This window comes from Neopsephotus bourkii, unplaced genomic scaffold, assembly GCF_033783945.1.
Source record: "Neopsephotus bourkii isolate Nb327-2 ecotype Australia unplaced genomic scaffold, CSIRO-AGI_Nbou_v1 NB_53, whole genome shotgun sequence".
NCBI classification, from domain to species: Eukaryota; Metazoa; Chordata; class Aves; order Psittaciformes; family Psittacidae; genus Neopsephotus; species Neopsephotus bourkii.
The window spans coordinates 3324551-3447149 of NW_026900570.1; the positions used below are offsets into that span (position 1 = coordinate 3324551).

A 122599-nucleotide genomic window follows, 5' to 3' on the forward strand; every position below is an offset into this window, starting at 1 on the left:
GAACAAACACAGCTACTGAAAAAAACACACAACAATGTGTAAATCCTGACCATCCCTTTACTCATTACAGCTTACATCACTCATTGTATTTATACCCACACATATCTGGGAGAAAAAAGAAACTGATCAATAATAGCTATAGCAACTATCACCAGATATCATCCTGGCAAAGTCTCTCGGAATACTAAACCCAGTTCAAATGATTCTCTTTGCCACACAAACATATTCGCATAAAGAAGTCTAATAATTACAATGCTTCATTTCACTAACTTATTGATAATGTGCTAATCTGTTCCTGAGTTTGGTGAGCGACAACATTTTTGTGCATAATAATAATAATATGCATAATCCATAAAAATGGGTGCACTCTATCTCCAAGTCTCTAGCCTAAACCCGTTACCCATTACTTGATATTGCAATACACACTGAACCTCTACAAGCCAGGATGCTTTTTCTGGTAAATGCGGAAAATTTTAGGCCTGAGATCTGTCACTGGCTCTAATCTCATTCAGCTCTATCAAAATAGAGACTCTGTGGTTAGCATTTATCCCCCTTTACTTTTACCAAGATAGCTAAGAGCTGCCATTCAGGCCATCCAATATAAATAAACAGAGGAGGTTCACACAGTAAGCTTGGGTTAGGCATTTAACTTTTAGGCAACTAGAGATAAGGAACATTTATCTTTCCCTTAGAAAGAATCCCTGAGGAGGGTGAGCATGCTGTAGCAATATGAGTGTGAGCTGTAGCACTGCTATGATGCAGATGTCTGTCCATGAAGGATAGGGCATCAAGATTCTTGGGTGGTCATTAAGACAAAAGGTCCAGATGCAGATCTTGTTCATACTGAAGATGCCAATTGCTTTGAAGGGTGCTATTGAAAATCCATGCTTTGTATGGTATGTTGTGAAGAGGAAATAAATTCAACCTTTTTTCCCTGTGGCCACACAGGATTCTGCAAGACCTGTGCTGCCCAATTGCAGTCATGTCCTGTTTGCAGATCTCCTGTAGAGATTGTCCAGCATGTGTACCTGCCAACCCATACCAGTCTGCTCAATCTGCGGGATTTTTTTTTCCTTTTTTTTTTTAATAAAGTAAAATAAAATTCAGTTTGCCAATGACACCGATCTGTGTGGTTCGGCTGATACGCTGGAGGGAAGGAATGCCATCCAGAGGGACCTTGACATGCTTGTGAGGTGGGCTGATGCCAACCTCATGAAGTTTAACCATGCCAAGTGCAAGGTCCTACACCTGGGTCAAGCAATCCCAGGCACAGCTACAGGTTGGGCAGAGAAGAGATTCAGAGCAGCCCAGTGGAGAAGGACTTGGGGGTGCTGGTCGATGAGAAAATGAAGATGAGCCGGCTGCAGTGTGCCTTTGCAGCCCAGAAAGCCAACCGTATCCTGGGCTGCATCAAAAGGAGTGCGACCAGCAGGTCGAAGGAGGTGATCCTGCCCCTTTATTCTGCTCTTGTGAGACCTCACTTGGAGTATTGTGTACAGTTCTGGTGTCCTCAATATAAAAAGGACATGGATCTGTTGGAACAAGTCCAGAGGAGGGCCACGAGGATGATCAGGGGACTGGAGCACCTCCCGTATGAAGATAGGCTGAGAAAGTTGGGGCTGTTCAGCCTGGAGAAGAGGCGGCTGCGTGGAGATCTCATAGCAGCCTTTTGGTATCTGAAGGGGGCCTATAGGGATGCTGGAGATGGACTCTTCATTAGGGACTGTAGTGACAGGACAAGGGGTAACGGATTAAAACTTAAACAGGGGAAGTTTAGATTGGATATAAGGAAGAAGTTCTTTACTGTAAGGGTGGTGAGACACTGGAATGGGTTGCCCAGGGAAGCTGTGAATGCTCCATCCCTGGCAGTGTACAAGGTCAGGTTGGACAGAGCCTTAGGTGAGATGTTTTAGTGTGAGGTGTCCCTGCCCATAGCAGGGGGGTTGGAACTTGGTGATCTTAAGGTCCTTTCCAACCCTAACTATTCTATGATTCTATGATCTTTACTTATTTATGCCAGTGATATGCTCAGAACTACACTGTCAGTGTTATGCAGAGACAACTCCTGGCCACTGGGATAAACAGGAGTAAGCATAAAATTACCTAGATTGTGCTAACCCTGCTAGAGCTATTCTGTAAATTTAACATTTCCACACATTTACAGGGTCTGTTACAATCACATTCATGTTTTCATAAAGCCAAGGGCATAAAAAACTGCTTCCAGAAACCACCAGTACTGAGGCCAGGCTAAATATGCTCTAAGTTGCTAGAGCTGTGTGCAGTTCTTGGATTTCACAGCTGGGTACTTCTAGCAAATTGTACTCCTTTCTGTGCATAGTCCCGAAGGATTTCCCCATAAATGCATAGACCTAGTTCTTGCATGTCTGGCAAACTCTTCCTGTATGCTTGCCAAGTTCTAAAGGGCAAGGAATCAACAGCTGATAATATATGCCAGGAACCTACAATGATCCAAATTCACCCCTCATGTAATTCTGGTAAAGCCAGCAGAGTGCCAGGGGAGAAGTTGTTGGCTTAGCAAAGTAAATTTTCACTGACATTTGAGGAATACACAGTATCAATTAAAGCAGAGCTAATTATTGCTACTATTATTTGCATTTCAGTAGTTCCCAGAGGCTTTTAACAGGATTATAGCCTTCTGGTACAAGGAGTTCTTAGGAACATAAGCTCTGATCTGGAAGTTCATGTATGAAAGCTGACATTTAGAACCTGTGTACAATGTCTCTACATTCAGTGGGGCTCCACAGAGAACTGGGCTTTGCTCACAGGTATGGGCCACAAGAATCTTGGCGACAGAAGTTGCTTGTCATGCTCTGAGGTTTGCCTAGATCCATCAAATGTTCTGCTCTCTACAGAGTGGAAGGGGCCACCCTGGCCTGTGTCCAGAGAAAGCAAGCCCTTCCCAAAACTTGGCATTTGGGCAAGGCCAACAATGTCGTACATTGGCTCCCTGTCAGAAAACTTCGGGAAATGCTCCTAACTTTTACTTACTCTGATATATTTATTATGGGGTATCATTCCCTTTGCCTTAGAATGAGGCATCTTAGGCAATTTCCACTCTATTCTGAGTCATTCTTGAAAGGAAGGACTGCCTTACATTTGTCAGCTTTGCCCCAACTCCCTTGCTGCCCGACACCACAAGGGCATCCTTATGAAACAAAGAAAAGCTTAGTCATCAAGACTTCCATCATTCAGACTGAAAAAAAAAATAAATTAAAATGCTGTAAATGTTTGTAATCTAATTATTTTGTAATGTAATAAAATCCGTTCTTAACACTTGGATTATTCCAGTGCTTATTGATTTCTTTCCTCTAGAACCCTAAAATATATTGCAAACACTGGGGTCCAGGGCAAATACCCAGTCTTCTGCATGCTGCTCTCAGTTTAGAACTCAAGCTACAGGCCAAACCTCCCTGCAGCCAGCTAGAGCTAGTAATGATCTATGTATTTCATACTATACTTCAACACTGTATGGGTTCTGTTGAGATTCTGAACTGTGGTAAGTGACCAGCCTTCTAGGGAGTCCACATGTGACACATTAATAATACACTTGACAGACACATTGCTTGTTGAGACCATTTATCAGTACACAAGCTCTCCTGTTCTCTAACCTAGCAGCTGTTTCAGGGGTCCTTAGGTCACCTTGCTCTGAAGGAATTACAGCTGAAATAAGATGCATCAAGTGCATTGCACACAACAAGGCAAATAAGCTGCAATAAGCGGATAAATAAGTAACAAGAATGGGAGAAGAAAAACTACAGCAGTAACAAAATCTGATACACATAAACACTGCCAGCAGCTCTGAAACTACAGTTAGTCCAGAGGCTGTAATACACTCAGAGTGTTTTATGTTCCAAGTTTATCACAACAGCCTTTTTCATATATTTCAGTTGTTTTAACCTCATATTGTTACCTTTCCTTAAGTAAGATATTCAGTAGTTTTTAGAGTCTTTCCCATTTCCTACTCTGCCTCTGCCCTTCTGGGGAATATGCTCAAAGAAGAAGCCTATTTTACCTGTGTATACCTTTTAAGAAGTACTGCTGCTGCTACCAACAGGTCAGAGATCAGGCTCAGTAGCACTTACAAGAGACTGGATTTGCTTTTTCACTCCTTGTGTGTACACTTTAAAGCCAGAATTTCCTGTCAGGTGTGACAGAATATTTGCTGCATCACAGGTTGTTGCTGACATAACCCAAGACCTGTTTAGTGCCCAATTTGGAGGAACTCGTCCAAAGACAGGCTTAACTTTGAATAGAAGATGATGCTTGGAGTCAGATGTTGCTTTCAGAGGTTCACCACAAGAAGGTTACGAGCCAAACCCACAACCTGAGCACTCATCTCAGCCAACCTGCATGCTATGAAAACTTAGTCTGACTTTGCCAGACCAGAGTGAAAGCTCACAAAGAGGTAACCGTGGTTAAAAAATAAACCAGAAGTATATGTTCTCTAGGGAATTAGAAGTCATTTGGTGTTGATAACACAGTTCTTAGTAACTTCATATTAATTTTAGGGGTTTAATAAAATTAAACTTGGAAGGCTGCTTTACTGTGGTTCTGACTGGTGACTTCAAACCATTTCAGTGTGCACGCAAAAATAAATAACTGAAATAAGAAACAAAATAAAACCAAACCAAAACAGGTAAAAAATTGAATGTGCCTGTTCCAAAACTAAGCTACTAAGTATACTGGGGGGAAAAAGATTAACATCCAAAACCGGTGTAAATAAAACTGATAATGACTTGCCATGCAAACAGTGTGATGTAGAGGTCAGGACATATCAATTTTTACTGAAAGGTTTAAAATGATTAGAAAAAACCAGTGGTTTAACATTATTCTCCCTAGTTTAGGGGGAAATCTGAAGCAGCAGATGCAAGGCAACCTGCCCTAGTAATGCAGCAAGCGAGTGCAGAACCAGGATTAAAAGTTTCTTGAGTTCTGGCTCAGTTATTTACTTAATCTCCTTGCAAGGCAATCTGTTGCATTCCCAACTGCAACTGGATTTGCTTTGGAAGACATATGGCAAATAAATTATTTACGCAGAACTTCCAAAAATATTTAACAAATTGATGATGACTAGTCCACATAAGGTCATATTAATTCATGGATTCCAGAGACAGCAAGTATGTTAACCCCATGTACAGAAAAGACACAAGCACACATAAATTTTACAGCACAGGTTAGGTAGTATCAGAGGTTTTTATACAGTTCCCGGAATTTCAAAACTCAGTGAAAGTCCTGAGTGAAGGCAAATACAGCGACTACACTTGTCTGTCACTGTAGTTTAAGTCCCTGTTCCACACCTGCTGAACTTCACACACCTGGAAATGGTCACTTTTTTTGTACTAGAACTGTGAAAAATGCCTAAGGAGGCTGTATATTAACAGAGTAACAGTGAACTATCCTGCTAGTCTTTTTTAATATTAGTGTGTTAAGCAAATGGTAACCTGATTTATGTTTGGACAGTCTGTCATGGAAATCAAATCAGCCATCCCCATAAGCAAAAATATAGAGCATAAAAATACACTCTTCTACATGTCTGAATGCTACAGAAATGCTCATTGTGAATAGTGCTTCTGTTTAACATGCAATTTCCCAGCCTCAAACAGAAGGGATACAGAGAATTAGGACAAGAGAGCTGTGAATTTTAAAAGGCTGCTGCTGAGAGTAACTGAGCCTTGCCCGCCCCACTTCTCCATCCAGCCTTTAGAGGGTTCAGAAAACTGCCTCCCTTACCATGAAATGCTCTTGTGTTGCAAACCTGCTAACCAAAAGAAAGATCAACACCAAGGAGCAATGGCTGAAATCCTGGCCCCACTCAATCATCATGGTTTTATACCATTGATAGCAGTTGCATTCATCTCACTGTCTCCATGTCAGGCAACCAGGGCTGGACTGGTTGTTTAATGTGTTAAATAATCAGCAAGCATCTCTTACTGATGGTCTGTTTCCTAAACTGAAGTCAGTGTTTGGCTGTGAATTTACAGGAATATGTAAAGAGTAAATGTCTAGCTGTACAGACGTGAAGAAAACCTGAAAAATGAGACCAAATGAGGTAAGTCTGCAGAGAGCCCAGAACAAAGTGACATGAGAACTTCCCTATTCTCATAGCAAGGGTTTAATCAGGTAACACGGATAATTTAAATACTAACACTGTTAATTATTTCCATGAGGAGTTGTTCACCTGGGAAAGACTTGCCATTCCCTTCAACAAGTCTTGTTATAGGAGGCTCCACTAAACTGTTTCAGATCAGATTTGGCTTCTTTGTAAGTAGAATAACCTAAAAGTTTGTTTTATGCAAAGGCACAATTTTATTCTGTGTTTGATCTGGCATATGCAGAATGCCAAATCTCTGACTTCCCTACTAAAATGTGGGAAGGAAACTCAAAAGGAAAACTCTTTTTGGAGAATTACTTTTCTGTGGGATCAGTGATCCAAACTGAACTACTCTACAGCCACACAATTGAAAAGAAGGGCAGCACATTGCCAGGCAGCCAGGAGGGATGCGCCCAGGGAGAGATAGCAGAAAAGGACTTCCAGCTTGCACTGGAATTTAGGATGATTGTAACAGTGTACACAGATTTAGGATGTTGTAACACCATGGTTGTAAAGCACCCAGGTTCAGTGAAGCAAGAACTACATGGCCTGAACTCTTATTCAAGCTCAAACTTCCCTGTACGCTCAAAAGATGAAAGACCACGTATGTCCTTAACATAGCCCAAATTGACATTTTCATGGTGTGTTTTAATCCCATTAACTCATGGGTTTATATATCTGACACAAGAGGCAACTCAACCTGGGACCAGCAGCTGGCCTCATGACCTAGTGACGCCTCAGTGGTGCCCCATGCGCACCTGGCATTTTGGGGGTACTGCGAGCAGCCCACTTTGGCAAAAGACACCTACAGATCCGTATCATGGAGGTGTGTGAACGATGTCAAGCTGCCGCTTCCTTCCGTTCCCACTCCCTGTTACTGGTCCCGGCTGGGCAAAGGCACCGCAACCAAGCAGCAGACAGCAGCCTCCCAGAGGGCCGGCGAGCCTGCTCCGCTGTGACGGGGGCTGGGGGGAGGCTAGGCCCAGGCCACCGGGGCCTGTTCGCAGGAACCCTGGGCACGGTGCAGAAGCCCCCATGAGCAAGCACAGCTCCACAGTCCCTCCCGAGAGCCTCTGCGCAACTCTCGGACCGAAGGACGGAGGGGGAGGCGGCACGTCAAGGTCCCGACCGCCATTGCACTACGCATCACATCCCAGGCCCCGGCGCGCGTGCGCGTTCCAGCCCCTCCACGGTGACACATGCGCGTTCCCGCCCAGCCCGCCCCGCAGGCGCAGCAGGCAGGAGGTCGCTCCGCGCATGTGCAGAGGGCGCTGACGATGGCTGCGCACGGAGCTCCTGGGTCCTGTCTAGCCAACCAGCGGCGCCCGCTGCCCGCCCTCCCCGCGAGGGAGGGACCGGTTCTCCGCCGTCCCATGATGCAGCGCGGGGGCGGTGGCGACAGCGACGATGGTGGCGGCCGCCATGTTGTGGTAGTTTGTTGTTCTCCTGTAGTGGGTGCGTGCGGAGAGGTGGCGGGAGGGGGAAGCGCCGGGTGCTGAATTCGAGTCTCTCCCCCTTCCGCGTTCCCCCGCTCCTCGCCGCTCCCGCGGGCGGCACGGGGTCGCCGCTGGGAGCCGCCGCCTGGGCGCCGCCGCCGCCTGGGCAAGACGAAGAGCCATGGCTGCCGCCCTGGGAGGAGGCGCAGGTGGGTGTCACGGCCTTGTAGGACTGCGCCGGGGGTTCGGAGCTCTGGGGCTTAGCCTGTGGGAGCGGGGCCGGCTAGAGCCGCGGCGCCGGGCCTGGCCGGGGCGGAGCGGAGCGGCGCGGCTGGCGGGGCTGAGGGAGCCGTGGGCTGCGGGGCCTTTCTGGGGCGGTGGCGCCCCTGCACCCCGCCACCTCTCGGTCTTCAGCATGGGCGGGCGCGCCCAGCTGCGCCGGCGGGGCTCGAGTAGGGTGAGGCCCGTGCTGCCGCGGGGCAAGAGGAGCTCTACAGGCACTGCAAGGCCCCAGGGGCGCCGCTCTTGCTAATGGGAGTCGGCGTCGTGAGTTGGTGGGAGCCCTTGTGTTCCCTTGGCTAGGGCAGGGCCCCTGTTGCTGTTGGCCTTGCTTTCAGTAGGAATAACAGTTTTGATAAAGGCAGGTCAGAGTTGTCAGTTAATCCATTTGCCCTTGTTTGTACAAAAGTGTGTTGATTTTAGTCTGTGCTTGTTTTCTGTAAGTAGGTGTAATGAAGAAGAGTATGGTTCAACCTTGTGGGCACTCACCAAAGTGGTCAGATTGTTTGCATTGTTAGCTTAATTGGCTACAGTGTGCATAAACAAAATTAAAGTTCTTATTAAAGCTAAATATCACAAAGAAATTCTCAAGTTTAGGAGCTGAGTTTAGGAAGAAGATTAGGAAGGACAGCACTGATGGGTAAAACAGTAAATATCTTAATATCTTGGGCATTGTTTTAATGTTGTTAAATGTGCTGCAATGTTAAAGTTATTTTACACAAAACCTTAGTGCTAGAGCCTGTAGTTCAGATCATTTATATGTGATGTGGAAACAAAGTTTGTATGCATGTTCTATCTCTGGGAGATTTTGTACTATTACGAGGACATTAATTTAAATAAAGTGTCACTTTCAAGCCCTTTTGAGTCTTGTGTTTAAAACTACTGCAAGGTGACTGAATGCGCCTTGATGTACAAAGGTATATGCAGCAAGAAACCTTCAACAAAGTGGTGAAGCTTCAGTTTCAACACTATTTGGTTTTAGTTGTGGAGTACTGTATGTGTTTAGCCATGAGTTACGGTCACTTTGTACTAAGTGGGCACAAGCAGTTGTTCAGCATTAACACTGTGCTTATCAATAAATGGTGCAAATTATAAATACAGTCCTTGCCCCATATAAATAGTGTGTGTCTAGTCTAGATGATCACTGTTCAGCGCTTGTGTTAATGAAGAAACTAAGAGGTGTCACATACTTATGGCCATAAATCAAGGAAAATTTGTGTTTGAAGTTGTTAGAGACATTTCTAAGACTCAATAAAAAAGCGTAGAACTTACAGGAGTGGTGTATGCAACTCTTCTTGGAAAGGGACTACTATCCAAAGTCAATGGTACTAACAAATGGGAAAGAAGCCCAGGAGTAAGTGGTTGGTTGTCGTAAATGTTTTTGATCAGTTTTGAACTTTTAACTGTAGAATTTAAGTGTTTGTTTTTTTTTTAATATTTTGAGGGAGACAAAAAGATTTTAAAATATGGCAATACCAGCATCTTGTTTTGGTGTGGTTTTTATTTTGTTTTTAAGGCTCTAATAATTGGTAAAGTAGTAGAAAATAGGTCTTGAGAAGGTAAATTGAGTCTTAATTTGATGACATTGCAGGGTAACATGAGAAAGTTTTGGCTTCGAAGATGTAGATTAATGTTTAAATCCTCTGTAAGGCTATGTTGCATGGCTGAAAAAGAAAGTGAAATGGCTGTGTTGGCTGAACATTTAGATACATTTGATGGAAGGAAGGTGATTTGTTGGACAGCATGTCTGGACTCACTGGTTACTTACAAGTTTTTAGGCTTTTGGGGAATACAGCCTTGATCCATAATAATAAGGTCTTTGTATGTATTTTTGTGACCACTTGTTGGTGAAACTAAGTTTTCTAAGGGTGAAGGTAAAGGCTGTTTTGGTGATAGGTTTCACAAACATAAACTGGAAAGTTTCAGGTGTTGGAGAAGACAAGGGTCAATGGCTGCAAGTTGCATCAGGAGAGGCTTCACTTGATAAAAGAAATACTTTTTTGAATTCTGTGTTTACGTAGAGAGCAATCAGTCAGTGGAAAAACCTCCAGGTACATAATGAAGTCTACATCACTGGAGGTTTTCAAGATGTGGTCGGACAAGGGTGCTAGATAAATTATTTCACCTAGGCTTCCTGTCCCACAGAGGTTGGACCAGATGGTCTTTCAAGGTCCCTTCCAACCTGTGCTGTTCAGTGATTTAGTGATGATCTGTTTATAGTGTAATGTAATAACTGTTGTGTGGATGCTGACATTTTTTTCTTGGTGTTCACTGCAATCAGCTTACAGCTAGATTTTAAGCTTATTAGGGAGAGATGGTTGTGAGATAAGCAACAAACAATTACTAAAACAAAGCAAGGAGCATGTATCTTGCTTGTCATACTGAAGTAAGGGAAAACTATTCGTAAGTTTTCTTCCTTTCAGATTAATTAACTGCTGATGAACAGCAGTAGTCTACGAGACTTTTAGTGTAGATATTCTTGGGGTATGAATTATGATGGGTGGAGGAGGAGCTGAAGAGGGCTCTGTCTTATACATGTCTACCTCATATTCCCGCTGGAGGTCCTGTACTAAGAGTAGCTGAACGGGTGTTTCTCTACCTCTGAGCCTGTTATGTTATTCCTCCAGCTTGAATTTACGCTGTCATCAGTTTAAGTAGTCTAAGGGCTGCTGTTGTGCTTTCAGCAGTGTAGTGGCTTTAAAAACCTCTTGTGAAGCTGTTAAAAATTGGAAAAGCTTATACTTCTAGCACAGCAAGCACCTTTCTCTGTGTTGTGGGTCACTATCAGATACAAAGGTGTACTAAAAATTCTCTAGTGTGACAAATTCAGTTGAACTTGTCTTGCTTCAGGCTATTCAACAGTAGCATACATGGGCTGGAAACACATTCTGCATATGTGCCTATCTGAAAGTGTGTGTGAAGTGCTGGCTGTAATTTGGTCTCTGGGTGTTGCATCCTGCTTTGTTAGGTGGACTGATACAGTTGGTCACTGTAACTTAGTGTGTGCATATTACAGTAAAACTCCTTTAAGTGTCAAGGATTATAGCATTTGCAATTCATGAAATAAAAATATATGGTCATAGGCTAGTCTACCAGCTAAGTGCCAAAACCCATTACTGCTTCAATGAGCTTGTGGCAGGCAAATTTGCTTTAAAGTGTAGCAATTTGTAATCTCTGTGCTGCTTTGACAAGCTTTCACTGAAAGTCTCATTATTCTGAATGTTCTCTCAGGTCATCTAAATTAAACATACTATCACTTGTGTTTACAAAATCCAAACCATGCTGTATTGTATCAAATACTCAACCTCAGATTTTAGGTCACATAGAACTTGTTCTCCAGAATAATTTAAGAAGATGGTTGTTAGTGACTTGGCCAAAAAACCCCAAGTAATGTGTTTGGTCCTGTGTTATATTCTGCTGTAAGACAGCCTCTGTTTTCACTGTAAGTTTTGGTGACTGTGAAAGATGCTGGGGAGTTTCTGGAGAGTTGCAGTTTCTCATCAGTGTCCAAAGCCATTTGGGAGCTCAGTTCATGTGGATTTCATTTAAGCTCTTGGCCATCATTCACTGTTCCACATTTGTGAGGCAAAGACTGACATTTTTAAAATGTTTTTCCAAAGCAAGTATGTTTTCAAAGCCAAGCAGACTTTGGAGTTGTTTCTTTTTCTTAATATTTTTTTGGTGGCTTGATGGTTCCAGACAGCATATCATAATTAGTTCTCTTCTTGCTTATTGTTAGTGGGTTGCTTTGCATCATAACAAACTCTCTAAAAAAAATAAATTGGTTTTGAGAACATAAAAATAACTTCTGTGGAAATTATTTTTTCTACTTTGTCTGTTTGAGGAAGTTAAACTATAGAGTAATTTGGAAAGAAAGCATGAAATACATTAGTTGGGGACCATGTTAAGCAGTTGTTGCGTTGTTATAAATACTTAAGGCTTCTGTGAGTGTTTACCACTATAAAGGCTTTATGATGTCTGTTCCTGAACAGATAAACTAAACTGTGTTTAAGTGTGGTGCATTTGTGTTCTTTTGCATAATGCAGTAATAGGAGTGAACGTGACTTTCCCCCCCCCCCCTTTTTAAGAATGGGTAGAGAGCTTGAGTATCTATAATAAATGGGACTGCATTCATAGTGTGTTACATGATGTCTTAGATTCACATCACAGGCATAGAGTTCCTGTTGACCTTGTGTTTTTATTGCTGGATGCTGTCACAATTTGTTACCCAAAGTTTCCATTCAGATGGTGTTAATAGTACAGTTACATCGCCAGCCTATGTTTTAGATGTGTCTGTTCCTTGTGAAACCTGTTACTTTTCTGTACTGTATAGCAAGAGATACTGAAATTCAGTTCACTACCAGGCAAAAAAATAGTATATAAATGTATATACTCAATCCCAGAACACTGAGGCTTTACAATACCTGTATGTTGTGTAACCTTTTACAACAAAATATAAAGAAAAATATTCTGCAGAAACAAACTATTACATAACAAAATCTGTTTTTAATCTGGAGACTTGTGCTTGAAATGCTGTCAAGTTGTCGTGTTGTGTTTCAAATGTGATACCAGGGAATGGGATAGGTCAAGATGGACTTATGTTCAGCATTAAATCTGAGCACAGAGAATTGTTATTTTTTTCCATGGGGTAAATAAGTTTTTTTCCTCTAGGATTTTTTTTTTTTTTAAATGCCTCCCTTACTCGCTCTGCCCCAAAGCAGTGTAGCTGAGTTACTTATTAAAAGACCTGTTGGTTAAACAGTGCGTAATACATTTTATCCGTTTAACTATTGGATCATTGTGGCATCTCTGTCTTGTTTTGGATAAGGAGACGTCTTTGATGCCTGAAACTAATAATATGTTTTATGTTCATGATAGTGTGATATTGAAGCAAAATACAATTTTTTGAGCTGTTGAGGTTTATGAGGCAACATGTAGTTAGTGTTCCAGGAAGTGTGCAGGTGTATTTATAGGAAGACTAATGATGCAGTCATCAAATGTTTTTCCTAGTTGAGAAGTCTTGGCCATCTCATTGCAGTAAAATACTCCAGCTTAGCAAGAGCTGCTATGTAGGGCTACCTTTTTAGGCTATATTGGTACCATTTTAAGATGTTTAAAGCTCTGCAGCGTTCTTACTGATTCACCTCCTACGCTTGTGAGACTCGACTGTGTAGCTTAGGACTTCCATTTTACATAGAAAAATGATTAGTGAAGGTTTTATTGAAAGGGTATCTACAGAGTTAAAAACTGTGACTGGCATAGCCAAAGAGGAAATGAGGCTTGTATTTTGTGGCTTTCTAGTGTGGATGATTTGTTCTTATTAAGCAGTTCTGGGTATGTATCATAAAACAACTGGAAAAAAAAAGAGCGCTGTATAGAACAACTTCTAGCACTGCTGGTGCTACACCAGGGTAAGTATAAGTATAAAGCAGATAGGAACATTTTAATGTGGAAAGCCAAGCGTATTTGGCTTTGTGCTTCTTAAGTTAAAATTTAAGCAGGGGAGATTTAGGTTAGAGATAAGGAAGGAATTATTTCCTGTGAGAGTGGTGAGGCGTTGGAACAGTTGACCAAGGAAGTTGTGAATGCCCAGCCCCTGGCAGTGTTCAAGAGCTGGTTGGACAGAGCCTTGAGCAATCTGATCTAGTGAGAGGTGTCCATGCCTGTGGCAGGTGGGTTGGAACTAGACAATTTCAAAGTCCTTTCCAACCCAGATCATTCTCTGATTCTTCTGGTTTGCAGCTGGCCAGAGCCTTGTGAGGCAGACTGGCCTTCCAGAGCAGTCAGCATTAGTCAGTCTCTGCAGCATCCTGCAGCTTCTCTGTCACTTTGATAATGGTGATTTTTGTGCAGTAGGAAGTGCTATGTGGCAGATTATTTTTTTTTTCCTCTGTAACTGGCCTGCCCTGCTTCCTTAGTCAGTTAGTGCTTTTTGGTATTTCATAGGGCTTAGTGTGGTTTGGTTGTGTTTTGGTGGGTTTTTTTTTTTGTTTGTTTGTTTGTTTGTCGGTTTTTTCCAGATTTTTTTTTTTGTTGTTTTTTTTTCAAATTCTTCTAGTGCTGCCTGGAAGTTAGAGAGGAGGCTTACTTAGTGATCACCTGTTAGGATCTTACAGTTGATACCCAGCTAATGTGCATACATCTTGGTAAGGTTTGCCAAGAGAGCCTTGCATTGAAAGGAGGAGCCGTACCATTGTATTGCATCTCTTAGCAACAGTTGCTGTGTACTTTGTAGGCTGCACTGATGCTGCTGGAAGAAACACAAAACCTCTTCCAGCTTCTATGATGGACGTTTTCCTTCTTAAAAAGCTGAAGCTCATGGATTCCTCCCTCCTTTTTTTCTTCTCTGTTTACCTTCTACACAGTACTGAGAATTATATAGATATATATAAGTATGTCTTTGGCTGTTGCTGTTAGTGGTTCTGTGCTTTGCTGATGCTGAGTGTTCCTCTTTGTGTACAAGTTAATGTTTTACAGGCACTTAACCATCCTTGACACAAACATTGACTTGAGTTTCTTAAGAAGAAACATCTGTAAATGTTATGCTGATTGCTGTTTACTGCTGTTTTGTTTTGGCTAGACGGAAGAAAATGAAAAGGTGTGGTTTCAGAAACATAAAAAAATGATGCCTCACTGAGGTTTGCTAGGTATCAGATCACACTGCTGGTGTAAGGCCTGTGTCTATTGCAATACTTGCTGTCTCACAGATGATGAAGCTGGCAATGAATGCTATCTGTAGATGCATGATTGTTGTGACCTTATTTTCTAAAAGAGAGCTACAACCTGCTTTGGGCTCTGACAGTACTTAATGTCAAAATAGCATAATTTGTAATGTGCATTGTCACCGTTAGCTGTCATAGAACAAATAAGTATAAAAAAGAAAAGCTGTTTTCCTCTGTCCCAAAGATCTTTGTATCATTGAGAATGAAGACCTTGGGCCCACCATAGGAGAGGAATTGGTTCGAGACCATCTTAAAAATCTGAACGTGCACAAGTCCATGGGTCCTGATGAAATCCATTCGGGGGTCCTGAAGGAGCTGGCAAATGAAGTTGCTAAGCTACTGGCTATCATATTTGAAAAATCATGGCAGTCAGGTGAAGTTTCCGACGACTGGAAAAAGGGAAATATAGCCCCCATTTTCAAGAAGGGGAAAATGGATGACCTGGGGAATTACAGACCAGTCAGTCTCACCTCTGTGCCTGGCAAAATCTTGGAGCAGATTCTCCTGGATGGCATGCTAAGGCACATGAAAAACAACAAGGTGCCTGGGGACAGCCAGCATGGCTTCACTAAGGGGAAATCCTGCCTGACCAATTTGGTGGCCTTTTATGATGGGGCTACAGAACTGATGGACGGTAGAGCAGTTGATGTCATCTGCCTGGACTTGTGTAAAGCGTTCGACACTGTCCCACATGACATCCTTGTCTCTGAATTGGAGAGACATCAATTTGATAAATGGACCACACTGTGGATAAAGAACTGGCTGGATGGCCACACACAAAGAGTTGTGGTCAATGGCTCAGTGTCCGGCTGGAGACCAGTAATGAGTGGTGTCCCTCAGGGACTGGTGTTGGGACCGGTCTTCTTTAACATCTTCATCGCTGACATGGGCAGTGGGATTGAGTGCGCCCTCAGCAAGTTTGCCGATGATACCAAGCTGTGTGGTTCGGTTGATACGCTGGAGGGAAGGAATGCCATCCAGAGGGACCTTGACATGCTTGTGAGGTGGGCTGATGCCAACCTCATGAAGTTTAACCATGCCAAGTGCAAGGTCCTACACCTGGGTGGGAGCAATCCCAGGCAAAGCTACAGGCTGGGCAGAGAAGATTCAGAGCAGCCCTGTGGGGAAGGACTTGGGGGTGCTAGTCGATGAGAAAATGAACATGAGCCGGCTTCAGTGTGTGCTTGCAGCCCAGAAAGCCAACTGTATCCTGGGCTGCATCAAAAGGAGTGTGACCAGCAGGTCAAAGGAGGTGATCCTGCCCCTTTATTCTGCTCTCATGAGACCTCACTTGGAGTATTGTGTGCACTTCTGGTGTCCTCAACATAAAAAGGACATGGATCTGTTGGAACAAGTGCAGAGGAGGGCCATGAGAATGATCAGGGGACTGGAGCACCTCCCGCATGAAGATAGGCTGAGAAAGTTGGGGCTGTTCAGCCTGGAGAAGAGGCGGCTGCGTGGAGACCTCATAGCAGCCTTCCAGTATCTGAAGGGGGGCCTATAGGGATGCTGGAGATGGACTCTTCATTAGGGACTGTAGTGATAGGACAAGGGGTAACGGGTTAAAACTTAAACAGGGGAAGTTTAGATTGGATATAAGGAGGAAATTCTTTACTGTGAGGGTGGTGAGGCACTGGAATGGGTTGCCCAAGGAGGTTGTGAATGCTCCGTCCCTGGCAGTGTTCAAGGCCAGGTTGAACGAGGCCTTGGGTGATACGGTTTAGAGCGAGGTGTCCCTGCCCATAGCAGGGGGATTGGAACTTGATGATCTTAAGGTCCTTTCCAACCCTAACTATTCTATGATTCTATTAGAATGTGATGAGACAAGGAGAGACGAGGACAGGGTGGTGGTGGGGACCTAGGTGAAGCAGTTCCTGTAAGCTGTGGTCACCACCCAGAGGTTGGCCAGTCATTTTGGGGGCTTTCGTATGCATCCTTCTAGACTTGTGAAAAGGGCTTTGCATAGATGTAACTCAGCTTTGGATTTTGATAGGAGTTGCTCAAAACCAAGGAATAGGTAGCGAGAAACTTGGAGGGGTTGGAAGAGCTGGAGGTTTGTGATATTGGTATGATAGAGTGGAGGTCTTTCTCTACACTAGAAACTTGACAGTTATGTGGACTTTCTTTTGTATTGTTTCTTTACTAGTAGTAATACTAGCTTGTAGCACTTGTATGGCCATGGAACTTCAGTATCTGGCCTGTAAAAGTACTATGAATTGTACTGAAGAATGATCATTTTTGCTGTAGAGAGATCTCAGCAGAGATAAAGGGTTTGGCACATAACTTTTCCAGATTTAAACCTGTTTGACCTAATGGTTCACATGTGTAAGAATTGTATGCTGAAAAGCTAAGATCTTCAAGTGGTGCTGGTTTATAATGCAGCTCTCTAGAGTTCTGCCAGTGGTGCCTAGCATGAAAAAATACTGCATCTTGCAAGCAAGCAGGCATAGCTTAAAAAGAAGCTAGTTCTTCCGGATAGTGGTGTCTCAAGCTGTGTTAGTCAACATGTGGACACTGTCATTTTGGATTGCTGCAAAAACAATTACCTCATTACCTTAAAAATAACCCACAAACCAAAAGAAAAAAATCCCACTTTGGAGGTGTTTACATCAGGTCAGTGGGTTACTGCAGTCCAGCTGTAAGAACAATGACAGTGCAGGATACTTGCACCCTTAAAATGGCAATGCAGTAGAGATGCAATGGCAATGCAGTAGAGAAGTTGTGGCTGCCCCATCCCTGGCAGTGCTCAAGGCCAGGTTGGACAGGGCTTTGAGCAGCTTGGACTAGTGGAATGTGTCTCTGTCTATGGCAGGGGTTTGGAACCAGGTGAGCTTTAAGGTCCCTTCCAACTCAGACCAGTCTGTGATTCTGTTATGATGAATGCAGTATGAACAACCATAAGGAGAGCAAGATGGGGTTTGTTTTTAGTGGCGTGTTTTGTTTTGTTTTTTTGTTTTTTTTTTGTTTTTTTTTTGTTGTTGTTCTGTGGTTGTGTTTTTTTAATGGATTTTTTTTATGGTTTTTTGTTTGTTTTGTTTTGGTTTTTTGGTTTTTGTTGGTATTGGGTGAAGCTAGTAAACTTAGGTCTGTCTGGGTTTCCCCTGTGAGTGAAATAGGAATTGGAATAGAAGGAGCTTGCAGAGAATTGTGAACTGACAGTTTGTTTTAGAGGTGTTAGCCAGTAAATTAGTTTAAATATAGAAGATTAGTTCAAAATATAAAAGTATCTGTAGGCACTAAAATGGAGAACCTGATAAAAAATTATTTAGCTACTGTTTCAGAATAAAAGAGTTGCCCCACTGGGCTTGTGTTGCATCGTAATTTGTACAGGGTAGTCTTATTTTCATAGCTATTTATGACAGAATTTCATGGTTTGAAAGCTCTTAATTTAGTGACATTGCAAGAACTGAATTTTATCTTTGTGATCTTTGTTTTTACATCTTCTTAAACTTATTGGTCACTATCACTTGTGTTTTGATAATATGAAGAAAGAAGTGAACAGGTTTGTTGTTGCATGTGGGGAATATTCACTAAAGGATACTGGGTTGAGTTTAAAAAGCTGAAAACAGATTTGGTTTTGAAGGTTCACTGAAAAAACACAAACACACAGAAAAGACCAGTTTACCCTTGACATTTTACTTGTTCAAGGAGTGAAATCCAAATAGAGTCAGGAGACTGACCGGGTATATGGCATCTTAGTGATCATAATTTCTGACTGTCAGACTGCAAGGACTAGATTGCTCAGCCTCCTGTATTTTGCAGACCATTAAACTGCAGTGGGTTTTTCATTTAAACGTAATGTTCGTTTGCGCATTTGTTTGACTCTTACAGAAGTAATTAAAAGGTGTGAAAAGACACTAAATCCAGGTGTGCCTTCTCTATTGGGCTTTAGCCACAGGATGGGAGAGTGAGGGTTGAGTGTTTCTGAAAGTGTGTCTTCCAGTTTGCAGATGATAGACACATTGGGTGTCTGAACAAAGCAACTGAGCGTTGCATTTCTTTTGCAGATAAATGGAAGATCTAAGGTTTTTAAGTAGAAAAATTATAATTTGCAAACTAATCTATGCAAGAGTAATTTGTGATTTGATAGGCTAAACTGAGGGTACTTGTTGAGAGAAATATATGGAGCACCAGTTTTATCTTGGAAGGCATGTTCTATGCTTAGGTACCTAGAGTAACCTGCTTCAGTGACTTCTAATGGTTGTAATGCCCCAGTTGAGATAATTGATGGTGTATTATACCTGACTTCCTTCTTCTGTGCCAGCTTGCCTTGTGCTGACCTGAAGTTTACTCCTATTTACAGAGTGCCTTTGCAGGCTCAGTTTAGGTAGATAAGCTTGTGGCCCCCAAGGCAAGCAGAGAACTGGCAGATGTTGTTTCCTTCATCTCTGTTGCACCTCAGTTTTGTGCATTCCTGGGGAGTGCCTGTCTCTGGAATTACCTTTGTTGGCAAAATTTTCCAGTGATTTATCTCATGTTCTGTCTGTTTTCCTTGGGTCATCATCAACTCAGTGGTGAAGAGGGAAAGCTACATAGCATATTATTATTTTTTTTTTAGTGAGGCATGTTGGTGTTTATCAGCTTTCCTTGTGTTAACATGGAAAGTGGAAAAAGGTATTTTTTGCATCTTCTGAAAAACAACCCCCACCAAATAATCCGGATTATATGGCTGTTTCAGGAACCTTTCAATTCAGTGAGAACTATTTAACATAGTCACCTTTTTTGCAGATGATGACTTTGATCAGTTTGATAAGCCTGGTGCAGAAAGGTCTTGGAGAAGAAGAGCTGGAGATGATGACTGGGACAGGTAGGTAGAATGCTTTCACATTCAGTTTCTGTATGATGAGCTACATTGCTGTTTTCCCGTTCCTCATTTTGTACTCTAACATTTAGAGCAGCACACATTTAGAAACTGATGAAGATGTTGGTGGTTATGCATGTCAGCTGATGCTAGATTGTGCCAAGCATATACTTGCCTTGAGGAATATAAGAGCACTATGAAGAGATACCATTTAAAATCAGATAAATACAAAGTATTTGTGGTGTGTAATTAACTTTGCAATTATTGTTTTGGTTTTCCTTTTAAATATTTAATAGATCCCAGAGGTTTAAGGAGTTAAATCTTTGCTAGTACTCGAATTTGTCCAATTTTTTAAATTTTTAATGAGATGTTTAAATTCTTATTCTCAAAGTCCTACTTCAGTTTTATATTTGGGAAGAGTAATGGAACTCAGGTATGGGCTTCTATTGAAAAATATGACTGCTATAAAGATTTAAAGTATGCATGAACTTAGTTATTTTGGGAGGGAATAAGAACATGTTCTTCTGTGTGAAGGCACTCTAACTGGAAGGACTTAAATCAAGCTACTGAGCTGCTGGCTAGACTTGCCTGTTTGGGGGGGGTGAAACATTTCACTTTTGTGGTTGGTTGGTGTTTGGTTTTGTTTTTTTTTCCCCCTCTTTTTTTGTAATTATCACTCCTTTTTAGTAAAAGAGAGACTTTTTCAGACTTTGTGAGTGGTTTTCACTGTAAAAAGGAAAAAAAATCCCAAACATTTAAATAGATTTTTGTCTTTTCTAATAATTCCAGTGATTATAGTAAAAAAAAATTACTGTAAGTAGTTTTCCACCAAGCTGAGCCCTTGGGTTGAATCAGGTACTCTACATTTATTGTCATTCCAGAGGAATTAGTTTCCTCCTCTGTGCTTTTCTGCTGGGTTAAGTGGGTAGTTTTCATTGCTCCAAGAGGTGAGTAAGAAGGAATAAGGGATTTGGACAATAGCTTCAGTGTGCAGGGTGTTCTGCTGTACACTGGTGAGGGGTGTGTGTTCTCTTTCAAGCCAGCACAGCTGTTTGAAGGCTGGCTGCTGAACTGCAAGAGACAGATCCAGTGTGAGAGTGTAATTAAAATAACTTCAGGTTGGGTCACTGTGCTGTGCTGCCTCCCAGCCCCAGCTCTGTGTATTCAGAACTCCTGAAGTCAGTATTACAGGCAAAATACATTAGAATATTTTCTGACCTTTTTGCCTTCACTAACTTAATTGTATGGACAGATGGGATTTTAGATGCTGGCTGGCCACATCTGTGTTTAGCTGTCCTACTCTTACCACTTCAGAAAATTTGGAAGAGTCAAACAGCTGCTGTATTGCAAGTTGTAATCTTATTGCCAATGGTAAAAATTTTAGGGTGCAGTGCTGGAAATCCAGAAAGTCATCTTGCTGGTAATTTCAGAAATGTTGTGGGCTTTTTTAATGGGTTTTGTTTGTTTGTTTGTTTGTTTTTCCAGCTTTACCTAATAGGACATTATTTGCATGTGTTGGATTTTTAAAATACAGTAATTATTTTTAGTTGGAGCTGTCTTTGGAAATGTTAAGTTCTATGGTTGTCTGGGCAGTTATTAATGCTGTACATGGATGTATTGTTGCCTACTGTAATTGCTTGATTTTTTTAACTACTGGGTTAATTTAGTATAGGACACAGTTTCTTGAAGATGGTAAAAAGGCTGAATGAACACTTGTTTTTTTTTTTTTGTTTTCGTTTTTAATCCCTCTTGCTTTGTTTTGCATCCTAAATAATGTATTTTGTGGGGAATGGTGAAGGGGTTATGCTGTTGGTCATATATCTTGATCAACCATCAACTCTTACTGTGTTGCTACTTTAACTGAGTCCTATCTCCAAGAGTGTAAATAATTTTGAATTTCCAAATCTCTTTCCTTTCCCAAACATATGCCCCTGTGATTCGGGAATACAAATGTAACATTGTTCTTGGAGAATTTTTCCCATTACATTTTTTTTTTTATGAGTTCTTTTCCTGAAACACTTGTGTCCTTGCTACTGCTCATGTTTAATGAGGCATGCTCATGAAATTGGAGGCCAAAAAGGGCCAGTCTGACATCTTTATCACGGGCTGTTAATTTATATCTTTAGCTCTGTAAGAGCCCAAAGATTTTGTTTGGGAAAAAGATGCAGTTCTGGTGTTACCCTGTGAGATGACAGGGCTGATTTAGTGGTTGACTTCTGCTGAAACTCGCTTGTTCTGACCCTTCTCTGAGTTTCTTAATTTCTCTACACTGGCAGAATGCTTTCCACATTTGTTGTCTGTCTTTTTTTTTTCCTGTTACTTTCTCTTCCACATTTAGTAAGCTGAATTTATTTAGTGAGGGGAATGTTGAGTATTGAGAGTTCAGGAAGGGGAGGAAATGGATCTGCTGTGAGAGCGGTGAGAACTTCTAGATTCTTTGAACACTAATTTCCTAGAATTGTGGTTTTTGGAAAGACCTTTGCGTCTTGATGGTAGTGAGGGTGAGTTGCCTTTGGAACAATCACAGATAAGTACTTTTATTCCAGTTCAGTTTATGTGGCATTGCGTGGTATCAGATTGCAGCCATTCATTTTTGTCTGTTTTTTTTCAGCTAGCCTAAGATATTTTAGTATCTTTTTGAATCTTCTTTTCTTTTTTGAAAATAGATCTGGTAACTCTGATCCCTCTTCTTTCTGATAGGTAACTTGAGATTTGGATAGCTTAAGAGAAGCTTGAAATAGGTCTGCTTTACTGTGTAGGCTTTTCACTGTTAGTTTCTTCAGACAGTTACCATGGTAATTTTTCTTCTAATTTATCAATGAAAAAATTGAGTGACAGTGAATATTATAGTAGGTCTTGAGGGGCATTCTGTGAAAGACTTTTGCTTCTGTCATGAGCTTCACTTACATGCTAGTGCTTAGATAATTTAATCTTTCCCTTTTCCGTTCATTTTTGATTTGAATTCCTTACTACCTGAGCTTGGTTTTCATCATTGAATGCTATTATAACACATGGTTTTGCTGTCTTTTGGAATTTCTCTACTGAAATTTTGTTAAAAACTGTCAGTGGTGGACCATAGTGCTGGGAAATATTTTCAAACCTTTTTGTGCATTTGTCAGATTACTGCAGAGATTAGTGACTTTTTTCCTGCTTCAGTTTTGGTTCTGAATTTTTCAGCACCGATTTCTGTTATGTTTTCTGTCTCTTAAATTCTGTTGATTTGCTCTTTGGAATGTATGATATGTTTTATGTCTATATTTTTGTTTAATATTGCAGTGAACACAAAGCAACTTGTATTTGTTAATGTTGAGTCATTCCTGGAACTGTTTGAAATCAGCAGCTATGCACAAATACTGTCTACTCATGATAACATCCTATTTAGAGCTGATTTCGAATATAATCTGTTCATGCATTGTCTGTGTAGGAACCAGCTCTGAACAAGGTTTATCCATCTGCAGAAATAACTCTTGGCACTGATTTACATTTTGGGATTACCTCCCCATTTTCAAGTATTTCTTTTGTCGTCCTAAGGAGCATTTCTACATTTTCCTCTTCTGTTCATATAGCCTATTCTCACTTTTGGGTATTTAATTTTGATGTAGTATCTAAGGCATGGGGGGGGGGTGTTTGTTTTTTGAGGTGCTGGTAGAGTCTCATTCTTGAATTACACCTCATGTCAAATCACTGTCATTTTAGTATTAACACATGCATGTTCCAACAGGTATTTGTGAGTAGTAAATGTTTATTATAGAAAGGGGAATCTCTTTACTCCTGTCACTAAGTAATTCTTTCCCTGAAGAAAAAATGAGATTAAGCAGCTGCCCTAAAGTTTAACTTAATCTGGACTGTAGTTCCTTGTGTTGCATCCTATTTATGGGACGGATGCTACGTGATGGCAGAAGTTTCGTAAGCCAGGTATTTCTATGCTTCTTCAATTCTTAGCCACACTTACAAAGATGGTGAAGCATGCATTTGATTTTGTTATTCTACAGATGTCTGTTTGACCTCGCTCTCAATGTGAGGTGGAGGGAGCATTTATGAAAGATCTAGGCCTAAATGGCCTCACAAGCCAGCTGGTCTCCCAGTGCCTCCTTGCTGAAGTGCAGTTGGGCACCGAGTCTTGCCCTCAGGACACTGATGTCACTTGTTTGTTTCCTGAGGAGGTGGGAAACAGCAGTGTGGAGACTATGCCCACATGGTCTTGAAGTGAAGGATGTAGAGTGGGGACCTGGCTAAGTGTGCTTCAAATGCCTGCACTTTCTCTAGATTTATGTGCTGTGTTGTATTTTGGGGGACATGGAAAGGAGAGCATATGAAAATAACTGCATAACAATGGTCTTAAGATGTACAGTCTGTTATTTAATTTAAAATGTTTCTCCTTTTTAACTTCTTAAATGCTTTGGTAAAGGAAAGCTTTGTACAGACTCATCTTCAATTCTCCTTAAGTTAGTTTTTTAAGGTGTATACCCTATATGGTGTTTGTTTCTGTTTTCTGGGGTTCAACTTCTGAAATTTGTTAATGTTTTCCAGTGAACTTGATGATGACTTGCTTGGAGAGGATTTGCTAACTGGCAAAAAGGTAAGAAAGAGATGTGCATTGAAGTGAAGTGTTACAGACACTAAAATATTAATGTTACTCAACTTGCCAACTTCAGTTGTTTGGTATAGCGTCTTATGTGCCTTATGATCGCCTCCCTCAAGCCTGACAGCCATAGGTACCTGAGGTCTGCCCTGTAACCAGATCTGTACCCAGAGCTCTGTTTGCTTTTGTGAAGTACCTCCAAGTGTGGCTTTTTAAAATACAAGCTTTAAAAAACCTGTGCTTTTTTTTCTGAGGTAATATTTCTTCTCATAACACACTTCAAAAAGGAGATGGTTCTCAAAATTGGTTCATACTGACTTAATTACAAACACAGACCCCAAAATCAAAGAAACCCCAAGTGAATTTAAAAAAACCCCAAACCCAAGAAAACTCCCATCCCCCCAGAAAACACCAGAACAACCAAATCAACCCTTCCTGCCCCCAGTTATGCCTCCTGAGTACTGATTAGCATTCTAGATGAGTTACTTCAACTGCCAGTTTCCTGGCTATTAAAAATTACTTATCAAAGTACCAGTGGTATTTACCAGAGAGTAAATAAAAAAGCAATCAGTGATGTCTATTAAAGATGCACTCAGTGTACGCAGTACGCTACTACTTTGACAAGTAGGCAGAGATTTCCTCTTCTACAGTCAGGGAAGAATATGGAGCAGCTAGCACTGGAGAACATAAATGAGCCTTTCACGTCTGCTACAGACTCCTCACTCAGGTACCTATTTCCAAACTGGAACTCTCTGAAAGGAGCTGCATGTTTGAATTTGCCAGATACCTGCAGAAGACAGGACTTCTGTTTGGGAAATCAGAACTGGCTAGACACCTTTTTTTCCACTTTATCTGCTAAATAAATTAATTTAAAAAATAATTTCCAGTGTGTTAGTTGGAGGTGAATGAGTTTGTGAAGAAACCCAGATCATAGAATCATAGAAGAGTTAGGGTTGGAAATGACCAGATTCTCCTGGAAGGCATGCTAAGGCACATGAAAATCAACAAGGTGCTTGGTGACAGTCAGCATGGCTTCACTAAGGGGAAATCCTGCCTGACCAATTTGGTGGCCTTCTCTGATGGGGCTACAGAACTGATGGGCAGCGGTAGAGCAGTTGATGTCATCTACCTGAATTTTTGTAAAGCGTTCGACACTGTCCCACACAACATCCTTGTCTCTAAATTGGAGAGACATCGATTTGATGAATGGACCACTCAATGGGTAAAGAACTGGCTGGATGGCCACACACAAAGAGTTGTGGTCAATGGCTCAATGTCCGGCTGGAGACCTGTAACGAGTGGTGTCCCTCGGGGATTGGTGTTGGGACCGATCTTGTTTAACATCTTCGTCACTGACATGGACAGTGGGATTGAGTGCGCCCTCAGCAAGTTTGTCGATGACACCAAGCTGTGTGGTTCGGCTGATACACTGGAGGGAAGGAATGCCATCCAGAGGGACCTTGACACGCTTGTGAGGTGGGCTGATGCCAACCTCATGAAGTTTAACCATGCCAAGTGCAAAGTGCTACACCTGGATCGGAGCAATCCCAGGCAAAGCTACAGGCTGGGCAGAGAAGAGATTCAGAGCAGCCCTGCGGAGAAGGACTTGGGGGTGCTGGTCGATGAGAAAATGAACATGAGCCAGCAGTGTGTGCTTGCAGCCCAGAAAGCCAACCGTATCCTGGGCTGCATCAAGAAGAGTGTGACCAGCAGGTCGAAGGAGGTGATCCTGCCCCTTCATTCTGCTCTCGTGAGACCTCACTTGGAGTATTGTGTGCACTTCTGGTGTCCTCAACATAAAAAGAACATGGAATTGTTGGAACAAGTCCAGAGGAGGGCCAAGAGAATGATCAGGGGACTGGAGCACCTCGCATATGAAGATAGGCTGAGAAAGTTGGGGCTGTTCAGCCTGGAGAAGAGGCGGCTGTGTGGAGACCTCATAGCAGCCTTTCGGTATCTGAAGGGGGCCTATAGGAATGCTGGGGATGGACTCTTCAGTTTAGATTGGATATAAGGAGGAAGTTCTTTCCTGTGAGGGTGGTGAGGCACTGGAATGGGTTGCCCAGGGAGGTTGTGAATGCTCCATCCCTGGCAGTGTTCAAGGCCAGGTTGGACGAGGCCTTGGGTGATATGGTTTAGAGTGAGGTGTCCCTGCCCATGGCAGGGGGGGTTGGAACTTGATGATCTTAAGGTTCTTTCCAACCCTAACTATTCTATGATTCTATAATTTCTTCAAATTATTTTGCAGTAAATCCCTAATAAAGATACGTATTTCCTTTGCCTCATGTACTGGTTTAAAAAAATAAAATTCCAGGAGGATAGGGATTGCACATGTGTGTTACACAGTTATCAAAAACATAAGCAGTTAATATTGAATATGCATTCGTAGTTGAAATGTGAGTTGATAAAGCTACTTATTTATAGTAAAACAAAGTGGTGTAAATATTAATACTAGATTTCTCTCATGTATTATGTGTTCTTGTGTTTTTTGTATTCTTGGTTTCAATTTGCCATGCTACAGGCTCTGAGCCGTGTCTGTGGGTATGGACTCATATGATGTAGTTATATTAGATTTCTCAAGAAGTTTTTCCTGGGCTATTTAGGCTAAACTTGCTTCTAAACTTGCTTCTACTCAGTCTCATCCCAGTGCGAAGCAACTGAACGTATGATAGACAAAAGTATCTCTGCTCTCTAGAAACTGCAGGAACATAGTAGATTTCCTTGTCTGATGCATCAAGGTCACAAGGCAGCATAGTAATGCTAACCTCTATTTCTTCCTGGCATTTCTTAAGTGATTTGTCACCTTTGACTGTATTTTGGAATGCATCAATGGTGTGTTGATATCTAGGCAGATTTGAATTTTGTAAATTTCCATAAGACTGTGAAATATTTATTTTCATATTTGTTGTTTTATGTTGGCCTGTTTTTATCATCAGATTAGGTAATCATGGTTTTAGTCTGGGTTGCGTTCTTTACAAAAAGATACGTAAATGTTCAGAAATGTCAATAATTTTGGTACTTAGTTGAAAGTTTACATCCTTGATGTTCATGATTGACTTTTTCTGAAACCTAGAATCAATCAGACTTGTCAGATGAAGAGCTGAATGATGATCTTCTGCAAAGTGACAACGAAGAGGAACAAGAATTTCGGTATCTCTTTTCTAAATTTTGTATTTTGAATAACTCAAAGTTGTTAATGACCACTGCTGTTGAAAGCTGGTAATTACTAAACTGAATTTACTGGTATATAATTAAAATAGCTTTTTTTTGTTTAGTGAGCTACTTGATGATATACATATATATGTGTTCGGTAGCATTGTTAGCTTTTCAGTACAATATTTTTATTTGAATCTGTTAAACTTAACTCTATTAAAAATGCTTATAAAGAAGAAACTGTCATCTGTATATTTAGAATTTATAGCTACTTACAGAGCTCTTGTTCTGTGCCTTGCTTGATATTGTTGTAGGCTTCTTCCTGTAAAGTCCTTTTCTGCCATCTGAATTTTAAAAATATATCTTGCCTCCTAAGATCCTGAGGAGGGGAGCTTTATAGTTTGTAAGGCTTGATTTGTAACTTAAATATTTATGTACAACTGCACAGCAGAAAATTTTGTACAGTTTATAGGCTTGAGCAGGTACTTCCATGGGAGTTGTCTAAGGATCCTACCCTGTCAATACTGTGATGATACAGCTCCACAACTGAACTGTGGGCATTATAAGTCAAAATCAGTGTCTAGACGTTTTTACTCTTCATGTTGGACTGAAGGGGAAGGAAGATGCTTGTGATGCAGAAGTGATGCAGTGCTGCTTTTAGTGACCCGTGTGTTTTGTTAACTTTTTCTTTACTTGTTCTATGAATATATATATATACTGTTCTATGACTATAAATCTATATATACTGCTCTGAGATCTTTCTGTTCTTGGCTAGAATGGGATAAGGATTCCTATTCCTGTGTTGGATTGATGAGGGTATGTTGAAATACCTCAGTCAATTTTCCATTACCTGTTCTCTTACTTGCATGAGTGAGGGTTGGACAGTTCCCTTCAAAATGGGGACTCCCAGTTACAGTCCTTGCTGCTGCTTCTCTGGATTTCCTCCTTGTGAGCCCTGGGCAGCAGGGATGGCTGTGTGACTGCATGAGTCAATGAGAAAGTACCTGAAGTGTGATAATATTTACCAGTGGAAGCATGCTCTTGTAGACAAGTCTTGCATTTTTAGCAGTTTTATTGCCAGAGAGTAAGCTTTGCTCCACTCCTTTTCCTTCTACTCTCTATTTGCATTGAAACTCATTTATGCTTCTATAGTTGGGAGGATAACGATAATCCTGGATAACGTCTTCATTTTGGTGTTAAATTTTCTCCGTCTTATAGATGCAAATAGTTCAAAGCTGCTTAGATCTTGTTCCCCTAAACACAGGAAAATAGTGAATTAAGAATGTAATTTAAAAACAAAAATAAAAAACTTTGGGTTTCCTTGTATGCAGAGCCTTCAAATCAATAAGAGCTTTAACCCCTGCTTTTCTAGCTAGTCTGCAGTTGTTTGGTTGCTCTTGTATGTAATGATAGTACTAGTTATTGTAAACAGTGAATTCTGAGTTTTGCTTTTTCTCCAGATGATAGACTTGCCACTGTTTGTATTGATTTTATTTTTTTACAGCATCTGTGCCAGTGTTGTTACAAAGCTTAGAATAAGTCTTAGGCATTTAAATGACAATTCTTGACTGTATGTATTTTACATTATTTTTTGTAGAACATAAAATCTGTCATAAAAATGGAAGTTTGAATTCAAGATAATCAACAAGGAAAAATAATATATTTTAAAAATTTGCTAGCGTATTCTAAAAGATTGGGATAACAGATGCAGTTATAATAATTTTATGTATTTTTTGTTAGTCTTGGAGTTAAAATTGAATCCAGTCTGCTTTGGTTACCAAGCAGGACTTTTGCCAGTTGGACCTGCTAAACCATCTGGTTGGTTTGATTCCCCTGGTCAAATAGCCTGCAGGTGGTGATAAGCTGCATTATAAGAGTATGCATTATAAGAATATGTCATGGAGTTAAATAGCATATGAGGTATAATTTTGCCCACCAACTTGGGGAATTTGTATTTGTTGGCTTTGTTTTGCTAAATCTTTGGAGTAGTTGACTGTTATGCTTCAACCTCTGAATTTTTCCCCCCTTATACCATAGTTCTCAAAGTGTCACAGTTAGCCTCAATGCTACATCTGGCATACTTACATCATATGATCTCTCTGAGACCATCAACGATCCATCACTAGAACATGAGTCTGAGTATGACCAAGGGGAAGATGAAATTGGTTATGACAAAGCTGAAGCATCTGACGTATATGCTTCAGAGTATGCAGAGGAAGGACATTATGAAGGCAATGATCCTGAACTGACCGAAGACCAAATAGAATATGGGGAAGAGCCTGGAGAAGAAGATGAAGTGCTAGACCTTGAAATCAATGAACCCCTAGATGAATTTCCAGTGAGTTTTTTTTTTCCCTATTGTATCTTCAAAGATAATGTTGGTTCATGTGCATAGGATTTTAGACTGATTTGAAATCTGTTTATCTCCCTAGGGAGGAGGGGGAAATTAGACCTATTATCACTGTCTGCCAGTTTCTTTATCTAGCCTGTGACAAAGTTTGTGTTGACAGCTTGTTTGGCAGTAGGTAATGCTCCTTTGTCATGCTGGAAGGCAGTTTCCAATCATGACCTTGAGGATTGTATCCTTAAGGAAGAAAACAGCTTTGTGTGGTGCAGATACACTGCCAATTGTTAGAAGTACTTAATGCAAAAGCTTTTATCCAGGCTTTAGACAAGATCTGATAAAGTCCTTCGAAGGTGAAAAGATTATTGACCTGCTAAAGACATCTTTAAGGTGCTAATATCCCAAAGTGATTGATGTCCTGCTCGTTCATCCTTTTTGTAACTGAGAACTGTCTAAACCTGAATAAAGAGATTGGAGGTTAGTTCAGAAAATGTCACCTGCATAATTCAATGTAATTTAAACAGTGTATTAGAGAACATGCACTGGCTTTAATTGCTAGTGAAATTATTTAATCGTAATTAAAACTGTGCGTGATCAGTGAGGTGTTTTCAAATACAAGCAAACTTAAAAGGTTTTGCTCTCATATGTAAGCATGTGCAGAATGTTCTAAGAATGTTTATATTTTTCATGGTGTAACATCTGATGTTAATGTGTATGTGCTATTGATGCATGTTTACTTTGGTAAGAAACATAACATACTGTGATACTGTGATACTGTGAAAGTACTGCAGTGCTGGCTTCGTGATTTTATAAGAAATGGGAATAGAATACAGAAGTAGATGGAGCAAACAGTAGTAAATGGGATCTTTGACACTGAAATCTGAATGAAAACTATTATAGTTATGTTTTTTTATAATTATACCTTATATGATATGTCACTTATAATTGACAGTTGTGATAGATACAATACTTCCAGTTCTGAAATCAGTAACAGTGCATACAGATGCCATCTGTTAATGGGTTTATGATTCTGTAAAGTTGGCCTCTGTCTTTTCATCTGCATGTGTTACTGCCTTAGGATGAAGATTACATGCAGTCATATAATGAGCAAGGAATGGAAGAACAAGAATATACAGCTGATGAGGAGCTGGAAGAATCCCACGCAATGGCAAATGAATCAGAAGTATGTTGTGTGTTTAATGGATACTTAAAATAACTAGTTGTTTCAGAATTTGAATTGGTAGAATTGTCCGTGTTGCTGGGTAGAACTGATGCAACTTTGCTATTACTGGTGATATTACTCTTTATATAAGATGAATTGCAATAACATCTGTATTATCAGGTACACCAGATCCCATCTCTCTCTTGGCATCAAAATCATAAGGGAGAGCTCAAAATGTCCATATATAATTGTAGTTTCAACATCAGAAACTTCAGGGGCCCTTTTGGCAGGACAGTGATAGTAATACTGCATACAGTCTGTTAAATTGGTCATAGCTGTGGTGCCTTGCTTTCCAGGTGGTTAATTTGCTGCTTTTGGGAGTGTAGATACAGTTCTTGGGTATCCTGTTTTGAGGAGGAGCATGAGTGTGGAAGGTTCCATGTTAGAAAGACATAGTTTGTTTTTTTTGAAAGATGTGTTGGGATTGAAATTTCTGTGAAGTTTTATCTTTATTGCTTGATTAGGGAAAGGATGAGTTCCTTCATTTGTAAGAGCAAAGTTTATTCCAGAACCTGCCAAATATATGTTAACTAGTTATAGCTTGGATCAGTAGTATACATGTTGCTAATTTGCCACAAGTTTTTGGTGTGGGATTTATTTCCTTTCCCCACCAGGAATCTGCTTTAATATTACTTTTTTTTTGCAGTTCTTAATTAAATAGGATTGAATGGATTACCTGCTGAGAAGTGTAGTCAGAGTGTGTTCCCTCTTTGGAGCTTTAACTCATCAGAAAATTAATTCCTTAAAGACACAGTAGTGTTTTATTCTATGAAAATGGGTGTGCTGTGATACTCTGGTTGTATCAAACTTGCTATAATAAAGTAACATTATTTGCTAGGTAGAGAGATGCATAGAAAGGGGCTACCTGCATTGTTCAATCTTTGCTGTTGCAAGCATAACAACTTACACCAAATATACCTTAATGTAGTTAATTTCCTAATTTCTAAGTATTAAATCTACCCTTCCAAATAACTGTGAAACACTTTTTATTCATTCACTACATTATGTACACTTTCCTTCTGGTGTTTTAAAAGCAGAGTGATGCATTTGTGCTCACTGCAGCCACAGTCTGTATGAGACAATGAATGCACTGCACATTGTGTAAAGTTTTTTAAGTACATAGTTGGGTTTCACTGTCAGACTTAATGCTTTAAAAAAGCACAGCATCATTTTCAGAGTGTGAACTAAAGGGAATTTGTAATGATCATGTCTTTGTCCAATTCAGAATGAAATTCCTTTCGTTCAAAAATTAATCACAGAATCGTAGAATAGTTAGGGTTGGAAAGGACCTTAAGATCATCAAGTTTCAACCCCCCTGCCATGGGCAGGGACACCTCGCTCTTAACCATATCACCCAAGGCCTTGTCCAGCCTGGCCTTGAACACTGCCAGGGATGGAGCATTCACAACCTCCCTGGGCAAGCTATTCCAGTGCCTCACCACCCTAACAGGAAAGAATTTCCTCCTTATATCCAACCTAAACTTCCCCTGTTTAAGTTTTAACCCATTACCCCTTGTCCTATCACTACAGTCCCTAATGAAGAGTCCATCCCCAGCATCCCTATAGGCCCCCTTCAGATACTGGAAGGCTGCTATGAGGTCTCCACGCAGCCTTCTCTTCTCCAGGCTGAACAGCCCCAACTTTCTCAGCCTATCTTCATACAGGAGGTGCTCCAGTCCCCTGATCATTCTCTTGGCCCTCCTCTGGACTTGTTCCAACAATTCCATGTCCTTTTTATGTTGAGGACACCAGAAGTGCAAACAATACTCCAAGTGAGGTATCACGAGAACAGAATAAAGGGGCAGGATCACCTCCTTCGACTTCAGTTGATTTTGTTAACAGAGCTTCTAGAGAGTTTGTTAATCATGTAGCATGAATGTTTTGGCCACGTCTTTATTTAGTTATTCTACTTTCTGCTTTTATTCTGGTAGCTTGCAGATTGCCACAGGTTTCTTGTTTCCAAAATGCCATCTTTTTATTCCTTTATTATTTCCTATATTTTACTTACATTTGATAGGAAGCTCACAATTGCACCTCCAAATAGAGCACCACTAAGAGAATCTTTGAAGAGCATGCACTTTTGTGTATTACATGGTTAGATGCATGCCTCCAGCTCTAAGGAGTTTTGTTCTTTATGCAAGTTTTATATAACAGCATTCCTCCTTGAATCTCGTATCATTTGCTGCTTGGAAGTGAGGGCAATTGTTGGCATTCTTCTGTAGAAAATGCAGCACAAGAATTGACCTGTAATAGATGTGGTACAAATAAATGGCATTATTATTTCTTGATTGAAATTTGGCATCTGAATAACTGAGAGCAAGCTGATAGAGAAGAGTGTTTGATAGTGTTGTATTTTAAGCATTTTCCTCCTTAAACCCAAATAAACTCTCTTATTATGTTGCACGACGGATATTTGTAAAACAAGAAAAGCTAGCTAGGTAGGGAATTGGAACATGGCAGGGGGAATCTGGTGAATAAGGAAAATGAGACACCTGTTGAGTGGCACTCTGGTGGGAGGAAGAGGCAGGAGAAGTTTGTGTCCTTGCCCAGCTCAGGTTCAAGGCATGCTTTTTCACTTGGTATTTGATTTGAAGCAGTGCTTAGATCTTGGATTTTGAATAAATAACACTCTTTGTGGAGCTTCCTTGAAAAATGTGGCAATGCTTCAGGAAGTATTTTTGCCTTCATAAGGTACAAAGCAAAACCCAATACCCAGAAGTTTCAGCAGCAAAGAAGTGTGGTAAAACCATCAGTTATGTGAGTTATCATGTCCTAAATATTTTTCAAGGAATAATATCAGTGATTTTCCGCAAGACATTTATAAAAATATACATTACAAAATCAGAATTCATAGTTTCTGTTTTATATTGGAACCAATCTCCTGTGAAGTCTGTGACAGCATGTTTTTCATTGTATAAATTTAAATTATGTCCTTGGTTATGGTGATAAGAAATGATGAGGACTTCAATGAAGAAAACATTTCATAAAGAAATGCTTCGTACTGTTTTTCTTTTGCTAGATCACAGACTTGGGGGAGAAAAAAAGGCTGATGTGCCTGTCCATTGAATTGTTCCATCTGTGTTAAGCCAAAACTTAACGCATTTTAGTTCTTTTGCTCAAATTTGAAGATTCTCCCTGTTAACCTGCTGGAGGCACTCCTGAAGAGCCCTGTACCACTGAGACCTCAGATGAAGACAGGTCAACGGAGCGGTCTGCCTTAGTCGATGAGGAATGGGTTAAAGACCAGTTGAGCAATCTGGACATCCATAAATCCATGGGTCCAGATGGGATGCACCCGCGGGTGCTGAGGGAACTGGCAGAGGTCATTGCTAGACCGCTCTCCATCATCTTTACCAAGTCTTGGGAAACGGGAGAGGTGCCTGAGGACTGGAGGAAAGCAAATGTCACTCCTGTCTTCAAAAAGGGCAAGAAGGAGGACCCGGGTAACTATAGACCGGTCAGCCTCACCTCCATTCCTGGGAAAGTGATGGAACACCTTATCCTTGGTGCCATCTTAAGGTATATCAAGGATAAGAGGGTTATGAGGAGCAGTCAACATGGCTTCATCAAGGGGAAGTCATGCTTGACCAATCTCATAGCCTTTTATGAGGAAATAACATGGTGGATGGATGATGGCAGAGCGGTGGATGTGGTCTACCTTGACTTCAGCAAAGCGTTTGACACGGTCTCCCACAGCATCCTTGCAGCTAAATTGAGGAAGTGTGGTCTGGATGATCGGGTAGTGAGGTGGACTGTGAACTGGCTGAAGGAGAGAAGCCAGAGAGTTGTAGTCTATGGGGCGGAGTCTAGTTGGAGGCCTGTATCTAGTGGAGTGCCTCAAGGGTCGGTACTGGGACCAGTATTATTTAATATATTCATCAGTGATTTAGATGAGGGAATTGAGTGTACTATCAGCAAGTTTGCTGATGACACTAAGCTGGGAGGGGTGGCCGACACGCCAGAAGGCTGTGCTGCCATCCAGCGAGACCTGGACAGGCTGGAGAGTTGGGCGGGGAATAACTTGATGAAATATAACAAGGGAAAGTGTAGAGTCCTGCATCTGGGCAGGAACACCCCAGGTTCCAGTATAGATTGGGGAACGACCTGTTAGAGAGCAGTGTAGGGGAGAGGGACCTGGGGGTCCTGGTAGACGACAGGGTGACCATGAGCCGACACTGTGCCCTTGTGGCCAAGAAGGCCAATGGCATCCTGGGGTGTATTAGAAGGGGGGTGGTTAGTAGGTCGAGAGAGGTCCTCCTTCCCCTCTACTCGGCCCTGGTGAGACCTCATCTGGAATATTGTGTCCAGTTCTGGGCCCCTCAGTTTAAAAAGGACAGGGACCTGCTGGAGAGAGTCCAGCGCAGGGCAACTAAGATGATTAAGGGAGTGGAGCATCTCCCTTATGAGGAAAGACTGAGGGAGCTGGGTCTCTATAGTTTGGAGAAGAGGAGATTGAGGGGTGACCTTATTAGTGTATATAAATATATAAAGGGGGAGTGTCACGAGGATGGAGCCAGGCTCTTCTCAGTGGCAAACAATGATAGGACAAGGGGAAATGGGTACAAACTGGAACACAAGAGGTTCCACTTAAACTTGAGAAGAAACTTCTTCTCAGTGAGGGTGACGGAACACTGGAACAGGCTGCCCAGGGAGGTTGTGGAGTCTCCTTCTCTGGAGACATTCAAAACCCGCCTGGACACGTTCCTGTGTAACCTTATCTAGGTGTTCCTGCTCCGGCAGGGGGATTGGACTAGATGATCTTTTGAGGTCCCTTCCAATCTCTAACATACTGTGATACTGTGAAAAGAGTGCAAGCAGAAACGGCCAAGCTTTAAACGTTTAGAAGCTCTTAGGTTTGGTTTTTGATCCCTGTTTTTCATCCGTGAATGGAGGTACACTTGGAATAGGGTAACATCCTTTTACCTGTTTAATTCTTGATCCCTTAGGATTGAGTGGTTGCTGCTGCTTCAGTGTTAGCCTGTGATAGAAGTCTCCACTGCTTATTCACTAGCTTGTTAATAAAAGTTCTTTGTTTCACCTTTGTAATGTTTTATGTGGAAGGAATCTGGTTTAGCCTTTACAGTGCTTACCTGTGTTGTACATCTTGGCTATCTCTGACACAAAGCTCTCCAGAACACTTTACAATCCCATGTTTAGGAAGATCCTGTGCCAAGATCAGTGATTATAATGCAGACTAGGGTTTTCTCCTGCTTTTCTTGGGCTGTGTCTGATATCAGTCCTGTAACTGCCTGGTAAGCTGTTTGGAGCGGAAGTACTTACTCTTTGTAGCAAATCATAAACCAGTGTGGGGAGTTCTGGTCCGTGGCTGGGATTTATGCCATAATTATTTAATGAGGATGGCAGAAAACTCATACCCTGTGATTGAAGAAAGGTCCTTATTTTTCATTGTAAGTAAGAGTCAGCAAAGCCCTTTGATGGCTTTGTGCAAAGTGTCATAATGGGAAGTCTTAAGCTCCCTTAGAGGAGAATTGCTAAGAAGCCTTGGCTGGCTAGTCCAGTCAGGTGACCTCAAGTGGCTCTTCAGGGACTGTTTATGTATATGAAGTGATATTCATGATTAGCAAGTATTAAACAGAATCCTGTAAGTACAAGTATGTATTAATTCTGTGTCTGCACTTGTGTCTTTTCCTGTATAAATTTCTTTTGAAACATGGGATTCATTTATACACTGTAGTCTTGAAAAAAACACCTCATCCTGTTAGGCTGCAAGTTGGAATAGATGATCTAAAGAAGTCTTGCATGCTACAACTATTGAACAAATTGCAGGGGAAGGGTGTATGCCCTACACAGCTCAGATAACCTTTCTTGGAGCTATATGTGGAGAACATATGGTTGGCTGTCAGACATACTTGTGTCTCCATCGCAACTAATATAAATCCCTCAATAATACATGTAATCAGACTTGGACATGGGTCAGTTAGCATTCCCGAGCACTGCCTTTCATTGGTGCATGCTTTTTCATTAGCTCCTTTGATTTTTTTTGTCTTTGATATTTAACGCTTGTACAGCTGTTGTTTGTTAATAGGTGGCATGAGCATTATACTGATGAATAAAGTGAGTTAGACCCAGAAGAGTACAGAATTAGTAGAAACATTGAAGAACAGAATAATGCTGCTCTAGAAAAGTTTGAGAAATGTTTATTATTGTTGCATAGGAAAGTAGTTGTCTTGTAGTCTGTTACAACTTGGTGAGGGTTTTTTTTTTAGAATGGATACATAATTTTTTTTTCAGAATGCATAATTACCCAAAAGCAGCAGTTTCCACAGGTATTTTCTTGTAACATTTCATTACAGCATTGTAAAATTTTTCAGGACAATGCAGAAGGCATTAATCTTTCTAGTACTGATTCTGCAGTCTGAACCATATATGGAGCTTTGCATGAGCCGCATATAGAGCTTTGCATGAGTAAGTTTTGCACTCACAGATGAGGTTACATGGTTGAGACCAGTCTTTGTATAAAACCAAATTCCAACGTAGCTTTTATGGGGTGTGACCATAGAGAGTGGATGTTTTTGGGGCTTATGCTCTAAAGTAAAGCAGGAGGCTCAGTGTAGTGAGAGAGCATGTCTCACAAATTGTGAAAGTTTTTAAAGGCAAGCATTGAGACAGTAAAATTATGGGGTTTATGGTATGTGAAAACATAGATTTGATATATTGCTGCACCTTTCTCTTTTGGGAGTCCCTCTTTTGAAAGTAAAATGCTAACCCTGTATTTTTCCCTTGCTTTTGTTTGTTTTTGTTAAAACCACCTTAGCATCTCTTTACTTGCTAACATCCCTCCTCTGTTCCATGAGACACAACTGCCTGTTCTCAGAAGTGCTTTGATTATACAGGGATATGTTAATCAGACCGGTTGTGCTCAATTTGGGTTTGCTTTTGAGGTTTGGATTTCTTTCAGTCTTGGAGGTTTGTTGTTTTGTTTTGGTTCTTTTTTCTTTTTTCTCTGCTATCCTGTCGTTCTTAGGTGCATTTTTTGATAAGATAAAGTTATGTAAAAGTAAATATGTTTTAAAAATATAATCCTTAAAGTTTTTTGTAAACTTCAGGTTTGTAAATTCTCTTAGGTACATTTTAAAGCATTTTTGTGAGGTTAGGAAATGTAGTGCTTGAATGTTTGCCTGGCATGGAGTAAACACATTTTGAGTTACGGAGATGATAAAATGAGAATAACTTGGGCTCAGTAACCCATTATAGCCCAGCAGCTAACATACACATATCATTTATTCACCAGACCAAAGTTAGAGTACCTTTGAGCTCGAGTTCATGTGGTGTGCTTTTAATGTAGAAGCTCTCTGCAGATCCATCCTGTCTTGGATCTTGCTTCCTATTTCTTTCTGATTTTGGATGAAGTTGGCTCCTCTGTAGGAAATTTACAATCTCTCTCACCATTTTGCCATTAATTTTTGATTTGTGGCAGTATCTGTTCACCTGACTGGCATACTTGCTGTGCCTTCTTATATAAATTACTGTACCAGTCTGATACCTGAGAAGATTAAACCATTTCTTGCACGTTACGTTTCAGCCAATTTTTTTTTTAACTGTTCTCAAGCAACGTGAAAGTTATGATGTATTTTTTAGCTTTGCAAAGAATTAAAATGCATGTGCAGGTTCTAAGAAGTGACTAAATACACAGTAACCAAATATTTTATGGAAAATTGTACTATATTAGAATGCTTATGATTTTCAACCCTAGAAATCAAATATAACTTGTGTAACATCCTGAACCTTAATTTTATCATGCCAGCACAGGAAAGTGAATTTGATTTATTTTTGTTTAATTTATATCAATTTGAAGGAGAGGGATCCATTTTCATTTGGGGCATTGTTTCGTCAGGATAATTATTCTCTGTTATAAAAGGACCTGGAAAGTAAATGAGGACAAGGGAGTAACATTCCAATATGCAAATTTATTGTATTCAGATTTTATCTATTGCTGCTCTCCGTTCGCATCGTCAGTTGCTGAATTAAAACTGGGGATTTTTCAAGGAGTGTAAGAAGTAAAGACAAGTGCAGCTTTACATACCTAGAGAAATAAAACTGAGATGTAAGGTTACCTGGGTTTTTTTGTTGATTGATTTTTTTTGTTTCCTAGTGTGTTTCTTCTGTTTGGTTGATTTTAACAGGACGCTACTGGCAGTTGTTGATGAATGAAAAACAATGATTTAGTGTTTGTATTACTTGACTGTGGTAGTATCCCAGGTTTGCATCTTAGCCAATTCTGTGATAAAGTGTCTCTCTGTGCAAAAAGTAGATACTAATCAGTTAGTGGTTCTAACTGGAGCTCCTATATTCCCTTAAATATTGCAGAAAAATGTTTTGTTGGTTTTTTTTAGTAGATTTTAAGTTGTAATTTATTATACATTCTCTATATTTATAAAAAAACCCAAAACAAGCTCTTAAATGTTAACTGAGAATAATGTATAATGTCCGCAACATTTGTTCAAAGGGACCTTTAAAGAAGTCTTCGGGTTTTGACACTGATCACAACAAAATGGACTTTTCAGGTTGCATGTCCTCTGTTTTGTGTTCCAGGCGGCTATTGCATCTCTGGAACTTCAAGAAGAAAGAAAAGAAGAATCTGATGAAGAGGAGGATGACGATGAAGAGTCTGGACGACTACGTTTCAAAACTGAACGGAAAGAAGGAACGATAATTAGGCTCTCAGATGTGACAAGAGAAAGAAGAAACATTCCAGAAACTTTGGGTGAGGTTTTGTGAAAACGGATTATTTTGAAGAGCTGTAATTAAAAGAAAGTAAAAATACATTTTTTCTAAAACTTTTAGAAAAGAGTTTAATGGAAAAAGATACAAGTGTCTCCTTCTAACTTAGACTGGCCTATATCCAAGTTGTTGAAGTCATATATAGTCTGTCATAGTATGTGTGTGTCTGTCTCCTTGGGTATGATGTTTATGCATATGATGTTTTGAAAACCAGTGCAATGTTTCACTGTGACTTGTGGTGTCTTTAAAAGCTTTTCTGTTTTCAAGCAGTGGCTATCTGATCTGTCTTTCACTACGCTTTGTGATAGAATACATTTTAAGGAATTCCTTTGGTCTTACATCCTTGGAAGACTTTCAGTTGATAACACAAATCTCGTTACTCGTGTTCTGCTGTGAAATACCTGCAAGTTTGCTGTTTTCCCCCAGGAGCATCTGCGTGCTGTGAATCTCTTGTGTTCCTCCTTTTTTATTGGCCTAGAGGAATTGTAGCATACTGGGGGGAAGTGTGTTAGAAAAACTGCAGAAATCCCTATTTTCTTAGTTCAGCTTTTCTGACATGGAACAGTTAGTCTCTTACCACCTTGATTCTGGTGTCGAAAAGGGTAGCTTCTCTTCGTGTTTGAATAGCATAGCACAAGTGTGTATGTTTCTAGGAACACTGCTCCATGTTGCTAATGAATTTGCCACTGCTAGTTCAGAAGAAACAATAGTTTTGCAACTTCCTTGCAGTTACTGTATTTTAGTTTATATATAAAATCACATTGGTTTATGGTTTAGAGAGTTAACTTCAAGACCCCTCGTGTACCCTGGGTACTCGAGTATCTGATAGTGGTGGTTTACCTACCCCCACTAGGGATAACTACATTGCCTCTTTGTCTAAAAGTTGTGGTAATAATAATAAAAAGTCAAAGGTGATACTAAGGAGGTAGGCAGAGATTTAAGTTTTGCTTTCAGAAAGTTGTACTGATCTCATGGTTTTGCTATTGAATCAAAATATCAATTCAAACTGTGGAGAAAAGGCCCTGATCTTTTGAAGAGAATCAAGGTATGCAACAGAGGTGAACTGGTAATGAAGGTAAATTGTCGGATACTTTTGGCTGATTGTCAGATACAACTGGGAGAATATGTATGTTTTGATGATACTTCAATGTCATGGTTTAACCCCAGCTGGCAAGTAAGTACCACACAGCATAAACATGGTTTTGCCAGGCTGTAGGAATGGATTCTTCACACAGCATTGCTTTAAGAGTGGTGCCATACAGTGTGAGCTTGGAAGCTGTGTGCTTCTGCTTTTGTTCCAGATAAGTAATTGTCTTTGAGACAATAGGACATTCTGGAATTGCATTTACAGAACATATGCCTAGGTTGCTGGAATTCATCCTTATGAAATTTTCCTCTTACCTTTAAAGCCTTGCTTTGCAAAGGATGTTAGTTCTATGAATTACTTCTTTTTCCTTGAGTTGCATAGCCTACTAATCCTTCAATTCAGTTACAGTGAATTTGGGCTTTTACTATGCCTGCAAAAATTGAGAAGCCTTAATTCTGACAAAGGTGTTGTGGCTAAGAGGACTTGCCCATGAACAGCAGGGAGTCAGCTGCAGAGGCTGAACCAGATTTTTGCAGTGGTGTTCATGTAGGGCGTGTTGTGCTGAGAGAGAGATGTCAGTGCATGATTTTGAATCAGATCTTTCTCATCTGTTGCTTGTATTTAGCAAACAGCTTTTTGTACTTGCAGTTTCAGGGGAAGTGTATTTAAGGTCCTTTATTCAGCACTGTTTTGATAAACAGGAATTGATTCTGATTAGAATAAGACTGAAGGGAACCCTCTAGAGGCACAGAGTAGTCTATATGGGGAAGCGATATTTTAGCTGCAGTGTATTCCAAATGTGTTTTCAGTCGTAAGACCATAGTTCTAGATGCCACATACAGACCATGTCATATTTATACAAAAGGTGCTGATGGCTTAACAAAACAGGTTATTTTTAAAAACAAGAGTGCACTGGAATAGCTAAATTTCTGCACATAGGAGCCAAGTAAATGTCAATTGCATGTGTTTTCATGTATCTGGATTTACCTTATAGTTTAGTGTAAACACAAGACCAGCCAATGAGAAGAAAACCTGTAATGGAGCTTGTCTGTTAAAGGGACAATTATTTGAATTAGACTTATTTTTAAGTGTAATTTTAATTGATTTGGGATGTAGCTCTTGGATAATAAAGAAAAGATGATGCAAATGTGGCTGAATCTATAAACTAAAGAGCTCTTTTTGAAACTAATCTTTGGCAAAAAGGCAGTCTTGCTGTTGTGAAATGGTTTCTATTCATACTAGTGTCTCATGTTAATGTTTTGATAGACCAGATGATTTACCATGTGGTGGAGAGTTAAACAGTGAAAAAAAATACTTCTTTGCTTATAAATATCTGCTTGCTTATGAGATTATAGATAAATTTTACAAATGCTACTGGTTGCAGAGCTGCACCTCCTTACTTTAAAATCTGAAGGTAGTTGAGAAAACACTTAAAGAGGAATTAACATTTCAGTTGAAGTTACAAACGTAATTTCTATCCTGTCACATTTTAGTGACCTTTTGTGACAGCTTGTCTCTATTGGAGGAGTGCATTCTTACTTGCTGATTAAAGATGTCATTTGAAACCATTTTATTACCAGCGATAGTGGAATTAATCTTGACACTTAGAGACACTAGAAGAATAATTGCTGATTCACTGCATTAACTGTGTGTGTAAGAACCTTACAGTCAAGATGAGAATAAGTGTGTGGTGGTAAAAAATATTTCAAAATATGGAGTATTCTCTTGAATGTAGCTGAGTGCTTTCCTAAAACCCTTCTTTATCCAAGATAATATGTAAGCAGTGGTTTGAAAAGTTTAAAGGAAAGATACTGTAGGACATCTCTGCAGTTGACTTCTAGAGAGACTGAGTTTCTCATCTTTGAGAAATATATAACTTCTTTCAGTGCATGTAGTTGAAGTATTCCTGGAGTAGGAATTGTCATTTATGCCTCTGGATTAAGTACCTGTTAAGGAGCGTGAAGAAAAATGGCTTTGTTTGGCATCACCAAACTAAAGTATTCACTCTGTACTTAATTAAAAACGAAACAAACCCTTACACTTAATCCATTTGCAAAGGATAACAAAGGTTATTGGATGTGGTAGTCCTGCTTAGCTGGCTTATGTTGACTCTGATAACTAGTGGCTGAGATTTTGGTCAAGATTAGGAAAAAAAAAAAAGTGGTTTCATTGTTGTCCTGTTGCACTGTGTGCAGAAGCCCATAGTGTAATCATGTTTCAAGTCTGGATAATGGAGAGAAGTTAAAACAAAGGACAGCATTTGCTCTCTCAGTTTAGATTACATATATATGTAAATGCAGATGTATTTTTAATAGCTGTTCTGGAATGTGTTTTATGTTGTAAATCTCTGCATTATCCAGGATAGCGGGGATTCTGGGATGCTCAGACCTGGGGATTTGAAATGCTGTTCCTTGCAGGGAGCAGTCTAAGGCAAATGTAGCTGTGGAGACCTCTGCTCAGGGTTGGTCTAGGCAGGAGCCAGTGTCAATGTCCTGCAGCCTGCATGCACTCTCTAGGGGACGTGGCAGCATCTAGCCTGACTCAGCGTGTTTTGGTCACAACACACACAAGCTCTCTTGGCCAGGGAGAAGCAGTGAACCTTTTCATGTGGATTACCTGGTTGTGCTTTGGAAGATTCTAGGGAGGGGAACAGGATCTCTTTCCAGCTAGCAGCATGCCCATGGTGCCATGCAGGATTTGGGTTCTCTCTGGTTAAAGGGAGGAAAGCTATCACTTTGCAATGTAATGGCACAGTTTCTTCCAAGAAGTGTGTGGGACCTAGTGGTCTGTTTTTCCCACAGACCAGCTAAAAGCCCATGTTAGCCAAGCCTGACAGGAAGGAGTCTTGAAAACAGAGCTCTGTTTTTCCTGTTAAACCAGGTATGTTTTATCCCTTGACAGCTGAGGCTGGGTAAGTTGGGTCTTTTTAGTTGCATCTAATGCTTTTGATTGCTTTGGACAGAGTATATTTGTCTTAATTTTCCTCAGAAATCCATAGCATGCACATTTAATACTATACTAAGACTTGAGGGAGTGTGATTCCTTACCCCTTTAAAAGCATGGTATGGGATTTTCCTGATAAGGTCTGATTGTCTTGGATTCTGACAATGTCCTGAGGCAGGTGCTAGGGCAAAGCAACATTTCATAAGAGTATCTGGCATGATTGTAAATTAAGGCTTTATGCCACTTAATTGCCATGTCAGAGGGAAGAGAAAAGGAAGTACACGTACATGTCTCATCACCAACATGAAACAGGAAACTATATGTGTCCTGGGTTTAGCAGTAGCAGTCATTTTTCTCTTTCTTGGTAGCTGGTGCAGTGCTGTGTTTTGACTTTCAGCTGGGAACAGAGCTGAAAAACAATGATGTTTTGGTTTGGCCAAGGACTTTGTGGGCCTCATGCTCTGCCAGGGAGGAGGGGAAGCCGGGAGGAAGCAGGGACAGGACACCTGACCCAAACTGACCAAAGAGGTATTCCATACCACAGCACGTCATGCCCAGGATGTAACTGGGAGGGACCCGGAAGGGGCTAGAGTGGACTGCAGGGTTGGAGGAGGTATCGGTCGGTGCTTGGTCGGGCTGGGGGAGCAAGTTATCGGTCGCCTGGTGATGAGGTGTTGTATTCTCTTCCCTTGTTATTTCCTTTATCATTACTATTATTGGTGGCAGCAGTAGTGATTTGTGTTATACCTTAGTTACTAAACTGTTCTTATCTCAACCCGTGGGAGTTGCATTCTTTCTGATTCTCCTCTCCGTCCCTCCGAGAGTAGGGGGAGGGCAAGAAGGGGGGGAGTGAGTTAACAAGCTGTTTGGTTGGGTTAAACCACGACAGTTCTTTTTGGCGCCCAACGTGGGGCACGAGGGGTTGAGATAACGACAGATCTGACCGTCACAATGCTGATTTATTGGATCTCAGAGTTGTTCCTCTTGATCTCACAGCTTCAGAATGTTGTAACTTACTTAGAGCCGGTATTTGCTGTGTTAGTGTTTATCAAGTGTGGGGCTTGGGCTAAGGTTCTTGTCTCACTGTACTTTATGGCAATGACTTGTAATACGGGCGGGCTCCAGCAGCAGGGCGGGACGGACGTGGCCGTGGACTGGTCCCTGGCCGTCCGGCTGCTCCTCACCGTCCTGGCCCTCGCCCTCGCCTCCGTCTGCGTGAGGCTCTGGGAAGCCGAGGGGGGGCGGCCCCGGGAGCCGGCGGCTGCTGAAGCGGCCCGGGAGAGCGGCCCCGGGGACCAAGCGGGAGCGGGGCCAGAGGCCGGCAGGGAGCGGCTGCCGGTGGAGGAGGTCGGGGAGGCCGAGGAGCGGAAGGAGGCGGCTGCCGAGAAGCGGGAGAAGGCGACGGAAGAGCCGTGCCCGGCGGCCGAGCCCAGCCCCGCGACGGCCGAGAGCATTCCCCGGAAGCCGCCCGCCGAGCCCCAGGAGGACGCAGGAGACCCCGCAGCATTTCCCAGCAAGGCAGAGGAGGAAGAGCTGGACTCAGGAAAAGAGAAGCTGGTGGTGGGAGAGCCGGCAAGCACAGCAGCTACACCAGCCCCAGTGACAAGTACAGCAGCATCGTTTGAGAGTTCTGAAGGTTTTGGATGGCCTTTGGGTACCCTTGGGACCTGCCTGCTGATTGTGATGGGGATCAGCATGTTGGCACACACACAGAGTGTGTTTTACCCACCACCATTTTGTCTGATCCCAAAATTTAAGCAGAGTCGGGTTTGGGTCTTGTCTGGCGTTAGACAACAATATGGGAGGACCAAGAGGTTTCCCCCAAGGCTGGAGAGTCATGAGTGGCAGGGCATGTGGGACAGTATGGGCAAGTATCTAGTCCACTGGGCCCCTCCAGTGCTTTGGAAGCATTGGAGATGGAAGGACAGTGAATTATTTAAGCCTGGTGGGCCCATGACCCTTAAGGCCAACAGAGCAGAGATGCAACATCGAGATGGACTCATGATCGAGGGGTGGACTTAGCAATGGACACTATTGCCCAGGTTATTCATGTGTGTGAACACTGCACACAGCCTCTCATGCTCTGAAAGACTGCTACAAGAGATGGAGCCTGACATCATGGACCAGATGGATTCAGCAGCTTTATAGGGACTGGCCCATGCACTAAGATAAGAGTGCACTTAGATAAAAGTGATGGTATATTGAAAATGTGGGATCTGAGCATGACGTGAATGGTATGGAATAAGGGGTGGATAATGTCCTGGGTTTAGCAGTAGCAGTCATTTTTCTCTTTCTTGGTAGCTGGTGCAGTGCTGTGTTTTGACTTTCAGCTGGGAACAGAGCTGAAAAACAATGATGTTTTGGTTTGGCCAAGGACTTTGTGGGCCTCATGCTCTGCCAGGGAGGAGGGGAAGCCGGGATGAAGCAGGGACAGGACACCTGACTCAAACTGACCAAAGAGGTATTCCATACCACAGCACGTCATGCACAGGATGTAACTGGGAGGGACCCAGAAGGGGCTAGAGTGGACTGCAGGGTTGGAGGAGGTATCGGTTGGTGCTTGGTCGGGCTGGGGGGAGCGAGTTATCGGTCGCCTGGTGATGAGGTGTTGTATTCTCTTCCCTTGTTATTTCCTTTATCATTACTATTATTGGTGGCAGCAGCAGTGATTTGTGTTACACCTTAGTTACTAAACTGTTCTTATCTCAGCCCGTGGGAGTTGCATTCTTTCTGATTCTCCTCTCCGTCCCTCCGAGAGTAGGGGGAAGGCAAGAAGGGGGGGGAGTGAGTTAACAAGCTGGTTGGTTGGGTTAAACCACGACAATATGGCAGATCCTTCGCTTTTAGAAATCTCTCTTGTTTGCTGTGTTCTTAGACAGTCAGCAAGTTGTAAACTTTTATTTTAAAAATCAAAAAAGCCCTTGCTTTCTGGAGGTGCTGAATAGCTCTGAAAACCAGGACATGCAAATTTAGTCTTTGCAGCTTACTCATGCAGGTAGGTTTTGTAGCCAAGTAGGAACAACTGCCGCAGTGGGAATGCATGGCGCTCACCCTTTTCTGCCCTTCTGTCAGTCCTCAACTACAAAGACTATTTATTTATGAAGATGTTTAAAATGTTAGCTTAAGTAGCTTTGGCTGTTAGACTCACAAGAAATTTAAATAATTTCCAGTTGCTTTATGATGTAGGATGTGTAGTGATATGTGGAGATGTGGTAGTAGTGTCTCAGCTGCTGGATAGAAACTGCTCTTATTCTGATGTTCAGATATGTGTTCAGATATGTTCAGCCACTATGTGTAGTATTAATAAGTAAAAACACTTTATTCTGAGAAGTGATCCCTGTGCCCAGTCTCCTTTAACATTAAGAGCAAATTTGTAAATGGAAAACTGGAATTTTGGCACTAATTGCCTCTTACATGAATTCAAAATATGTTTTTATTTTTCAGGAATATGTTTCTTGTAGAGTAGCTTAATTTTGCCCTGTTAGAGGCAGAAGTTAATTTTAGAGATAACAAGGAATCTGGCTGGCACATGGCAAAATCCTCAGTTCCAATGGGTTCAAGTTGTCTCTTTTTGAGTAATTGAAACCTGGCAAATGGCTCTGTTTTTGCTGTCACAGTGTATTTTCTGAGTTTGTTGTAGATTTTCTCTATATTTCAGGTAACTTGATTACCTGAGACTGTTACTATATGGTTTTCTTTTAATATTATCAGCATAGTCCCAGGTTTCGAGCAAATTTGGCAATCTTGGTTGAATACCATCTGTTTTCTGGTGTTCGCCTGTGATGTGAGTCGAGTCAGTGTTAACAGTGGCAGTGTATTTGGCTTGAGCTTAGCACTAATTTTGATGTGTGTTCTCTTAAGTGGAATTATCCCTTGTAGAGTGCAGCTGGTTCTGAAACTACATGCAACAGAGCAGATATTACGTAGTTACATACTGGGAAAACACTTAACCAACTCGAAAGTCATTCTTTGAAACAGGCCAGTGTGCAAAAGAATGCGGTGGATTAAATCTGTTCATATGGAAGACTCAGCATATTCTTTATTGTAAAGTTTGCTGGGGGTTTCATTATACTGCATGACATCCCTGCTGATAAGTGGGATTTTTAAGATACTACAAATTTGAGAGGAGCCATAGCTGCCTCTTACAGGATAAGGCAAATTTCAATAGCCTTAAAAAAACCCCAAACCAAACCAACAACCAAACTTTGTTCATGTTTGTTTCATTTACATGCTGCTTTTTGTCTGTGCAACAGACACAGGTATCTGTGCTTTTTCCTTTTAACGTTGTCTATAATGAAATGCTAACATGCCACCTAAAGGAGATTGAAGTGCTTGCAAATTTTGTTAGTTGCAAGGATGCTTCTGGTTATTATATTTTCCAGCTTTTCAGCACAAAGCTAAAATATTTTTTCCTCATCTGTCTTTCAACAGAACTTTCTGCAGAAGCCAAAGCAGCATTACTTGAATTTGAAGAGAGAGAAAGGCAGCTTAAACAGGGACGATATGGCTCAAGGAGAGGAGGGCGAAGAGGAGGCTCAGTTATGTGCCATGGAATGGGAGAACAAAGGAGAGACAATGATAGGGGAAGAATGAAGGATCACAGGCCTGCACTGCTGCCAAACCAGCCATCAACAATGGTACCTTTAATACTTAGTATTCTTTGAAAATACTTTCAGGAAATTAGAGAAATGCATTCTAAATAGTGAATCTTTTTTTTTTTCTTTTTCTCTTTCTTTCAGAGTAGTGTTAGGCAGGATGGGCTTTTGTAATGTGATTATGAAGTGTGTTTTTAGTCCTGCTACCAGCTTCAACTTGAGGAACCTCAAAGCCTTCAAATAAAATGTGGTTTTGAACTCATACAACCCAGTTAGGCTTACTTACTGGTTTGCATAAGGATGGAGGAGAAAGTTGGTTACTCAGACAAGTCCTCTACATGCAGCATGAACACATGTTCAGTCCCACATTATTAAGAGTAATTAAATTTAAAATATAATTCTGCAAAATATTTCTTGGATTTTGTCAAACATATTTTTGCTGATACTTCTAAAATAAAAAAAATCTATTTGTATACCAGCCATGATACTGCGGAGGCAAATAAAACCCTAGGAAAGTGATCACACTAGATAAGTTAGTATCTTGGAATTGAGATGAAATGTAGCCTCTTTGTTCTTTTTCCATCCTGTGCTTTGACTCACAATCTAAATGATGCTACTTTTTCCGTCCAAAAACCCCAAACAAACCACAATTGTGTGATCAAGAGGTAGGCCACACTTACCTTTGTTAACTGGCATAGAACATACTGGAAGCTGAGATAGTAGAACAGAGCCTGTATATGTGTTTGCAGGACAAGGTCATCTGTATTAAACAAAAGGGATTTTTTTCCAACAGCAGTAACTCTAGGTGCTGATCACTATCAGGAGTCGGTGGATATTTCAGCGGTTGAGAGCCCTGCCGTAGGCTGTCATGCTTTTAAAACGGTGGTGTCCTACTTCTGTATTGCTGCAGTCTTTGCTAGCTATTTTGATCATAAATGTAAACATTTTTGTGCTCACCACAGTGAGTGCCCATACTTTGTAGCTGCTTTGCTGTGGGTATATGGCTGATGAAAAAAGAGTCACATATTTGTTACTAAAAGGCCTGTTTGGGACTCTTTGCACTACTAAGTTACTGATATAGGACTGATACCTAGTATCAGTGAGTTTAGAAGCAAAGAATGTTTCTGAACATAATCACTTTTTTAATTATAACTGATTTTGTCAATTATGTTTGAGAGTGTTCAGTTGCAAGAGGCTTTCTTTTATGTTATGAAACGTACCTTGAAAGGTATCTGTGAAGTATTATTTTCTTCAAGCAGTATGGATAGATGGGCTGCACTGGTACCTTAAGAATCTAGCTAAATTTGTGTTTTGACTTTTGTTGCTACTCTTAGGCTTGTTTTCTCAGAGAAGCTCTTTTGCACATGAAGTAGATGTTAGTGGACTTGTTTTGGTACTAGGGTTCAGATTTCTAGTGATCATCACACATACCTTACTGCAGTTGATGGCAGTTTCAGGTAACACATGCAGAACCCTCACACATGAAACTAGACAGTTTCACTGTTAAAAATAAGTGGATGGTTGTCTTCATTCCCCGTGTGCTTCCTTACTCTTTGTCATCCTCTCCTTCACATTAATGTCTTCAATTGTCCCTGTGCTGATGGTTCTTAACAGTTCCAGTTGATGATATGGGACAGAAGTTTTTCTCTTCATATTTGGCCTTAGTTGTTCTCCAGTGGTGTCTTGGTTTTGTGCTGGTTTATGTTAGGATATTGTAACTTTAAAGCCTATTGACTTTATTCTTTTGTCTGACTTTAGACGCATTCACAGAGGTTAATTCCAACACACCAGCAACCTGTTAGGAGTCTGTTCCAGCAGCAGCAACAGCAGCACCACCACCAACAGCAGCAGCAGCAGCAACAACAGCAACAGCAGCAGCAGCAGCAGCAGCAACAGTTACAATCTCTGCTTCCTTTACAGCATCAGCATCATTCTTCTCCTCCTCCAGGGCTGCATATGCCCCCTCAGATAGAAACGCCTAGAATAATGATGACTCCACCTCCAGTGACACCTCAGCAACCGAAGAACATACACATAAATCCACATTTCAAGGGGACAGTAGTGACACCTGTACAAGGTGAGCTTTCTGAACGCCTTCCCAGTCATGCAAGTGTGACTCATCATCTTCTGTGCCAGAGATGCAGCAATTTGTTTATCACTTCATGGAGATGTGCTTCAGGCTGGTATTCTTTCCTTAAGCTTGAAACAAATGTTTTGCCTGAAGTAAGACAATATTGGACTGTAGCCAGCTGAAATAGTAGTCTTTTCACTTCTTTATCGTCTTTGTTACTCTACTGTAAAGCCTGCAAAGAGCAGTAAAAATGGAAACTGAAAAGAGGATGTGCTTTTTAACAGTAGTGAATGTCAATTTTCAATCTGGGTAAGTACAGCATTCACAGAATGCCCACCCACCTATTTCAGTGAGAATACACCAAAGCACTCCTTGCACTGTAAAGGCTCTGTGAAAGGTACCAGCTGCTGTCCTTGTTTAACAAGATACATACCTTTACTTCTCCTTTCAGTGCCACATTTGTGATTGTTGGATTTGCAGCCTGCCAAGTACATTTTTTCCATAACTTGACACAAGCAGTCTTTGGGCTACGCTTTTTAGGGCATTTCTTAGCAGAGCTGTTGTTTAATCCCTAAGAGGGAAAAAGAGACACCTGCATAGCTCTGATTCTGTTGAGACTAGACAGAGTAAAGAAATACTTAGTATTTATACAGATTCACCATTAGATTTTTCTGTATTCTTCCCCCTTTTGAATGAGCAGAACTCCAAGCCAGTACTATCTTTGCTTCATTTATTTGACCAGTGAAAAGTAGGAATTTTGAAAGATAGGATATTACCAGTTTATAGAGATCTTTTAGGCTTATCACAGATGGCTTCATAGTAGCTGTATTGGAGAGATTATGTTGCTTTTCTTGTCTAATGAAATCAGTGCTTTCCACTAAATTATGCATTGGGACAGATTATATGAAAGCAGTCCAAAAGGCCCTTTAGTCTTGGATTTATGCCTTCTGTGCATTTTCCTATCATTTCCAAAGCAACAGTTATGATTTTGTGAAAAGCAAAAATTGGCTAGATGCCTGTCCTCTCTTCCTGTGAAACAGTCAACAAATTGTCTGTAGGAGCGTCCTCCTAATGCCAGCAGTGGCTACTGAGGATTATTCCTTTTGCCTAATACCAAAAGTATACCAGTGTATAATCTTTTTTTTGTCCGAGTTATTTTTGTTTTCACATTATCAAGTAGCTTCAGGCTTGTTTCAGCCTTACTACTGCATCTGTGGCATTGTGGGTATTCCAAGGCCCTTGCCTGAGCTTCAGTATAGTCTCTTCTTCTGTCTTTACTTGCAGATCCTGATTTTAATAAAGTTATGTACCACCTGCATGTTAGGAGATCTTCATTATTGGATGAATAGTGCAGCCCTGGAGAATAAGTGATCAGTTTTTGAAGACCTGTATTTCAGTGAGAAAGGTCTTTGCTATGGGTTTTGATGGCAGCTAGTACACGCAAGATACCTTTATGCCGTACATTTTACGGAAGGAATCCTTGGCAAGACAGTTGAATATTTCTGCTAATAGGTGTGCAACATCCTATTAAATGCAATCTTTTAAATCACTGTAGAATTTTAATCTTCTTGATCAGAAAGCATGTATAGGAAGCTGAATTTTCTGCAGTGACTGACAGTAGTGGCCGTCTCAGTCTTTAAGCTGCAGCAGGACATTTATGTTACATGAAAATGCACATTTGCGCACCTTAAGAAAATGTGTAGGAAATCACTAGTCTTCTTCAGGGAAGATTAGCATAATTCTGAAATCTTCAATGGCAGTTGTCACTGCAGGCAAATGGTAGACAGAAGTTTCAGTGTAGGGAGGGCTGTTATAAACTTCCTCTTAAAAAGTTATCCTCAGGTTTATCCTTCTGCATGCGGACCCAGTTGGCAGAGACTGGTAGTGGGCAACGTTAGGATGGTTTCACACACAGCAGCATTTATTTCAGGGTAATGGGAGGTATGAAAGATCAGATGGACTTCATGTTCTTGATGATGTCTTGCTCCTTCTTGGCTGAATGTATTTCCAGATACATGAGGGGTTTTACCCATGGGAGAATACAGTTGGATAGGTGCAAAGTTTATTGGGATTCTGTTGTTGAAAATGTGACGCCTGGAAGCTAAAAATGCCGTGTCTGGAAGTACCTGATATGCACACTCAGGTTCTGGTAATTTTAATGTTGTGCTGTCATGTTTTAGTGTAAACTGGCATTTTTTTCCTCTCTTAATTTTCTGGCATGATTAAGCTCAGATACTTCTAATTGTCAGCACCAGGAACACTTTTTCAAACTGCACATCATAGAAATATACTTTCTCAACATCTTTTCTGTTTGAGTTAGTCTTGAAATCCATGGAGTGTATATCAGTGTTTTCTAAAATGGACTTAAACTTCTTGTAAATTATTACTAATTTTTCATGTGAGTAAAATAGCATGCGTAAAGGCTGTAATACCAGCTACTGCAGCCTGAAAGGGAGTTGAAGCAGTCTTGAGGAATCCTGTCATTTGCTTATTCCTTTGATGTTTCCAAGGCAAATCTCTTGTAGTGGCCACCATCTCCCTGCCTGGCCTTTGAATCTTGGTTCAAAAAAAAATAGTTACTTTCAGCTTGTTTTGAACAAATTTCTACTTCTAATCAAACTTTTCTACTTTTAGAACAGATTTCTATTTTTAGTTTTTGAAGCTTCATAAATGATTAAGAAGGACTCAGTCTATCAAACCGCCCCTAGAACAGTTATGTGAGTCTTCGTGCATACCTGTTGCAGTTACTGTTCAGTTGGCATTCAGTTGTCTTTTGTGACATTTGAATCCCATGTCCTTCAGTGGCTTGCTTGTCATATAGTTTTCTCTTTGTGTCCTATTCTCTAAATTAGTTTTGAGCTACAGTTAGTAATTTTTGGCTGAGTGCATCTCCAATGCGATCAGTTTACAAATACTGGAGGATGGTATGTAGATACACTATGAAATACTAATTCAACCTGTGATAATAGGTATTGATTTTTTTTCCCTTCATGTTTATACCACAAACAACTATTTCAAGGGTACTGTGGTGCTGCCAAAATTGACATGAACTAATGAGTACTGTATGGCTCAGTAGATCAGTATGCCATTTACCTTTTCAAAACTGTTTGGTATCTTGGGAAAAATTGCATTATATTTCTCCTAAATAATTAATATGGGAATTGCTTCTCCATCTTTTCAGGTATAGCATTGGAATTTAGAGCCAAAGGCGATTAAGTCTCCTTAAAATAGTGTCTAACAAAATACTGTGCATTATTTTTGAAACATACTTTTAAAACCTATGGAAGATTTGACATCAGGAAGATGAATGCCTATCTGGTCCTGCTGCTTCAGCAACTGTCCAAGGATCCAAAGGGCATGTTTGAACTACCATCTTTCATGAGTATTAAATTCATTTCCTTAAAATATATAAATATATCTCTCTATGCTACTGCCAGAGGCAGGATACTGAAATAGTTGCAAGTACCCTGCTCAGTTGACATTTCTCTATATTTCTGACCTCTAGTGATTTTGCTGAGTGCCTCTCTGACCTGTAATACCTGAGCTATTTTCACCCTACGTCTGTCAAGAGCACCCTGTCAATTTTTTCCAGGTGGCTATGGCTGTTGGGTACGGACATATGTTCGTTAGAAGCCAAGATGAGACTATTTGACTAATTTTCTTGTGTAACCTGATACAAAGTTTGCGTGCAGTCCTTTGGTGCTGAAAGACTGGTGCAATTAGTTTATCCCATCAGTCCCTGAACTAGTAAACCACAAGTACTTAACAGAAGTGGACAGAAGCCAGACAATGGGTGTGGACTAAAAATAACCACTAATGCATTAGTTCTTGTGCCTCAGTTGCCAAGGAAAAAGAGATTTTTGAGGCATCTTGGCAAACTCCTCTGTTGGGAAATGTACCGAACTTTTCCCTTAAACTAGGTACATTTCTTAACATGTTTCCTGTTCTGGAGTGGCATACAGTAGTTGTTTACAAAATCGATGTTCAGCCCTGTGTGGGAACGATTTTCCTGTCACTTTCAGAAGTGCTAAAAACAAACTGAGGAAAAATAACCTTAGTAAAAGTATTCTAGTAAGTATGTAGGCACATTTGTTGCTGTTTTGAAATGCTGTATTTAACTTCTCGCTTCTCTAGACCTTTGGTGTAACATTGAAACATGTATTTTTAACTACTTTGACAACTTGAAGAAATAAAAAAGCACATTGGAAGATGGGAGATCTGTCACTACACTTTGTAATGGCAATTCAAATGTAGATTCAGTTCCCAGGATGATCCAGGTGTAGGTGCACCATGCATTATGTCATAACCTTAAGTGAATGTTTGGGGAGATATTTTTTTGTGACTAGTCTTCTAAAATGCAATTGTATGGACAAGTCATCCATATTAATCTCCCTGAAATACTAATTTTTGAGGTTATTTTTCAGAAGAGGGTCTCCTAATTCTTGGTGTCTCTTTATGAAATAGCGGTCTTTAATCTGAGATCAGCAGTTCTATGGTTACATGAACTGTGATCCCAGTTGCATGTACTATTACAGTGGCAGGGCCAAATGAAGTAGTTTTTTGCTAGCTGTTAATTGCCACTGCCTCCCTCATTTTACCTTCCTATGAACAATGATTTATACCAGATAGTCTCTCATGCCTGTGCTTGCTGTGGGAGGTTGGTGGTGACGCTGGGAGATACCTAGAAAATCTTGAGGGGCGTGAAGTTGAGAAGGCAAATTAATTATGTATCCTTCTGTCTGAAACATGAAAATATTGTTAGAGTCTCTGTCAGCTTTGTCTAAGAGATGTCTTTGGCTGAATAAGTATTCTAGTTTTCCTTCCTGCAACAAGGAGCAATTTAGTTCTGGAAAATGCAGAATTAAATTATGCAAATTAACAAGGAGAATCCTAATTGCCCTGTTGCATGTTGTAGGGGTGGGAATGGTTGCTTAAAGTTAATTGTAAGAACTGTGACATGTGAGGGTAAATGTAGCAGATTTTAATCATGGCTTCTTATTGCAACCCGTTTTGGAAATAACAGCAACAACTGTTAGGTAAAACAAATGGTGTTAAAAGGTGCTTCTTGTTTCAGTGCCCTTGCTGCCAGTTCCAGCCCAGCCACGACCTGCCATAGGACCCCAGAGATTTCCTGTGAGTAGCAGCTGTTTCTTCTTCTCTGATATGGATAAGCATACATTTGCAAGGAAATATTAATATAGCAAATAAAAGCTGTTCTAGTGAAATATAATTTTAAGGATTTGTAAATATTGACAATACACTCTGCAGTTGAAAATGTTTGTTAAAAGCTTAAGGTCAATGGATTTTTGAGAGTAGAATTAATTCTGTTTAACTGTAAAATTGTTGAACCACTCTCTCCAGTGGGAGAGGCATGAATGCGTCTTGTCTTAAGGAATATTGGCTTCATTTTATTACTTGACTCTTTATGTGAAAATGGAATCCTTATTTTATTTGATATAATAAAAGGCTATTTGAAATAATCCCTAAGCTTAAAAAGCAGTAATATACATTTATTGTAAAAATCAGCAGTCATTTTTATCATCTCTTCAGGCATTTTAATGCCCTCGTGGTTTTTTACATAAAAGTGGGAATGAAGTTGCATGACCTTGCTTTCTCTTATGTTACTAACTTCTAAAACAAACAAGGGACTAAGCTGCTTCAGTAGGCTGATTTCACTTGGTAATTTTTTTAATTCTGTGAAAATGGTGCTAGACCTTTTCTTATAATTTCAGCTTTCTTGGCCTGAATTTTTAGGTCGGGGGGGGGGTTGCGGAGTATCAAAATAAGCAAAAGAAAAAAATAGTTCGTGCAGTATCACCTTAAATATTTTAAATATTTAAAGACCCATATGTTACGTTTCCCAACCACATAAAGCACACAAAAATTGCCCTCTGTTAATGTGTGCAGTGTTAAAGGCAGAAAGTAGATGTTTGCGAACATCTGTGTATTATTACATGGTAAATTACTTTGATAGAGATCAGATGTATTTGAAAGAAGCAGGTTTCAGAAACCTGTGATTTTTGATTGCCATGTTGCATACCTGTTGTTTTTTATGACAAAGTATTTTTTTTGTACAGGACACCTAGGTGAAGAATTGTGATGTCTGTATTTTGTATAGTAATAGAGTTTTTAAATGGTATGTTTCCTTTGTGAAGTGTAAAATGATGAAGCATTAAAACCACAGTTAGATTTGGGAAATATATGTTGCATAATTGTATCATCAGAATTTAACCATAGATATTTTCATGTTTAAAGATAACTGTGGTTTTCAGAGGAAATTATTTTCTTCAGCAGCCTTTACTATTCTGTGGAGACCTTATTAGCATTTTTGAAAGTAATTTTGATTGGGTTTTATGCAAACAAGTATCTTGCATTTGTTTTCCTTTAATACTAAGTTGCATTGCCAATAAACACAATTTGGGATAGAAAAGAAATTGGAGGACAAGGACTATCTGTAAAGGCATTGTAACTGACATCTTTGAAGTGTGTTTACATCAATGTAGAAAAATTGGAATTTTATTTATTTTTTTTTTAAATTGACGCTGAAATTTTAGTTGTGTTCACTTTTGGGTTTGGAAGTTGAGAAGTACTGCAAACCTCACTAATCTAGTGTTCAATACTGTTAAAAAGGGAATCAAATGGACTGAATATTTTTGGTAGGACTCACTCTTTTTGCCTGAAGGAAAATAGTTGACTGCTTGCTGCCTTTTCATGTAAGCAGTGCACTAGCAGAGAGTGAGTCAGCGTAATTCTTTTTCAATAAAGAGGAGAAGGGGTATCTTAAGTAAGAGGATCCAGTATAGGGATTTGGTTGACCTGAGTTTGTTTTTGGGGGGGGGGGTTGGGTGGGTGTTTTTGTTTGGGTTTTTTGTTTGTTTGTTTGTTTTATTGTTTTCCCTACTTCAGCTGGTAACCTGCTGTATGACCCTGAGAAAGTTAATCTTTCCATAACTTACCGAGTTATAAAATGGGTATAATACGGACTTCCCTTAGGAAGTACTTCATAAATTTTGCATAGGTTATCAGTCATATTAGGATTAGGAATTAAGTGTCACTGTGTACATATCTCATGTTTGTTTTATTAAATGTAGTATGTTAGCTCTTGAGCTGAAGACAAATTTGCTTTCTGAGGAACGTTTTATCTTGCAGAGCTACCTTTTTTGCTCTGTTACATGTCAGATGCCTTTGTGCCATTATAATGCACTTGTTTATGTACAAACGTTGACTCATAGCAGTGCTTAAGACAACTTTGACAAGCCATTTGAAAAGATCAAAGAAGTATTCCAGACTGTAGTTCATTCATCCTTTTCCTCATTGTAGGAAGAATCTCTGGATATGTAATAACTTGAATTTGCTCTTGGTTTTAGGATTGCCTAATCACAGGAAAATATTGAGTTGCAGTTTCTGATTGATTAGTTTCCAAAGAAAACTGTGGGGTTAGAATTAAAAATTTGTAACCTGCTTTCCCCTTTAACTTTGAACTGGATGGTTTATTTTGCTTGAATGTGTCAGAGTTGGAAATAGTAAAGGTAATAAAAATCTTGCAGGGGAGAGACCCAAAAGTGGCTAGTGCCCTAACTGAAGGAAGAAATGCCTCATAAGTTCCTATCTTATCTGGGAGAGAAACTTCTCAACACAGAGAGCCTGTGTGTGCTCTGAACATGGGAAGAGCTTCTATCAGAGCTAATTACTTGCAAGTCATAAATCCATTGGAAACCAGGTATTACTAATTTTGGGCTAATGAAGAGACTTGTAACCTTGTAATGGTTAATTCTCACAACCTTCTGCTTAAGTATGTAACTGAGGAGGTGGACAAAGTTGTAATGAACATGTTAGCATATTGGTGTGAGTTCTAAATCATAGGAAATAATGTAGTACTTAATCAGGGTAATGTTCATCAGTATTGAACCTGCTTTAAGTTGGGGCTGATTAAACTCCACTTTGAAACTAAATTTTAATATTTCATGGTAGGGCTTATTGTTAAGCTATTTCTTATTTTAGAGCTTAACTCCTGAAATGTTTAGAGAGGAAGTACTAGAAAGGACACAATGGGATAAATCTGTATTCCCTACTTAGAGTTATTTTAACATTTTCAGTAATCTTGAAACAAGTGAGGAAGCTTTCTCTGTTACTCCATGAGCATTCAAAGGTGACTTATGTGAGTGATGGTTGAGAGATGTCCAGCCGATTGAAACTGAGTAGGTGGTGGATCTGAGCATGTTACAGCTGAGAAATGTGGTGAACCTGTGGTAACTCAGAATTAGATCAGAGTTCTGTGAAGGCTTCTATGCTTATCTGAATTGCACAGTTCTCTTTAGGTGGCTGTGGTTGATAGTAATCCAATCTTCAAGCATAGTCAATGCTAATATTTTTTGAGGTATTTGAATTAATGTGGAACTGTTGCAAGTGCCAAGCATGTGTTTTCTTTAAACTGTTTAAAGAACAGATTAAGCCAGCCTCTGTCAGAATCCTTCTGAAGGTCTTGCTTTATCATCTACCTTTGCTTTAAAGTGGTTAAGATGTCTTTTTCCAAGTTGCTGTCTTAGTGTCACAGTTGGAATTTCACAAATAACAGTCTGCTATGGGGACTGATCCATTTAAAGGAAGGTGATGGAATACTTTATTCAGAGACTACATGTATATATGGGCCTCCTGAACTTTTCACGTGTTTTCTGACCACATTAGTAATTCCTGCAGATGCCTCTGTAGGAGCCTGTGGTTTTTCTTGTTACACAAGAGGGACAGTTGTGGTTCCTGTCCTCCAGTGTTTGTTATCTTGGCTAATTTTTCTTTTAACTCCTGTTAAGAGAGTAGTTTAAAAGTTCTGTGAAGAAAGGTGGAGTAAAACAAGGGAAGAAAAAAAATCAGTAAAAAATGTAAAAGGTGCTTCTAAACAATTCAGGTAAGGTGCTGCTGACTGTTACAGAGGCCAGATCATTAGTAAATACGAAACTGGGAGCTTAGTTGATGGTCCACATCTTTTCATCCCTTATGTGAGTCCACAGCACATTCTGTGCCTGAAATATTTCAGCATTTGCCTGAAGAAATATTTGTAAAGACCTTTTACTTCAGACATCATTAAATTAATGAACACTGAAGTAATAACCATGTGGCATGTGTGTGCATTTTAGAGATAGATAGATGGGTAGATAGATAAAAAGTGTAGTGACTGTTGTCATACCCGCCTCGGGATAAAGCGTGTCAGAAGAAGGAAGATGTTTTCACTGTTAACATTTTTCAGCCAGAAATTGTGGGACATCCCTAGCATCCACATTTGTGGTTGGAGTGGGACATTTAGAGTGAAGAGTAAATTGGGAAGAACCTGCCTCATGGCTCAAGGTAGAGGAATTCCTTGGGTCTGAGGCCATTTCTCTGCTGTCTCTGTCTCGGATCCTTCTCTGAAACAGCTGCATAGAGAGCAGAGCCTGTTAATGCAGCTGTATGCCTTTTGCCAGGAGAATTCTCAAAGTTGGAGCAAGTCCATAGAAGGCCATGAAGATGTTCTTAAGGTTTGGAGCACGTCTCCTATGGAGACTGGCTGAGAGAGCTGGAGTTGTTCAGCCTGGGGAAGAGAAGGCTCTGGGGAGACCTTAGAGCAGCTTCCAATACTTAAAGGGGCTGACAGGACAAGCAAAAAGGGACGTTTTAAAAGGGCGTGTAGTGACAGGACAAGGGGTAATGGCCTTAAACTAGCAGGGGGGTGATTTAGAGTAGAGATTAGGAAAAAACTTTTGCTATGAAGGTGCTGAACACACTTGGCACAGGTTGCCCTGGGAAGTTGTGGCTGCCCCATCTCAGGCAGTGTTCAAGGCCAGGCTAGATGCAGCTTCGAGCAGCCTGGTCTAATTGAAGGTGTCCCTGCCCATGGCAGGGGGATGTGACTAGGTGATCTTTAAGGTTACTTCCAACCTAACCCATCCTGTGGTTTTGTGATGCCAATTAAGCCACTGTTCTTAACCTGACACCCTAGGTGTGGTGTGAGCTGGGCACATGTCCAGCCCACAGACACATTTTATGAACTTTAATCAGCTTGAGTTTCAGAACTGGAGTAAGAATAGTCTGAAGTGATACGGAGCACAAGATAAAGTGGCACTAGTGTCTGCCTGACTAATTTATGCCAGGAAGGCTTTGATGTTTTTTAATACACAAAGCTTTTATCTTTTGATAGGACACCTTTGTGCACTGGATGCCTTTTAGGTAACCGTTAAATTTAAGTCTGAAAAAGTTGAATTGTATAGCTTAAATTTATGTTTTATTCAATATTGAAAAATAAAGACTTCAATAGAGTGATTTGTCCTCAGGCCCTTGTGAATATTCTCCACTGTATGTCTTTTCAGTTCCCAGGGGATTCTGACATGATTTGGTTTTAGCACTTACCTTATGATTTCTTTTCAAAACAATCTTTATCCCAAAGAATACTTGGTGTATTTTTTTTTTCCTTTTAACTGTAAAAATCTTATATAAACTTCCTATATATTCTCATTCAACTTCTCAGGGACATGAGGTACTGTCTTAAATGGATGCTGTCAGAGGCAGTTGATTAGTTTTGATTAATTTTTTCCTGACCATTTCTGAGAACCCTGGTTTGTTGAATTCTAAGCTTTCAAGTGTTATTTGTAATTCAGACACTGTTTTTAAAATGCTTCTTTATGCTTTTAAACTTTGAGAGGTTTTTAAGTATGTGCTCAAGTTGTTGCTCAAAAGGGATTGCCTTTCTTTATTGCTGCCTGTTTGGTACATTTCTTGTATATTAGCGCTATGCAAATTAATTATAAAAGGTACTTCAGCATAGTTTACTTTTATTTCCCCAAAGTGGTTCTTGGACTGACTTGAATAAGTCTGCAACACCATGGTAGCAAACTTGGGTCAGCTTAATGGATATTAGTGCTCCTGGGTCTGTGAGTATGCCTTTAAACACCTCTTGCAGTATGTAGCAGTGGTGCTTTTTAAAACAAACCTCCTTGCAGTAGTGCTTGCTGTTTGTTGTGGAAAGTGCAGATAGCCCTTCACTCCTGTTGTTTCAAATTTGGCCATGAGTTGCCACATACGAATAAAGGTTTTGCCAGCTGCTACTAAGGTCATGGCTCATATTCTCCAGTACTTACCGTAAGGACAACTTAAACAGTCCTGCATCTGAGTACAGTCCATCATTTAAAACTGGCATTCAGTAAATAATGGTATTTAGTAACTAGTACATATTTGCAACAGTATGTATGTAGGAGACAAACTGTTAATGGAAATAAAAAGCCACTTGTGAAAATTATTTTCCTACTTCCTCACAATTATTCTGCTTTAGTTATGGCTTTACTGTAATGAGTAAGAATAAATGAAATTTTCACTCTATTACTGTGTAGCAGTGGCAGAGCACAGGTAGTGTAGAAAGCGTTTTGTTTTTGTTTAACAGGATACGTGGTATCAGGTGGTGTTGATTGACATTTCTTGGATGCTGCTTTACACAGCATTTCATGCAAATCATGTTTGAATGAGACTGCTGCATCAAATTACATTTCTTTCAGATTATAGCCCGTGCAGATGTGAGACTGAGCTTGTTCAGCAGCTAGCAAAAAAGCTTTGTTTTTAACACTGTTTTCACAACTTGACTGCAAAGCTGTATAATTACAGCACTTAAGATAGTGAAGGAATGATAGGCACTTTCTCTTATCAGATCTATAAGTAGTAGCACGCAGATGCAGCATGAGATCCCACCAGCTGTCAAGTATTGTCAGGCTGGCATAGAGGGAATGCAGTTTAAAATGCAGGTGACATAATACCCAACATCCTCCATTTGCTAGTGGGCTTCTGATTAATCACGATTACCATACATTATCATACCATCAAATTTAATCATATCAATGAATTCCCATCTGCAGGAGGAGCGGCAGCAGCAAAACATGATGGTAACAGCTATTAAATAAGAGAGAAATAGATGATTTCTGAATGCAGTAACCCTTTAACTAGCTCCCGTGTACACATGCTCCATAGATGTTAGAATCAAATGGAAGACTTTTATAGTTATTGTAATTTACCTTTGTGTTAAGTGACTGCTATTTAGCACCACCAAGAAAACTAGTGTTGTAGAATTAATTTTATTTCCTGTGTCCGTGGTGCTAGATTTTTTTAAAATCTCAGTTTTAGTACCTGCTAGATACAGAGTCACAGAATGGCTGAGGTTGGCAGGGACCTCTGGAGGTCATCTGGTCCAACCCCTGCTCTAACAGGGCCACCCAGGGCCAGCTGCTCAAGACTCTGTCCAGGTTGGTTTTGACTGTCTCAGGGATGGAGACTCTACAACCTGGGAGATTGTCCCAGTGCTCAGGCACCCTCACAGTAAAAAACTGAGATATCTTTTTACATATATGGGTATGTACATGAGTTTTGATATATTTGTATGAATGAAATGTTTTTTTTTTTAAGCCTTGCAAGCAAAGCACAACTTTTTATTGAGGAAAAATACTGTGCATATAGCTATGTAGGCATGAATTAGGCACTATTAGAGATGTTTTGCAGAGGTCAGGATTCATACAGAAATCCAGTTAAAATATGCAGTTGACATCCTACTACAATACAGTAAGAGTAATCTAGTGCTTAAACACTGAATGAAGAGCTAAAATATATTTATTATTAGAGTCCTGCAGTGTAGTTCTTCTAAGCTATTTTAACTGAGTTGAGAAAAATGTCCTTTTAAAAGATAATTCTGTGCATTAGTGTCATCACGGTACAAAAATTATAAATCTATAAACTGGTATTTATTCAATCTGCACCTTCAGTTCCTGCCAATTGTTTAGAATGTGAAAAGAAAAAAACTTAGTTTCTTATAAACCAGTCATATACTATTGTTTACGGTAAAATATGGTAGTTTAGAGGGATGTTAGGGGTTGACTGTATGGGGTTTCCTTTCCAGAAGGCAAAAACTGCCTAGGTCTTCATGCACAACACGTGGGTAGTACCTGTAGGCACAGTGGGAGCTCTGGGTCTGTAAAGTCCTCACAACAAATAGTATGTTTGCAAATTGTAATATTTATCTTCTTTAAAGCTAGCTGCTTCTTGACGGTTTTATAGCAATATGAGCATTTTTTTTTGTTGAAGTGAGGAGCATCGTCCCCGAGACCTCCAGTAATACTTCCATGGAGTAGTTTGGGGTAGGTCCAAGGAAAACGTGTGAATCTTCTTATTTTATCTCACTAGTTATGAAAGCAGAGGAGGTCCAGAACTTTTGGGTCCTTAAGTTTTTCCACATTCATGAAACTGTTCGCTTTCAGAACAAAAAATATGCAGAAGATGAATATGTGTGTAGATGAAATGAGTACGAGTTTCTGTTATTTCAAGGGAAAGTTCATAATTCTAAATGGTACTAATAACCCTTACACTTTCTCCAAGTTCTGTTTGTATTGTATTTGATGTTAAAAAATTAGAGGGTGCCAAACAGAAATGGTAACACCACACCCCTTAAGAGGATTGTAAACTAAAGTGAAATTGAATCTTCCAGATGAAGTAGTTTAAAACACCTGTTGAGGAAAGTACTTAGGTTTATGCTCTTATCTGAGGGGGTTGGGTTTATTCTTCCTTTAGGCAGTGCAGTCTGCTACAACTTGTCTGTCACACAGTTTCTTACTATGGCTGGGGAGAGGCAGCTCTGCTGGCTAGAGACACCCTTTCTTCATCCACACAAAACAGATGGATGAGAGCATGGTTTTTCTGTGCATCAGCAGTGTTAGGAATCTAAAGCTAGAGTTGGGATACCTTTCCTATGCCTGCATTTCATTTAGGAGTGTTTTCTGAGAATTGTTCTTCAGTAGAATTGCATGTCCTGCAGATTTGCCTTTTCGAAAACAAATGGAGGTTCAGAAAATCCACCCATGAACAGCTGGTTGCTTGTGGGCTGTTTTGCTTTATCGTTTCTCTCACAGAAATATGCTGAGGTTGGGAGTGTTTTTGTCTCTGCAACATGAAGATGTCCCTGCTTGATGTAGTAGGGGAGGATGCCCTGAAACTTCCTGGGAAGTGATACTTTTAATATACAATGAATCTGATTTTCAGCTTTAGTTTCTTGAACTGTTTGGGATTGTACTAGTATGGTTGGAGTATCTTTATTTTTCTGTATTGCCTGTGTCCTTATTTTAGCTATTTGATCATGACTTGGCTTAAATAATGAGGGATTCCATGCCTGTCTCTTTGCTTGTAATGGTTTTCCGTGGTGACTGAATTCTATTTTGGGACCTTAAACAGTGAAGTCAGGCACTGGTGACTTCTTGAACTGATGACTTGGACTTGTCAAGAGGCCTAAACCTCCTAACACACTTTCTTGTCTTTTTGACTGTGTAGTATCAACAAGAAGCTTGTCCCAGTTATGTGGTACATTTTAATACAAACAAATCACTTTCAGCTCAGTTGAGGAAAAGATAGACCCACTATTTCTCGGACTCAGCCTGCCCATAATACTAGGATCTGGGCAGTCCACATACTTAAACCAGCACTTAACTGTCTGCTTACACTTTCCCCCTCAAAAGATATATTCCAGAAGCTTTGAAAAGAATTTTGTATGGGCAGTATACAGTTGCTGTCTTGAGCTTTATGATTACTCTGGACTGTTAAGTTTTGTCCTTGATTGAAATGTATTTAAGGCATGGGTTTTTATAAGGTTTTCTTATAATACTTAATCCATTAAAAAAATCATGGTGCTTGTTCACTTTGATGGAATTACCTGACTATCATAGGGACCATTGTGACACAGCTGAGTCATTTAAACTGTATTTAAGGAAATATCAAATTAAGTTTTACTATAAAATTTCAGTGTATCATTTCTTTTCTGTATGTTGTACACAGTAAATGGGAATACTGTGAAGAGCCATGTTTGTAAGATACGTACATTTCTACCTGAAAATTTTCGATACATCCATGATGTATGAAGCAGGGCTTACTACACAAGCAGATGAAAAGTCAGTTCCTTGCAGTGGAAGGTAGGCATTTTAGGAAAGCTTTTCATAAAGTCTAGTAGCTGCTGAAATAAGAGGATTAACATCTTGTGACAGATGGCTATAGTTTTAATTGTCATAGGTTATAGTGGTCATTATTCTTTGCATTTAAACCATATAAGAAGAATTAACTGAGTGGCCCTGCTCAACTGTCAATGGGGTTCTCCTAGCTCTTTGCATTTTAAGTGAGCTTAATAAATGAAAACATGTTGTAGAGGCAGGGTGTATTTTATTGAAAGATTCATGAAGTTTCAATGACATTGTTAAGGTATTTAATTAGTCTCATGAAAAAAAAGTAGAGTGACCCTTTTAGAGAAGCTGATAAGTCATATAATAGCTGTTAGATCCTCTTTATTCCTTGCTTTATAAGATTAACTTTGTGCTAAGCAATTTATGCTAAGTTTTCCCTTTTATTGGTAACCAAAGTTATCTGTGCTTCATGAATAGATTATTGGAGATAACATCATGTAATTAACAAGAGATGCAGAAAAGTGAAAGTACAATTTGTGTGAGAATTGTATGAGAGAGAATGTTAATTTCTTAACTAGGAAGGATATTTAAAGGGATAAAAGGAAGGCAAAATAGTGCAGTTCTTTGAAAGGATTAAAGTAACCTTATCTCGTGTTCTTTCAGAAGGTGGGATTGCCAGAGTGTGTGAAAGTCATGTTCAATGAGCTATTCACAACTCTAATGAATTGTAGACACACTATTGCATTGCATTTTTTTTTCCAAAAGTGATTGATAAGGTGTAAGTTATGCCTTAGCTATATTGAATAATGAAAGTTAGTAAAAGGGGAAATTGTACAACCCGCAGGCATGCAGAATTGACATTTTTATATAATCTGAGGGCTGTAAATTACATTGTGTGTGGGGGCAAGGGTGGGTAAGTATTTTTTTTTGTCAGAGTAAACTTCAGAAAATTAAAGATTTAAGACAATAAAATACCTGTCAGTAGCACTTCACTGTGCTGTTATCTTCTCCTTTAAAGTACTTCTAAAATGCCTGGGATTGTGGTCTCTTTGGAAACCTACACAGAACCCTATTTCCAGTGTAATTTCTTTCTAGACCTTAGTTCTTGTATTTAAGAAAGATGGCATGTAAGAATTTTTGAAGTAAAATTGCATGAAGATAAATGAAATGATAGAGTTCAGCACACTCCTAAAAATCAGGAGAAAGTACAGACCAACATTTGCTTTCTTTGGTAGCTTAAGAAAAAATCTTCAGTACCCTGCTTTCAGTGTTAAGGCATGGGTTTATTTTGGTTTTCACAGAAGAGGAGAAAAAATGGCCAGAGCTGGGTTCCCTTGCGGCCCACAAAGCCTTGCCAAGAGGCTGTTCAACAGCCCTCTGGCTTTCCAAAATGACAGTTGGTCTCTCAGGTCCTCAAAATGGTTAACACCAGGGCTACAGGTAGTGGTTTAGAAGGAACTACAGTGCTGAAGTTGCAGTTTTGTGAAGGGGAACCTGTTGATTGGCTAAGGACTTCAAGGCCAGACTGTGGCATGACTGGTACATCTGCTTCAAGTGTTCCTCTGTTTCCTTATTCTGTCCTCTTTGTGCATCAAGCTTTAAATCTAGCTAAAAACTCCATTGTAGGAGTCTTGCAGTTTGGGGCACTTCCAAGTAATCAATCTGGTAATCCGTGTTAATGATTTTAATAAAGGTACCATATGATCCAATAACGATGAGGAGGGCTCGTATGTGCTCTGTTGGGTCATTCTTACATGGACATTTGTTAACACCATCTTTATAACCATTTCTGTATGAACGTGAACCAGCCTTGTGGAATCTTGCTGAAAAGGCACGTAAATATTTTGTCCTTTCCCCAGGTGTTGGACTGAAGTGTAGAAACTGTCAGCCTCGGCTGATCGTATGAATTTGCAATTCTCTTTTTTGTTATCTTGAAGACTGAAATTTAGTCAGTAGAGAGGTTTCCTAAAAGGTTTAGTAACAGTAAAGTAATAGTTAAAATTATTTTTTGTAGGGAGTCTTCATTGACATGTACTAAATAGTTGGTTGTAATTTGAAACTGTCCGGATAGCAAAACCATGAAAAATGGGAGTAACTACTGTGCATATAGAGATTTATTATGCATCTATGTTACAGTATGCTTATTTTATCAAAAATAGACCATTATGAAAACTGCCTTTTGCACCTGCTCTTCATTAATTTTTAAAGTTAAATACCTCTGAGTGGTCTTTACTACAAAATACCAGAGGGCACTTGGGGGTTAATCATAGCAGATACTTGCTGAATGTAGAGTTCAACTCTAATGGGGAAATAATCCACTCCTAGAGTTATAGTTTAAGTACTGTTAAGGGAAAAGAAAACGAACAAAACCACAACCAAAAACCCACAAACAAACCCACCCTAAAAAAGGGTAAGTAATGGAGAAGTGTTCCATTACTTTGTACTAACTTTAGGAAAGTTGGAATTCAACATTAGTAAAAGATGAAGTTGTAGAATTGTTCCTATTGAACTGGATAAAAAAATAAAATGTTGTGGTATTTCAGAATATTAGACAAGCACATCATAACTTAGAAAAATATTCACTATAGTTTACATATTTTCTTACAAATTAGGAAAAAAAAAGTAATTTGTGTTTGGAAGTAGTAGTTCTAGTTGAACCTAAAAAGTTTTAAGTTTCATATATAATGTATGAAATTAATCCATCACACCATCAACTTCTTGTTGGAATTGCCCTGAAAGCTTTTTTCCAGACAAAAAGTCTCAGCAATGTAAAAATCTGAAAATACAAGATTCTCCCTACCCATGTTACTGTAATTTAGGGCAGAATTTTATTTCACTCTTTAGGGATAGCAGAAGCTAAGTTGGTTTAGGGGAAAAAGTAGAGGTCAGTCTTTTTCTCAGATGTTAGAAGGAAGAGGATCAAACTAATTGAGAGAATCAAACTAGCAAATATTGGTAATTCGTTTTTCAGCAAACAACAGATGTCTTTGCAATTAATTTTGCATGATGGGCCTGTGGTTATCAGCCAAGAAATGTGATCTGTCATATTTTAGTAATTCTTCAAAATGTCATACACATGAAGTTAAAATCTGTACAGTGATCAGGTAAGTAAGCATTTCTTAACGATACTCAATTGCCTGTATAGCATGTGTGTACTGTGCATGTACATACTGTGGTGTGACTTATGTCAGCCATATTTTCATAGTTTTACCATTTTTGAAACTTAGATTTCAGAAAACCCAACTCTGTGCATGGGGTAAGCTTTCTGGCAGGGAAGTGTCATTGTTTTGGCACTAATGAATCCTGACAGAGGGGGACAACGTACGTTCATTGCAGGATATAAAAAGGATCTTCATGTTACTTTTAATGCAAAATGGAGAAGGAGGGGTTGGCTTTAGGATTGGAAAGTATTTATTTGCTGTCTTTAAAAACTTCTGAGCCACAAAGTTTAACTGGAATCTTACTTAAAAGTGGAAAAAAACCCCGCACCCCAACCAACCAACCAACCTCCCAAATTCTTAAGGACAGAAAAAAGAGAGGTCAGTAGGAAACGTTCCAAACATCCAATAATTCCTTCTCACTCTGATTTTGTTGGACTGGTTTCAGTTATTTTGACCCAGACTTGTGTTGTGGGATATACTTGTATGGGAACACCACTAATAAAACTAGAGGAAAAAAAGATGTTTTCTCAGTGTTTCTTGGTAGGCATTTGTTGGGAGTTTTGGGTAACAGTTGGATAACAGTTAGTTTGTCTTAAAATTATTGAAAGTGTTTAGAGAACAGTAAATATTTGTTGCTTAAATTTAGCTGGGTGGACGAACACCTTAGTAATGAAGGGAGCTTGAAATCAGTATTGTATATATTTGTAGCAGTAAAGTATCTTTCTGGTTATTGGCTTCTGGAATATTTTTGTGAATAAACTATAGTATCACTTTTTTTAAAGGGCGACCTTTCATAGCTCTAAAACCTCCTTGTATTACTCTGTTCTAAAACTTAAGCTTATTTCTGAGGATTTAAAGTTTCCTTATTATGGGAAATACACAGCTGCTCTCAGCGTGTGTAGTAGTACTACCAAGCTTCTATGCCTTGAACCAAGATGATACGTTGGTTGTCTGCCTCAATTTGAATTGCTTTGGTTGAAATTTTCCAAATAGTTTCATTCCAAGATTGAAATGATGGAAAAATATTTACAAACATTTCATTATTGCCCAAGTTTTCAAGGAAGAAGATTGAGTTTGGCTGCACTGGGGATGTTTTGGTATGTAAGACCTGTGTGAAATTCAACAGGCCTTTCCACACATTTGCAGTTTGGTGCTGCTTTGGGATGAGGTATATCTGGGCATAATGATGAGGGTACAGGTTGGCAGGAGACAGCAAGCTGGTATGAAGAAGTATATATTTAAAACGTAAGTAGAGGATCTTTTTCAACCTGTACTTTCATTTACTCCTTCCCTGACAGGCAAAGGACTGGGAATTGCCTGAACTAAGTGTATAGGCAAGCATCCAGGATCTGCCTGAGATAAATAAGAACTTCTGACTGGCTGCTGCAAGACAGGACTGCCAGCATGGAGTCAGGTAGCTGGAAAGCTGGGTCCATGCTGGGGTTAGGCAACAGCAGAGGAGAAGATGAAATGCGAGTGAGAGAACGTATCTGAAGAACAAGCAGGGCCAAAAGAACAGTAAAGCTAATTGGACACAGAATTATATTGGGGAAGATGCTTGATACTGTGTTACAAATTTGGTCATAGAAACAGAGATACCTGCTTTATTTCATAACCTCAGTCTGTATTTTGTAACCTAGCACTAAAACTGACATTTGAGAGCAAGCGGAGAGACTGGTGTCTGATACCTCAACCAGGGCAGAGTACATTGAGTTAGGAAGAAGCAGGCAGAGAAGACTGTGGTTGCTGTAGTGCCATTTGGTGCTTGGAAGTAAGCCCAGACAGATCGTTACTGCTGCCAGTTCTTCAGTTCACAAGGCAAATATGTGATAAGTATGCTTTATTAGCTCATGTTGCAGTAGTTTCCACATAATTTTTTTTTTTTTGCTGGCTATTTTAGAAACAACTAAGATACATATAGGTATATAGTGTGTCTAGAGAAAAATACAGGGAAAATTGCAGAGCTTCGAAGCCAAGTGCTCCAAAAATAGGAAAAAGCAGGTTGTCTGTTCAGACTGTTTTCTCTCCCCAGGTGTGACATGCTTGTGTGACTGTATGCTGTAAATATGACGCAAGATTAAAACTGTCTTGTGTGAAACTGCCCTGATGAACTGGTTTTTCCCTTGCCTATGTTGCAATGACCTCATGCACTGATAAACTAATAACTAAATAGCTGAATACCAGCTGGTTTGCAGGATGCCTCCCTCAAGGCTGTGCAGCTAGCAGAAGCGCTGTGTATTCCCTAGCATGGCTGTAAGAGCAGTGTATTGAGAAATAGGCTTTTATCACCATGGCTTCCAAGATGAGGGAGTGCATTTAACCTTAGTTTGAAAGTACCTCTGTCAGATTCTCCATGCAGTCGTGTTAAGAGTTGTATTTTATGAGCAAAGGGTCAGGGTCCTGAAGGTTTGTGTTCAGTTGCTCTTTTGGCAAGCAGCCACTGCTGTCCAGCTAAGCACAGGGAAGGGCAATGCAGCTGAACAGCCTTGTTCAGCTAACTCTGAATGGATTTTGATGGGACAAATAAATGTCACTTTTTCCATCCCAAATAGCTTGCCCTTCCTCCAGCTGCTGCTGTTTGCAGACAGCCTGTGAAAATACAAAGTCATTAGTCTCTTCCAAGGTAGCAAGAGTATTTTGTGTTGGTAACTGTTCACTCGTAGAAGTGTAGCACCTCCTCTTACAAACTACGTATGTTACGAGGACTGTCATGCTTGAGTGTAATATTATGTCTTTCCACTAAATGAAAACCCAGAGGAGACTGGCTGACTAGGAGCACTGGCAACGGGATGTAGACCCTTTAATCTCAAGGAATGATAAAGTATTTACAAGTGATGGCTGTATAATGACATAAGTAGTCACAGTCTTGCTTCTAAGTAAGAGGTCTTAGTATCTTACGTATCCCTGTGCAGATGTTTAAAGAGGGCCAGAGATTTAATAATGGCTGTGATCCCCAGTGCCTCTCAGCTACTGGCTTGGGCCTTGTGAATCCCACATGTATTGTGCTGGTAGGAGGATGTGAAGCAGCTTTGTCTTGTGCTACTTCAGTAGTGAGTAAACTTCATTTTCCAGGGTAAATACCTATTTTTACTATGTGAAAACTTGCTTTTGCTCATATTTTTTGCAGTACAAATAGGATAGTGTGAGACTGCACATACTGTTGGTATAGCAAATTATAAGCCACTGCAGTGTAGTTGTATGCATCCTTTGCTGATGACTTTCAGTCTAGCAGGGAGAGTTTGACCTGAATTCTGTTTTGAAAAGCTTTAAGGTGAGCATCAAATGTAAACAGAACAGATGCCACTACTGATTGCAGAATCTGTAAAAAGAGGAAAGCAAAGATGTTCATAGATGACCTTAGTTATTTGTTTTAATCATAATAAGGAAATACTTTTGCATATAATAATTTTTGTGAAGCGAAGCTTCTTCCATTTATCAGACATTGCTAACGTATTTTATCAATTTATATATAAAAGAAGAAATGATAGTGTGACTTACTCAAGTGTGCCTTCTGGAAAATTACGCTTTTGGCTTATGTTATTCTTTTGGATTGCCGTCCTGCTTTCTGCAATATATAAAGGCTCATTTCACATTTGAATGAAAAAAATCCCAACAGACCCACCTTACTAGAGGAAAGATAATTTTGTACTCTTGCTTATAATGCCTTAGATGGTACATTGTGAATAGACAGAAGTGTGACTCTACTGTCATTTATTTTAAAAGATGTTTCCTTTAATTTCCTGGATGCCATAAATTGTCCTCCCCCACCCCACCGTTTTTTTTTGTTTTTTTTTTTTTTTTTTGTAGTAAAGCTGCTTCACTTCTGTAGCTTACGTTGTACTAAATAGATGGTAAAGAATATCGTGGTTTAAGGAGATAAATGTCAGGAATGTCTTCTAAAGTAGACATTCAGATTTTTTTTGGATTAATGGGAAAGAAGGTCAATAATTGCATGGATTGCAATAAGCTTGAGAAGTGATTATTGAAACATGGTGAATTCATTTCAAGATACTGTACTGGGGTTTAATAGATCTTCCATTGTGAAAGAATGACTCACTAAGGGCTGCCAATTTGTGCAGATGGTAGGAGATAATTCATAAAACAACTGTACTTTTAAGAGAAGTTATAGCAGGCAATAGATAAATTCCTGGATGTTAATCTTAGCTCTGCCTTATAAAATAGGGCCCTCCAGACTTTCAGCAGCATACGCCTGGACCAGTTCCCACCAACTTCTCCCAAGCCCCAAGGCTGCCAATCCAGGACCAGTGGAGAGGGCCACCACCACCGCCGCCACCACTCCCTCCTCCACCTCCTCAGGAAAGAGATCCTTTCTTCATAGCAGGTAAGCCTTTCCATTAACATACACAATTCACTTTTTGTAAAGCAGCTATGCAGTGTAAGTTGTATCATACAATGTGAAGTGTTTGTAAGAACGTGAAGGCTGGAAGATCCTGTTTGATGTAGCCAGACTAGTACATGTCAAAAATTCCAGTGGTCTGTATGGTTTTACTGCTTTGATGTAATGTCTCGTGTGTGTAACTGCCGTCAACCTGGATATTTTTATACAGATAAAAAGTGAAGTCAGTGTGTAAGTGATGGTTGCAATACAATTGTATGTAATTTGTTACGTTACTAGTACGCTCCATGAGCTTTAGTTTCTACCAGTAAGTTTTTAAAAACCTGGAAAATGTGTGTTTTGTAAGAAATCTGTTCAGGTTACCTAAAATGATACAATGTAGCAAATAAAATAGCTACTAAGTGCATGTATAGGTATACTCTAATCCCTGGAATCCTCCTTTGATTTCATTAAAGTAGAATTTTAAAAAGATATTGCTAATTCCATCGAAGTACCAGTTGTGCAGGTCTTTCAGGCATCAATTCCTTTTATACACAAGTGGCAGAAGCAAGAGGAACATAGCCTTGAAGGTAGCTTTTAAAATTAAAACATCCCATACGGTTTTGCTTTCTGCAGATTTCAGGTAACTCTTCCAAATCAGTATAGAGCATTACATTTCAGAACATGTTTGTGTCCCAGGGAAGTTGTCATTTAATTGCTTACCTGATTTCCACAGATCCAAGGTTTCCAAGTCATCCCTTATTTGAGCAGCGAAGCCCCCCACCACCGCCACCTCCTCCACTTCTTAATAGTGCACATCCTGTCCCTACCCAAAGTCCAATGCCATTCAGCCAGCCCGGGCCAGCATTCAGCCAGCAGGGCCAGCAACCCGTGTTCCCCAGGGAGCGACCGGTTCGCCCAAACATGCAGCCTCAAGGTCCTGTGGGAATTCTCCACTTCAATCAGCCAGGTTCAGCAAATCCACGGCCGTTCATCCCTCCGAGACAACAGTTCCTGCAGGCTCCAGGACAGCCCTTCCTTGCTGCACACACACAGCCCACCATGCAGGTATGGGTCTGCAGTGGCAAGGGGCCTGTGAGGAGCACTTGAAGTGGCCCAGTGCTGCCATGTAAGGAGTAATGTGGCTCAAGTAAGAGTTAGTTAAGATTACAGGTAGGAGGCAGATGGACGTGTAGTACTTTTAATTGCTGTACCTGAAAAAGTGATTAATTTTCTACCTAGTTGGCAGCACCTAATGCATTTCAGAGAGTGAGACTGCAGCCCAGCCCTGGATCCTGAAATTGCATTAGCTCCACAGAAGCAGGGAGAGTGGCCCCGGTCTGGCCCCGGTCCGGTAAGCAGGAGGGCGGGAGCGCCCTCTGCCGCTCACCTGCGGAGCCCGGCAGGGAGCCGGGGGCCTCCTGCAAACCGGGAGGAAGCTGAAGTGATGTTTGAAGTGGATAAATGATTTTGGGGTTGTGCAGAGTGATGTATAGGGCTTTGCATGTTCTGTGGGATTTATGTGGGGTTTTCTCATAGTGTCTGCGCTTTGAGTGTGGGGGAAGCCTGAAGTCTGATGATGCTGGAGAAGGAGAAAATCATAAAAAAAACCCAAACAAACAAACACATTTAAAAGTAATTAAAAAAGCGGACAGAGGGCAGAAACCTTTGCAGGTGTCTTTTTCCATTTCAGCTCTTGACTTACACAGGTTTAAGTGCAGAACAACAACCCTGTACAGCTTCTGTTAGTCTGGTTTTTACTCAGTATACTTTTGGTTTACCCTAGTCCATAGCTGCTTACAGATATTTTTGAGGACTTGGAAGGCTGGAGCTATCTTTCAGGAGTTTATTACCTTGAAACTAAAACCAAATAATCTTTTTGTTCATGTGAAGGGTCCCTTGCATCCTCCATTACAGCCTCAGCCACAACCTCAACCTCAGCAGCACCATCACCAGCAGCAGCAACACCATCACCAGCAGCCGCAGCAGCAACACCATCATCATCTTCAAGGGCCACCACAGCCCTTGATGCCTATGAACCAGCCACAGTTCAGGCCTCACATGCAGGCCACACAGCAGCAGCCACCAAATAACAACAGGATGCAGTGTCAGCCACGACAGGGTCCAATGAAGCCAAGGCATGTAAGTAACACATATGTCAATGTTGTTGCCTTGTGTAGTTCTGCATGAGTAGCAGACATGTAAGCACAGGCTTCAAATCTCACCAGCATGGTTTTCCAGTCGCATTTATTTCCTTCCTACTCTGTTCCCTTCTTTCACCATTTCTTGCTCCTTTTCTGCTTTGATCATTTTATAACATCCAACTGATAGCACTTGGATGATAGCACTGCATCCAAAAATAGCACTTGTATCTTTCCCTTTTAACTTTTTTCTCCAGTCTTTGGTGTTTTTCTTGATCTGGGTCCAGTAAGAGATGATTCAGTTGCCCAAAAACTGGCAGTAAAGGGTTTCTGAAGGATAGATTTACCAAATAAGACTTCAGAACTGCTGGTAGCCTGTGGTTGTGTGGGAGCGCAATTCTCTGGCACTGTCTTTTAATTTGAAGGCCTCTCTGTATCACTGCAAATAAGCTTTCTGGTTCAGATAGTGCCACTCATGTCTTGTGACTTTGCCTTTGTGCAGCATATTCTGTTGGTTGGGTAGCACAACAGTCTGTGGCAGTGCTTGAGATAATGAGACTATAGTTCAAACTAATTGCTTTGATTAGGAAATGAAATCACACAGTGCAGCTGATTTCTGAGAAAGAAGTTAAAAAAGATTCAGTTTTGCATTTAGTTAAAAAAACAAACCCAAGCTCTAAGACTATTGTTAAAATAGTCTCATTTCTACTGTGGCTCTTCAAAATCATGAAAATGTGAAACACGAAGCACTTCAGTCGGATTTGTAGTAGAAGTCTGCAGGTTTTTTCCTTTCTACTTTTCAGAGTACACCATCACAAAATATTGTCAAGCGTCCAAATCAGCAGCTACAGTCAACTGCTCCAAGAAATAGTAACTTGCGTGAATTGCCAATAGCACCATCACATGCTATGGAAATGAACAACAACAGACGAACCTCCACCCCAGCTGCTCAGGTCAAACCCATTACCAGTACGATGTCTGCCACCAAGTCTGTAGCTGGTGTTGGAAACTCACAGGGAAGGCCTGAGATGAAAGCCAAAGCAATCCCACCAGTGGGCCAAGCAAAATCAGAAGTAAAATCTGAACCAGAGGTAAGGCTTTGTAAAACAAAATCCTTCATTTAGAAACAAAACCAAAACAAACAAACAATCAAACCCACCAAGAAACAAAAAACTCCCACCTTTCTAAAACTTCTAGTTTTGACTTGTGACCTGTAAGCACATTTAATGCATTATTCGCCCAATAAATTTTGGTACCACTAGAGGCCTCCCTTCTGAGTTGTACTTTTCTTTAGTGTGATAGCAAAATCAGTCTTCATTGACCAAAAAAAAAAAAAAAATTAAAAAAGACATCTGGAAGGTTGGCAGGGCTGTGGTGAATCTGTTTTGCTGGATGAGGAGTCATTTGTACTATGAAAGACAGAGGGTGAATAAGGGTCATTGATGATGCAAGCCTCTGAAATACCCATTGTGCCTATTCTTGCCTTCCAGGATTATGATCCCTTTTTTTTTTTTTCTCTCCCAGTAATTACATTCTCTAAGTCAGAAGGCCTCTTCTCTTCAATTTCCTATAATGCTGTATGGCTGAAAAAAGAGGAGGCTATTTGGATACCTGTGAGCTGATTTTCTCATGCTTTTGTCCTTTAGGCTGTTAAGTCTCCTTTAGGGTCTTGAGCAGTCATGCAGGGGGTTGCAGCTCCACTGTTGATGGAGCTTCTTGCTCTTGAAGAAGAAAATCTGTGTTTTATGAAAACTTTTGGCATGAAGGAGAATAGGAGATGCTCTTAAGTTTTCCATTTTGGAGAAAATTTTACTGTTAGCTCTGCTAGTACTTCTTCGCAATCAAAAAAATGAGATGCCAATATTTTGGGCCTCAACTACATCATGCAGTGTGAACAGATGACAATTTCCCTGCACAGATTCTCCCAGAAGCTAGAGAAGACTTTCCATTCCCACTGCTAGCTTGAGAGAGTGGATAGGATTGCACTGATGGTGCTGTTAATCCTGAATGTCAGGAGATACAAGAGGAACATGATGGCTGAATGCACCCTGTATAATTTCGGAGTGTCAGTTTGTTCTGAGCAGAACTGTAAATTTTATAGTTTAGATAACTGTGAATCTTGTCTCAAGGACCAGGTTTTCTTCAACAACTGTTGAAAGCTTTAATTGTGGTAATACTGTATTCTCTTTAAGCTGCTTTAAGCTTTTTCATCTTGTTCTTGAATTAAGGATGGTCATAACTCGTAAGTGAGGCACAAAAGAAACCCATAGCTAGCAGTGTTTGACCTCTTGTGCACTTGCTTCTCAATGGAAATATTTAAAAAAATCCTTTTTTCAGCTTTTAATTTTCATCACGATGCAAATTTCAGTCATTGAAAAAATGACTGAAGTAATCCCCTTCCTCTGAAGTCTGTCTCTTGGAATAACCAGAGCCACAGAAATGCAATGCCTTTTAGAGAAGCCTCTGTCTGTCAGGCCATTAGTAAGGTAAATTTTGGAGCAAATCAGCTACGGGCCTCTCCATCTAAGACATCTTAAAGTTTTTCCAGTGTAGTCATATAAAAATTAAGGCATTAATTCCAAAGTATCTCTGGCAGTGTTTAGACAAGTTAGTATTTTTTCACCTCTCTTAATCAAATTAATTAAAAACCCCTAACCAAACATAAAACCCCACAAACAAAAAAACAAATCAAAAAAACCCAAAGCAGTCATCTTGTTCTCTCCAGTTTAAGTTGTAAACATATCTTTGCCAATTTATAGTTACAAGACAAACTAATCTTGCTTGTGTGAATTCTTAGTGTTTTAAAATAAAGCCTTATTGTTATGTCAAAGCTATCTTTTAAAACAGTTTGATACCTCTTTTATGTCAGTTTTTGCAAAACAGGATTAAAAAAAAAAAAAAAGGCTGTCTTGGAAAAAATGGCGTCTCCTGGAGTTTCAAGTTATTAACTGTAGAAGTAAAGCCTTTACAGGTACACTTACCAAGGGCTAGAGAAGTGTGTGAATGTGTGCCCACACAGACCCATTCTTTCCCCAAAGGGAATGTGAAAGAGAGCCTCGTGCTGCAGCAGTGTAGTAGCAGTTGTACCTCCTCAGCTACGCCACTACTGTGGTAGTCTTGTTCACTGATGCCGCTTAGTCAGTTCTGCAAACAAGACTGCTTCACTAGTAATGTTCATTCCCAAGCATTTAATCATATTCTTCATTGTTACAATGTATGTTGTTACATTTCTCTCCTTAGATTGTAATGTTCTCCAGTCTTTTTTCATGTGTTTTTCTTCTGATTAGCTAACTTTGTCCTGTTCCTCAGCTCCCTATGAAGATGAGAAAGAGTTCAGTTCTGTCATCTTTTCAAGCTGCATTGCTCATAAGTGAACTGGGGAGGTTATTTTGCAAGTGTCTTCAACTGGAAAATTATTAAGACTTCTCTTTGTAACCTTCTTCCTGAAGAGTCAGTGGCCATATTTATGAATGTGCTATCATTTCAGGAAGCACCAAAAAAATAGCAGTGCTGGCTATTAGAGATTTTGCTCACCTTCAAAACAGATACTTGAAAGGTTTGCAACCTGACTGAGTAGAAGATTAAAAACTCTTTCTACTTTACTAATGGTATGCTTATGTTCCCATTCCTGTGAGGCTACAAAATACTGATTTTACAGTGCCTTTGTTCAGAATAGCTGTAATTCTTCCAGATTCAGACTCACATACCCTCAGTCTGAAAAATCATTCTGTCAGTGGAACCAGAAATTGTGGGTGATGACTGTGGGCCTAATTCTGCTCATGTTGAGGTCAGTTCAGCATAAGAGGAATTGAGACAATATTAGAAGAATAATATTAAGAATGTTTGGATTTAAAGGAGGGGCAGAATGTGGAAAGGTGGCGTGAAGCTATTCAGATGAAATGGGTATTGGAGCTCAAAACAAGAGAAATTAATGCTGCATAATCGTAACTGTATTGATGTTAACTACTTATTTTGCAGTAAATAGCCCTGTTATACTGAAATCTTCACATGTCATTCTCCCAAATCCAGTGAATTTTGTAGTTGGGTTGTTGGATTTTTATATTGCTGTCTTGTTTGTTTGTTTTAGCAAGGCTCACAGTATGAAAAATAGTAGCTACATTAACTCATAATACCAAATGTAACTACATCTTTTCATCTTTTTGGAAATTAACTACCTGAGAAATTGAGTTTTGTCCAGTTTAAATAGGCTTGATTTCTAAATTTTTGCAATGGTGCCTTCTGTCTTGTGCTTAGAAGGCTCTTCTTTATCATGATGGTTTTTTTTTCCAGTTGAAAGATCGCAAGAGGGCAGTGTGCTTCTCAGAGTTACTTAAACTTCTTAATTCTCTTTCTGCTTGTCCAAGATGTGCAGCTCCTGTGTTTGGTAGGGTGACTCATAGCTTCTGAGGGTTCGGGAACTGATATCAGCAACATGAAATATGTGATGTGTATGTAGATACCTTTATTTAAGATGCTTTGTGGTTTTGAACGCAAGCAGATAAATGATGCAACTTGGATCAGGCCTTAACTTTTATGAAGACTTTTTTTTTTTTGACAAATTATTCTAGCCTCTTTTTGTTTCTAATGTTACAACTGAAAAAAATAGCTATGAGCCTGCTGAATAGATTGTGTTTATGTCACAGATCAAACCATTTTGATTACTCTGTCCTTGCACCCATTCTGCTGAGGGACACAAGTGATCCTGGTTGCATGATTTTGTTTTTGTTCCCTGGTAGCAAACTAGAACACTTGCAGTCCTTATGACTCAATGGTTCTATTAACTAGTAATAAAGCCTGCAAAGCTCTGAAAAGCTGTGGGATGAGTTGTTTAATCTGCTATATGAAAAGCAAGCTAATAATACTCAGACTTAAATTTCACCAGAAATTTTATTTCCTTGGTTTAGAGCATGTCTTTGCTGTCTTTTCCTCAGTTAATAGTGCCATTCTAAGTTCTCCTGGAGAGCGATGGAGGACAGATACTTGTCTTACTGCTGCTCCTCAGCTAAACTCAGAAAAGCTGCCCGTAACATTTTCTTTTGGCGCTTGCCATCAAAGCTGCTTTGGATCTTGGGGCAGAAGAAAAGCATATACCTAAGGCTCAGTCTTCCCTTCAAACCAGAATGAAATATATTGTGCTCACAGACTGTTCAAAGATGGATGAGGCTGTCCCCTAAACAAAAAACAAAACTCCCCAAACCCAACAACAACAATAAAAAAGACTTTCACAAAGCCAAGGGAACTGATTTGCATCTCTGGCCTTTTATACTCTGTAGCATTCTGTAAAAGGAAGAGCTGTATCCAATATACCATTTTTTTCATGTTGTGGAATTTTCTACAAAGTGTGACGTATCAGTAGTTTATCCAAAAAAAAGGCTGCTCTGAGATTTTTTTCTGCTTCTTCACCTACAGATAATGTTGGGTTTGGCAGCAAACACAAGCTTTGAACTTTATGACAACTTTGAAGCATATCTACTCTTTCCCAGTTGTGGGTTTTTTTTGGTTTTTTTTTTGGTTTTTTTTTTTCTGGTGGGGGGAGGCAAAATGCATTTTTTATTTCCTGTTAGAAAAATGTGTGTTGGGCTTATTAAACTAAGAGGATGAAAATCATTATCAGTCAGTATCACTTACTGTTTCCATTTTGACCCAAAGTAGTGTCTTGCCTGTTCTGTACGATGAAGCTCCTTATTACATACCATAGGTCATATATGTACGCACACCCACACTCTGTAATACAGTATACATAAGGTACTTTTAAAGCTGATCAGCAGAGGACTTAATTGCCACTGTTTTCATCCTAGTAAAGAACTTGCTGCCATTCTGAATCTGTTCTGTTGGGTCATTGTACAACTAGTTTCAGTTAAACCTGACTCCTAATGCAGATACTCTGTTAATCATCAAGCCGTTAAATTATTTGGTCTTCCTCTAGCTGCAAGGGTATTTTACTGAGAGTAGTAGTAGCAATTTGCTTATGATGGTGAAGGATGTAGGTCTACCTATAGCCCATTAACAGGCTGATCTGCAGTTGTGAAATAACCTCAGAGCTCTTGCCCCTTGATGTTTAAGATTATTCTTTAAGAAGGGAGTGACTTCTTAGGATTATTACTAATTTTGCAAGTATTGAGTTGAGTTCCTGAAAGGAAAATTTCAGATTGTATTTGAGCTCAAGTTGCCTGAATATTCTACTAAACATTCATCTAATTTCATATGTGTTGGTGTTACAGTTTGTCAGTTGTCTTCTGTGTTTAATGCTAGTGTAGTTGAAATCAGCATATCTGTTCAAGGGGTGTTGTATGGCTGTATTGGTTGGAGTCCCTCAGGATGTTCATTTACTGTCTACTAGCAAGACTCATTTAAGTGTGCTGCAAAGTTCACATATCTGTGCTGCTATGTGTAACTTTGAGGTAGTGTTTGGAAGTTATACATAGTGATCTACTCTTCTGAGGCCTTCAGAGCTTTTTAGATGATAAAATGAGCAGACAGTCCTAATAATAAAAGACAGCTCATAGAAGAGCTGGTCTTATGCAGACTTGTGCTGGTATTAACATCTTAAGTTGAATGTAAGTTAAAAATACACTGCTGCCTCCAAAGGTAAATTTGGTACTGGCGTGCTGGAATCCCTCAAACCTGTGTAGGTAAAATGTTGAATATTATGCTTTGAAGGGAAGCAAATGGATAAACTAATTCATTAAGTTAAACATGATTTCTGTTTGGGCAGTTTCAGTAACTGAGATATATTTACTGTCTCTGAAAATGGCTGAAAATTTTATTCTCTGCATCAGGATCGGCATAACAGCATATCATCCTCCTGTCTGTATCTTATCTGTATTTTCTCATCGTATGAAAACTAAAGGGCCTTACCCTTTGACTGTATTTTGTAAGGATAGTAGTTGTTTTTTAACTACAATCCAGCACCAGTTTTCAATATAAGATGAAATATTTGAATTTCCTTCTGTAGGAGCACGCTTCTGGTACTGTCTGTCAACAGTGACCTGTAATCTGGTTCTTACAGTGATTAATCATTAATTACCACCACCACCATAGTCTGAAAAGTATAGAAGATCAGAACCTTTTAGTGTGTGATGCAGTCTCATAAAAAGGAAAGTGTTAGGCCTCATCCCTGAATTAAAAAAAAATAAAAATAAATAAATAAAAATATAAAAATACGAATTTTGAAAATCCAGTTTTACAGGAGTCTTAGCCATTGTTTAGGCTGGATGTCTAATGTGAGACATGCAGCTGTTTTTTAGTAATTGTGGGAATAATCCCTATCAATACATGCTCAGGAAAGAAGCAGTTACTGCTGTAGAAAACAGCCATTCAGGGTTTGTGCATCTGGATTCTGTGAGTACAAATATGACAACTGTACTTTTATATCTGTGAACCAACTTTATGGTTGCATCTGTTCTGTTCTTTGGTTTGTTTTGTTTGTTTTTCCCCTTGGGTTGGTGAGGATTCTAGGGCATACTAGGAATGAAAGCCCTTAAATTAAGACGGGGGTGGAAAAATTACACATTTGGCTTGTATGTGTACAGAAAATGGCATTTATGTTGAGAAGAGTTGGCACTTGTTTGCTGCAGGTTAAATAACTTCATCGTGGATTCCCAGTTTTTGAGAAATACTTCAGTATTTATGCTGTAATTTACTGACATGCAAAGTATTGTTAATTTGAGAGCCTGTTTTTGTTAGGGGTGATTAATATATACTGAGTAGAATGTTGTGCTTATTTGTAAGCAGGCTCTATATGTCAGATCTCTAACTTAATCTTCCAAATGGTTGAAAAGAAAAAAGTATAATGAAAAAAGTATGCTTTGTAATTTTGAAAAATTCATGTGATTATATCAAAAGAGCAATTTGGTTTCTTTTCTGGGATGATGAGCATCTGCATTCCTTGTCTGTTGTCCATATCTATATAGCTTTTCATAAGAACCCATTCTGCCAAAGTTGAACCTTGAGAAAGGTTATTTGTTAGTGTGTAATACTTTCAGAAGAGCCCAGGGCTGGAATATTAAAGGCATTCTCTATGTGCTATTAATATTCCAATACTGCATTTGGCAACATTTTGATTCTGAAGAGAGTGCATGAGTTCAAGGTCAGAGAGATTGACTTGTGCTGTTCATTATAACCAATTACTGTGTGACAAATGAGTTTGAGATCAGGCTGAAAATTCTGTGAGAAAAATCAATAGTTCTAATCAGGGCCTTTCAGGTCATTTACTACCCTACCTTTTGTTACTTTGTCAGAAAAGAGCAAGATAAAACCTGTGTGACAGTGGGTTGCCTCTGTATTGTTACCTTCCATTTGAAACATATTTTGATATCTTGAATTACGATGATAGTTTAATTGGGTTTAGAAACTTCTAAATGAGTTTCAATTTGTAAAACTTCATTAGATTTTAATATTTTTCATATTCTGATCAGAATTTCAGCTGGTGTTGAAGCCTTTCTGTTTAGGAAGTAGTATATCTAAGTCCTAAACCAGATTTGAGCTGTTTGTCTGTAATGATAGCAACTAAAACCTTCCAGCAGATACACTCCACTAGTAGCCTTAATTTGGTATCAGGGATAATTTCAAAAGCTCTTCAGAGAGTTACAGCTTTAAAACATCTGAAACAACAATTCAGTGTTGTTTTGACCAAGCTGGGTGTTAGTTAAGAATTTCATAAATTCATTTGTATTTTCCTGTATAGTATCCAGATGAAGATGAAGAAACTAGATTGTATCGCTTGAAGATAGAAGAGCAGAAGCGTCTAAGAGAAGAAATCCTGAAACAAAAGGAGCTGAGACGGCAGCAGCAGGCTGGTGCTAGAAAGAGAGAATTGCTTGAAAGACTTGCGCAGCAGCAGCAGCAACCTTCTACGCAACAGTCCTACATGCAGCAGGAGGATGACTCGTCTGAGTACCCCACCAATGGCAGCCCTTACATACCCCACTCTGGCTTACAGACCAGGCAAAATGTGAAAACCAGACTCCTTGTTAGAAAGCAAGATACGGTAGTTCCAAATATCCAACCCAAACCCACAGATTTCCCACAGGTTGGGGCAAATATGCAGTATCAAGGACAGCAGATGAAGCCAGTGAAGCAGCTGAGGCAGACTAGAACAATACCTTTGAGTTCACCTCAGACGCCACAGAAAGTATTGCAGACAAAGCCTGCTGCAGCATCGCTGCCCACAACACAGACTGCTCGAGTGGCTTCGGTACAAGCAAGGCCACAGGAACTGAAATCTGGCGTGAAAAGGACTGTCATGCACCGGACAAACTGTGGTAGTGGAGATGAGCCCCATGTCGGCAGCAAAGTCAGGGTGATTAAGTTGTCAGGAGGGGTAAGTTTCCAAGGCTCATATTGTGTGTGTGTGTTGTCGTGGTTTGTTTTTGTGTGTTTCATTTTGTGCAATCCCCAAATAAAATGTGGGCCTAAGCTGATAAGGGACGTAGCAGGTTTAGCAGATGTAATAGTCCATAGTTTGTTTTCATAACTGTAAGTTATTAGCAGTTACTCAGAAATTAATTTTTCCTGTCATACTTTACTGCAAAGCAGTTATCACTGAAACATCATTGAAATAATACTTTTATAAGTTGTGACTTGAGTCTGAAAGACTCCTCCACAGACCTCCTTTTGCTTAAAGTTAATAGGTCTGATATTTGGTCAGAGAAAAGGGTTTGGATGGCTCTTTTTAAGGTTTGTTTAAAAGCCAGCTCTGCTTACTTAGTAGTTGAAGCCACGTGATTTGATTGTGTGCTAGTGTTGGTGTGTTTTCTGTACACAAGGGAAGATTGTTTCATTTTCTTTGGAAGTGGGTTTTGGAACTAAGCAATGTATCGGAGGGGAATGTTCTGTGACACAGGCTGGGTTTGAAATGTTACCATTTCACTTCTGCATCTAAATGAGATTTCCTTATCTTTTGAGGAGGGATCTATTATCTTGCAGAGTGTCCCTTGAGCACTGGTGTTGTGGAAGAGTCACAATGCTGATCTTGATGGCAGTGTGCCTATTTAAGATTTGGGGCTTTCATTAGGAGGTATCTCTACCAAATTTCTTCTGTCTTAATGAAAAGACAAATTAATTTGTTAGGGCTCTAAAGCAAGTGAGAGGAGGGGACATAGTGAGATGGCATCATCAGTGCGAAGACTGTCCTCAGGTTTAATGCTGAGGAAGACGGGAGGTCGTGGTGTGGGCTTAATGCTGTGGTGGATTGGAAATGGTTTGTTTTGGAAGAATGCTACTTAAATTATTTGAAGCATTCACTGAGGAAACTTGCAGAACTGCTGTAATCTGTAACAAAGTGAACAGTCCTTTACAGGGACTGAACAAGGCTTTGGAGGCTAGACTTTCCTCTGTAAAATGGGGAGAAAGTCAAAATGCCAGAGTCTTAGCTACTTTTTAGAAACATTTTTCTACGGCTCATAAAACTTAAATGCATTTAAAATTGTGAACTGCATAATGACCACGTGGTCTTTCAAAATATTAAGGGCCTTACTGACCACGTAGAGCTGACAGCAGCTTAGGTTGGAGTATGTCTGATTCCTCCTCAGACATGCTAACTTAAGTACAGAAGAATAAGCTGCACGAAGCTGAAAGAAATTGATTCTGTTGGGCTAAAAATACTTATAAAGTATGTCTGAAGGAATCCCACTGGCCTGCAAGAGGTGTGACAGGTTTGTTGTTCATGAATAATTGAATAAAGCAATCATGCGTAGCTTCTTTTATTATGTGGTGAAACAAAACAATGCCAGTCACCACTGTATACAGCTCTTCTTAACAAATGGTTATCAGTGCCCACAGTAGCATTCTCAATGAAATATTTTTTATCATAATGCTCTTTCATAAAACCGTGTTTTGTTTCAGATAAGTCTCATGGTAAGCAAGAGCAATTAGCTTTGTTAAATACATTGCAACCCCTCTTTCATTGCATACAGAAACAGATTTGCTCTGTCCATCTTAACTTTCAGAAACTGAGGGTTTAGCAAGATAAAGCAGGTTCTTCACGTGTAGCCTTTGTTATTTCTTTTTGTATTGCCATGGCCATTTTAAGTTTTCCTTCCAACTGTGGAAGAATAAAAGCAGGCATTGCAATTAGCTATTCAGCATTGATCAAGGTAGTTGATTAATTTTTAATTAGTGACAAGCTGAATCTATGACTTTGTTTCTTTGACCACACAAGGCAAAAGAAAAAATTGAGCAGCAGGGGGGCCAATCTTGTCCATTTTGACAGGATTTTGAAGAAGAATTAATTAAAAGCTGCTTGGACTCTGAATACTGTGAAGATCACAGATCACATTTAGTTTCTGTTTCTAGTGCTTAGTCCTGCCACATGCTTTATTTATTTTTCACAACTTTTGCCTCAGTGTTAAATATAAGGCAAAAACCAGATCTCATTTTTTCTACCCATTCTCCTTAGCATGTAATATTGCCTCCTCTAATTCCCTGCCTTTGGCCAAAGGGGTGGCTGGTATCCCTTACCTATATGCACTGACTTGATCCTGCAGTTAAGCAGCCCTGCTGTTGCTCTCAGTCCAAATGCTAGTACCTTTTTCTTTTCTAGAGCTCTGTGCAGAAATGTTTTGAATACCCGTGTAGAGTGAGATGGCTTTTGATTAAATGCAATGTAGGTTAGACACAATGCAGGTTCCTTTTCAGAGTTATCTTGAGTCATGTTGGTAAAGACTTGGAAAGTCCCTTCTCTTGCAGCCTGCCAGCATGATAGTAGAGTTGTCAGCAGAAGAAGCTGGTGGAGGCCAGACTCGTACTAACCATCTAGACCAAATTGACCTGAAACAGGAGCTGGTGGCAAGGACTGTGTAAATTTATATAAGAAGGCCCATCCCTGGCAGTATTCAAGGCCAGGCTGGATGGGGCTTTGAGCAACCTGGTGTAGTGCAAGGTGTCCCTGGCCATGGCAGGGGCTTAGAACTGAATGAACTTTAAGGTCCTTTCCAAGCCAAAACATTCTGTGATTCTATGAAATTTAGTACGACCATCTGTAGAACCAGGATTAAATTGTGCTGTGCTGTTGGTGGTGTTTTTTAACTGATAGGAGATGTACTTGTATTGTTAAGATTTGTGGTGTACAAGTACTGCTGGAAGTATTTTTCCCGGTTTAAGCATCTACGTTAATTTGTGTTGCTGGGTGCTGCAGTACTACAGAGGATCTCTGACCCCCAAGTAGAAGTATCCTTTGTTACTTAAGAAGTGAAAATGTCCTTTCATCTGTTTCCATATCTCTTGAGGGGATTTTGTTTTACAAGTATTTTTATGGAATTGTAAGAATTACTGATTATATTCCAGTAAGTATTTTAATTTGTCTAGTTTACATGATATATAAGGTGCCTTAATCTATGGTTTCTTATACTTAAAGGGAATTAGAAAATGATTCAGTATTTCTTGTATGGCAGACTAAGTCTGCACATCTAGGTGACACATGCTGGGTACTGTCAGCTATTTTTGTCTGGGGTTTTCTGGGTTTTCTGGGTTTTTTGTTTCTTTGTTTTTTTTTTTTTTTTGGTGTTTTTGTTTGTTTGGTTTTTTTTTTTTTTTTTTTTTTTTTTTTTGCTTTTTTTTAAGCAAATCCCTCTCCTTCTTTCCCTCCCTCCATCCTAGTATCCCTTTAAATGTTACGTTCCTGAAAAATAAGGCAGTGGTTAGCAAGGAACTCTGACTTTATTTATTAATTATGGAGGCCCAAATAACTTTTAGTGGATGCAGTGTCCTTTATGGTTTGTGTGACAAGGCTTCAGAGTCATCATTTCCAGGTGTAAGAGTTCAGTGTATTTGCTAAGTATATTTTATTAAGACACCACCTGATATTTACCTGGCTTGGTGAGGACCCTGAAGTCAATCTTAGAGATACTTTTAAGAATAAACTCGGTGAGATTGTATAGTGTAGGAAAAAACCCCACTTTAATAGATCACTTAAAAAGTGATTGTAGGATCATAGAAAATAGGGGTGAAAGGACCATAGAAATAATTTATTTTGTCTTGAAGGTGGAGATGAACTCTGTAGCATTACTGACAGATTTTTCCAGTCTTTTTTTGAGACCTCATTATTGGAGATTTCTTTGACCATCTCTTCCAGTGTCCAATATGCACATTTAGGAGAATTCTTGTACTGACCAAACCACATTTTCTTGCTGCAATATTCAGTCTATGACTATTTGTATTAAACTTCAGTCTTTCCAGACCTTCATGATTTCCATGATTCTGTTCTGTGATTGAGAGAGATGGGAAAGAATTTATATCCCTTTGTGGCACTTTCTCTTGTAAAAGATCTCTTAACTGTTTCTGAGCACTAATATTCTTCACTCCCTCTTGACGGGGCATGTTCTCTCACAGTTTGGCTGTTTGTGGTGGTGGTCTTCGGGCTCTCTGTCATCAGTCTGTTGGTAAATAGTTCTAGGACCAAGTGCAACTGAATTTCTTAAGCCAATATATTAGAAGTGTTTGTAGTCATGGAAGAACTGGTTTGTACTAGCTATGACCTTAGATATCTTAAGATTATATGAAATGTGTGCTGAACATGTGCTAGCTATGACCTTAGATATCTTAAGATTATGCTGAAATGTGTGCTGAACATTTAGTTGGAGTTTCTGTTGGAAATAGCATCTTAAACTCACTGTATCATTCAGCCATCTTAATATTGTTGTTGGGTGATTTCTCTTTAGCCAGAAAATAGCCTGCCATGTTCAAAGAGATGTGTGTCTGTCCCAGAGGCCTGAAAATGCTGATTCTTATGCTGCACCAAGAACACAACAGTCTTTGTCACTGTGGAAAGCTGCACAATGAGCTTTTTTCATGAATGTATAAAAATACATTAAAAACACATAATAGATAAAAATACATAAAAATCTCATTGTTCCCTCTTGCATTAGAAGAATATCTTATTAGTGATCATAATTCCTGAAAACCTGGAATGCTTCATCTGAAAAGCTTGAAGAAGAGCTGAGAAGTTCTTTTGTTTGGAAATCTTGTAACAAAAACTGTGATTGGGTTATAAAAAGAAAAAGAGCATTGGAATGGAAGCTAGTAAGCTTGATTCATATTTAGAATAATTGAAAAGTGTTAAGAAATTAATATGGAGCTCTAAGTATGGAAAAAGACTGATTGAAATGATTCTTGTTCAATAATGTAACCTTATACACCTTCACTTAATGTTTGTACTTGTTTCTACTTGCATGTTTATGTTCAAGTGTAATTAAAAATATTTGAATTGAAAGCTCTATAGCGCCTTTCATCTAAATATGTCAGGAATTACAAACACTAGGATTTTTGTCATTTCTTTGACAAGTTCTTGAGGAAACCCCTTACCCAGCCTGCAGTGCTACCAGCTGCGAGAAACAACACAGAAACGCTTGCCATATGTGGTGCTATTATTTTTTATGAAGCAAGAGAATGGCATTGTGTTTTGTTTGTATACCACTACTTGAAGGAAGAATGGATGATGTCCATATACTGTGGACTGAAGGAGCTGCAGAAACCATGATATCTGAGTGCCCGGGGATCATGTTTGTCACTTAGTGTCAAAATGGGCAGACCCCTTGAAGCAGTACTAATACAAATGCTGCTGGAAAAGGACTGCCTGCCACAACCTGAAAGATTTCAGTCTGGAAATATATCACAAATGGGCATTAATTAATTAATTCTATCTCAAAATAAAAAAAGGAAGCCCTTTGGTATTCCAGTTATGAAGAAGGCGTGGTATTTTCATGAAACATTTGGAAATGAGCAGTACCCTGTCCTGACAGTTCTCTCGTGAAGAGGGTCCCTACAGAGACACTATTTCATGGCTCGGAGTAGTGAGACAGGCTATGTGCTACTGTTTGGGGCATATTCGGGTACCAGGAAGATGAAATACGGGGGCATGTGTGGATGCACTTAGCAACTAGAGGTATTTAAACTGACACCACCACCAGTTGCAGACAGTACTTTTTATGGGTTTTTAATAAAATCTTTGAAAGTGGGAAGAAAGAGCTCCCTAAATTGAATTTAAGTTTGCTGTGGATAACTTGGAACTAAAATGCAATAAAGTGTTTCTGTTGTAGGCTTCAGAACAGGTTTCTGCTTTTCCTCAGGAGACTTTTAAATTGTATGTTGAAGAAGAGCGCTGCTTTCTCCTGAACACCCTGAAAGCAAGGCATTTGATATTGCTTGTCGCTCTTGTTAAGTCTCAGAGGAGAGTTTTTCTACCATCATGTTATAGTGCAGAATTCATATTGATAGGATGTTGGTTTTAGAGTATCCAGTAGCCCAGTTTCCTGCTAGAAATGACTAAAGGCAACCTTGGCACTTCTGTAGTGCATTACTGTCCTGAGTTCAGCAGTAACACTCATTTTTCTCCTTCTTAGTAGCTGGTGCAGTGCTGTGGTTTTGACTTTCAGCCTGGGAACAGCAGTGATCACACTGATGTTTTTAGTTACTGCTCAGTAATGTTTACTCTGACCAAGGAGTTTGTGAGCCTCATGCTCTGCCAGGGAGGAGGCGAAGCCGGGAGGAAGCAGAGGCAGGACACCTGACCCAAACCAGCCAAAGAAGTATTCCATACCACAGCATGTCATGCCCATTATATAACCTGGGGGCAGTTACCTGGAAGGGTTACATCACTGCTCGGGTTGAGCTGGGTATCAGTTGGTGGGTGGTGAGCGGTTGTATTCTCTTCCCTTGTTATTTCCCTTATCATTATTATTGGTGGTAGCAGTAGTGATTTGTGTTATACCTTAGTTACTGGACTGTTCTTACCTCAGCCCATGGGAGTTACATTCTTCCAATTCTCGTCCCCATCTCTCCGGGGGTGGGGAGAGGAAGGAGGGGGGAGTGAGCGAATGGCTGTGTGGTTTCTGGGTTGGTGGCTGGGCTTAAACCACGACAATTACAAAGAGAGCTAGTTTTGAAATGAAAACTAATTGAATGCGGTCTCTTAACTGGGAGAAGCATGTGGATTTGTCCATTTCAAATTTACTATTTCCAGAAGTCACAAATGCCAGTCAGTAGTACTTCAGGTTTGACCAGTTGGAATGGACCAGAGTACAGAGGTGTGGGAGAATCCTATCACTGTAAGTGGCTGGGAAGGGAGGTAATACAGGTTGTCTGTCAAGACTGTACAAGGAGCTTAGGGCAGCACACCAGAAGGATTTGATGCCATTAGTTTTAAGCTTCAAGGAACATAAACCAGAAAAAATAGACATGACAGAAGAAGACAAACTCTTAATTGTGCTGGTTTCTGATATCCAGTACCGGCTTCCTGTGCTGGGAGGTACTCCTTCCGGAACTTTAGGCTGTCGGAAGTTTTGAATTGCTGATGTTTTCCAGCAGGAGTCTTTTCTCCTGGTGATTCCCTTGTGTGCTGCTCAAATCGCGTGGAGGAGCCAGGAAACTTGCTCAAAACCATGTTTATTGACATTACATTGAATTACATACTTTGCACACAGCAACATAAAAATGAAGCTACTTCTCAGAGTACTATACATATGCAGTCCTGAACTTTGATTTTCCTGTAGCTTTGACACAGAATTCGTATTTTTTTTTGCATAATGAACTGGGGGGTGGTTGTGCTAGAAAAACATGTAGCCATGATTCAACATCTGATCAGTTGTGCTCCTGACACTCCTGGTGAATCTTCAGTGTAGCATGGCTATGACTTGGATTCTCTAGCATCATTTTGACCAGTCCTCCATGCCTTAATTTTCCTCTCGGGCAGTTGAGGAGACACTTAAGGTAAGAATTCTATTAGTACATGAGATTAAATGGAATTGGCTGTTTTTTCTGCAAGATGTTTTCTTCTTGCTGTTTGACTTTTCATACACCATTAGGTGTGGAAGATAGTCTTCATCACATCATGGCTCACTGAAGTGTATCACTGACTTTTTGTCACAGGGAAGGGAGCTATTTCTGCACTTTATTTATTGCATATTCTGGGTGTTCTTGTTTGAGGTAAGTTAGTTCCATGGAAAAGTTCTAGTCTGGGAGAATAACCTGTAATTCACTGGCTAGCACCAGAAATATCTTCTTTTTTATTTTTTCCTGGTGTGGATGCGGAATGCTTTGGTTGTTCTACTGCTTTGTGTAGTCTGCTCTAGCTTATTTCTGTGTGTACTCTGAGCCAAAACTAGACCATTAGTATGTCTTAAACTGGTTGTTAATGATGAATTGTCTATTGACAGTGTATTCTAGCCTGGCTGGAGAGCAGGAGTTTTCTTAAGTACTGCTATTCTTGAACTCAGAAAGATACTTTTTGATGTCTTAGAAGGCCTTTAAAAAAAAGCCTCCAGGTGTTTCTCAGTATCATTTGACAGATTGAAAACAGATCTTCAGCTGTTCAGAAACAGTGCTTGGTCACATCACTTGGTTGTGGGGATATTTGGCAAGTGATTAGGCTTTGTATTCCCACTTCCCCCCATCTGTCAACTAGCCATATCGAAGTGCTAGAGCATTTGGAGCACCAGTCAGACAGAAATAGCATATTATTAGGCATTTGCCTTTAATGCTTTTTCCTGATAATTGTAATGAGAAAAATATTCATATGTATTAGATGATAGTCCTTCTTGCTTTAAGTGTTGGGTTGTTTTTTTCCATCTCTTTGTTACATGAGGAGCACAGTTGTCTGTATAGGCATCTGTCCTTTTTACTGTAGTCAGTCTCAGTAAAATACAAGTTTATGTATGACAACCTGTGTAGCTGATGAATATTGGTTTCTCTTGTCCTTGAAGTGAAGATGAATTTAATAAGCTATAGGATGTTTTTTTTTCACTTCACTACAGTGATACTGTAGAGGTACTAATTTCTGGAAATATTGACTTAAACTAGTGACAGATGAGGGGTTTCTCCTTTCTTAAAGGAAATCAATTACAAGACATTTTTGGATTGAGATTTTCCTGCAAGATTTAAGCCTTCATCATGCTACAGAGAATTTGAGTTACAGTGCATCGAAGAAAAGATGAAAACATTTTGCTTCTCTGTTATTTTTACACAAATCAACCAGAGTTTATTTCCTTTAAGTGCGTTATCCAGCATGCACATCCCTTTACTATTGGGTGATTTTGAATTAGCTTTATAAAGATTACATGGATAGACACAGCATTGTCGTAGTTAATAGAAACCTGTGCAGTGAGGTCTATGGGCTGCAAGATCACTAACAGTGCCAATGACAGTGAAGTATGGCCTTATCGAAAGGAGAATTCATAAGAGGCTGCCCTGGGACACTGCACCACTGTCCTTCTGTGTATCCTGACAATGTTATCTGTCCTCTCAGTACGGGGTATCAAATGTCTGTCACGAGTACAGAAATTAATTTAATGTCACCTGAAGACATGCAATTAATCTTTTAGAGGTTTTCATAATACCTTTACAGAAAGAGTTGCCAGTTTGGCGGATTTGGATTTTGGGGTTTAGCAGAAGATAAGGAAAATTAATTTTTCATCAGGGTTAATACAAGCTAGCAGGGCCACAAAGGCTGAGAGAAATGGTTTGGGAATTTGTCAAGTGTTGTCACTCTAGAATAATGCTGCTTAACGTCTGATAGGTGTAATCAAGAGTTGAGATTTCTATAGAGGAGGATTAATCAATTTGCTCACTACAGAATGCAAGTTGGTGATACCATTTCTTCATGGGGTTTAAGAATGAAAATAAGATTTGATCTGTCAAATAGCAAGTGGCTCTGACAGTATCAATAGGCATTTTTATCAGTACATTTTAGAGCATTTGTTATAAATAAATTTGTCCTGCTAATGTTGGTGGCAAAAAACCTTCATCTTCATTGTAAAACTGTCATAATGATTATGATAGAGTAGAGAGCTTCAGCTTGCTAAATTCAAGCAGTTCCTCATAAAATTCTGCTTTTAGAATTTGTGATCTCATATTTGACAGAATGGTCTATGCTTCTCAGAACACAACACTGACTATGTGTATAGTGAGAGAGTCTCACTAATGAAAAGTAGCCTCGATAAGTATGAGGGAATTGGTTCTAAAATACATAACCATTTTGTTGATCTAGTTTTGGGTCAAACTGCACAGCCTGTTCCACAGTAGAACTTTTGAAAAGCCTTCACAATGCAGATAAAACCTTTTGCCTTGATCTTTTTTGTTTAATTACACACAGTATTTGAAATTAAATTGGGGTTTTTTTTGGCACTGCAAATAATCTTGCAGTGCTTGAAATTTAAAAGATAGTTTTTATACTTCTCCTGAACAGAACTCCTGCAACTTTAAAGAAGGCATTTTCGTTATTCCAGAGTTAACTGAATAATGGTAAAGTTTCATTCAAGAGAGCTTTTTCCTGGCTGCATGTTGGGAAAGCAGAGCTTTTAAAAAACTTGGAAATTCAGAACTTTGAAGGTCAGAATGATACGTAATACAGAAATTAAGCAGTAGACAATAACAGAAGAATATTCTTCCTTTATTGGTTTGCAGACAAAGAATGGAAATTCACTTTTCTGCAGAGGGCTTTAGAGGAAATTTGCAGTATAAAATCAGAGCTTGTTTCAATCAATCGCAGGTCTCTGTGGTGAACTGAGAAGCATTCTACCTGGTTTCAGCACTTTGTGCATCAAATTGTATTAGGCAGGCCATAATAATGAATAGAGGTATCTCTGAAAAATTTAGTGTTGTCCTGTACATGTCAAAATGCTATAGAAAAAATTGAGTTAAGATATATTTTGGCAAGAGAAGACTCAAAATTTTAATACCTTCTTCTGTTGCTACATGTTTACATTTGGGGAGGGCAGTGACGTAAGCTAATGAAAAATGAGCAATGGTGAAATTGCCTTTAGGAAAAGCAAAAGGTGATTTCAGGTGGTCTAAAACTGAGACATTTTAAGTAGAAGAGGTCCAGCAATTTAGTTTCTATGATTTAGTCATCATTTTGGGTAGCTAGCTTCTGCAGTACATCTTCAGTTTACTTACTTGCCTGTAGCTTTGCTGTGGGCTTTGATTTACCTTATGGGTGCCAGCTTATTGTACACCTCATGAGTGAAAATCAGGAGTTGATGTTACATATGGTCATCTTTATCGTCATCTTTACAGTCATCTTTAGTCATACCTCTTTTCTCAAAAATGTTAATGATCTTGTATGAATGTGTAACGTGTGTAATGTTCTGAGGTTTTGTATCTTTGAAGTTCAGATGTTAAAAGCTCTTTGTGGGTGTTTGTTTGACTTAGTTCTTCTCCATTTATGTGCCTCAAGAAGCCACTAATGGTCTTGCATAGAAATTTAAAGGATGACGGTGATGGTGAGTCTAATTGCCAGTAAACACTACTTAAGTTCATTTTGGCTGGGACAGTGCTTGTCCTTGCACTGTCATATCTGTAGCCAGTGAAAAAGGAATTGGTTCTAAAATTCATAATTTAAGGCTGTAGTGTTCTGCTTTTTAGGCACATAGTGACCTAGGAGTCACATTTGGTTTTCATTTTCATAAGAAAACCACCAAAATTTGTCTTCAGCTGAAGCCAGGGCTGTCTGTAACAGGAAGCAATGTACTGCTGACTTGTAGGGAGCACTGTTAGTCCTTGAGCACCAAGTAATTGACCTCTCCTGGGAGGTGGTGCTTGCAGGTTCATCTCTTCTTCCCCTCTTCAAGTCATCCCAAAAAGCAGTGGATGTTCAGAGCAGTAGTATAACGAAAGGGTTTAATCCTGTTGACCTTTATTCCTTCTTGTTGCAAGAAGAAGCAGACCTTGCTCAAGGCCCTTTTCTTACCCTATAGACTTTATTTATTGTTTTGCATAGGTTTTCTTATTTCTGAGATGCGTTAATTCATCAGAAACTGTGGAGATTTTTCTACCTTTTGACTTTTGCCAGAGCATCATGCTCGCGGTGAAGCCCAAAGGTGGCATTTGAAGACCCCAGCAGGGCGCAAACCCTGTCAGATTTTTCATCACTGTGACCTAACATTGTGTGTTATATCTTCAACTCTGTGTGTTTTGCCTACACAGTTTTATTTGGTGCTAATTGGCTTGGTAGTTAAATATTGGGTGGTTGTTGGCTATGCTAGCCTTTTATGGGAAATGATTGTTTGCTTTTGAAGTTTCTGTAATGAGCATGTTGGATGTGTTTTGTACCTGAGGGCTTCACTTTCACATGCTCTTCCTATGTACTGGGATTGCTTTTTATTTTGGAAAGAAATGCTTGCAAGTATTTATGGTTGTTTTTCACAGCAGGCAGTTAGCAGAGATTAGATATTTAGCTCCCAATTATTGCATTTAAATTCCTCCTAAAATTTTTGTTGTTCTTATTAGTTTCATCATCTTCCAGCTGCTGTAGGGTTGAATAAAAGAAATTGTTTCATCAGGGCATAGGGCTTATGATGATACTGATATTGGAACTAATACTAAACTAAGGAGGATTTAATGCTGGTTTCCTGGTAAGGTTTTGTTTGCATGTGTACATCTGGGTTTTGCAGGAGAGGAGGAGAGCTATTGCGCCTCTATTTTTGAGCAGTAATGGAAGAGAGAGACTTTGAAGGGAAAGCTTTATAATTTCTTACTAGTTCCTTCTCTCAAAGGTTTATGTACCACATTTTCTGGAAAGCCACAGAACATTCAGTTTAGTAGAGGAAAAAACACCTGTATGTGATTAGAAGTGGAAAAACTGGATGCCCTCTCACTTTGGACACTGTCATTGAAAGCCCTTATGTAGAAAGAGTTTTTCCTGTGACAGATTGTACTTTTGTAGTGCAGACAGTGCAAGGGGGCAGCGAAGCTCATTTGTCTGGGATTTAAATAGTTGAGTTCTTGAGAATTTGTTACCTGTATATACTTGATAATACTGAGGACTTGATTTGAGGGTGTGAGTTGTAAACTAGTGACCTTGCAGACGTACAAATCACCTGTACTGGACTATTTCTCTTCAAATGATAGTGAAGACATTTAGTAACTAATCCTGAGTGTTTCTTTTGCTTTTGTTTAATCCCAGTAGAAGTGTAGTGATTTTTATTCCCAATCAGTGTAATCTTGCTCTCAGACCATAAATCTGTTTCTTCTGCAGCCTTGTATTTTGTCTCCTTATCCGCAAGAAACATGCCAGTTACCATGAAACCCTCTGGTTTGTGAGATATGTTACAGATGCAAAAGGAGTTTTGAGTTGTGAATATTTAAGGAAAGGGGGAAAATAACCCTGTGTAAAGAAAGATGCTTTCATAATTCCTCCTTTCCCCCTCTGTTTAGACATGCCTTCTCTTTGAGAGCTTTGGCAGGGTTTCTAGAGGTTGGTTAGGGACTTAAGTGAAACCTTCCCCTGGCAAATACAAGCCTTGCTAGTATTTGAATTCTAAAGTTGGAGTCCAGTCAAGGTATAGATACTGCTCTTAAAACCATGCAGTAATGTGATGTGCTTTATACATGCAAAAATACCTCTCTTTTGTCAGGCTCTGCTGTCTGTTTCTCCGTGTGATGTTTTTCAGGAATTGATGTGATCTGGACAGCAGGATACAGGTTCAAGAATCATTGTCTGTAATAAAAACTGAACTTTCTGGTTAGAGGCAGTGGAAGGGAATCATTTCTCTCCTAGTGCTTTCAACTTATGCTTTTACTCTGCTTGATTGCACTGAGGGGCGTTGTGGAAAGAGCTACATTGGATGGGAGAGACACTGAGGTGGTGTTTTGTTGTGTTTGTGATTATAAATATCTATAAGAGCTTTAGAAAACAAAGAAAACCAAAACAACCTTAGGGAAGAACTGCTCCAAGTAGAGACAGTGTTTGAGGAAGTTAGCTGCTTAAAAGGCTGCTGGTATAGAAGCTGGCACAAAAAGTACGTGCTTCAAAGTAGATACCATTTAACTAAAGAGAGGTTGAAGTTTTAAAGATGAGCAGAGTATTTACCTGGTTCTTCCAGCCTTCATAGTTCTTTGCTCTTTCTGCAATGTGTATGCCTCTAAAAAAATAGTAATAAGTAATAGTAATGACAAAATAAACTCACAGCTTACATGTAACCCTGGAAGGAAAAATTATTTGGAAAGAGAAGTGAAAACACCTTGCTACTTTGTGTATGAAAAGACATTATTTACCACTGTAATTATAATAAGGCCTGAACAAAGTAAACTGTTCTCCAGATGCCCTGGGTTTATTTTAGGCTGGAACACACTTCCCATGCCTCTCATGGCCACTGGTTCCCTTTAGCAGGCAAACCGCTAGGTGTTCTCTCTGCACTGAGCAAGCTGAATGGGGCAGTAGGCTGCTCAGGGCGAGGGTTTGCAGTGCCTGGACATTGAGCCGCCTGTTGTTGTGTTGATTTCAGCAGGGGGGAGATGATGCTGGCTTTTTTCACCCAGAGGGCCAGCCCCAGCGGCCTCAACAACCCCCGGAGCCGAAACAGCAGCCAGTGCGGAAGGTCACATTGACAAAAGGAATGCAACAGCAGCAGCACCACCAAGAGCAGCAGCAGGCACAGATCCATTCACCAGCTCCTCAAGGGGTCAAAAACATCCAGGGAATCCATCAACCTAAAAAGGTGATTTTTAGATACATGTTGCTGCTAGAAATTTTACTGTCTAGCTGTGTTGCTCTATTAATAACTAGCATCCTGTTTGTCAATTGCTAGCACAGGGCTGCATGACCCAGAATAAGCATAATTGCACATCAGGCTTTTAACTTAGAGAGACCTGTTTTTACCCAGTGCAGACTGGTGATGCCTGCAGGTTGTTTCATCTGCTGACTTCCTGGCCAGCACAGTAGTCCCTAGGGAAAATGCGTGCATCCCAAGATAGCTGCTGCAGGAGGTGGTATCCAATGTGTTTTCCGTCTTTAAAACCAAGAGTTTTTCTGAAGTTGTGCTTAAGGTTTTATTCTAGCTGTTTCTGGCATACATAGGAGTGCACAGCGACTGTTTCAGGATGCTCTTTGGTCGATCCTCAAAGTTTATATCGCTTAAAACAGTTGGTAATATTGTAACTTGATTTTTGCACTGGTCGTGCACTGGGAGGAGGCAGGGCAAGGGTTGGGGTGGCAGTGGCCTGTGTCGCCTTTGCATTTGCAAACTGGCATGCGCCTTGAAGATAGCTGGTATTTTGACTTCCAAGTTAATTTCTTGGTTTTGAACTGTTGGCCATAATCTTCCTGCTTCTTGTAAGGGTTAAGTTTCCTTGCTGATGTGGAGGGCTGTGGAAAGTTGTTAGCCTCCATAGGCTTTCCAAGTAGGAATGAAAAAACCATGTTGGGTGTTAACTCAATGTTAAGTGTTAACTCTGTTTAATGTTTGTTATTCTGTTTCGTTGTTATTTGACCTCTCTCCAACTGTTCAGTCTTTCGTTTACAAGAGTTAAATCCACACATTTCCAGCTCCAGAGCATATGGTGGTGCCAGGTCCTATAGGATTTGGGGAAAAGGAACTTTGGAAAATTGTTTTAAAATTATTTAACATATGCAAGTAGTCCATCCTGATAACAGACCAAGAGCTGGTAGCAGTAGAGACTGGAGGCATTTGGAGCATTTTGCTGGTCTTGTGGGTACATTAGATTTACCTGGAGCTTGAGAAGAGAAAAAGGAGGGGGGTGATTTGCGGGGTTTTTGTTCAGACTTAAAATATGGGAGCTGAACACATCCTGCTAGTGTGATCAGTGTTGAAAATTAAGTTACCTATTTTGGTCTGAGAAACTCCACTGCTTTGTTGGTCTGTGGTAAAGCTAAGGCTTTTAGCCTCAATGCAATATGTATAACTCAATATACAACTTGCTGTCCTTCTAAAAAAGGTTTGTATAAGCAGTGGGCGAATATTTTAATAAGTGGCATTTCAAATCAGCAAACTGCAACAAGCTGTTTTACATCACCCTGTTCGTTAATCAAGTCTGTAAGTAAATAACCAACTTCTGTATCACCTGTCAAATGCTGTGAGCAGAAGCTCTAGGTAAGTAAATCAAAATACTGTTACTTTTGTTGTTGGCAGGTCATTATGCATGGCAGAGGCAGAGGAGTAGCAGGCCAGATGGGCCGAGGACGCTTGATGCCAAATAAACAGAACCTGCGAGTGGTGGAGTGCAAACCTCAGCCCTGTATTGTGTCAGTTGAAGGGCTTTCTTCATCAACTACTGATGTCCAACTGAAAAACCTGCTGATGTCAGTGGGACCCATTCAGGTAGGTCAGCCTCGGTTTATCATTTTTGTGCCAAAAGGCTTTCATTCCAGAAAGCTCAATTAATTCCCTGACACTAAATACAATGTGTGTTTATTGGAAATTTATGTTTGAAGGCACCCCCATCCACACATGCTACACCTGGTAGGAAAGACAAGCACATGATGATACTGCATCACAGGAGGTACTGTAGGATTTTGCTAACCATCACATTCCTGCTGCAAAAGTCTCCTTCATTTTGGAGTTCCTGTGCTGTCTCCCATATTTTCTTACACAATACAAGCCTGTCTATTCTGTGAGGTTGTTAAAGCCAGACGATCGTATAAAAGCAAATGTATTTTTGGTTGCTGTCCTTGCTTTTATTGTTGACTTGCACTTACTGTCTTTTTTTGACATTTACCTTTTCCTGTCATTGCAGTCCTGGGGTAAGAGCACTTAATGACCACTACCCAGTGGAGGGTTTTTATCGTGTAGCACCGTTGAATTTTTCAGATGAAAACGCAGTCTCCTTTGAAGGATTTTATTTATCCTTCATTTTTATAGAGGATTCTTTTTAGGAAGGGGCTGTGAGCAAGGCAATGACGCAAACACACTGATGTATCTCCTGTGAAGCTTGTGTTTGTAAACTGCCTCCTCAAAATGATGTATCAGTTAAACTGACTTTAGGAATACAGGAGGTTTTCAAAGCGCTGAAGGGCTTAGGAGGCCCTGTCTGACTTACTGTTAGTGCATTTGAAAATGCCAGTCAATAAATAATGAAACATACAGATGAAGAGAATTTTTTCCTTGAATTTTTTCAGTTTGGAGTGTTCCTTTTGACAGGATCAATGATTTCAGACAAATGCAATGCATGAATTGGTAGTATTCTTGGAGACTTCTCTGTTAGTGGGATCATCTCTCTGTTGAAAAACACACTGCTCTCTTAAAGATGTACACTCTGCCTCACTTCTTCCCAATTTAGTAAATGGAATAATGCTGAATTATTTATGTCGTCAATTCAGAGAGGTTTAATTTGTTTGCGAAAGCAAAAACACTCTCACAACATACTTTGTGCCTTCATGTTCTGTAGTACTCTAGGAAATTATTCATAAAGTTCCAAAGCACATTTATTCAGTGTTTACTCGCTAAATCTTGCATGAGAATTTTAGGAGGAGATTAATAGAAACCCTGCTAGGAGATACAGTTGAGAGATGTTACTGAGAATGTGCTAAAAAATTTATTCAGTACTTGATGTTTTGTAGCAGAATCTAAACTCTGGTCTCTCAATTCAGTGTCACAGATCAATTTAGAAGGATCTACTTAGAGGAAAAAAAAAGGTAACTCATTTTGTAGTAGGATTTGATACATCCATGTGCCCTACAGAACTTGTGTTCTTGCAGCAGCATCAGCTGTACCTTAGGAAATGAGGGTTTCTAAATCATTGTTTTCACCTTATCAGAGATCTCGAAGTAGTACTTTAAAAGACATGTTTGAATTTAGCTAACAGTGCAGAAGGCCTTTTTGCTAATTCTGCACTTGAATTTCGAGTCTGACTTGTGGAAGGTTAGGAATTTCCTGGCTAGTTTGAGATTGAATGATGTTTCACAAATGTGGATAATGAGATAGATATACAGGGGAGAAGTGATCCTTTTGTAGGAAGAGTCCAAGACTGGTATTACTATGTGCAATATTTAGCTTTTTGGTTGGTTGTGGGGTTTCTTTTTGTTTTTGGTTTTTCTTTATGGTACTCTGAGAAGTGGTACCACAGAAATGTTAACAAACTAAATGAGGAAGGGGCAGCAGCAGTTTTAGGTGCCTTGTAAGACAGGAACTGAAAATGAAGTATTTGAAAATCTGTCTTCTCCCTGTTCACAGCAGTCACTTCCATACAGGTGGTGCTAGATTTTTCAAAGAGGTCAATATTCTGAAGTGCATGAGTGGATTCTTTTGTGACTGTTAATTTATGTTTTTACTGGTGTTTGTGCTCGGTGCTGCACTAAATCCCCTGCAACTAGAAATGGCCAGCAGGCTCTGGTAGTGAAGAGATACTCCCTACCTGGTTATTTCCTCATTCATTCTTTAAAATGGGTTTCATGTAAGTGATTTGCAATGAGGAGTGCAGGTGTGAGCGCCTAAAGGGAGCAGAGTAGTGAATGGAAGGGCTCCCTGCTGTGCGGGCTTTAAGGGATTTCATGTGAGAGGCAAGTACAGGTCATGGCCATGACCAGAGCGAAGAGATCTCAGATAGTTCAGAGCTCTGGTCTTCTAAAATGAAAAGCTTGCTGAACTCAAATAAACAGAGTTTGGGGAGATAGCTTTTATGGGGAAAACGGCATAGTGAGAAATTCTACCTGCTCTTTTGGAAATGAAGCAAGGTGCTCAGGTTTTTAGCTTGTTCAGATGGAGTTCAAGAGAGAGTAAGAGGAGAGAAAGGTGAATCAGTTGTGGCTGACTCCATTTTTAAGATGTAGAGTATCCTATCTTTAACTGTTGACTATATTCAGCAAATTTTTCCTTAATGAACTGAACACTGAGATAGCAGTTGCTTGAATTTTATTTATCTTGGGGTGGAGGAGAAATGTGTGTGTCAAACTCATGCTTATTTTTTGCAATTCTAAAAGAAATTCCAAATCTGAATTAAAATTTAAGGAGTTATCTTCCTGCCTGGATATTGTTTTGAAACTGCACATGCTTATTATCCAGCACTCAAATTCCTGGTTAAAGACAAAGGTTTCCAAACTGTACCTCAAGGATCATCTGGTCCAAACTGGTAGGACATGCATCTGTAATGGTAAGCAAACATCTTGCTTCAAAGTGACGTGCAAATGCAGCTCAAAAATCTAAGTATTGCCTCGTGTATCAATTTCTGCTGCAGAGCCATTGATCCCACACCAGCTCCTATTTTCAAATACAGTTTGACTCCTGATTTTGTTGCAGTGTGCTTAATCCTGCATGTGTTTTCTCAGGAAGAGGACTTCCTTACAAGGGCATGTAGTGACAGGATAAGGGGAAATGACTTTAAACTGAAAGGGGGTAGATTTAGATTAGATATTAGGAAAAAAATTTTCACTACGAGGGTGGTGAGGTGCTGGCACAAGTTGCCCAGAGAAGCTGTGGCTGCCCCATCCCTGGCAGTGTTCAAGGCCAGGTTGGATGGGGCTTTGAGCAGCCTGGTCTAGTGGAAGGTGTCCCTGCCCATGACAGGGGGGGTGGAACTAGATGGTCTTTAATGTCCATTCCAACCCAAACCAGTCTACGATTCTATAACAGAAAGTTTTAACATATTTATGGAAAAAGTCACTCCCTTATCAATGGAGTGAATAGGGGAGGATGAGATTACTTTGTTTTTCTGGGTACAAAAAGGCTGGATTTTTATTTTATCTTTTTCATATCAGTATCATTGAGGTGCAAGCACCTTGCACAAACCTTGAGAAGGGAAGTTAAAAACTTTCCTCAGTTCAAAATGTTCAACACTCCTAGCTTTGCCATCATTGAGGTGGGGGTTCTGGGAGCCAGGGTTTGGGAATAGCTGGGTGTGTGTAAGAGATGAAGGATACTTTTACAGTTGTAGTTGGCAATTCAGCATTTTTTCTCCTCCATACCCTAGAAATTAAGAAAATTATCTTTTCCTGTATATGAGCTTTGAAATACCCTGTGATGCCTAATCACTGAAGACTCTTTAATTCTCATCCGTGCTTCATTAAAGCTGCTCTGTTACTAACATAGGAGAAAAAATACCTTGAAGATTCTCGAGATACCAAATAGAAAAAAAATCTTCGGGGCTCCAGGAGCAACCCCTTAGTCATAGCTGCGTTCTACAACTCAAACATAATTAAATAGCAGTAAAAGTGCTTCCTTTCAACATACAGTTTGCTGTCAGACTCTTTCTGGAGAGGATAAGCTTTCAGGTACAAATAACGTACCTTCAGTAAAATCAGAGTGCTCAACCTAAAATAATTACATGCTATAAATGAAATTATGTATTCCAGAGTGTTGGAAAGTACAGATTTCTGAGCACATCACCAAAATAGAGCCTCCTGGGATTGTGCTAAAGCAGTAACATTCGGTACACATCCATTCAGAAACACTTGCTGAACTAGATTACTAATAAGTTGCAAAGGTCAGGAAAAATGCAGTGCATTCTTCTGGAGCTCTTGAATCTGGGTTTAATGTTTATACTATCTCTGGAGGCTTGTGTTCAGCTAGTTACTCCACCCTCACATGTTTTCTAGGATGGTGACAGAGGGCATCGCTTACTAGACCTCCAGATAATTTGAGTACTGATTGATCATTTTGTGGATGTCTTCCGTCATCATCTTTAATTATATATTCTTACATGAAATGGTTGCAAGCATGCACCATCAGCACAAAAATCTCAGTATTGCTTTGTGAGGATTCAAGATTACAAATTCTGATGTTAAAAAAAAAAAGGAAGGGAGAAATACTAGAAAAAAAAAAAACAACAACAACCCACTGCTGTGTATCAGAGGTGACAAGAATGTTGCGACTGGAGGTGTATTTTGAGTAGTTTTATGAATACGAGTTTGATAACGTCGTCGTTTCTTTTTTGGTCTTAGGAGGGAAAAACAATTCCCATGTCGGTGCGTTTCTCTTGGCTTTCTTAGAGAGACAGCGCTACCTAGTGCTCAGTTAGGGTAAAGGCAACTATCTGCATTGACCCTATTCAGAATTGCTGAATTTAGTTCGACTTAGCAGTGGAAATGACAAGCACACGTGGATGAGTATGCCCAGGACATGAGTGCTCTTGTAGATCAGTGGGGTGGTTCTCTGTGTGATGCAGTACACAAGGTTCACAGAGCTGCCTGGTGACCTGTGTAGTCTCCCCAAAAATATGTGTAGTCTTCTGTAAAAATATTTTCAGCAGAAGATGTTGGTAGTTCTGCTTCATCCTTGGGGCTGTAGGAAGAGAAAAACAGCTCCATCCTGATCCTGTCTAGCTCGGCCCTGCTTTGGAGGGCTCAAATTCTCAACCTACTGATGCCCATCTCAATGAGAGAAGATTCTTTCTTCTTGCCTCATCTTGCATATGGAGATGGAAAGCTGAGCACTTTTAAAGTATGAATTAAAGATGGCAGCAAAACAGGAAGGAGGGACAAAAGGTGGAAAAGATCAGTTGCAACAACTGAGGATAAAATAAATACATTCTGTCCCAGCCTCTGTGCTTGTGGGAAATTACTTGGAAGTGTTGCTCCCAGGAAGGATGCTTCAGGTGTCAGGAGACTGCAAGGATAATAAAAATGTGTTCGCATTTATTGATGGGAGGGAAGAATTAAATAGAATCTGATCTTTCCCTTTAGAAAGTGCCTGCCATGCTGCTGTTCGACTTGCTGCAGAGCATGTTGGATCACATGCTGGACATGATGCTGGTTAGGAAAGTTTACACTTTCTGCATAGACCCTTTTTAGCAGCTTCTTATGGACTTCCACTTCTAGTCCCAAACTCACTGGTGAACTGAATTTGCAGACTATTAGGTAGTCCATTTACTTCAATGACAGAAATTGAGTAAATGAGGAAACTTTTATTTCTCATTTGTCTCCTGTAATTGAAATGAGTGCTTGCAGTCTCACTCCTGCCTGCTTGGTTTCCATCTCCTAGTGCTCTGTTATCTCCCTTTTAACTTCTCTGTGTAATCTCTGAGAGTTTTGGTGTCAAAAATGTTTATTCTCTGTAAGCGTCTCTTGCTTTCTACTCGTGGATGTCCTGCTGCTTGTCTTAAGGCTCTTCGTTTTGCAGTGAAGCTTAACTAGAGATTATTGTGCTGCTACTATCATACAGGCTTTTTAGTATTATTTTCACTGATGTCATAGAATCATATAATTCCTTAAATGTGTAGATTTAATTACAGAGCTTATGTAAATGAGAAAATTAAGGGCAGTGTAGGTCTGCAGACTCTGAAGAAATGTCTGCAGAGGGAATAGTTCTTTTATGATATTCATGCTTTAGTTGCTGGTAATAGTTCAGTTGCAGAAAAAAAAGGAGCCCGTTTAATTTTTTTAAGTTGTTGAATTAAATAGCATGTTTTAAAAGAGTTTGTAGGCAAACTGTCAATCAAAAAAAAAAACATGAGTGATCATGAAATACTGGGTTTGTGCCGGTATCTGCTCAATATAAGATATGCATCTTCCCATGGCAGTGCCTAAAGAAGCAGAAAAGGGAGATAGTCAAATCAGCATGAGCTCTGTGCTGCCTAAATCTTTTCCATATAAAATACTCTTTCTTAGCCTAAACCAGATTTTTATTTTTGATGCTGGGAATATGTCAGAATGTAATTTCTGGAAAACAGAGTCAAATGGGAACATGTCAAGAATACCTCTGATCTCAGGTTGGTCCCATGAAATGCTGTATTGTAGATCTGTACACCCAAATCTGTAAAGTAACCAGTTGTTTGAAATCCCTTGGAAATTATTGTATGTATTGTCAATCCTTTACACCTGAGTGGATCAGGGAAGGGGTTTTCATCCTCTGGTGAACATCTTACTAGGTCAACTTAAAGAGAAATGTGAATGAAGTTGTTTTCTCAGGGCAGTGACATTTGGGAGGATTGTGATATTTCAGCTTTGGAATTCATGATAGAAGGTGATTCTAGTGCAGTGCAGTGTGGCAATAGGGAAAGCTCCTGTGGATGAAACGTGAGTGTCCTCCCATTAAATGGCAGGTCAGGTATTGCTCAGTAAAACCAGCCTGTCTCCAGAGGCAGTGCTGCGTGGCTGGTTGTTTCCTGCCCCCCCTGACTGGCTTTTCAAAATCAGTAGGTTACAGAATAATACTAAATTCAGATCAGATTCCTAACGAGCCATGATACTTTGGGGAAGATCATGTTCTTATGATGGAGATCGTAAGACTAAGGATTACTTTAGTACTATATGTTCTTTGAAAATGAGAGAGCAGCTGTCATTAGTACTATACGAAGACCAATCTGATGCTCTTAGCTTCTTTGTGGTATTGCATCAGGTCTAAAACCAACATACTAAAGTACTTTTTCAGAAGGTGTATGGGGTTTGCATGGCAAGGTTTTAGCAGTGGGAGTGTTCCTGAGAAGCTGCCAGAAGCTTCCCCCATGTCTGATGGAGCCAGTGCCAGACAGCTCCATGACAGACCTGCTGCTGGCCAAGGCTGAGATCATCAGTGACAGTGGTTGCACCTCTGGGATAGCATAGTTAAGAAGGGGGAAAAGTTAGTGTTCAGGAGCAATTGCAGCCAGAGAGAAGAGTGAGAAAATGTGAGGAACATCTCTGCAGACACCCAGATCAGTGCAGAAGGAGGGGAGGAGATGCTCCAGGCAAGAAGAGCTTTTGTTCAGTAAAACATTGTTTAATTTGTTCTAACATAATCTTCAGAAGTAGTTAGGCAGTATGAAAAGAAATGACAAAAGTTTAAATCTATCCTGATGTACAGTATTGTTGGAAATAGAAGTGAAGATACATTGTGGGGAAACAAAAATAATAAAAACATAGGTGAACATCTATTTTTGTACAAGCTCTACAATAGCTAATGGAGTACTTCAGGTTTTACTTTGAAAATGAAAGATTAATGCTTGCACGTGTATGGGGTTTTACATTAATGAAACGCATTAAATAGTGGTACCAAGAATTTTGGAAACTTACTAGGACATTCTTTACAAGTAAGCTGGCTAATACAGGGATAGTCTGATGAAAGAGCATGATTAAAAATAACAGCTTTCTAGTAGGTTATTTCAAGATCTTTGCAGTTAATGTGTGAGCGCTCAAACTATCAGAGAATGTTATGGATGCTAGTAATACTGCATGTTATCACTGAAAAAAATGGGCTGACAAATTATTAAACAGAGGTAGAGAACTTTGTTAAACAAAGCAAGGTAGCATGATTAAGATATGCAAAATTAATTTTGTATGTACTTTCCCAACATGTATTTGGAATCAACAAAAGCAGAAGGTGGTGAAGTAAGTCTTTAAGATAGTACCTTGAACAACATTTTGAGCTAATGAAAATCCACAGGTTATACAAAAAAAAGTTTTCTTCAGACTGTTATCATCATCTAACTACATGTCATCCTGAATTCGAGGAGATGGAAGTAATCCGGTAGGATGAGTATGCAGTTACTTTATGTCAGGTTTTCACTGAAGTGGAACAGTAGTTTGTATGCCCAGGTGATAACCCATCTGCTCTGGGTGGCATAACAGCAGCTCAGGGCCTACACACTCGGCAAAATCTTACCTGCTTCTTCTGTATCTGATAGTCAGCGTTGCTAAGTACAATACTTGGATTTAAATAGTAATGCAAGTAAGCAAATATTACCCTGAAATCAGAACATACGTTTTCAAGAGGTCTTTGTTAGCTTGGATAAATAATGTTTATACTTGCAGGTCATGATAGATGTGGATTTGGTTGAAAACATGATGTAGATCACAGTTTATGTTATGATATTAAAAATTTTTGTCAGCAAAGATATTTATGTTGGTATTTCAGGCCATGGTGGTCATGTCATCAGATTAACTTAGCTTAGTAATTGTCTTTTTTTTGTGTTAAAACCCAAACTTTTTTTTTTTCTACCTAAATAAGGTGTATATAGCTAATATACCTAAACAAATGTGAAGTGATTGTGTACCATTTTCATTACCATAGTTTAAATGCAGTAGAGGTTGAGAATTTGGTTTTAAACCATTTGAATTAACATGTTTCAGACAGTTTCCAACTAAAGAAGTATTGTTTGTGTAGCATTAGTTTATCCTTTCTTTTTGCAGTCCTTAATTCTCTTTCCGTTTAAAGCATAGGCATGTGTAACTGCAGTAGTTGAGAAGATCCTGATGCTAGAAGTTATTGCCTTACTCCAGGGTTGTCTAGAGGTGTTTAGGCAGTTCAGCAAAAGATGAGATGGGTTGGCTTTTTTATTTCCACAATTGTCTGTATTGACAAGTGAAATTAAATTTGATAAAGGTGCTTTTCAATGGACTTACCAAAGAATTGATGTCTTGTTGCCAAAGCAGCTGAGCATTAAAATTATATTGTGTTTAGTGTTTTAAATGTTTTTTTTCTTTGAAAAATAAGGCAATAAAACAATGTAAGAACGGGCTGTGACATTATACCCAAGCTACTTAGTCAATAAACTTTATTAATTTGTATGAAAGTGTGATTAACTTGTCTATAATAATTTTTAGATACTTTGCCTAATTTCATTAGTAAGTCTGTACTATACCAGAATGTCTTCCTTTAGTCAATTTTATATGCTAATTACTTCTATTAATTTTTCATTATGGGTATATAAACTGCAAAATGAAATTTTCCTTTATACATCTCATTAATGCAATAATAGCTCAATTTTGGTGGAAGAAGTCACTAAGTGTAGCTTCTCTTCTTCACTTGATCACAACATGGGTCTAGACCATAAAGCATTTGGAGAATCTCCTGTGGTTGAGTGAGACCTGTTGCTGTGAGGATTGATTGTCAGCAGGAGAACTGGAGATGGTTCAGGAATGGGGAGAGAAGCAGGTGACTGCAGGACATTCAGGGTACAGCTGAAAGGATATGTCCCTGCTTTCTTTTGCAGCTCCTCTGTTCTGTGAAATATTCATCCTTTCAGTGATTCAAACAGGTTTTCTCATATTTAAAGTGTCAAGTTCTTTGAAAGGAACAGATTTACTTCTCTTTTGGTTTTTGATTTTGATTTTTTTTTTATTGCAATTCAGAGATTTTCCCCAACTATTCCAAGTTTCTTATTTCTAAATCTTATTTAATGCCTTTGAGTAAGTCTTCAAAACTTAGTGATAGGGCTTACTTAATCCTTAGTGTTTTCTATCCAGAAAAGCAGTGTCAAGAGAATGTGCATTAGAGTTCCGTAAATCATGATGAAGTGACATCAGTGAGGGAGGAGAATACAGACTTCAGCACCTTCTTCACCTACTCCAGCAGATAACCTCCAGGAGAACTGAGCTTTTTCCAAGGACTTTCATTGGCATTTTCTGCAGCCTGACTGTATTCTTGTGGGTAAAATGTGCTTAACCTTGTAAAGGGCTTTCAGATTGAAAAAAGACAAAAATCATCTACCATATGTTTTCTCATTTTTAAAGGTAAATGCCATTCCGACAAGCTCAGAAACTAAAAAATTGCAGTGACTTAGCTAAATCTTTTAATCATAGAAAAATCTACGTTTCCAAAACTATATAGTGCAGATTAACCTGAATATTCTGCAATGCTGAATACTTGTTGCATGTTCTCATTGATTGTTGGGGGTGTGTACCTACTTGATGTGTAAAACTTCATAGTCTCAAATTTGTGAGTTGTCTTTTTGAAAAATATGCTGTTGTACCTAAAATGCTAACTTAAAGCATCAATTTTAATCTTAGTAAGTCTGAAAAGTTTTCATTACCAAGGCCACAGGGCTGCTCATGGAGATCATCAGGCATTACCTGGACTCCTTGATGCACCAGGGAGCAAGGACACGAGTTCTCCAAAGCCCTGGCTGAGGAGTGGTCAATACCATACAGTGGTTTTTTTGATAGTTGTAGCATTGTGAAATGCTGCTCTCACAGTATGAGAAACACGTATCAGACAGACTTACCTAGGTAGTTGTGTGTGGCATGGTTTCCCATTACTAGGAGGATTTGGAATTGGTGACCTAAGCCATTTCATCAGGGTTTCATGGTGGTTAGCATCTGTCAAAAGCTAGCCACTTGGTTTTGGTACAGCGGTGTGAGGATATGCAGTCTAGAGATCAAGACCTACCACTTCTTTTTCCTGATTCTGCCCTGTTTGACCTGTGGAAAGCCCTGATCCTTTAATGTACATCGAGTGGGTGACTCCAGGTGCTTATGTGTGAATTTTTGCTCTGCCCAGTGGAATGTTTCTTATTTAGTTGGTGTGAATTTGGCTGCAGGGTTTGGGTCATCTGTATGGGTAGAATCGAGGAGCTGTTGCCTTTGCTTAACATGTGATGGTCTGGGGTTTCCAGTCAGTACAGTTGCTTAATGCAGCAGCTGAAACACCTTAGCTGTGTCCCTGACTGCAGTCTCAGAAGTCTCTTTCCATTTCCTGGATACCAGTAAGAAGAAAGAAATATGGCAGAATTTCCATCAGTTTGATGCAAAACGAGTAGGCTTTTTAAGTGTAACTTTAAGAGAATATTAAAAATGTGTCTTGGCTTTTTTTCTCCACAGAGTTTACAGATGCTTCCTCAACAACGGAAGGCCATAGCAAAATTTAAGGAGCCAGCGCATGCTTTAGCATTTCAACAGAAATTCCACAGGTAAATAATTAAATGCTGCTGCTGCTTCAGTTCCTTCCCTCCCTTCAAAAGATTAAATCAGTCTCCTCTGCTCAATGTTTCTCTTAATCCAGCCAAGCATCTGTTTATTAGTGACCTTCATAGAACCTCCTTGTTTGTTCTCCACCCCTAGATTTGGTTTGAGTACCAGGTTTAAATTTCTTTTAACTTTTAACAGGCACATGATAGATCTGTCCCACATAAATGTGGCACTGATAGTTGAGTGATGACTGCTGAGAGAAACCCTGACACTAACAGAAGCGTACTGTGGAGCTACATGAGGCACAGTGGCAAAACCATCGGGTTGTGAAACCTTTCAGCTTAGTCTTTAGTTGCTAACTACAGAAAGCAGCAAGATGTTCTCCAGAAGAGCAGAACTTGAGAGGATCTGCAAAGGTGGAATTTCTGTTAGGTTTGTTCACGTTCTGTTGTAACCACATGGAACTACAGAGTCTTTTTCAAAATGCTTTCAATGCACGTAGACACTGTTCTTCAAGATCCTACTGTGTGTCCACAGTGACTTGAGAGAGAACGTTTACATCGAAAGATTTAAAAACTTTCTCCATAGCAAAGAATATTTGATAATGGTTGCTCTTATCTTCAGTTCTGAATGAAAACTCACTTTTCTAAACAAAACACATTAGCTACATTGTATATCTGGGAGCACAGAAGGCATTCTTGCATAGATTTAAACGTGGGATACTTGGCTGAACAGCAGTATGCTGAGAAGCTATGGAGGTGACACTGGAAAATTGTAGTTCTGATCTTTGTAAATAAGTTAAATCTGTCTTTGCATTTTTCTATTCCAACACAGACTTCCATCTTCTCCTTCCAGCTCCACTTATTCCGTAAAACCCTGTGTAGGAACAACATTGCTGTATTTTCCCTTGGGTTTTAAAAAACAAGGATCTTTGCCCTTCAGTAGCATCATGGGGTAGTGAACTCGAAGTTGTATTTAGGTTGTTCTAGATGATGCTGCCAGATACAAGGAAAAATAAATATTTGGTGGCTCACTTAAAAAATGCTACATAGGAAGAGTGGTGCATTCCTAATAGTTCTCTTGGGTTAGCGTTTAATGATTGCCTTACGCTTTATTTTGATTAGAGTTTTTTTCTTTGGGATTTATTTTGTGACTAATGTTGAACCATAAGAAACCCATAACTGAAAGGACTTGGTTTGATGTGGTGTTCCCAATAAAATACAGGACTTATAAGGACATTGCAAGTCTGCCGGTGAACGTGGCACTTCCCAAAATTACGTGCAAACATTAAGGAGCTTATATTTTATTCAAAGTAAAATCCATATTATTTCCTTTTGGTTAAGAACCATCTAGATGGTGTTGCCAAAGGAACGTTTTTTTCAGTTACTTCTGAATAAACTTATTACAATGTCATCTTTATATTGGATTCCAGTTTTTATGAACGCTTCCTTAGTTTTAGACAATGAGCTTTTGGTTCATCCTTTATTTTAGAAAAGCTCTTAAGTACCCTACTTACTGCTTGAAGGTGGGGACTTACAGAAACCTTACAGGTTTGTTACCTCAGTGACCGCAGGAGAGCATTGTTGGTATGTAATGAAACAGCTGCAAAAGGGGTCCAAAGTAGGGATGTCAAATGTAGAAGGTGAACTAAGCAAGTTCATAGCACCATAAAGTACCATATAGTACCATTTTTAAAAATTCGTTTATTTTTTTTTTATAAAGATTTAATGGTAACTAAGTCACAAAGACCTAATTGGCTTTCTTACAGTTTTGGTTCAGATTTTCACTTAAGTAGACGTTGTTAAAAATAATGATAGAATAATAAAATATTGTCAAAAAATCTAGGTAAAACTGCTCTTTGTTCATTGAAATAGTAATATAGTACTTTGGAAACGTTGTACTGGGAAAGAAATTGATACTCTAAGCCCATTTACAACTTAGTGATGTGACACTTTTGCACGGAAATGAGTTTTGAGCTTTGCATCTGTCTCTGTAGTTCCCCATTTGTGCTTAATAGTTAATAACATCCAGCACAATTACTACACACAAAGTCCTATTAGTGCTTCAGGTAGACCCAAACCTAGGACAGAGAACAAGCTGCAGGTAGGAGGTGCCCAGTGGGAGCCAACCCTGAAGACTCGCAAGAGGTGATCTGCCCCATGCTGCTTAACTCCTCACACTGTGAGCACTAGGATCCCTATGCTGCCTCCTTAGGCTATGTAGTTTTTATTTTTTAAGAATTAAATGCTTATCTTTAAAACAAGTAATGAAACAGTTTGTTCATTTCACTGCTAGGGAGCAACTTCTTGCAATGAGAAGGATGGCAAGATGTCTTGAAGTGGAGTGATAATAGTGCATGTCTGGAAATCTGGGTTAGATGCTAATGCCAGACAGGCCAGCAGCTGAGTTCAGCAGTAGGAACATCTGCAGCTGATCAGCTGTCCTGTCAGAACCAAATGTTATTGGCGTTAGAGTTTCTTGGAGCCTAAGAATATGGGTTTGATTCAAAAGTCAAAGAAGTTTGTAGAAATGCTCCTGCTTTGGGTTTTGAATCTATCCCAAAGAGGCTGAGGTTCAGCCAGCTTCAGTTTAAAGAATTTTTATTCAGTTGGGGTTAAAAAAATAATAAAAAAAAAAATAGATTTTTGAGGCTTTGGATTAAAGACCTGAGATCACCTCACATCTATTTAGATGTTGGAGTCAACATAAGCGGTACCTGTTTATGACTATATGCACCCTCTGTAAAGGCAGTTGCAGTAGTATTACTTGTTCATAGGCAGGGTACAGGTGGTGATCATTTTAGCTGCTTATTGCAGTACCCGAGTTATCTTACTATATGTAAACAAATGTATGTGTGTCTATATGCATTTTATTATAAGCATACATACATACTCACACCCTGTGTTGTCATCATCTTTCTAATACCTTAAAAAACTCAGTAGCAAAAGTAGCAGTTAGGTGAGTCATTTGTTAAAATGTTCATGTTTTGTTAGTTCTCAAATCCTAACTTAAAAGTGGATCTCTTGGCAATGATCAGCTTGGGTGATACAGCTCTTTTAGATCCCTTTGCTGTCTCCTCCTAAAAAAACCAAAAGGAAGTAGAGGTAAAGCTAGAAGGATATGTTCTTGCCATGTTCTCTTTCAGCACATAGTTAAATCTGAGCATCTCAAGTTAACTTTCTTGGAAGATCTGTTGCAACCATTATCTTGTTCTTTCTTTATCATATGTTCAAAATACAATGCAAAATGGGGGGGGGGGGGAAGGCATTTAATGTAGTATGTAAATATTGACCTTTTAAAATTAAAATGTTACTCAAAGTGCTTACAGTCAACCACATCTTAGCTCTTTGTTAGGTTCTTTGTGTTGTCTCATCAAAGTTTAATGGATACAGTTCCATAAATGTTGATGTGTTTTTGTGTATATCTTCAAATTTTTATAAAGATGCTAGTAAGTCAATACATATATCCTCATCTGTGTATTATTTGTTCACAGTTTTTATTAGCATAACTTTATAAAGATTTTACTAGGCACCTCCAGGAGGTGATTATATGAAACCAACTTTTTTTTTTCCCCAAATTCTTTTGTTTTCTTCTTGTAGCACTGGAGAATTTATTTGATAACTAAATATATTTTGCCTTGACTAAGAGATTGGATTGGCCGTATGAGCTGTGGTGTTTTAGTAGAATGTTCTACCTTTTTTTTTTATTATTAAAAAAATAAAAAACTTGTCCTTTAACTTTTGAGGGGAAATACAGTGCACTGTCAGACCAAGGCATGGGGTTTCTAGGTTTGTTCCATTGTGCTGTGCAAGTGCAAATGAGGTCTGTCATGTAATATTGTTCTCAAAAGTTTGGGATATTTTGGTTTTACACATATTTCAAGTTGGTCATGTAACACGTTGGCTCATCAGAATGTTGGTAACTAGTGTGGCACGTGCTGTATGATGGAACAGTGTGCAGTGCTCAGAAAGCTCGGTGTAGTTGGTGCTAAGCAGGATGAGGACAGGTCCATAGCATCTCATAGCTGGAGGATCAAATGTTCATCTCAGAGAAGGGTAAAGAATAAATTTAGACAGGGATGTTGTTCATGGCCCACATACTTGGGGAAGAAAAGTATATACTGGCACCCTTCTGTAACGTATCGTCAGATACCTCATTTATTCCCCCATTTAAATCTTGAAGATTCACTTCAGATTTCCAAATTTTCTGTTTAAAAATAAGGCCTTCCAGCCATTTAAATGCCAGGCAGAGTGACCATTTAATGTTAGGTTTCCACTGCAAGGATATAGGTAATTTTTTTACGAAGCTGTGGGTTATTTCAGAAAAATCTTGAGGGTCTTCATTGTTTTTTCTTAACTTTATCTGGCTGCTTGGAATAAGAAAGAAACTATTCACTTCATGCTGAATTTTTAATACCTTTTTTAAACATAGTATCTTTTATCTGTTTAACTTGAAATTGTGCCCTTTTCCCAGAAGCTCCTGTAGGCGCTTCCTCTGGATACACACAGTAACTGCGTGTCTGTATGTGTGTGTGGGTGCGGTGCCTTACATCTGGGGTGAGAGGGGTAGTGGGAGGTGGGCATGGGCATTTCTTGCGGGTTTTTCTGCCTGGTTTTTTGTCTAACTTGGGAGATACCCTGGATCTGTTCTCTGGTGTAACATTGTGTTGTTCTTGTCCTTCGCGTAGTGCTGTGTTTGTTACGTGAGTCGTGATAGTTGAAGGTTGAAATCTGACTTTGCCTCTTTGCTGTCAAAAAGGCATTTTTTGTTCAGAGAGTCACGAACCCTTTTTTTTTCTTTTTTTGTGTTTTCTTTTTTTTTTTAGCAGCATGTTGGATGAGGAATTAAATGTGAAGGACACAAATCCTGAACAGATTGCAGAAGGTCAGCTGTGTTATTAAGGTCATTTAGGGTAACATAGGGCTTTTGTTTCAATGTTACCTTAAATCGTGCCTTAACCTCTAATTAATTCATAAACGTAATACTTGAAAGTATTTTATCTTTAATTAGTACCAAATCCTAAGGATTTTATGTCAGGTTTTTTTGTAACCTGTTTTTTAATCATGGAGATGACCTATTATCCACATGAGCACAGGGTCTTGTGTACGAAAACACTGATTCATATTGGATCCTTACGTATACCAACTTCTGGTATAATATGGTTGGGAAGGATCATTTTGTTCTTCGTAACACTGCTTTTTGCAGGGTTGGGGTTTTTTTATAGACAAAACCAAAACACTTCCATTTTCTACTTCTGTGCTTACTTTGGTGGGAAGTAGGGTCCTTATTGCACTAAAGGGGACTTTCCTCAAGGGGAAAGTTAATGTCACTGGGTCTTGTAGGTACCTGTGTTGCTTTTCTTGGTTGGATGCACTGATTTTTCTAACTAACTGGAAGTGGGCTTTTTATACACACTGTATTTCAACAGGTTACACTGCTTTTATTTAATGTAACAGCACTTGGGTCAAGTGATTCTTGCCATATAGTTTAAAACAGTATTACAGATTAAGAGTATTTTTATAAAAGAACCTGTGTACAGTTAAGTGTAGCTGTATTGCATTATTGTGTGTAGTCACTTGGAAGATCACAATTTAAAACACTGCTGTGTTTAAACCTAACAATTTCAGTGGTTCAGGATTTTCATTGTGTGCATCAAATAGTTTTTAATACACATTGTATTTTTTCCTAGTGTCTGTCATGCTGACTTTGGAACCTAACAGTTTTATTTCTATTTATATAATAACAAAACCATTTTTTGCAGGATTTCTTTTTTAGATGGTGAAACTTCTTTCAGTGGTTTAACTTGTATTTAATACACATTTCCACTTACAGCAGAGACAAGATGCTAACACTCATTTATTCACAGCTGATCTTCTGTTGCATTGCATACAGCTTTTATTGATGCAAAGTCAGCTTGCTTTTTTTCCGGGGGTATCCTTTGCCTCTACCCTGTGCTTTACCTCATTTCCATCTCATTTGCCCCTGTTTTTTCATTTCCACAAGGATATTTGTATCCTTGTTACATTCCTGCCCTTTTCACTCTCTGCTCATCTCTCTGCACTTTTTGCTATCAGAGTGTACTGCATTCAATCTTAAGCTCTATTTTCTGGTCTTATAGCTCTTTTGAGGATACCTGAAGCCTGGAAGCACATCCTACTCTACTTTTCTTTGCAGGCTTTAGTCTATAAAGTTGAGGTTGCTTTTACAGGTACTGCGCCATAGGAGATGCTGCCCATCCCAAAGCACTGGAGAAGCGTCACTTAACAGTTTTGCTTTGCAGTTTTACCCGTGCTGGAGAATTGAAACATTTTGTTTACATACTCTAGCATTTGCAGCAAGCCAGGTGAAACAGGATTAACAACTCTTTTATCCTTTTCACTTTTTCAGGAGTTCTGTTCTTGAATTCAGTGATAGTAATAGCACTGTTTTTTCTATTGCCATGTACAAATATGAGCACTGTCGACACGATTCTACCTCCTATTACTATTACTGAATGTGATCCTTCCTAACCTGTAAAGTCTTAAGTGCTGTATATATGTGGGTATTTTGAGAACCACTTCAAATATATTGCTCTAATATGGATTACAGAGTTTGTTCATTAGCAGTTCAGGATATAAATTCAACAGCCGACTCTGTCATACTGACTCCACTGGGAGTTCTTCTGCCTCATGTTTTCTACAGCATCATCTGCACACAGTGTTTACTACCGATTTCTTGAATGTAATACTGAAGTATACCAAATCCCGCACATCCATAAGAGACCTTTGTTGTACCTATTTAAGTGAATGTAAAAATGGAAACACAAGATGATCTCATGTACATGTTTTTTTACATGTAATTTTATGTTTGAAATGTCAACATGTAAATTGTATTTATTGTACCTAAAATATGTCAATAAAATTTGATCTTTATCATATGTCCTCTGTTGGTGCTTGATATACAGCTTGTGCTTGTCTGAATAAGCTTCACATACCATATTATTTTGTGACTTTTATTATGGTGGTATCTCTGGGCTCCTGCTTTTACATCAGCATCTCAGCACGGGGTTCTTTCAGAGCTGTGTGAAGGTGCCCCAGGTTGAAAAACAAGTGACTGAGGATAGGTGATGGTAAAAGGGTCTTGGGCTTGTGTGGACAGTTCCAAAAGTCTAGAGGTTAACAAGGATGTCGCAGGTACAGGAGTGTAAAACCTTTTCCACTTTTTTTCATCCATACTGACATGTCTAGTAAAAGATTTCTACTTTCAAATATTGCCTATCTTATGATGTAAAGAGGAGCTCTTAGCATGGTCACCATCAGTTGTAACCTGAGCACAATTACATCAGCAGAAATGGAGGCTAATGTGTACCATAAAAAGAGATTGGGTTTGACTGCCTTGCACTTTATAGAGTTTCTTGATAGTTCGTTAAAGTTATTTAGGAAGTTAAATGTACACCATCCCACTATTGCCCTGGTGTCACTGGAGGTGGCCACCTGTGATCCTGCACGTACGTCTTCAGTGATGCATTACTAGCAAGTCACATCATTGTTATTGAGGGTATATCTCTGAGAGCATTGTTACCTGAGGGCAGACTAATGCTACTCCAAGGTGGTTGTTCCTGCTTGCACCTCAATAGAGGACATGTTAGTGACCTTAGAAAGCTCAATCTAAAAATGCCTCTGATGCAGTGTTTTTTATAGTGAGTAATGTATAAATAACCACCTTTGCTTACAAAGTTCCAGCTTAGCTTTCAGCATTTAATTTTGGTTTGAATTAATAAGAGGTACACACTGTAAATATTCATCCGATGCTGCAGCATCACCTCTTCTGTATCTCCTTTACAGAAAGCTCAAAGCAAAAGTAAACCTCACCAAAACCCTTCAAACTCCAGAGCTGATGAGTTGTATCTCCTCGTTTCTTTGTGCCTTCTTACCCTGCTTCTGTCAATCTGCAGCCCTGGGACTTGGATTTGTGTTTTAGTGAAGTTAATGCACCACTGAGTATCAACTCATCAGCCCACTTGTGCAATAAACTGGACAGGTTAACCATTATACAGCACAGGGGAACAAGGTTTTTCTTTTGAGAGCACTAGTTAGGATCAGGCATATGAGTCCATGTGGTCTTCAGAAGTTAAAATGTCCTGCTGATGAACTTGTAATTTCATAAGATTTCAGGATTCATGCAGGGATATGCTTTGAGAACTAGACAGCTGACAACTGGAGTGATGGAGGAAATCCATGGGTTCAAAAACCAGTTGGAAGGATGGAAAGGGAGTGACAAAGGGAGGTACAAATAAGCCTTTGAAATGAAATTCTGAGGTGCCTACTGGAGTACTTCAAAAATTGGTCTTGATTGACCTTAATTAATTTGTAACAATCTGGGCAGGAGGAGTTGGAGTGTGCTTACCGAGCGTGTTGGGAGGCTCATGAGGGAGGGCTCAGATGAGGAGGAGGACTGGAGCATCTCGGAGGAATTGGATGAGCTGGAGAATTAGAGTAATAGAGGTGAGATCAAATTTAATCTTCCAAAGTGCAAGACCGGGCACTCTGCTGTTAATAAATAAGGGGCTTTGCTGTAAGAATCACTGGGAAAAGAGAAGGAGCCATGAATTAATTGCAGATAGCTGATGTGGTGATCTATGAGAAAAGACAACTGTCTGCCGTTTTAGAATGGATGGGTCAGGCACTTCCAGAAATGAACATTAGCATGTATAGCATGAAGATTTAGTGCTGGGTTTCAGAACAGCAACGAAGCACCTCCCTGCCTACAGCCCTCCCATTGTGAATATTTATTTGGGGAGCTTTTTGAAAGGTTCGGCTACCAAAGATTTTCTCTGGTTTTGCTCTACACTTTCAGCCTTTCAAAGACCAGGGCTTAAGCTACAGAAAACATCCTTGGTTGGGTTCAATGAGAATCGACGCGTCACACGGTGCCACTGCTCCTTGGTTTCAAATGTCAATTCTGGTAACTGCTCAATATACATTAAACATCTTCGCCCATCCATGCTGTTTTGAAAGGATCCCAGGGGGAGGTACATCTTCAACTGGTCAAAAATTAAAGACGCTGATTGGGAAAATTGTTCTGTAGAGATGTGGTCAGCATTAGGGACGCATTGGATAGTGCTTGGGAGTGCTTGGGAGCATTTCCGTTTCTTCTGATTCTTGTCCCATATTCCACTGGTTCTTAACTAATTAATTACCTGCTTTTCATTACTGACGAGAGGGTTCTACTTCCATAAAGTATTTTAAGAAAACAGAGAGAGGATGGACTCAGTAGCCCAGCAGCCTTTTCAACTCCTGTTTTCTTGGGGTCACAAACAAATTAGGCTGTGTCTTCCAAAGCTTAGGTATCCCAGTACAGCATTACAGCAGACCTAGTATGAGCACAAGGAAAGGGGGTTTGGAGGCTTCTTCCTTCATATATCTGTGCTGTGAGTCAGGTACACAACACTCTGCTGCATGCTTTCCAGGGCCTCAGTTAACATGGATCCCACCCTGCAGGGCATGCGAGCTGGGGAAATAACTAGAAGCTTCAAAGGAAAAGGTAAAAGGCCACTGTGGCACTTGTATTGGTAGGGGTCAGAAGATACCCAGTGGTTGGGATACCTGCCTGCTCTTCCAGCTTGGGATCTTCCAGCTGTTTTTCTAAGACACACCACAGGGCGTTTGGGCACTTTCTCAAGTATGAGGTATCTGTTTAGCAGAATGGTCTTGGGGCAGGTACTCATGAGCATGGGATGTTAATATTTAAGCAATGTAGGATAATATTTAAGTTACTGGTGGCTGGAATCAAGTCTTTTGCATGTGCGCAAAATCCTGTTCACGGGCATGGTCTAATTGTTAAAAAACTATTGTATCTTTCTGAAACCTAACATTTCAAGACAAGTTGACAGCAAGTCAAATTGCAAACACTGAACGCTCATCATGCAAATCCTTACTGCTTTGTGCTTAGACAGGGCTTTAATAAAGCAGAAGGGCTGCTGTGCATTTGCTCCGGGATGAGTTTAAGATTTCTGTGCAGATAGTCAGTGACTCTGATATCTGTCTATTCTTTGTCACTTCCTATCAGTTGCTTTTTACATTATTATTGTTATTAACCTTGTTATCAAAACTGGGGCTTTGCAGACAGTAGCTGGATGCCAATTCTATGTCCCAGGGAACTAACTAGGATTTGGCTGGTGGAGCCCAGGGTACTGTTTGAGAATCTCTGCATTGTAAATATGTCCTTTTCTGTTTCCAGCCTGAGTTTTATGTAACAAAACCAGTCCTGGAAGCCAAACCCCATTTAACTGAATGAGGAGATCACTTCTGTGTATATTCTCCATCTCAAAGACTGTCACAAACTGGGCTTTCTGCAAAGTGTTACCTGCAGTTCCTACTGCTATAATACTTCAGACTGTTTGAAGGTCCTGGCTTATTGAAAAGGACTTGTTTTCATTCAATAAGATCAGGAAAATTCATGGATCATATTGAAACAGGGAGGATGTGGCTGTTCCCAGGTCTTCCCTGTGCTACTGCTAATCAACCGTATCCAGAGGGAGGATGCGCGTTGCCTTTAACGGGGGTGAGGAGCAGGAGGAATGTAATCATCCCTCATCAGTGAGACCCTCAATCACTGCACTTCAAACAGCTGGGGGTACGTAACCTCATCTTCATTAGAAAATTTCAGTACCTTTTCTCTTGGCCGCCTCCATTTTCTGCCCTTTTTTCCCCCCTCATAAATTTTTATGATTTTTTTTTTTTTTAAAGGAGAATTTATGGGCAAAATGGCAGAGACCGTGTGAAATGTGGAAGAGCTAAAAGGGTATCACGGTGCTAAATGAGGCTAAATGGTTCTCTACCACCAGCTGTTTGGAGTTCAGTGATTGAGTCTAACTGACAAGAAATAATTACCCCCTCTCAGAGAGGTGAAATGAGTCCTTACACTGTGAATGCTGCTGATGAAGGGGCTGTCCCGGGAGAAGGCAGGATCCTTTCTGACAGTTTCTATGCCTACACAGGATGCTTAAACCCTTCACGAGCATCTTGCACTAAGATTTTTCCTGCACAGGGTGATGTCCTTTGGTGACTCAGCACATCTCTCCTCTTTCAGGTCCCAGGGAGGTCCAAAACCTTGACACAACATCTTTTTGCAGAGATGAGCCCAGAGCCAAAGTATTCCCTGCATTATTGATTAAAACTGGCCCATATCTCTCAGCCCTTTCTATTTCAGAGCAAGAGCCCTTGTGTTTCTTATTGCAAAGATGTGCATTAGGATCTTAAAAGCACCTTTTATTTCTTCTTCTTTTCTAGTTAGAACAAATATGATGAGTGCATTTCTTTGCAGGCTGGAAAGGGTGAATACCTTGACTTAGGTCAGGAAAGGAAAGGACTTACAGTGCTCCAGTGTGAAACCTGCAAATTCACACCTCACACTGAATCCAAATCCTGAGTTTTTTTAAACACGTACCAAACCCTAAACATTTTGAGCATCCAAGAAACATGAAATGAGGCACAAAAGTAAGCGTAACGGTGATGGCTTGAATGTCACAATGTTCCTCTGGCTTTATTAGCTATATTACATTGATGAGGATGCAGACACTTTGGATACATCAAGAGATTACTAACTTAATTATTACTGCGTAAGAGCCTGTCTGGGGTTGTGCTGCATACTGCCTGGGCAAAACCGGGTACCAACTCAGGTCAGCTCA

General features: G+C 39.7%; 1 protein-coding gene across 7 annotated transcripts; it reads left to right on the forward strand.

Annotated features, from left to right (window-relative positions):
• The first annotated feature begins 7463 nt into the window (after window positions 1–7463).
• On the forward strand, window positions 7464–114187 carry RBM33 (RNA binding motif protein 33). Of its 7 annotated transcripts, none has more exons than XM_061349313.1 (19): window positions 7464–7757; window positions 19278–19356; window positions 23881–23929; window positions 27006–27082; window positions 29123–29423; window positions 30508–30612; window positions 39205–39376; window positions 47855–48060; window positions 49777–50095; window positions 55164–55222; window positions 72375–72534; window positions 73265–73596; window positions 74422–74670; window positions 75473–75760; window positions 83356–83991; window positions 97886–98098; window positions 99530–99718; window positions 110845–110933; window positions 111130–114187. In XM_061349313.1, the coding sequence occupies exons 1-19, from the start codon at window positions 7730–7732 to the stop codon at window positions 111176–111178; spliced, it is 3600 nt and encodes a 1199-aa protein (XP_061205297.1). In that variant the 5' UTR covers window positions 7464–7729; the 3' UTR covers window positions 111179–114187. The 7 variants fall into 7 exon arrangements, with proteins under 7 accessions (XP_061205297.1, XP_061205303.1, XP_061205320.1 ...); XM_061349319.1 differs by having other exon boundaries at window positions 97889–98098; XM_061349327.1 differs by having other exon boundaries at window positions 7465–7757; window positions 49939–50095.
• Window positions 114188–122599: the final 8412 nt, after the last annotated feature.

What these genes read in the sequence shown, in the direction of transcription:
- RBM33 (XM_061349313.1), top strand. Translation starts at nt 7,730, where the DNA reads ATGGCTGCCGCCCTGGGAGGAGGCGCAG. An exon ending in AAACATTCCAGAAACTTTGG is followed by an intron (nt 39,377 to 47,854) that starts GTGAGGTTTTGT and finishes GTCTTTCAACAG; the next exon opens with AACTTTCTGCAGAAGCCAAA. An exon ending in TAGGACCCCAGAGATTTCCT is followed by an intron (nt 55,223 to 72,374) that starts GTGAGTAGCAGC and finishes CTTATAAAATAG; the next exon opens with GGCCCTCCAGACTTTCAGCA.